The 144179-nt window shown below is 44.4% G+C and overlaps 2 long non-coding RNA genes across 4 annotated transcripts; both read left to right on the top strand.

The window, feature by feature from the left end:
• The first annotated feature begins 16914 nt into the window (after positions 1 to 16914).
• LOC128339692 (uncharacterized) lies at positions 16915 to 32266 on the top strand. Its single transcript, XR_008313171.1, has 4 exons — positions 16915 to 17052; positions 27613 to 27719; positions 30449 to 30510; positions 32231 to 32266. It is a non-coding gene; the product is annotated as an uncharacterized LOC128339692 (long non-coding RNA).
• Positions 32267 to 62381: 30115 nt separating this feature from the next.
• LOC128346327 (uncharacterized) lies at positions 62382 to 119120 on the top strand. 3 transcript variants are annotated; one of them, XR_008316903.1, is made up of 6 exons: positions 62382 to 62475; positions 70478 to 70541; positions 75529 to 75731; positions 107554 to 107733; positions 109713 to 109961; positions 117985 to 119120. It is a non-coding gene; the product is annotated as an uncharacterized LOC128346327 (long non-coding RNA). The 3 variants fall into 3 exon arrangements; XR_008316908.1 differs by lacking the exon at positions 117985 to 119120 and having other exon boundaries at positions 75529 to 75727; positions 109713 to 110012; XR_008316904.1 differs by lacking the exon at positions 117985 to 119120 and having other exon boundaries at positions 109713 to 110012.
• The last annotated feature ends 25059 nt before the right edge of the window (positions 119121 to 144179 follow it).

Raw genomic sequence — 144179 nt, 5'->3', positions numbered from 1 at the left:
CAAAGGGAACAATGGGGAACTCAACACACCCCATTGTTCCCCATGGGTTGTTCCTAGGGACACCAAAGTGGGTTGGGTGGTATGGCATGTTGAGTGCTACCTACCACCCAACCCACAAAAGAAATGAGCAGGCAGGCAATTTTAAACAAAAATTTAATCTTTCCCCATAGGATCCTATAGGGGTTTGGGGGGAAGGTTAAAATGTTTGGTTATTCCCTCATTGTTCCCTATTGCTGAAACATTTTGAGTCTGTTTTGTTGAAACAGTGGCTTGGCTGCTGTTCCAATGAAACATTTCAGCTGGGTTCAGACATAGCATGGAACTGCAGGTCCAATGGACCCGTGGTTCCACGTCTCCTCCTCCTGCTCTCCTGTCTGCATTCAGATGTTGGGGAGAGGAGCCTATCTATCACCAGTGAGATTGCAGAGAGGCGGGGGAGCTGGCTGTGCGAGCTTCCTTCTTGACAGAAGGGAAGCCTGCAAAGCCAATCGGGCCAGAGTGAGGGAGGAGCTTCCTCCCTCAACTGTGGTCCAGTCGAGCCCAACCTGCAGTGCCAGCGTTCGAACATAATGCTAAACCAGAGTTAAGAGAGGTAAAACTTCATTCTGACCAAACATGGAGTCTGGTGAGGGAAATTGCAGGTCCCTTTTCACCCTTAACTCCAGCTTGCCAAGACATGCAGCTTCGAAGGTGAAGGGACCTCCAGTTTCCCAGTATGTCCAAACTCTGTCTTCTAGTATTTTGTGTTTCTTTTTGAGCTTGAAATGAAACATACAGTCACAGCCTTACTTGTAGCAGTGTGTATGGGGAGTAAGATTGTGTTTGGAACTTGTGTGAAAGCTTTTGATATTCTGCGTTGTTGCTGTATGAAAAGATCTTTGGCTATTCCCCTCTATCTTCTTAGCTGTGTGTGTCAGATTGAGCACTAGAAAACCAGTGTGAACATTTCTGCATAATACATAGTTCATTCATATTTGAGTGCAGAAAGGGGACATGATTTGGACTGCAAATGTTCTGAAACAAATAGAATAGCTTCCTTTAACTATCTTGATTAGGTTATGTCTTCCTTTTCTTTAGCACAAGATTATGGTGAACAGATCAAGGCTGATGCACTAATTCCTTGTACTACATATTTTCCCCTTGTAGTGCCATAAACAAAAGTTTGTGCCCAGTCTTTTTTCTTCTTTCCTGAATCCATTTAATTTATTGTAATTTATTTTTTCTCTTCCTCTCCATATGGAGCAAAGTGAAATTAAGAGGGGGGAAATTTGAAAGAAGAAAGACTTGGAAAGAGCTCATGTTTTCCAAGAGTCTGCTACAGCTGTTAATTTGTGGAAAACCTCAGTGGAAAATAAGCAAGATGTCAGCCTCATTTTACATGAGAATTCGGAAATGGCCTAATTCCAGACCTTGGCTGACTCTGGGACTTGGGATTCTTCGCCAAAGCTTCAAGTAGTGTCGTGTCATTTGTATAGATAATGTTGATGCAGCTGTGGAGGACTCTGATGTTCTTCTTTAATGTGGAGTGTTTGTAATTCACTCAAATTGAAGCTTCGTTGAAAAGTGATGTTTGCCTTTGCTCCATAGATTATGGTGAATACGTTTGAGAAAGACTGAAAAAAACAGGTTCATTTTTGTTGTTTATAGAATTGGTTCCATCTAAAACCTCAAAAAGTCATGAACTTTGGCAAACTTTTAAGCTGAATTTGAACTTTGTGGCTCAGGAAGATTCTTGGCATTTCTCTAACATTCTTTCTTTCAGTGTTTTCTGCACCCAATATTTGTTCTGTATGAATTACTGATTAAATGCTGTATGATCTTTGGTTCCTCAGATGAGCCATGTACTTGGGTATCTGGAACAGTTTTGCAGAGCTACTTCTAATGAAATATTTGGAGAATAATTCAGCCTCTGGTAGGCTGAAGCTCAGCACCATATAGAGAGGCTTACATACTACACAGTGCCGCACTCGTGGAAGAGTGGGGTGCATGTGCTAGCTCTGTAAATGTGGAAAGCCCATCAACATTGCAAATGTGCAATGCCTCCATGGCTCTTAAGGACTGCATCATTGCTGTAGGATACTTTGCTCATCATTCCCAATGGCAGAAATGTCCTTCAGCACAGACACAATTCTTAGGAGCCATGGAGGTTCTGTGCATTTGCAAGCAGTGTTAACAGGCTTTTCACACTCACAAAGCCACCAGAATGTGACTTCAGGGGCTATATTTATTACATATTTTTCCTTCCTCTTGGGTGTGATGCCAAGAGGTGCCACCTTAGAATCAGACTGGCTGGGATAGTGTGAGTAGCAGCTGTTCCAACCAATTAACATAAAAGAGGAAGTTACAGGCACCGGAGGAGGGGCTGGAGGAAGCTCCCTGCCTCGAAGATTCTCTGCAGTTGCCTGTAAGTTAAATCTTCTGCTAGTTTGTTTGGTTTTGGTTGTTTGGTGGGAACAGGGTTGCAACCCCTGCTTTCTCTCCCTTGCTTTCTTTCCCTTGCTTTCTGCCTTTTGCCACTGCATTCTACTTTTCTGCCTCTTGCCCCTGCTTTTTTTGCATCCCCCCTGTTTTTATGCTTTCTGCTCCCCTCCTTTCTTTTCCTTGCCCCTGCTTTTCTGCTCTCTTCTTCCTCTCTCATTTTTATACTTCCTGCTTTTCCCGCTTTCTGCTTTTCCACCTATTGCCCCTGCATTTCTGGTTTCTGTCCCCCTCTACCCCATTTTTTTATTTTCTGTGTTTCTATTGTTTGTCCTTGCTTTTCTACTCCCCCCCCATTTTTAAGCTTCCATCTGCTTTTCTGCCTTTCCCCTCGCCTCTTGCCCCTGCTGTTCTGGTTTCTTTTCCCTCCAAGTTTTATACTTTCTGCTTTTCTACTGTTTGCCCCTGTCACTTTCCCCTGCTGTTCTGCCCCCTGCTTGCAGCTTTCTGCCTTTTGCCCCAGTTCTTCTGCTTTCTGCTTCTACTGCTTTTCTGCCTTCTTTCCCTGCTTTTCTGCTCCCCCTTTTCCTTTGTCCTGGGTGTTTGTTTGTGTATGGGTGTGTGGGTGTGTGCGCGCTTGGGAAAATACACAAGCCCCCTGGCATAGAGAAAAGTGGGGAAGAGGCTCTTGCTTCAGCACCTGGGTTCTTCTCTGCCCCTCCCCCCCAGCCCCAGTGCCCACCAGCTGCTACTGTGTACAAGTATGTGATGTTTTGCACATTCACAAGTGTTGCAATGTGTATGCATATGTACGTTTTCTCCTCCTCACCCTTAGGGGATAACTTTAGAGAGGTGCTGCACATAGTGCTCCTGAAGAACTGACAGTGCCTGAGAAGAATGTTCTACTCTTGCCATCACATTAGGTCTAGCTGAGGACATCCCCTGCCTACCACCAACTCTTCACTTCTTGTAGCTGATGCCTTAGAAGTGACTTTCTTCTTTGATTGAAGTGGAGATGTGCTTAAAGTAGAGATGTGCTTGTGTGTGTGTGTATTTACACACACACACACACACACACACACACACACACACACACAAACACGGAGCAGAGGAAGAAGGATGTGGATCACTTAGGTACAGAGGATGCTACTGCTGCTGCAGGAGTAGTATTTGGAAGTCCTACTCTCCTTTCCTAGTGCTTCAGCCATTGGCTATAATGCAAAATCACTACAATGCTGATAACAGAATTATTTCTTGATAGAACAGATTAAATATCAGTTTCATGGTAGACTCTTGTGGGGCCATTTGACATAAGAATAATCCTGCTAGATCAGGCCAAAGGCCCATCTAGTCCAATATTCTGTTTCACACAATAGCCCACCAGATGCCTCCGGGAAACCCACAGGCAAGAGATGAAGGTATGCCCTCTCTATACGATGAATATTTATATACCGTTTTTCAACAAAGGTTCAACAAACAGCTCTCTCTGTTGTTGCTCCCCTGCAATTGGTATTCAGAGTCATCCTGCCTCTGAGCCTGGAGGTAGTCTATACCCATCAAGACTTGCAAGCATTAATAGACCTATCTTCCATGAATTTGTCTAAGCCCATTTTAACATCTATAGTCATCAAGACTAGTAGCCATTGATAGACCTGTCTTCCATGAATTTGTCTGTTTATTCATTCATTTGCAGGGAGGGAGAGAGAGGATCAGGTGAGCTGCTATGATCAGACTAAGTAGGGGGAGCCTTTCCTGAAGCTAAAGAGGAGTGGTATAACACAAAAAGTCAATTACAAATAATAATAAAAAGGAACCAAAAGATTGTAATATTGATCAGCTGGCTTTGAAAAAGAAAAAGGTTGTGCAAAGTAGGTGAGAAGTGGAAGAAAAGTTAGCTCAGATGCATAACCCCTGCTAACTTGGCAAAGAGGCGCATTTTAACGTGGTGATTCTCTTTTATTTAGCAGGGGGAGAGTAACTGTCCCTATCCACCCCCAGCACCAGTGACTGTTGCTGGGGTCTATCTTATGTTTCTTTTTAGATTGTGAGCCCTTTGGGGACAGGGATCCATCTTACTTATTTATTATTTCTCTTTGTAAACCGCCCTGAGCTATTTTTGGAGGGGTGGTATAGAAATCGAATAAAATAAATAAATAAGGGGATGTGGGGAGGAGACCTACCCTTTCGAGACATCCTTCCCATACATCACCACCTATGCAGGTAACTGCTCCTCTATAAGTTGCTCTTTGGCCTATCCACACCCTTTCATATGTGCGCAATAACATTAACATTAACAAGTTAGAAAAAAAGATAGCTAGTAAAGACATGGTTATTTCAAAAATTTTCAAGTGAATTAAATTAAGTACACTGCCTAGGGATACACATATTAGGTGGCATATAAATATGATAGATAAAGAAAGAAAGAAAGAAAGAAAGAAAGAAAGAAAGAAAGAAAGAAAGAAAGAAAGAATAATACAACATATTTACCCCATGTGCTGAATGCAGTCTGGACAGCCTGAAATTTTTCCATAAGGATTAGCAGTGATGTTAGAATAAACCATTGTCTGGAAAGACCTCACAGTTGCATTATCTATAAACAAAGGATACCTTTTATTTTATTTACATACACTGATTTAATCATTTAAATCATTTTTTTCTGATCTAATTGATTGATGAATTAAAATTCACCCAATTATTTCTGTAATTGAGTGACAACCCCAAGTAATTACACTGCAGCTTCCTGGACCAATATTAATTGAATATTATGTTTTACTTTCAGCAATTGTGCAAAAATCACATGCTCAGTAATGTTCAGTAGCTCTCGTACAAACTTCTGCAACTTCAGTTAATATTTTTACAGCTGAACATAATTGTGTTTTTAGTGGCATAAATCACTAAAGCAAAGGAGAAAAAGAATGGCATGTTTCCCAAGAATGAGAGCTTAGATGTCCTGCAAACAGATTGCTATCTTGACAAAATGGCTGGAAGTTAAAGTAAACAGAAGGAGTTATGTGGAGAGAGAGAAAGCTATCCTGGTTAAAAGAGATGGAACAGGTAGCTTTTGGTTTGAAGTTCTCAAAGGTCTAATTCAGACATTGCCAGTGAGGCATGGGAGTTACTTTACTATCACTGGATCAGATGCTGCTGTAGTAACATTTGAGTAATAGAACCTGGTGGATGGGAGAATCGGGGTGGGGTGAGGGGATGTTATGGCAATTCAGCCAGGCCCCAGGGAGGGGAGGTGCTGATGTAAAAATGTTCAATGAAATCCACACACCTCAGATGTTTCTATTATTCAAATACTGCTGGAACAGTGTGGAACTAAGCCACACAGGAATGTAAAGATTAAATCATTTGAAGATGACACAAGATGAAATGGGGATGAAGCTGTAGCTCAGTGGCAGAGCATCTGCTTTGCATGCAGAAGGCCCCAAGTTCAATCCTTGGCATCTCCGAGTATGTTTGGGAAAGAATCCTGCCTGAAACCTGAGAGAGCTGCTGCCAATCAGGATAGACAACCAGTGACACTGTTTTTACCGGACTTTGGGGTGCAGGTCTGGGTGGCATCGCATCCTGCACACTCTATGGGGCCCCCTGCCATCCAGCACTCCTGACCCCCTGTCAGCAGATGATGAGTGGTGGCAGTGGTTGACAGGCAGCGGCAGCCGCCAGCCACAATTCACACTTGGCAGGGACAAGGCTCTGGGGCTGGTTGTTTTTCTTCCTGCACCAGCAGCAGGCCCACCGAAAAGAAGACGTTCACCTCCATTTACTGGGGATAGTTGCTACTGCCATGCTGCCTTGTTTTGCCAGCTGCCTCTGCCAAAGTGGGGTTTCTCCCCCGCTCACTGCTGCTCACTGCCACCACTGTTGTCAGAAATGGGGAGGAAAGGTTTAATCGCCTTTTCTTCTTGCTGCCTGCCCTGCCTTCTCTTGGCAGAAGCAGCCTAATTAACTCTTCTGGAGTTCCATCTCTTGTGTTCCCCCATTTGGCATTTGAATGCAAATGAAGAGCAAGGAAGCCATGTGAAGGAAGCTGACTGCTGGGCTTTTCAAGGGAAGCAAACATTAAAACAAAATTTTTTGGTGCGTGATTTGTTCCCCTTGCTTAAGTCACTGTGTTAAGTTACTTTACCCACTATATGTGTTGCAAAGTAATTACTTAACTTGTATAAGTTATTACACAGGAAGCTTATTTTAACTATGAAAGTGTTTGATATTTACTGCCAATTAAAACATAGGGTAAGAAAACAATAAACTAACTGTCTATTATGCAGAGAGAGGGAGAACCTCTCAGTTTGGAGTGTATCCAAATACTCTCTCTAAATAATCTCTCTATATATAATTCTCTTAAATGTACCCATCACTAATCCCATGCATGGCAGCTCTCGCGAGAGTTTGTGAGCAAGGAGAGGAGGAGGGGAAAGTGACAGCGGTGGGGAACATAAGGCCAACAGACAGGCCAGCGAACGAGCAGGCAGGTGGGCGGGTGGGCAGGAAGAGAAAGTGGTGGTGGCAGTGGCAGGGGGGGGGAAGAAAGCAACGGTGAGTGGGGAGAGAAAGCAGCAGTGGGGAAAAAAGAGAATGGTGTGTGTGTGAGGGGATAAAGTGGAGGGTGGCCGGAAAAAGCAACTGGCCAGGTGGCTGACCAGAGAGAAGAAACATTGGAGGGGAGAAGATGAGGGGGAGAGCTGAGAACAAGGAGCCGAGAATGAGGGATGGGGGCCAAGAATGAGCAATCTCCTACCTGCTTCCCCACAGACAACTAACTCCAAAATAAAGCGGAGTTATTCCGTTTCTGGGAATAACTCTGGGAATAACTCTGGGAATCCTTCATGGACCCAGAATGCAGTGTGCATGCAGTGGAGTGGCTGCATTTCACATTGCAGCCGTTCCGCACAGCAGCTCTTTCCTCCTAGCTCTCTGCTGAAAATGGCTGCGGCCGGTAGGGAGCCCAGGAACCCAGAGACGATCATCCACACAATCACCTACTGAGGTAAAACAAACCATAGGTTCATTTTACCTCTGTAAAACCCTGGGTAGAACTAGAGATGTGCACAAAACCGGTTCAACACTCCTTTTCTAGAGCACCGAACCAGTCCAATCAGCTGTTCGAGCCAGTTTGAAGGATGCTTAAAGGGACAGGGAAGGTTCTTCCTACCTGTCTCTCTCTGCCCCGCTGCTTTTCCTCCTCCAGCTCTTGCTTAAACTACATGGGCACGGGACTGCACCTGTGTGCACAGTGCACACGTGCGTCAGCCATGAGTGTGGCGATGCTGGGCGATGCTGAACGGTGCTGCAAGCAGGGAGCTGCAGTCCTGCACCCATGTGGTTTAAGCGCCGGAAGGGGGGAAGTGGGAGGGCAGGGTGGGACAGGTAGGAAGATCCTTCGTCCCTTAAAACAATCCCCCTCCTGTGAGTGCACGGAACCGGTTCCATGTACATCCCTAGGTAGAACAACTGGACTACCCAGGTCTGGAGCAATTGGGAGTGGAGGGCTCCCAGCACTCCAGATTACATGAGCTGCCTCGGGTAACCCAGGCAACTTGTGTCATGTGAATAGCCTTAATGTCTTTTTAATGAGCTTGTAGTGGACTACAATTCCCCAACTTCTTGAAAATAGTTTCATAAATTGCTAGAATGAACATTAAGCATTTCCCCCTCTTCGATCACCAAAAGAAGATCTTTAAAAAAAAGATTTTCTTAATACACTTTCTTCCCAATAAGGCTTTGCAGATCAGATCATAGGAAACTCATTTTAAAAGCTCCCTTGGCCTTGAAATGTTTGCTTATCTTTAAATCCTAGGAAATTGGGGTAACTCCATGTATGCCATTCTGTTGTCCTGTTTGAAATCAGATTGGTGGATATATAAACCTAAATTGATAGCAAATTTGTGGCTTTTCCTTCTGTTTGACATACACTATAGTCACATATGCTTTCTGCTTAGATGTAGTTCATAGAAGGGATCAGACTGGGCTGCTTCATGCTGTGATAGGTGTAAAAAAAACTAGTTGAATTTGTTTCTGAGTTTACATGTTTAGGATTGGATTGAATGTGGTTAAAAGTCAAAATAAATATGTATATGATAGATACATATATTTCATTATGATGAATATCCTGTTCTTCCTCCAAAGAATTTGAGATAGTGCAAATGTTCTTCCTTCCCACGTTTATCTTCACAACAATCCTGTGAGAGAGGTCTGGAGGAGAGAGAGAGAGTGTCTTACCTAAAATCCCACAGTGAGCTTCATGACTGAATGGGAAAGGATTTGAATGCAAGTCCTCAAATACTAGTCTTAACACTCTAACCACTACATCACAATGGTTCTCAATTGTGTGGGTATTGATTGCAGGATAAATCTTATGCAGGAGAAAAAGGAGATTCAAACCCTCATATTTAGTGGTGAAGAAAACTAGTGGGGAAGAGAGTGTTGGATACCTTTAGAGAACATGAAGTGGTTTAATTGTCAAAATGCAGGGAGGCTGTGAGTATCAGCCTGGCCCTGAGGGCCCACACCCTAGATCTTGTAAGTACCTAGCAACATCTCTGCAAGGGAGAGAGGAAGAGAGGCAGGATTGTCCATGCAAAATCTGGTATTTATAGGTATGTCCAGAATTTCTTCTAAAAATACAAACAATAGAAAATTAATTCAACCTTGCTCCCGGAGTGTATTCTGGTGTGAAAAGTAGTGCATTCAGCAAATTTAAGTGACAGGATTGTCCATGCAAAATGTGGTATCTGCAGGTCAGTAAGATGTACGTTGTTGTTCAGGATTTCTTCTAAAGATTATTCTAAATTCATCCTTTCCCTGAGCATTCTGTGGGGGTGGGGGATGGGGAGAGAGAGAGAGAGAGAGAGAGTACACACACACACACACACACACACACACACACACACACACACACACACTTTTATCTCACATCTATCTATCTGTCTCTGTCTATATTATCTTGCCCTGCATAACTCATTCGGTCCAGGGTCCAAAATTGCCTAGCTGCACCTCTGTAGACAATACTGAGCTTGATGGACCGATGTTCTGACTCAGTACAAGGCACCTTCCTATGTTTCTCTGACAATGAAAACTTGCACTAGGCATTTGGTTCTGAAGTCTTCCATAATTGCCACTCTTACGGGAACATAGATCAATTTCCATGGATAAATACTCTTGTAGCCCCCCAAAGAACAACTCTCAAAGAGCAAAACTTGCAGTAAGGTAAAGTCTCAACTGTATTTTTCTTAACATGTTTCAGAGTTGAGCTCTGGCATTCAAAAAAGAGTTCCAGCCCTGAGCCTAAGAACCTTCCCACATGAGAAGAAAAACCACTAGACTCTGTTGGTGCAATGAAGAGGCCAAAATGAAAACAGAAATAGCTCTTCACTTGCTAGCCACACGGTTTAGCATGTGGATGCCAGATACAAGTGACATGGATTAGAGTTGCCAGCTCATGAAATTAAAAAATAAAATAAAAAAATCTGAGAACTGGATGGAGCCTAGGATGGAGCCTTCTGGGTTCAGGGGCAGAGTTCAAATCAAGTCTGGGAGGGGGTCCACTTGGCACAGTGAGGCTTGAAGTTTTCCATCTTCCCTAAATGGAGTTAGTGAGCCATGCACCACTCCCTTGCATGCTGGCAACTCCTTCCAAGGCTTTTCTACAGGCTAATCACATTCAGGGTTTGCCTGGATGTGTACAAAAATTGTACTGTTCCATAAATGCAGATAATATTAGAGTTGCAAGGGATCTTGTTGGTCTCTTACTCTCTGCACAATGCAGGCAACTGCTAGAATCCTTGACAGATGACTTCTCCTTGAAAGCCTGTAATGAAGGAAAGCCCACCACTGCATAAGTCTGAATGTTCTCTTGTTAAACAGGTCTACAGTCAGGAAATTCCTCATGTCTAGTCTGAATCTGCTTCCTTGTAATTTCAACAAATTGGTACTAGTCCTTTCCTCAGGACCAACAGAGAAGAAGTCCACTCCTTTTGTGTGGCAGCCCTTCAGATATTTGAAAACAGCTAGCACATTCCCCCTTGGTCTTCTCTGCTCCAGGCTAAACATGCACAGCTCCTTCAAGCGTTCCTCATAGGACTCGGTCTCCACAACCCTCACCCTCCTTTTTGCCCTCCTCTGGAGCCTTTCCAGTTTATCTGTTTGGATATTATATTAAATGCTGTTGAATGCACTTACTAGCTCCTAAAGCAGGTTGGAAGTCCTGTCCCAGTGTGTCACTCGTCCCCTCCAACTTGCTGCTCACAGATATGGTGGTGATTGTCTGCAGACAGCAGCACCATAACCATGATGATGGGCACTGCTGTGATGGGCAGCCTGTTATTTAATATACCATCCAAATAAGGATAATGTATTTCTTAAAATGCAGGCCCAGAACTGGACACAGCATTTCAAGTGAGTCTGACTAGCGCAGAATAGCGTGGAGATTTTACTTTTCATGATCTGGACACTGTTCCCTTTACTTCCTGATTCACGTCATTATTACAAAGTAGAATTGAGCCCTGTGGTATTCCACTCCATACCTCCTTCCAGGTTGACGTGGATCCATTAATAAGCAGTACTGGAACACAGCTCCATACCAAACTCCCTTAGCCCTGGTGATAATACCTAAGGGATGGAGGGAGTGAGCATAATCACAAATGCTCCAATACGCGCAGTTCCCTCGTCTGTTCCTGTGGCTGTGTAGAGTGGCGGCTCAAGGCCTCTGTGTGCCTGAGGCAGGATGCCAATGTGCACCCTCCTTTCCTTCTCCCCCCACCTTTTAAAGCAGGGGGCAGAATGGCATCTTGCCACCTCACTTAACCCCAGTAATCTGCTGCCTGAAGAGACCGCCACACCTTGCATCATAAAATGGCCATCCCTGGCTACATGATTACTTTTAGTAAACCTTAGTGGTGTAGTTTGTAATGATGTCATCCACCCTAATCCAAGATGGTGGACACATTAACACTTGAGGTGCAAGAGATCTAACTTGTGGACCTCTATTTGAACCAAATTTACTCCAGTTGTAGAGACAGTGAAATGAAAGTAGGCTGATTAGTTCTTACTAGAACTTGTTATTATGGGAGGACATTGTAGAACTGGAAAAGGTGCAAAAAGGCAACCAAGATGATCCAGGGTCTGGAACACCTTCCTTACGAGGTAAGGCTACAACATTTGGGGATTTTTCATTTAGAAAGAAAGACTGAGTAGACATGATAGAGGTCTATAAAATCATGCATGTGGATAAAGTTGATAGAAAGAAACTTTTCTCCCTCTCTCATAACATTAGAACCAGGGGTCATTCCATGAAACTGACTTCCAAGCAATTTAGAACTGAGAAAAGGAACTACTTTTTCACATGAGACACAATCAACCTATGGAATTCTCAGCCGCAGGATGTGGTGAAAGCCAACAGCCTAGATGGCTTTAAGAAGGGTTTAGATAAATTCATGGAGGACATGTCTATCAGTGGTAGCAGTCTCAGGATTAAAGGCAACCTCTAGCTTCAGAGGCAAGATGATGATGATGATGATGATGATGATGATGATTACTTTTATATCCCACTCTTCCTTCAAGGAGCCCAGAGCGGTGTACTACATACTTTAGTTTCTCTTTCACAACAACCCTATGAAGTAGGTTAGGCTGAGAGAGAAGTGACTGGCCCAGAGTCACTCAGCTAGTTTCATGGCTGAATGGGGACTTGAACTCAGGTCTCCCCGGTCCTAGTCCTGCACTCTAACCACTACACCAAGCTGGCTCTCCCTAAGATGCCTCTAAATACCAGTTGCAGGGGAATAGTAGTAGGAGAGAGGGCATGCTCTCAGCTCTTGCCTGTGGGCTTCTCAGAGGCATCTGCTGGGCCATTGTGTAACAGGATGATGGACTAGATAGGCCTTGGGCTTGATCCAGCAGAACTTTTCATATGTTCTTTTGGTTCTCTCAGCAGATTTTGATACTATCAGCCATAGTATCCGTCTGGAGCATCTGAGGGATGGGAAGCACTGCTTTGCAGTGGTTCCACTTCTACCTCTCAAGCAGATTCAAATGGTGTCCCTTGGAGACTGTTGCTCTTCAAAATCTGAACTTTTATATGGCATCCCTCAAGGCTCCATACTGTCTCCAATGCTTTTTAACATTCGCTTGGACAGATCATCAGGAGATTTGGTGCTGGATGTTATCAGTATGCTGATGACACTCAAATCTATTTCTCCATGTTAACATCCTCAGGAGAAGGCATAACCTCCCTAAATGCCTGCCTGGAGGCAATGATGGGCTGGATGAGGGCTAACAAACTGAGACTGAATCCAGAAGATTCCAGAGGTACTTATTGTGTGGGGTCGGAACTCAGGAGACAACTTTGATCTGCCAGTTCTGGATGGGTTCACACTTCCTCAAAAGGAACAGGTATGCAGTCTGGGGCTGCTTCTAGATCCAAAGCTCTTCCTGGTGTCCCAGTTTGAGGCAGTGGCCAGAGGTGCTTCTATCAGCTTCGGCTGATATGCCAGCTGCATACATTTCTTGAGATAAATGACTTCAGAACAGTGGTACATACTCTGGTAACCTCCAGACTTGACTACTGCAATGCACTCTATGTGGGGCTGTCTTTGTACGTAGTCCAGAAACTGCAGTTGGTACAGAATGCGGCAGCCAGGTTGGTCTCTAGGTCATCTTGGAGAAACCATATATTACTCCTGTACTAAAAGAGCTACACTGGCTGCCAATAGGTTTCTGGGTAAAATACAAGGTGCTGGTTATAACCTATAAAGTCTTAAACAGCTTAGGCCCTAGGTATTTCAATCAATCAATTGATCACCTTTATTCGATCTTAGTCAAGCAAAAGTCTAACTCCCATGCAAGCAGGGAATGGGAGATAAAATATAAAGCTACTGTTATGAAACTATAGAATTATGGAGCAGTAATAAGGCTGAAGAAGATTAATATTTTAAATATAAAATAAGATAAGATTGTCTACAAGAGAAAAGTCTTCATCCTAGTAAACAGTGGACCAGAAGTGTACTTGAGTACTTAAATGTACTTAAAAATAGTTAAGGGTTTTTTAAAGTGAAACAGAAAAAAATTAAAAGTACCGAAGAGTGCCTGAACGGGTGAAGAGCCAGCTATCTAGAGAGCTAGCGGGGGGAGGGGGAACCTCTGCGGACCGCCCTCCCCCCCCCCCGCCTCCAGCAACTCCAGTCCGCGAACCCCAGGGGTGTTTGGTCTGGGGTCAGACCAAACAGGGGGTGGCTCAGTTCGACCCCAAGCCGTCAAATCGAACCGGCTTAATGCTCGACATGGAGCCGGTTTGCACACCACTATTTTTAACCTGTTTGATGTTGTAAACCACTCAGAGTCAGAAGTTGGGGCAGTCTACGAATTTGAAAAAATAAACAAATAAATAAAAGTATCACATTAATGTTTGCACCGTGTTAAAAGCAGCAGATCTTTGGGATATACACACAGCTCAGATTACAGGGTTATTTTGATGTATTCAGATTTCACACTGTTGCTATTTGTAAGTGTTGACTGTTACTGGCATTATGCTGCTTAACAGAGCAGTGGATCAAAGTGTCATTCCTATCTACATTTCAATGTATTGTGTCATCCTCTATGGAACAGATTGTACAATGTACTCATATCCTTTCCAATTGTTCTCCTAGGGAATAACCTAATCTATAATGTTACACATCTGTTTGTGTGACGACATGAAGCTTGCAAACCTAAACTTGGATCCTGCCTTTGGTTCCCATGTCTGAGTATGATTTGTCTCTGTGTTTGAAGAAATTATGGGTAATAAATACTGAAAGACAAAAATCTCCCCACCCTGCACACATTAGCTAGTGCTAAACTCAAAACACATGAGTAATGGTGCCACTGAAGTATGCATGATATGGCCTCAGCTACGGAAGCTGCAAGCAGGAATCCCAATACTTGAAAATAAACCAGTGACTTTCTGTTCTGATACCATGTGATTATAGAAGCTGCTGTTTTTGAGGCCTGCAATAACTTCCTTGGTGCCTACATCCTGATCAATGTTCATATGAGAGAAGGAAATGTATCACACTGCAATACATTCCAAGCAAGATATTAAGCCCTGCCATCTATCTGAATGCAAAGCTTTTCCTGATGTCAGCAAGAGGTCTGGGTGTACTAAATAACAGCCAGAGATTTTCCAGGCTTTGAATAAATGTAAACCAGCCCACCAGTGGAACTTAAAATTAAAATTAATTCCATAAAAACTATATAAGTGGCAAAATGCATTTCACAAACATGTATAGAAAGATGAGAGACAACTCGAGACACAATGAAAACTCCCATCATGGTTCTTAGTGTTATTTAGCATATGGTTGACACATTAATATAAAGCACTTTCCAGATTACACACTACAACAGTGTCACTATATGTCCGTTAAGTGTGCTTCCATATTGCCCATCGTAGTCCCTGCACTGTCAGCAAGGTGCCGTTCACATTTCCGATGCCACCTTTCAGATTTTATTCGTGTTTTAGTCCTACAATGTCGCATGTGCATTGCAAAAAAAAAAAAAAAGCAAAGCTGTATTTTCCAGTTGTAGGAGGGTTGTGCAAGCTATTTACATTTTCAAAACGATCCTGCCAAGCCGAAGCATTTTACTGCTGAACAGCATGTAATCTGAAAAGCACCCAAGGGCAGAATGATGACAGTTATATGTCTTTCACTGATCAGAGATGTAGACCCTCATCCTCACATAGTTATATGTGCTAAGTTTCCACATGTCTCCCCAACACTTCACTGGTGGCCATGGGCAAATCCTAACTCACAGCCTCCGTGGTTCATCTCTAGAATGGGAATAAGATAGTAGAATATGAGCAACATACAAGAATAGTAGAAGATGAGCAACATACAAATGTCAAAGCACTTGCATGTTTAAAGGTGGGTGCAGAAATAGGAGATGACTGCCCTGTGGTCCAAAGAAGTAGTGATATGTCTCACTTTTGCTTAAAACAAACCTCCACTGTGTGAAGAATGCATGCTGAAGAAATATGTCTGCCTCTTTTTTATGACTTCTGGCAATCCAGAATTATTGTTTTTGTGTGTGTGTGTTTTAAGAAAAAGAAATGCAAACGGTTATCCAGAGTTAGCTTGTCTCTGGCCTCCTGTCTGCAGAATCTCCTTTATGAAGTAAATATTTATGTGTTCAGATTCCCTGCAGACCTGAATAATTATTTAGCACATGATAAGTCAGGACTGCAGGATAAATCTGCTCTAGCTGTGGAGCAAATGCATTTTCCAAAACTTACTGCTAAACCACCAGAATTGGAGAGACACCAAACCAAAAACATTCTTTTCATTGAGAGCCTGTTAAAGCTGTTGGGAAACTGGATCTTTTGGAAAGAAATTGGCTTTTCTTCCTTCACTGGTTTTATTCTCCCTCAAAGGATGCTGCAACAGAATGAGTGAATTATTTCCTAAGGCAGCTGCTACAAAACATCAAATATTTTATTCTCCGAGCTTGTAAAATAAGCAAATCAAGGAGTGAAAATGGCAGAGTTTTCAGCATTCTCAAGAATCAGGTCACATTTGGGAAATCTTGTTCCCTTTGTTCACAGAATTGTAGAGTTGGGGGATTCTTGGAGGCCATCTAGTCCACCCCCTGCTTCGTGCAGGAAATCTAGAGCTAGAGCAACCCCAGCAGATGGCTGCTCAGCCTCTGCTTGAAACTTTTGGTAAGAGAGAGCTCACCAGCCCCCTAGGAAACTGGTTCCACTGCCAAACCACTCTTACCATTAAGAAGCTTCTTCTGATGTTCAACCAAAGTCTACCTTTCTGCAACTTAAACCCATTAGACCTTGTCCTGTCATTTGGGGAAGCAGACAGGGGAAGGAGATTGGTAAGAAGAAAAACATTTCACACTCCCAAGAGGGGACAGCATTCTTAGATAAAAACTCTGCACATCTGCAGCAAGGATATACAGCCAGGTAGAAGAGAACTGTACAGTAAACATCTACTGGTAGAATTCAAACCCCTCAGAGTTAAGAGAGTGGAGTTAGGGTGAGAGTAGGGTGGATTTAGGAATGTGGTTGAAGGAGTTTTCTCTCAGTTCTATTTGTGAGTAGTTATTTTAGTGAGAAGTGCAGTCCTACAAGAGTGTAGTCGTGTATTGAGACACAGTGAATTAATGGGTCACTTTCCCCATAAGTAAAGTACACCCAGATTCCTCCTTCTTTCCCCCCTTTAGATTAGGAGAAACCATGCTGCAGGCCTATTTCCCTACCAGGGAATTGTATGGAACCCTGTTAAAAATATCTATTTCATTGCCAAAACCTGTGTGGAGCATAAATCCAGTAATCAAGGTTCAACCGACAACAACAGCCCCTACTAATGAGGTGGAAGGATGGAAAATGAGCCCCAGCTGCTTGGGTATCAGTAGCTATAATTGAGTTGTGTAGGCTGGTCATTCATCTGGTAGGAGAGGGAAATGCCCAGCGCTTATCATTTGCCTGGTTGGGGATTTCCCTCCCCTACAGAATGAATGACCACCTCACACTCTCAGTTACAGCCAGGGTAGAGCCAGAAGGCAGTGAGAGAACGGCTGCCAGTGCCCAAGTACTGGAGCTCATTTGCCACCCCTCCAGCTTGTTAGTATGGACTGCTACTGACTGGCAATGTAAGTCTGAAATACCTATGTTGATCACACTCTGGGCTATTTCACTGGTTGCTTTTTTAAGGTAGTTAATTACTTCTCCAAGGACTGGAAGTCATTCTGTTTTGGCCAGTCCCAACAGCACACTCAGGTTATTTTCATACCATTATGTCCTTGCAGTGAATTTTTATCTTTGCATAACTGAGCTACTATTCATGCTATTGTTTAGATCTTCTCTTTTTGAGAGGATCTAAACTGTTTTTTTAAAATATTTTTGAAAGGTAAAAGGAATAGGAGTCAAGGCTACAAATTAAGCTGAGGATCTTACTCTCTTTCCTTCAGTTTACCTCATCCTCAGTGTAACTTCTTGATTCTGAGAACAAATACAAGATTTGAAGTGAGTGATATTGGGTTGTAGAAATGGGTCCTACTAGAGCTATAGAGCTTCTGCTGCAACAACTTCACCATCTTCCAAACATGATTAATTGTTGCCTGAAGTTCTCTAGCTAACAAGATCCTACTGGGTGCAATTATATAGAAAGATCCAGCAGAGTGCATTAATAAAAGGCCTGCAGTAGAACAATGAAAAAATGGTCAGAAATGGTATGAGAGGCTGCCTACAGGAAATTAAAAGGCGTATGCTTCTTTGAGAAGAGTGTATTCCTCTTTATATCATAGCCCTTAAGAGAGCTTGAATTCTCAGGGACACCATTACAGAGACCAAATGACTTGTAAAATGACTTGGGTAATGTTTTCAGCATTGTATTATAATCCCCTGCCCACTGAATTAATCAATGGCTTCATTCTTCTGTTTTACAATGTATTTATTACATCAATGGTCTGTCCTAAAACCTGAGGCAGAGGCACAAACAGAGAGCTTGCAGCATTGAATGAAAGCCCACGGAGTTTCTTGTGGTTCAGTGCTTTGCCCCCAGAAAAGTATTGATGACCCAAGTCAATGTCCGACCTCTGCAATCACACACTGACATGTTTACAATGGAGCTCTTTACCAAGGTAAACTGGCATTCTTGCCTTCCTGTCAGTGGAGTGACTTGATTTATGCCTGACCCACTATCTTAATCTTTCCAACTGAACTCTGAAGTTAAAGTTTGTCATGAGGACTTTGGACATCCATTAGTCATCAGCAGATGCGGTACAGACAGCTTGTTTCCATTCAAAACAACATTCAAAATCAAACGTATTTCTAGTGAGCTGAACAAGAAAGTCTCTGCTAGATGAGGAAAAGAAAACAATAACAACCAACTCTGCAATTTTGGTATTTTGGAATCACACGTTTGCTGGATAAACTATATTCCTTAAGTATATATATAGGAGCTGAATCCAAAGATGCAGGAATGTTATTTAGTGACAACATGGCTTAGTAGTGAAATCCCTAAAGTGAGACACTCAGCTAAGGGCATACAAACCTTCCTTTACCCAGAGTATAATTCTCATAATTGTACCCACATAATACCCAGTATAATCTCACAATTAAAGCCAGAAAGGGCTTTTATATAAATCAAAACTTCAGTTGTCTTGTTAAAATAATTTTATTATTTTGTGTTGTGTTTTTAATATCTTTGCATAGAATAAATGTATGGAAGAAGGTATCTTCATGAAGGTTTCAGTGTATCTGTCACTAGGTTTGAAACACATGAACTGCAAGGTCCACAGGATAGCCTTTGTAGGGAGCAACAAACTAAGGCTTTGATGTGCACACCAGAAATGAAGTGAAAGAAGGCAGAATTTGTCAAACGACTTGTCTCACCCATTTAAGGTGTTTGAATGGCTCCTACAGATCTACATTTCTCTTTTCAACTAGAGTTTAGTGGTAGAGAACACAGGCCAAATTCTTTCTTGACACTCAAATGTTCAAAGGTGATGACCTACTTTAGGTTCAAATACTGGAAGTATCAACAGCTCTTCCCTGTGGGGAAAGCAGTGTTGAAATATGGAGCATGAGCTCCATTCTCAGCCATGGAATGAGATTTAGCTATAGATTTCTAAAGTCCCTTTTAAATAAAATAAAAAGTTCAGATTTATTTTTTGAACTTCAACTCTTATTTAAAAGGGACTTCAGAAATCTATATGAATATCTCATATTACATATCTTAAAAAAAATAAAGGTGTTTCCTGTTCTGGAAAAATGTGGACCACAATTTATTCAAAAGAACTGGTTCTTATGTTCCCTGAGCACTGATGGCAATCAACCAAGCATTCTTTCATTACAGTCTTTGACCAGCATAAAATAGATTACATTAGAGCAGCATGAAAACAGCCTATGCCTGGAACTGTGAGTATAGAAGCTAAAAGCTTTACACTGTTATACAGCTACAGTTAGACTATTGTGAGCTTGAGCTATCTTAAACTGTGGCTAAAATGGGTAAAATCAGTGTAAAAAGGGTACAATGGGTGAGACTATAAAAAATTTTAAGTGGTTAAAGTCTTAAAATCTGGACATCTTCAATCTAAAAATCAGTCTGTAAAGCTGTAAAACTAAAAATATTATTATGTAACTATAAAATGTTGAACTAAACTGTGAGGCCATGCACTGTGTTGGGCCTGCTTAGATCTTGCTGCTTGTCAGGACCCGATGAATTTTACATGTTGTTGAGCAGAACCTGGCAACATAAGAGAGCCCTTTCTCATGGCCAGTGAGAAATGGCAATAGGGTTAGCAGGGAGGAAGCCCTCCCCACACATGAGCAGTTCCCTCTCCTTGGGCGGGCAGATCACCCACCCCAGACGAGTACGGGCTGCTGCCGATAGCTCCGAGGGTTGGGGTGTTGGGATGCGTTTCCCTGCTCCCTGGAGCTCCAATAATACACTGTGCAAGTGCATAGTGCATTATGGGGATCCCTCCTCCTGTCCCCAAGTTTGCTTGCCACAGCTGCTTGCAGCCGCGTCTGACAGACAAAAAAAAAAAAAAAAAAAAAACCGGTTAAGGGAGCACCTGCTCCCTTAACCTCATTTTAGAGAGAGGCTCCATAGGTGGGTTTGTCGCTGCGGTGGTATACATGCGTGTGCAAAAAAGGACTGGGTTTTCTTAGTCCAGTTTTGTACACGTGTGTGAATAGTTTCTATGTATGCGAAAGCCTTTGAACATACCTAAGTCAAACTGGGGGAGCATCAGGGGCAGAGCCACCATTGGGCAAATGGGTTCAAAGAACCTGGGCTGCTGCCAATCAGGGGCCGCGCCTCACAGCCCCGACACCCCCCCAGCATCTGATGTCAGACGTGGGGGTGCTGGTTTAGCCCCCAAGCGGGGACCATGCAGCCCCAGTTCGGGAGTTAAATGGCCGCTGTGTTCGTGGTGCAGCCAGGAGTGGCTCTTCCCTGCCTTTAAGACAGGGAAGAGCTGCTCCTGGCTGCATTGCGAATGCAGCGCCAGCCTCAACCTAGCTCCTGAATGGGGCCGTGCTCCGAACGGAGTGGGACAGCCAACACTGCATTCGCAGCATGACCAGAAGCGGCTCTCTCCTGCCTTTAAGGCAGGGAAAATCAGCTCCTGGCCATGCTGTGAACGCAGCACCGGCCCCAACCTAACTCCCAAACACAGCCGTGTGGCTCCGTTTAGGAGCCAGACCACGCCCCCTCATCTGACATCAGATGTGAGGGCGTGGCTAGCCCCCATGTCTGATGTCAGACATGGGGGGGGGCGGGGTGAACTGGGCCGCTGGTGGTCTGGCTCTGCACCTGGGGAGCATCTCAAGTCCTTTACAGGAGCCCCTTCATACGCTCCTGTTTCTTTCTCAAACATTTTGGAGACAGTCTGGTTGGGATCCCAAGCGGTGACTTTTATTGCATTAAATCATCTCTTGTTGCTTCTTTTATAGGCTTCCAGTTTGTTTGGCTATGTTGAAACCCATTTTTATAAATTGTAAATCCAGTTCCATTTTATGTATGCAGTCCTGAGCACACAATCTCTTCACCCCAACTTGGCTTCCAGTCTAAATGCTGAAAAAATAGGTAGCCGCTTTAAAATACCAGCTTCAATGGCACTTTGTTAATAAGTACTTAATTATGACTCGGGGGAAAAGATCCTGCCCTGGCAAGGAGTGGCATTAGAGAGATTATGCCTAGAGGAAAGGGGAGTAGGATGATGCCAAACTATCACTTTCTTTGATATGGCTGTTCTCGACAGATTAAGAAAATAACATGAGACTGTGAAATATGCATCCTTATTGGAGTTGCTGAGAACTTTTGTGATTGTTTTCTAATTGCTAAAGAAAGAATACCTTGCCCTTCTGACAGCCAGGTGGTTGTGTTGCTTCACCTACTTTCATTATTTACTTGGCAGCATTTCACAGGGACGTTTGAATGTTTCCTTTGAAAATTGTGCAACACTATAGCTCTCTACAGTTTACACCTTTTGGCATTTTGTGTTCAGCAGCGAAAAAATAAAAGGTGGAATGTTAGCAGCCAGTGAGGGATCCTACAAGTTGAAAGTTAACTCTTGAGGCTTGAAGGCTGAAGTACTGGTACAGATCCCAGTTCAAAAGTCATTAGGGGCAGCCTTGATCAACATCTTACTGAACCCGATTCTGTATAGCTGGCTCTGCAGGAGCAGAGTGAGGCTGGCGGCGGCCCCGCATCTGATGTCAGATACGGGGGTGTGGTTTGCCTTCCAAACGGGGCCGTTTGGCCCCATTTGGAAAGGAGATCAGCTTGCACTGAATTGGGCAGTGTGAGCCGGAGCGACTCTCCCTGCCTTCAAGGCAGGGAAAGCCATTCCAGCCACACTGCCAATGCAGTGCAGGCCGATTTCTCTCCTAAATGGGGCCGTGCGGCCCCATTTGGGAGGGAGATCAATTGGCCCCGCTGCATAGGCAGCGAGACCATTAGCGGCTCTCCCTGCCTTTAAGGCAAAGAGAGTCCCTCCGGCCACACTGCCAACGTAGCGTGGGCTGATTTCAGCTCCAAACAGGGCTGCGCAGCCCTGTTTGGGACCGAAATGATGCCCCCGCATCTCACATCAGACATGGGAGGCGTGTCTGGGGCTGTGCTCGCGGCCCCTCATTGGTGACGGCCCGGGTTCTTTGAGCCCATTCGCCCAATGGTGGCCCCGCCCCCTGTGGCTATCTATCTATCTATCTATCTATCTATCTATCTATCTATCTATCTATCTATCGGCACCTAGATCAGGGTTGATTTCCTCCTACAATGAACACACAGCAGCTAGGGAGGCAATTTAGAACTGGATAATGGCATAGAAGAAGAATAAAGCACCTCCACTCCTATACCTCTTTACTTATCAAATTAGCACAAACACACACACACACCCATGGCTATATTTAGTAAAGAAATGTGTGTGTTGGGTGTGTGGGGGGGAGGGGACTTGGGAGATCAGTCAGAAATTTTCCAGCATAATGTGGGCTTCGGCCCTCAGCAGTTTTTACAACATCCCTTGTAATAACTTTTTCATGCATTACACTGTGGCAATCCACATATGCCTTTGAATGTTGCAGACAGGGTGTTGTGTCCAATCTTGGCTTTCAGAAAAATGTACATAAGATACATGTGTTTGTATTTTGATGTAAACTGCCCTGAGCCATTTTTGGAAGGGCAGTATATAAATCAATCAATCAAACAAACAAACAAACATTTGTTTACAGCATCCATGCTATATGTTTTTAGTGTACACCTTAAAAATCTTACATAGGTATGTACAAAATGCAATACATGAACAGCCCCTAAGGGTAAAACAACAAAGCAAAAAGCATATGTATGTATGTATGTATGTATGTGTCAGATTTGTATACTTTTTTTCATTAAAACAATCCCACAGCAGATTACAGTATCTTTAAAACACAAATATATTAAACATGCAAAACAATACAAATATTAAATTTCAATATTTAAAGCAGTAGAAGAAATCATGCATGCTACCATTATAGTAAAGGAATAAACTTTATGGGTGAGAAGCAAAGGCATTACAGTTCAGAAGGGCATTGGGAGTCCAAATGTCATAGGAACATAGGAAACAGATTTATCCTGAGTCAGAGCATTGGTCTATCTAGCTCAGTATTGTCTATACTGACACTGACTGGCAGCGGCTGTCCAAGGCTTCAGGCAGGAGTCTTTCCCAGTCCTACCTGGAGATGTCAGGGATTGAACCTGGAACCGTCTCTTAAGTGAAACAGTAATTTAGAATATACATGTACCATTCATAATTTTTTTTAAAGCGAAATTTCTAGAAAAGCTGCCTAGGCATGCTCATAAAGAGCTTTTCCAGCTGAGTAAATATTCAGAAAACAACTTATAAATTAATTTTGCCAAGAACAATAGAACTTGTTTCATTATTTTTTATCAGGGTTGGGATTGGAGGTCAGCTGGGCCCAAGGGTCTACAATCATTAGAGGGCCCACTCAGCCTACACATGAAGCCCCAGCCCTCAGAGAACTGGGTTTTACAGATCCAGCCACAAATGTATATTAAAGTGAAATAAGGTACACATTTGTCTTTATCTCATTACACTTGGATGTACCTGTCTGTGGAACTGTGGACCTTTTTTTTACTTTCTCTGTGCTTGACATGCCAGGATCTGAACAGGTTTACACAGCCACCATAAATTCCACTGTAAAATTCGATTTTTATTGTACATTCTTTTGATGTCTCTTCACATTTCCTCATAATATTTTTTGTTCCAGAAAAGAGCAGAAAGTTCAGAAAAGATGAAGTTAGACCTTGGCACCCTTTTTTTCTTGCTTTTGTACACTAAATAATAAAGCACATCTTCCTAATATACCTTTCTAGCTATTAGAATACTAACCTTCCTGTTCTGTTACTATGTTGAACAACTTTGCTAATATATACTAAGGCCTGGAAATCATAATGTTTGGGGACAGAGTTTTATAACACTGACAATGTAGAGATTTGTTATTTTGCAATCCATTGTGGGGGGAAATTCATTCCAATCCAGCAAGGGAGATTAATGTATGAGTCAGGTTTCAACACACAGATAACCTTGCTGAAAGATGGTGTGTCTTTTGCACACAGATTCTGTGGCATGTAAAAGAAATACTGAAGCTATTCACATGATTGCTCAAAACTGGGCTATGGGAGCCTGGTGGTTCTCTGGCAGCTGGTTCTCTCTCTCTCACACACACACATAAACACACACTTATACCTGCTGCAGGGGCAGGTTAAAAAGCCGGGCTTGGAGTGGGGGCAGCACTGGGAGCTATGCTGGGCTCCCTAGCCGGGGTCAGGCTGTTTGGGTGAATACCCTTTATGTCTGAATAAGGCTCATGAGAAGCTGTGATGTACAAATGTACCAATTTTTATCTGATTAATGTCAATGAATATGCCATTCACACACCTTAAACTAAGGATGACAGGCTGCTGTCAAGTTATTTAGCACAGGGGTAGCTTACAAATGTATGCTGAAATGTCTAGTTTGTAGACCCTTGACCTCCCAATGTCACAGAGAGGCAGTTATGATGATGAAGGTAGTTTTGCCCAAATCATCAGCACAATACCCAGAATTCCTTCCAGCAGCATCTCTTATACTGAGGCAAAAGGTCTAATTGACCTGAACAGCATGGCTCTTAGATATCAATTTATAATTATTCCAAATATGGGGGAAATCTATCATATCCCTAGGTAGGTTATTACCCTGACTGCTAATTGTTAGACACCTTACATCTAGTATGTGTTTGTTTATTTTGGCTTCTGTCCATTGCACCTAGTTACATATTTGTCAGCTAAACTGAAGAGCCATCTGCTTCCAGAAATCTTTTCACAGGCGCGTGGGGAGGGGATTTATGGCCTCTCATTAAGACACCTCCTAAACTTTCTTTGGCAAAAACTAAATAGATACGTATCTTCTATCTCTCATTACTGGGTAAGAGTTCTCAGAACTCAGATATTTATTGTAGGTTTTTGAAAAATTCCTCATGTGTTTTTCACCAATTTGCAAATAAATACATAGGAATTGAATAAGGTATTCATAAAATAATAATAGGTTCCCATTTTTATGTATACAAAGGCTGACATCCAAACTAATGAAGCAGACGTACTCAAGGAAGATGTGCCTGGAGCGCAGAGGCTAGGGGCAATTTTCTCCCATTCTGCTTATCGTGGAAATGCCTTGCACAAATATGCACCACCACCCACAACCCTCAGGGACATATTTTCAGGAGATGCAAGCAGGGCTTGGAGAAAATTACCCCCTTATACTCTGTGCTGTGGTACTCTGGAAGCTCTTCACAGCACTGGTGTGTCTTCCTGCTTTGTTAGGATGTCAGCCTAATTATGTAATACAGGAGAACCTCGTTAATCGTGGACCTGTGGTTAATTGCGGGCCCCGTTAATTGCGGCATCTGTGGTTTTGTGTATCTGTGGTCAGGTAATTGCCACCCGACCTCACTATATGTGAAAAAAATTGACAATTAAAGGGTTAAGACTTGGATATCCATAGGTTGGGGATGGGCAGAAATGACCTCTTAGGTTATTTCCGCCCACCATTTTGAGGAAAAAACATGAATTTTTAAAACTGGGTGTGTGTGCTGCTGAGCAGCTGGGGACACACAGAGGACAGTAATGCACCCCCCCCCCCAATTTTCCACATTTTCGATCCATATTTTGTCTCATTTTCAGTTGCCCCTTTTGCCCCACTGCCTCGGGAGCCTAACTCCCCAATTCCCATTGCCTTAATGCCTCATTATCCATGGTTTCACTACCTGTGCCCCCCCCCCAGAATGGAACCCCCTCGGATAATGAAGTTCTCCTGTATTTCATTTTAGACCCCAAACCAAAGCACATTATTCATGTTTATGGTTGCTATTGCTATTGTTGTATAACCTTTTTGGCTTAACTTTTCCCTCAGGTTTGCCTAGAAGGGGGCTCTGCAACCTTGGAGAAGCAGCTGCTAGTCTGTGTACAATATACTGAGCTAGATGGGCCAGTGGTCTGACTCGGTATACGGCAGAGTATCAATGCTCTTCTGATGGGCCTCTGCACCCCAGTCTGCATCATAGTTTTTAGAAAGCAAATAAAATCTTGGTTTTTTGCCCAGTTTTTGCTGGGTAAAATGAGTGTTTGCGGCTCCTTTGTATCTTATGGTTATATTGTAGATGTTGTTTAAATTCTTAATTAGATTTGTATTTTTATATTCCATTTTAATTCTTTTTGTGTAGTTTTTATGGTTTTATCTTGTTTTAAATGTTTTGTAAACTGCCTTGAGATTATTTTAAAGAAAGGTGATATAAAAACATCTATAAATAAATAAATAAATAAATAAATAAGCTAGCTAGCTTTCTATTCCAGGATTTTTCATTGTATGGTTCTGATGACTTTAATGGGAAGCAATAATTCATCAGGAAAAGCTTTCCCAACACTATTTGCAAAAAATTCTGCTTACTGAATTTCTGTGAGCACACAAAAGCTCTGACTGAATAAAAATGGCAATCTTCCCCTCCCCACTGAATATTTAGGGCAGCAAACAAAATGAGGAGACAAAAAAGGCACAAGAATGCAAAGATAGATAGCTGACAGAGAGATGTGAGACATGAGGACAGGTGAAGAAAAGAGAGCAATGAGCAGAGAAAAACATATTACTCAATTCTGATTTTGCATTTCCCTCTCTAATGGATCCACTAACAAAGGGCTCATGCAGGGTTCTGCACCTGGATTAACAGATGTTGCACAAAGGTGTTTGATTTCTTGTTTGCCAGCTTATTGACGAGCCCAGGATTCGTATCTTGCATGCATAATAATACCTGCTGTACATGTAATGACAATATTATGCACCTTTTTCCTTCTTAATTCTGTATTGTCTTGATGCAGAGTTAATGAGCACAAAGACAATTGTCATGGTTGTGTTGAGACAGTTACATATATTGTTAAACTTACTAATAGGAAAAATCACAAAAATTCTCCATGTAGCACTCATGCTTTTTGAGCACATTTGGATTACGCCAGTCCTCAATAGAAAATAGCTGTTGCCAAATCGTTATTAATGTGGCTGTTCAGGGGAAAGATTCCTGTGAACTATTGTTCCTTTATTATAAGCAAAAAAGCTTTTGTTTATTGACTGTATTGTGTGCTGTCTTGTATTTATGGTTTTTAGAATGCTGTTTAATAGTGTTAATTGTGCATTTTATTTTATTTAAATTCACTTTGTAAATATATGTTTGCAGGTTTTTTGGGACCTTTTTATTTGAAAAGTGGTTGAAGCGTAAGAATGAATGAATGAATACATGAATGGGTGAAGAAATAAACAATTCCACTGAGGAATTCCCAGTATTATTGTCCAAACACATTTCATGTAAATGATCTATCAATCATTTATAAATATGGAACACTGGCACACAGAACAGTTAATATGTTTGCCTTAATGGAAAGAAAAAAGAAAGGCTATACTTTTTCTACCTATTTTTACATTGTTCAGAGATTAAGGTTACAAGTTATACCCATAAACTGTTACATGAAAAATATGTTTTGATTCCAGAGAAGGCACTGAAAGGGTCATCAATGACTTCAGTAGACTTTGGTTTATCAAATATATGTGTGAGATGTTTTATAAATATGGATTTTAATAAAGAGAGATTGGGTTTGTACTTTGCTGAATTTTTCTTTGTAGTAACACTTGTTCTCTTCTGGATGCACCTTCTGGGATCTATTACATTTTTTAAAAAACCCAGTTTACTGGTTGGCTTGCAGAAATACAACCTGTTGTCTACAGGTCTGGTGAGTAATGGATCTCTGTTTCTTCTCTCTGACTAGACTGTCCATATGGTGAAGGGCACTAGCTTAGATGGCTTTAAAAGAGGATTAGGAAGGGTCATAGCATGGATGGAGTGGACCCTGAGACAAAAGATGAAGATGGGCCCCTGCCCCTCCCTCTCATCTTCTTCAGAGAGGCATAAGGGGAAGCTGTCACTCAGGTGGGTCCCCCTCTCTCAAGGAACCCAAGGCATTTGTCCCTCCTTGTTCAGTTGTAATGCCTCTTGATTGATTGATTGATTAAGTCCTGTCAAGTTGGTGTCGACTTTTAGCAACCACATAGATAGATTCTCTCCAGGATGATCTGTCTTCAACTTGGCCTTTAAGGTCTCTCAGTGGTGCATTGCTGTCCATCCACCTTGCTGCTGGTCATCCTCTTCTTCTCTTTCCTTCAACTTTTCCCAGCATTATGGAGTTCTCAAGGGAGTTGGGAGTTTGAGCCTGGTCATTTGTGCCTCAAGTGAAAATTCTGGATTGATTTGTTCTATGATCCATTTATTTGTTTTCCCAGCTGTGCATGGTATCCTCAAAAGTCTTCTCCAGCACCAAAGTTCAAAAGCATCAATACTTTTTCTATCATGCTTTTTCAAAGTCCAGCTTTCGCATCCATAGAGTGTCACGGGAAAAACCATTGTCCGAACGATTCTAATCTTTGTAGATATAGACACGTCAGACACGTCACGGCAAGTTTACAAGATAATTAACAGGTTTATATAGGAAGGTCGTCCACTGAGATTTTCACTTGGCAAGCTCCAATTGCTGGTGGAAGAGGGTGGTTTTAATTTTCCCCACTTCCAAGCTCATCACTGGGCTTTTATTCTGTCTTCAACATTGAGATGGAAAGCTGAGCCCCAAATTTTGGATACTTTTAATCAGGGGTGTGCAATTCGGATTTTTGGTGTTTCGATTCGGATCTGAACCAAAACACCCCTGTTCTGTTCTGTATCTGAATATTTCCCATCCGAATCACCCTTATTCAATTCGGATACGAATTAATCCGAATCTGAATCAATTTGGATTAAAAAATGGGTCCTGGGGCCAAAAGAGTGGGGTGGGGTGGTAGTGCTTAATGGGTGGAGGCTGCCACCCAAATTTCAGAGGGATTGGCCAAAGGGCTGATTTTTGGTGAATTTTTGAAGTTTTAGTGTCTTTGGGGCAGATTGGGGGCATAACGTGGGATCTGGGCCAAAAGAGTAGGGTGGGATGATAGTGCCTAATCGGTGGAGGCTACCACCCCAATTGCAGAGTGATTGGGCAAAGGGCTGATTTTTGGTGAATTATTGAAGTTTATGCGTCTTTAAGGTTTTCCCCTATTAGGTATAATGTAGGGTGTATCGCTTCATGTCGGGGGAAAGGGGTGGCCTAGAGCAGTGTGGGGTTGGTGGTAGTGCCGGGTAGGGGCAAGGAAGCTGCCTGAATTTTTTCAAAGGATTTGTGCAGAGGGCTGATTTTTGGTGAATTGTTGAAGTTTACGCGTCTTTAAGGTTTTTCCTCATAATGTATAATGAAGCTTTCAGCAGCCCCATAAGTGCACTTGGGGGGTGCTGGGGTGGCCCAGAGCGAGTGGTGATGTAGTTCACATGGGGTGCCAACCACCCCCATGGGTTTCTAACCCATGGGGTACAGGGTTCGGTTGTTTCTGAGGTATTCTGAGTGTCGATTCTGTGATAGCAAATAAGAGTGGATTCATGGTGTCTCATGAATCCACTCTAATTTGCTATCATAGAATCGACACTCAGAATACCTCAGAAACAAGCGAACCCTGTACCCCATGGGTTAGAAACCCATGGGGGTGGTTGGCACCCTATGTGCACTACACCACTACTTGCTCTGGGCCACCCCAGCACCCCCCAAGTGCACTTATGGGGCTGCTGAAAGCTCCATTATTATAACTTATGAGGAAAAACCTTAAAGACGCGTAAACTTCAACAATTCACCAAAAATCAGCCCTTTGCACAAATCCTTTGAAAAAATTCAGGTAGCTTCCTTGCCCCTACCCGGCACTACCACCAACCCCACACCGCTCTAGGCCACCCCTTTCCCCCCGACGTGAAGTGATACACCCTCCAATATACCTAATGGGGGAAAACCTTAAAGTCGCATAAACTTCAACAATTCACCAAAAATCAGCCCTTTGCCCAATCACTCTGCAATTGGGGTGGTAGCCTCCACCCATTAGGCACTACCACCCCACCTCACTCTTTTGGCCCAGATCCCACGTTATGCCCCCAATCTGCCCCAAAGACACTAAAACTTCAAAAAATCAGCAATTTGCCCAATCCCTCTGCAATTGGGGTGACAGCCTCCACCCATTAGACACTACCACCCCACCCCACTATTTTGCCCCTGGGACCCGAAATTCAAGTAGAAGAATTTCAGACCTTTTTGCATTGAAGTCAATGGGAGGCAAAAAGGTGGGAAATTCAAATAGACGTCAAAATCCGAAAATCCGAATATTCGGAGCTGAAACGGAGGTGATTCGGTTCAGCTACGAAAAATTTCGGAGGGCCAGAAGGGTGATTCGGTTCGGATCCGAATCACCCGAAATTCGCTGTTTCGGGTACAGATCGTTCTGTACCCGAAACGTTTTGCACATCTCTACTTTTAATCTTGTTTTAATCTTTGTATGTTCTTTGTATGGCCTATGGCTGTAATAAATTGATTCAATAATCAATTATTATTAACCATTACAGAGCAGGATACCCCATGGGCATGACTGGAGAGTTACTACTTTGCTCCACTATCTGCTTATCAGGTATTGGGTTCATTATTTATTTGCTGTTCTGGTAAACTTATTTGCTCTTCTGGTAGTTCAGGCAGCTAGAAGTATATGGAGGAGTTTAGTCCTTAAGTATGGCTTTGATCCTTTTCAGCACGCAAAGTTTACATTATAGATGAACCCAGATTTGAAGATTGAGCAGAAACCTTTCTATTGGGCCAATTGGGCAACTTCTAATATTATTACTTTAGATCAATTAATTACCTCAGAAGAGGTTTTTAAATCTTTTGATGCTTTGAGAAATGAATTTAATATCTCTTCGAATGCCAGTTGGCAATATATACAATTAAGGCACCTATTAACACAGTTATTTGGACATGATGCACTAGCTGCTTCAGAAACTCCATCATTAATACTGGATTTGGAACATCTACCAGAACAAGCTAAACCTACAGTTTCATTTTATTTAAAACTTAAAGAGAAAGAGAAAGTTGATATTGATTATATTCGTGTATTATGGAATCAGGATCTTGAATATACCATTACGGTAGACCAATGGTTAATAGCATTAAGGATAATGAAACGAGCATATATAGATCTTAGAGACTTGTTCAGCAAAATTTTTGTTTCGCTCTTACCGGACTATCCAGAGGATGTTCAGAAAGGGCTGGGTTCAGAACGCAGTTTGCTGGAGATGTAATATTTATGAGGGGACATTGTCACATATGGTTGGGTCATGTCCAATTATAGCATCTTTTTGGGATGAAGTCCATAAAATTGTAAATAAGACACGGCAATTATCATTGTTTTTTAAAGATAGCTATGCTCTCCTGGGATATATTCCCAGGATATGGAACTTAACACTTTATCAACAACTATGGATTCTTCGTGCTTGGGGAATGGCCAAAAAGATTATAATTCAACATTGGGAAAGAAGAATTACTCCGGAACTTCAGCTTTGGACTACTGAAATGTGTTTATTATCCGCATTTGAATTGGTTTCCCCCCGCCATTTAGGCAAAGAAGAAGAGTTTCAAGCTATATGGTCAAAATTTAATGAATTGTATGTGCTTTAGAAGGTGACATATATATGCATTGTTTGTCGGGGATTTTTTTCTTTCCCTTTCTTTTCTTTTTTCTTTCTTTCTTCTCTCTTTTTCTTTTAAAACTTTATATGAAAGTGTTTTTCTTAGGAGTATCTTAAACTGTAATATTTGTTCTTTTTTAAAAAAGGTATAGACATATCACAAAATCTAAATATCCTTTCCAATGCCTTCATTGCAATCCAACCAAGTGCTAGTCTGCGGCGTTTTTCTTGATTGTTGGATCCTTTACTGTTGATGGTCTGTCCTAAAAAGCAGAAGCTATCCACCACTTCAATGTCTTTATTATCAATTCTGAGGCTGGTTCCTGTACCCGTTGTCATTAGTTTAGTCTTCTTTACATTTAGTCGTAGGTCCATTTTTTCACTGTGCTCCTTGACTTTCATTACTAGAGCTTGCAGATCATGCACATTTCCAGCTATCAGACAGGTGTCATCAGCATAGCACAGGTTATTGATGGTTCTTCCTCCAACTTTAAAATCACACCCATCTTCTTCCAATCCAGCTTCTCTCAGTATATGTTCAGCATATAAGTTGAATAAATAAGGAGAAAGTATACAGCCTTGTCTTACTGTCATTGTAGTACTGCTCCTTGTCTCTTTGACAGTCTCTTTTGATATGTCCTTAACAACTTCTTTGATTTCATTCCACAGTTCCTCTGGTTCCCTATAAATGAGGTTCAGAACTTCAAAGTGGTTCCTGATGTTGTCCTTGAAAATGGTGAGTACATTCTCAAGATCATATCGTGGAAGCTGGATAGCTTTGTTTTTCTGTTTTAGCTTGACTTGGAACTTGTACATGAGCAGCTTGTGTTCTGTTCCACAATCAGCCCCTGGCCACGTCTTTGCTGTTATAACTGAGCTCTTCCACCTCCTTGCACCAATAATGTAATCTATTTGCTTTCTGTGTACTCCGTCTGGTGATGTCCATATATATTGGTGACGCTTTGGTTGTTTGAAGAATGTGTTAGCAATGAAGAGATCATTGGCTTGGCAGAAACTTTTCTTGCTTCATTTCTGTTTCCTAGGCCATACAGTCCGGCTGTGTTTTCATCATCATCATCATCATCATTATTATTATTATTATTTTATTTTATTTAAAATATTTATACCCCGCCCCTCCAGTACATTACTGCTTGGGACAGCTCTCAACATTTATAAAACAGTTACAATATAAAACCAGACTAATAAAATCAACCAAATTAAACAAGTTAAAAATCCAAGCTAAAGCCACAATCATAATTAGCTTTTAAAATTCCAAATTAAATCCTTAAAGCTAAAAACTATGAATTACAAACACTAAAAACTTACCTTTTCCAACTTTGTCATTTCAGTCTTCAACCACCAGCAGCACATCTTGCTTGCATGTTCTGTCAGTTTCAGACTGGACTTGAGATAAAACTCATCAACTTCCTCTTCTTCTGCATCAGTTATTGGGGCATAGACTTGAAACATTGTCATATTAAAGGGTTAATCTAATTGATATTAGTCGGTGACTGACCGCATTGTACCTAAGTACTCTCATTGCTATATCCTTCCTGACTATGAAAGTAACACCATTCCTTTGTTTCGTGTGTCCTGAGTAGTAAATGGTATGATTTTTTGACTGAAAGTGTCCTATTCCAGTCCATTTCAATTCACTGATGCCCAAGATGTCAATCTTTAGTCAATTCATTTCATCTTTCCCATATTCATGCTTCTTATGTTGAACGATCTCATTGTAATTCTGTCTTTGCAGCTTCAGATTTTCTTTTCCCGCACGGCAACATCAGCCACTAGACATCCAAAAGGCTTTAATCTCAGCGCATCATAAACACCACTGGTACTCTGAGAGATCCTCAGCTCTTCCTCAGTAGCATGCTGAGTACTATCCGACCTGAGGGGCCCATCATCTGGCACTACATCAGCAATCATTCTATTTTTGACTATCCATGTCGTTTTCTTGGTAAAATACAGGAGTGGTTTACCATTGCCTTCTCCTGCACAGTATATAATGATGCCTTTGTCATTGTCTGAAGTGATCGTTCGCCTACAGCACCTTCCGATATTGCTGCTGCCCAATATAGGTCCCTGCTTGCTTTAGTTGGGCAGCTGGGATGACCTTTGCGCTTTGGGTGACCCTACTGGGAGTATACCCCCGGCGTACTTCACTCATCCCACCCAGGAACACCTCCCGCCTGCCACAATGTGTAATGCCTCTAGGGTTAGACAAATTCATGGAAGAAGTCTATGGGTTGATTCTCATGATTAGTTTAATGTCAGGTAAATGAAAACTTGAGCTCCTGGTGGTGCACACACTCCCACAAAGTGTGTAATAAGAACCCAAAAATTTCCTCCAATCTCAGATTAGAATGGTGCTAAACCAATATTTACCCAAGACTGACAAACCTAAATCTTGAGTAAATGTCAGGTTGTCTTGGTGACAGGGAGATTTCTGGAGATTGGAGGAAATTTCCAGGTTCTCATGACATGCTCTGTGGGAGTGTGCGCACCACCAGGGATTTAAGATTCATGGTAAACTGACATTGGCCTGATAATGAGAACCAGCCCTATCGATGACTACTCATCTTGATGGCTGTTTGCTACCTAAATAAACCAGTCAGAGGATCAATGGCAGGATAAGGGTATTGCCTTTATCCCCTGCTTTGCATATTTTCCAGAGGTATTAAACTGGTCACTGTGGGAAGTGGGTCCTTCAGAAATTGGAAGGCCTGCCCAAATGAAGAAATGCAATCTCTGGCAAAAGAAATGCAAGGGGACAATAAGGGAGGTGAAAAAAGAGTTTGAGGAACTTTTAGCTAAAAGTGTCAAGGGTAATAACAAAAACTTATTTAAATACATTAGAAGGAGGAAACCTGACAGGGAGGCTGTTGGACCATTATATGATGAGGGAGTAAAAGGGATTATTAAGGAGGATATGGAGATTGCAAAGAAGCTTAATGGGTTCTTTGCATCTGTCTTCACGGCAGAGGATACTGAGTGTACTTGTGCCTGAACCAAGCTTCTTGGGGACATAGGCTGAAGAACTGAGTCCAACAGAGATGACAAAAGATGATATTCTAAACTGAAATAATTAAAAATTAACAAATTGACCGTGCCAGATGGCATCCACCCGAGAGTCCTTAAAGAACTCAAATGTGAAGTTGCCTACCTCCTTGCAAAAATTGGTAACTTATCCCTACAATCAGGCTCTATTCCAGATGAGAGTAGCCAATGTAACACCTTAATATATGTGCCAGACAAATTATTATTATTATTTCTTGTTTACACAGCCAGACAGGTGTTATTGACCTGTTTGTTTTATCCAGACACCAAGTCCTTCCCAAGGACCTGGGATGCCAGAATTTTATTGTCGATATTGTTGTTATTATATATATCATCACAAAATATAGGCTGTTCTCAGTAAAGTTGCTTTTTGTAATTTGCTGATGGTAATTTCTGTGACCCCTATGGTGTTGAAATGCTCTTCAAGGTGTTTTGGAATTGCACCTAGGGCACCAATAACTACTGGGATTATTTTGGTCTTCTTCTGCCACAGTCTTTCAATTTCGATTTGTAGATTTTTGTATTTTGTTATTTTTTCTATTTCTTTTTCTTCTATTCTGCTATCATCTCATAATGAAAGACCCAGCACTTATTAATTAACAAACAATTTCCAGTTGAACAGAAAGGAAATTGTCCGAACACCAGAGGCACAAAAGACCAGCTGCTGATTGACAAAATGATTTTAGAAAATTGCAAGAAAAGAAAAACAAATCTAAGTGTTGCATGTATTAACTACAAGAAAACCTTTGACTCATTGCCTCACATATGGATACTAAAATGTTTAGAAACAACGGGTGTCAGCAAAAACATTCAGATATCTATATAGCTATATATTTCTCCTGGGTGTGCCCAGGCAAAATGCGTCCCGGCAGCCCAGCTGATTGGCTGAGCTGTGGGGGCGCCTGATTGGTCCTGGCGCACCCAGGAGAATTGCCTGGCTGGGCGGCTGCGGAGGCAAGGTGGCAGGCCCGGCCGCGGTAGGCCCGGTCGCGGTGGGCCCGGCCACGGTGGGCCAGGCGGCGGCGGGCCCGGCTGCGGAGGCAAGGCAGCGGGCTGGCCGTGGAGGCGGGCCCGGCCGCAGCGGGCCAGGCCGCAGAGGCAAGGCGGCGGGCCCGGCCACGGAGGCAAGGCGGCGGGCCAGGCCGCGGCGGAGGCAAGGCTGCGGCGGCGGGCCAGCTAGAGGCACAGATGCTCTGTGCCCGGGCCCACTAGTTTATTTTAAAAAGCAATGAGCATGTGGAGTACACAGTTAACAATCAATGGCAAGACACTTGGACAGGTTAGAATTAGAAGAGGCATTTTCCAAGGGGACTCACTATCCCCTCTATTGTTTGTAATTGCCATGACTCCACTTTCACAAATACTAAACAAAACAGGCCTCAGATACCAAACATCTAAAACATCAAGTCAAATCAACCATCTGCTGTACATGGACAATCTGAAGTTGTATGGGAAGTCCCAGTCAGAAATCGGATCACTGCTAAACACTGTCCGTATATTCTGTAGAGATATAGTAATGGCGTTTGGACTAGACAAGTGTGCTGCATTAATAATGAACAGAGGAAAAAATAAGAAAAACAGAAGGAATAGAACTGCCCAATGGAATCAAGATCAAGAACCTGGAAGAGAAAGAACATTACAAATACTTGGGCATTCTCCAGGCTGATAACATCGCACACACTGAAGTTAAAAGAAAAATTGGAAGGGAATACATCAGGAGAGTTTAAAAAATCCTCAAGTCCAAACTCAATGGCGGGAACACCATACAAGCCATAAACACCTGGGCTATACCTGTTATCAGATACACTGCAGGAATAATAGACTGGACCCAGGCAGAGCTAGAGACGCTAGATCGTAAGACCAGGAAAATCATGACTATCAATCATGGTCTGCACCCCCGCAGTGATGTCGATAGGCTATACCTCCCTCGCGGCTCAGGTGGAAGAGGAATGCTGCAAGTCCATTAAACAGTAGAGGAGGAGAAAAGAGGCCTTGAAGAATATATAAGGGACAGTGAAGAAGATGCACTTCAGATGGTCAATAATGAGAAACTATTCAACAGCAATGAAAGAAAGCAGGCATACAAGAAAGAACAAGTCAAGGACCGAGCAGAAAAATGGAGAATTAAGCTCCTGCATGGTCAATATTTGCACAATATAAGTGGAAAATCAGACATCACCAAGACCTGGCAATGGCTTAAGAATGGCAACTTGAAGAAAGAAACAGAGGGTTTAATACTGGCTGCACAAGAACAGGCACTAAGAACAAATGCAATAAGAGCAAAAGTCAAAAAAATCCACAACAAACAGCAAGTGCCGCCTTTGTAAAGAAGCAGATGAAAAAGTGGACTACCTAATCAGCTGTTGTAAAAAGATTGCACAGACTGACTACAAACAAGGGTATGACAAGGTAGCAGAGATGATACACTGGAACATCTGCAAAAAATACATGCTACCTGTAGCCAAGAATTGGTGGGACCATAAAATTGAAAAAGTTGAAGAAAATGAAGATGCAAAAATATTATGGGACTTCCGACTACAAACAGACAAATACCTGCCACACAATACACCAGATATAACTGTAGTTGAGAAGAAAGAAAAACAAGTTAAAATAATCGACATAGCAATATCAGGGGATAGCAGAATAGAAGAAAAAGAAATAGAAAAAATCACAAAATACAAAGATCTACAAATTGAAATTGAAACGCTGTGGCAGAAAAAGACAAAAATAATCCCAGTGGTAATTGGCGCCCTGGGTGCAGTTCCAAAAGACCTTGAAGAGCACCTCAACACCATAGGGGCCACAGAAATCACCATCAGCCAATTACAAAGAGCAGCTTTACTGGGAAAAGCCTATATTCTGCTACAATATCTATAACAACAACAACAACATTGACAATAAAATTCAGCCATCCTACGTCCATGGGAAGGACTCGATGTCTGGATAAAACAAACCAGCCAATAACACCTGTTTGACTGTGTAAATAAATAAATAAATAATAATATGATCTTAAAATGGTCAATAATGAGAAACTATGGTCAATAATGAGAAAATGGTTAATTCAATTTCTTTACCACCCTTCCAAAAATGGCTCAGAGCAGTTTACACAGAGAAATAACAAATAAATAAGATGGATCCCTGTCCCCAAAGGGCTCACAATCTTAAAAGAAACCTAAGGTAGACACCAGCAACAGTCACTGGAGGTACTATGCTGGGGGTGGATAGGGCCAGTTACTCTCCCCCTGCTAAATAAAGAGAATCACCACGTTAAATGGTGCCTCTTTGCCAAGTTAGCAGGGGTTTATTGATGGAAAGATACATTTTTTACTCATATAGAAGAATAGGCCCTGCTGAAGGAGAACCAGCATGGCTTCTGCAAAATTAAATCTTTACTCACCAACTTTTTGGAGTTTTTTGAGAGTTTCAATTGGCATGTGGATAAAGGTGATCCAGTTGACATAGTAAACTTGGACTTTAAAAAAGCTTTTGACATTTTCCTCATTAAAGACTCCTAAGGAAACTTAGCAATCATGGGATAAGGGGACAGGTTCATGTGTGGATTGGTAACTGGTTGAAGGACAGCAAACAGAGGGTAGGTATAATAGTAATAAATAATAATAATAATAACCCAGTGAGGCACTACCTTGGCGTGGTTGTGGGGCTTGTGTGCTCTGAGGAAGGTGAGAGCTATGCCAGAGGTCCAACCATACTGGACAAGTCTCATCAGAGGAGCCAGACAAAGAGTGCCTCTCCCATCAACAATATGGTGAGACGTAACTTTAATAAATCTATACCGGATCGGTTGTCGCCCGGGTCAACAAGGACCGCACCAGGTGCTATAGTCCCTGGACATCTGGTGGAAAGTGGGCAACAGGACTCAGGATCTTCAGTTGAGCAACCAGGGCTGAAGACTGCAAGGTTACTGGAAGAAACGTCGCTTAACCGAATAAAATATACAAAAAATGCCAACAAGGAAATAACGATCTGCTATTACAAGTCTAGTCCAACTAGAAGGGGTTATTTAAAAAGAATGTACCAAATTTGGAAAGAGAAGCATCCAGATAGAGAAATAACAGAACAAAGGCTAGCAGACCAGAGAAGATTCATAATAAGAAATAAAGTATTCACAGGAGTTGAGCTGAAAGAACTGCAAAGAGCAACACAGGCTCAAGATATGGAAGAAGAATTACCACCAATTGAAGAAGTTGCTCAGGCGCAGGTGGAGGAAGTGTCGGAAACCGAGGATGCCACTGTTGCTGAACTGTTTCAAAATCAAAACCAGGCAACCGCCCCTTTGCCTTCACCTCAAAAACCCAAATGCCATTTAACAGAAAAGCAACAAGAACTAAAGCAAAAAATAACTGAGCACATGAACCAAACAACCACCAGAGTTCAACTTCCAGCTCTAAAAACAGTTGCCAAAAAATAACTCGATCAGGCATTAAAAGATGTCAATGGTGCACTTGCAGAAATAACAAACCAACTAATGTACAGTGCAGCAACAATAACAACACAAGAGCACGGATATAAGATCAGTGGACCTGTAAAAAAAGAAAGCAGTACATCACCTAAATGGAAGATTAGATTAGAAAATAAAATCTCCGGGCTTAGATCAGATGCTAGTAAATTGAAAGATATGAAAGACAAGAAGCTGAAGAATGAAAACACCAAACAGTATCTGATCCAAAAATACCACCTAGATTCAAGGAAAATTAGAGAAGCCCTGGAAATAATAAAGCAGCAAATAACAACAATGTCAAAGAAGATTAGCAGATATGAAGCCAGAATTACACAACACAGGCAGAATCTCCAATTCCAGTTGAATCAGAGACGTTTCTACCAAAGTATAGAAGGAGAAACTGCAAGAAACGTAGAAACACCAAATAAAGAAGAAACAGTGCAATTCTGGGGGAAATTATGGGACAATCCAATAGATTATAATAAAAAAGCAGGCTGGATGAAAGAGGTCAAAAAATGTAACCAACAAATGCAAGATCTAATAATAACACCAGAATTAATAAGTGAAAGAGCAAAGAAAATTAAAAATTGGAACTGTGCCAGGCGACGATGAACTGCATGGCTTCTGGCTTAAACACCTAACAAGCCTTCATAAGCAACTATCAAAACAGTTCAATCACATTTTGCAAGGCGGTGATGTTTAACAATGGCTAACAACTGGGAAAACTCATCTCATCATGAAAGACCCAGCAAAAGGTGCAGTTCCAAGTAATTATAGACCGATCACCTGCCTGCCAACCATGTTCAAATTATTAACTGGAATAATAGCAGATGAAGTGATGCAACACTTATTAACTAACAAACAGCTTCCAGCTGAACAGAAAGGAATTTGCCCGAACACCAGAGGCACAAAAGACCAGCTGCTGATTGACAAAATGATTTTAGAAAACTGCAAGAGAAGAAAAATAAATCTAAGTGTTGCATGGATTGACTACAAGAAAGCCTTTGATTCATTGCCTCACACATGGATACTAAAATGTTTAGAAACAACTGGTGTCAGCAAAAACATTCAGATATTTATTTAAAAAGCAATGAGCATTTGGAGTACACAGTTAATCAATGGTGAGACACTTGGACAGGTTAGCAATAGAAGAGGCATTTTCCAAGGGGACTCACTATCCCCTTTGTTGTTTGTAATTGCCATGACCCCACTTTCACAAATACTGAACAAAACAGGCCTCGGATACCAAACATCTAAAACATCAAGTCAAATCAACCATCTGCTGTACATGGATGATCTGAAGTTGTATGGAAAGTCCCAGTCAGAAATCGAATCACTGCTAAACACTGTCCGTATATTCAGTAGCGATATAGCAATGGAGTTTGGACTAGACAAGTGTGCTGCATTAATAATGAACAGAGGGAAAATAAGAAAAACAGAAGGAATAGAACTGCCCAATGGAATCAAGATCAAGAACCTGGAAGAGAAAGAACATTACAAATACTTGGGCATTCTCCAGGCTGATAACATCGCACACACTGAAGGTAAAAGAAAAATTGGAAGGGAATACATCAGGAGAGTTAGAAAAATCCTCAAGTCCAAACTCAATGGTGGGAACACCATACAAGCCATAAACACCTGGGCTATACCTGTTATCAGATACACTGCAGGGATAATAGACTGTACCCAGGCAGAGCTAGAGACGCTAGATCGTAAGACCAGGAAAATAATGACCATCAATCATGCTCTGCACCTCCGCAGTGATGTCGATAGGCTATACCTCCCTCGTAGCTTAGGTGGAAGAGGAATGCTGCAAGTCCATCAAACAGTAGTGGAGGAGAAAAAAGGCCTTGAAGAATATATCAAGGATAGTGAAGAAGATGCAGTTCAAATGGTCAATAACGCAAAACTATTCAACACCAATGAAACAAAGCAGGCCTACAAGAAAGAACAAGTCAAGAACCGAGCAGAAAAATGGAAAAATAAGCCCCTGCATGGTCAATATTTGCACAATATAAGTGGAAAATCAGACATCACCAAGACCTGGCAATGGCTTAAGAATGGTTGCTTGAAGAAAGAAACAGAGGGTTTAATACTGGCTGCGCAAGAACAGGCACTAAGAACAAATGCAATAAGAGCAAAAGTCAAAAAAATCCACAACAAACAGCAAGTGCCGCCTTTGTAAAGAAGCAGATGAAACAGTGGACTACCTAATCAGCTGTTGTAAAAAGATCGCACAGATTGACTACAAATAAAGGCATGACAAGGTAGCATGGATGATACACTGGAAATCTGCAAAAAATACAAGCTACCTGTAGCCAAGAATTGGTGGGACCATAAAATTGAAAAAGTTGAAGAAAATGAAGATGTAAAAATATTATGGGACTTCCGACTACAAACAGACAAACATCTGCCACACAATACACCAGATATAACTGTAGTTGCGTAGAAAGAAAAACAAGTTAAAATAATCGACATAGCAATACCAGGGGATAGCAGAATAGAAGAAAAAGAAATAGAAAAAAATCACAAAATACAAAGATCTATAAATTGAAGTTGAAAGGCTGTGGCAGGAAAAGACCAAAATAATCCCAGTGGTAATTGATGCCCTGGTGCAGTTCCAAAAGACCTTGAAGAGCACCTCAACACCATAGGGGCCACAGAAATCACCATCAGCCAATTACAAAAAGCAGCTTTACTGGGAACAGCCTATATTTTGCGACGATATCTATAATAACCAACAGTATTGATGATAAAATTCAGCCATCCCAGGTCCTTGGGAAGGACTCGATGTCTGGATAAAACAAACCAGTCAATAACACCTGTCTGACTGTGTAAACAGGAAATAAATAATAACCTTATTTGCTAGCTGCCTCATAACAAATTGTTCTATGGGTAGATCACAACACAACATTAGAACATCCAATAAAAGCATACAACACATTAAATCATAACAGACCAAAAGGCAGAAAAGAAAATACAAAATACAATACAATTTTCCCCTGCTAACTTGGCAAAGAGGCACCTTTTAATGTGGTGATTCTCTTTATTTAGCAGGGGGAGAGTAACTGGCCCTATCCACCCCAGCACAGTACTTCCGGTGACTGTTGATGGTGTTTCTCATGTTTCTTTTTAGATTGTGAGCCCTTTGGGGACATGGTTCCATCTTATTTGTTTGTTATTTAATTTAATTTAAAAGGCCCAAATTTCTAAAAGAACAAAGTGATGAAACCAGGCATACCTCGCTAGGGACGCTATTCCATAAATGGGGTGCAACCATCAAAAAGGTATACATTGACAGTTCTCTAAATGGAGGGAAGTAAGACATAGGGTTCCCCCAGGGATTTGTACTGGGACCGTGCTTTTTAATTCATTCATAAATGATCTAGAAGTTGGGATAAGCAGCAAGATTGCGAGGATCTCTCCAAACTGGGGGAGTGGGTGACAAAATGGCAGATGTGGTTCAATGTTAGCAAGTGTAATGTGATGCATATTGGTGCAAAAAACTCCAGCTTCACATATATGCTGATGGGGTCTGAGCTGTTGATGACTGACCAGAAGGAAGATCTTAGGGTCGTGGTGGTGGACAGCTCATTGAAAGTGTTGACACAATATGCGGCAGCTGTGAAAAAGGCCAATTCCATGCTTGGAATCATTAGGAAGGGGATTGAAAATAAAATTGCTAATATTATAATGCCCTTACACAAATTTATTGTGTGGCCACATTTGGAGTACTGAGTACAGTTCTGGTCAAAAAGGACATCATAGAACTGGAGAAGATGCAGAAGGGAGCAACCAAAATGATCAGGGGCCTAGAGCACCTTCCTTACAAGGTAAGGCTAGAACACCTGAGGCTTTTTAGTTTTTTAAAAAAAAGACTACTGAGGAGTCATGATAGAGGTTAGATGAGGTTGGATAGAAGTGGTTGGAGCCCACCTCTATGAACTAGAGCAGGGATTCTCAATGTTGGGTTCCCAGATGTTACTGGACTTCAACTTCCATAATCTCCAGCTCCAGTGGCTTTTGGTTGGGGATTATCGGAGTTGAAGTCCAACAACATCTGGGGATCCAATGTTGAGAATCCCTGAACTAGAGGACAGCCATGTGGCAACTTATAGACCCACAACTTATAGACCCACAACTTCCTGGCTACTACTTTACTGGTTTATTCCTGATTGCCTGTATTGGATTTTAATCATATTTCTGTTTACCTTTTATGTCCTTATATTATATTATATCCTTTTAACACATATTAGCTCTTATTATTTTAAGCAATGACTGTCATGATTATATATATTTTAAATCTTTTAAAATCCTTTCTTACTCTATAAGCATGCAATGCGATCTAGGATACTGCTACATGGTTTATTCCTATTGCAGCTGTAGTTAAATCATTTTATGCCAGTAGTAAAATGTAGCCCAGAGTCTACTATGTCTCTTATTACAGCCTTAGCTAGATTTTTAGTGCAGTTTTATGCCTAAATTTTCTATTTTAAATCATTTTATGCTAGTAATGTATTTTAGTGTCTTTTATATTTCTTATTGTATGTTTTAAATCATCCTCTGATAGTAGTGTGTTTTAGAGTGTAAAATCTATTGCTACTAAGGTTTTAAAATGTACTTTATGCTGGTCTGTGCCCATAATAAAGATTGATTGGTTGATTGATTGATTGATTGATAGAGGTCTATAAAATTCTTTGACTTCCTATTCCACATTAAAACATTCAGGCATGTACATTTATGGCATGAAAGAATATCATATGTAAATATATTCATAGGGTTTTATCAACACTATAATGCATTGGGGCTCAGATTTGCCATGTTAGTTTTTGGGGCTTGTCCATCTGTGTGTGTGTGTGTGTGTGTGTGTGTGTGGTATTATATAATATATCCATCAATTCTCAACCTGTTACAAACTTGCAGCTAATTTGTATATGTCTGTGTTAATTCATTATTTGTACTGCAGGGCAAGGAGTAAAATGCCCCTCTGATTGGTTTATCTTGATTGGTTAGCTTACCAAAATTAAGAGGCTTAGTTTGTCACTTCTGAGCACAGGTTAAAGTAAACCAACAACGGCTTCAGTATTTGCTCAGCCATAGCATGGTTGAGGCAGCCCACACCTTGGCCCATGCAAAAGGGTCATGTGAACTGGTTATAAGTAAACACTATGTTTACGTAACAGTGGGTTACTGTGGGCCAAAAAAGCTGCCTCCAGCTTTTTCAATGTTGTTTAATCCTCTTTCCCTTGCCATTAAATATATATATTCTGACACTCTCACAGATACTTGATTTTGGTGTTTTCAAATCATTTTACACAGAAATGTGTAATTGCATAGAAGCACTCCAGTCAATGACAGTAGCAGCAAATAGTCCTACCATAAACAATGAGGAAAGATTACCTGGTATATGATCCATATACCTGCCAATTGGGCAAAGAGGCACCTTTAAAGTGGTGATTCTCTTATTTTTAGCAGGGAAGAACAATTGTCCCTATCCATCACCAGTGCAGCATCTTTTCCGTGTCTGTTGCTGGTTTCGAACTTGTTTTAGTTTTTAGACTGTTGGCCTTTTTGGAACAGGGAATAATTTTAATCCTTTTTCTTCTCCTATCATTTTACCCATTTCTTTTTCACCCACAGCAACTAAGAATGGGATGCACTTGGATGTCTGCACTGTGGTATTTAAAGTTGTACAGGACCAATTTGTGCTTCTTCAGAGGAGAGTAATCTAAACTCTGCTGTCATGGGATTTTCACTAGTGGCAAGATTTTAAATTTCTTACTCAGCATTGCAGTGTCATGAAGAATAATGGAGGTATGCCTTTAGCTGCCAAATATATCTATTATTTATTTTAATTATAAATAAATACTCCACTTTTAACCACAAGAACAATATACCCTAGAAAATTTTAAAAAATGAAAGTTCATATAAAGAATGTTAAAACAATTAATTTAAAAATGGGGTATAATAGCAGTAAATTATGTACAGAGCATAGAGCTATACCACAGAATTAAACACTTCTTGGAACAGAAATGTCTTTCCTTTCCATCTGAAGATGGCCAGTGGGGGAGTCAGGCTAATCTGCCTGGCAAGGTAATACCCTAAATGAAACGCCACTACTGATAAGGCTGTGCCTGGCTGTTTGTCCCTGCAAAGGTATATGGATAGGTAGGTAGGTAGATTTTAGGGAAGTGTCTAAATTACAAAGACATTTTGACACCAGCTTGTTCTTTTAAAAATTCCTGATGTGTTGAAATTTAAGGAAATATTGCATCTACTATAGGTAATTAGTTCCCAATTCTTTTATCTTTTATTTTATTTTTATTATTATTTTGGAAATATAATTTACTGCACTGGCATATTGTAAGCATTTCACTTTCTTATGCATAGTTTACAATGGCTTATATGTTTCTCACAATAAATCCTTCTACTGTAACAGAGCACTTTGAATAACTATTAACTTCATAGTTTAAACCTGTTAATCATCAACAAGTTCTGTTGCGTAAAAACTATTCTTTGTAGCCTTCTCCTAATTGTGGGAGAGGCCATTTTTCCATAACAGTGACTTTCAATAACACCTGGTACCTTCAATAACACCTGGTACCTGAAGCTTGCAAAACACAAGGGCTTGATGTCCTATCATGTTGGCTTATCAGCTATCCAAGGTCATAAACTATGTGAACAAGTGGAGTGTGTCTTACGTTTCAGAGGGCTGATGTTGTTCCAACATCTAGTTCCCTTTCTAACAAAGATGTGGTTCTCTGGATCTGTAAAAACATGACTAATAAGCATGTTTTTTGGGTTTTTTTTTAAACCACGGCAAGCGAGAGCTAATCTATGGTGTGTTCTGTGTTGCTGGGAAACCTGATGAGGCAGCACAGCCTGTTCTGTCTTCAGTACACCGGTTGAAATGTGTTCTCTGAACAAGGTTTATATGCAGTGTAGTCTAGCGGTAAGATTATATTTCCTTTGTGTAGGGAATGGAACTCTGAACTTTGACAAACTGAAGTATCAAAAAGACTGACCCTGTGACAGACACACAATGGATGACACACTTATTAAATGGGTTTCCAGGTGTATGGACAGTTCCAAATAAACTGGTTGTAAGTCCAGACCTCTTGCAAATAGGAGATTTTGTTTCAGGCTCCAATTCTAGGTGCAAGTACATCAGAGAAAAGCCCAAGTGTGGCTCTTACTCCTGAGTAAGTATATATAGGATTGGGTGCACTTTTATCTAGTACAGTCTTATTCACTTGAGCCCATTGTAAAAGCAATTTGTCTTTCCTTATTGTAAAATCAAAAATGTAAAAAAAATGTTTCTATGAATCTGATGCATATGACTTGTTCTTTACATCATTCTTAGCATATCATTGGAGAAATGCGACAGAGTGAAAGATATAAAAACAAAACAACAACAACAAAATCCACAGAAGTGTAGTTATGTCTGGGAGTAAAAATGCATTTAAGATTCCCATGTCATGCAGATAAAATTTTAGTTATGGCAGCAGACTCTTAAGTATGCTTACTTAAAACTAAGTCCCACTGAATTCAATAGGGCTTCCTCCCAAAGAATTATGCATAGGATTGCAGGCAGCCCAAACTGGACTTATTAGGAAAAGTATTGTTGAGCCTTGGCAAACACCCAGCAGATACTTCGTGGAGAATCTGGTCACTGTTAAGAGTTGAGTTAATAGCTTCAGGATTCTGTGTTACAATAAACAACCCCTGCAACTGCTAGAAGTCAAATGTAACTTTCTAAATACAAATATGCCTGCATTGGCATTCTGGAATCTGTACCAGATCAAGCAAAAAACCTGTGTCATTGACCTGAGGAGATTTCCAGTGTGCCTGCTTATGGAATTCCTGCTTCAGACTTGAGGTAATTTGTCACTTGCTTTAGGAACAGATCCTTTTTGTGGTTATGGACAAATTTTAGCTTTCAGGAAATAGCAGCACATATATAACTCAAGTATGCTAAGCACAGTGTACAACAACAAGAAGAAATATTTATATACCACTTTTCAACAAAAGTTTCCAAAGTGGTTTACATAGAGAAATAAATAAATAAGATGGATCCCTCTCCCCAAAGAGCTCACAATCTAAAGAGATACATAAGACAGACATCAGCAACAGTCACTGGAGGTACTATGCTGGGGGTGGATAGGGCCAGTGTAGATTAAAGGTAAAAATAAAGTGTGCAGTCGAGTCGGTGTGGACTCCTGGCGACCACAGAGCCCTGTGGTTGTCTTTGGTAGAATACAGGAGGGGTTTACCATTGCCTCCTCCCATGCAGTATGAGATGGCATCTTCCTATATCGCTGCTGCCGATATAGTAGCAGCAGGGATTCAAACTGGCAACCTTTTGCTTGTTAGTCAAGCATTTCCCTGCTGCGCCACTGAAGGTGATCAGTGTAGATTAGATTACTGCACCATTATTTGCTCTGCCTGACATCACATTATAAGTGGTAACTGCAATACTGTGCAATGTTCCATCTGCCTTGTATTGAAGTGTGTGCGCAGTTGCACAAGAGCACTCTTTTGCAATCGCGGGGCATTGTGCAAACACAGTTATGAGATAGAGGGGCATTGGAAATAATGAGGCTATTCTCACGACCAGTGAAAATCAGGCTAAGAGAGCCTAGCCTGATTTTTGCTGGTTGTGTAAACTGCGAGCCTAGTGGTTTACAAGCGGATAACCTGCTGAATTGCTCCTGCCCTTAAACCGAGCACTCTGCAAACCCAGTTTTTAAAATTGTGTGTTGCTGCAGCGCAGCTCCATGTCATGGCAACTCACAAGTAGACCCCCAACTAGGAGGCTAAAAAGTAGGGCATGCTGGAACTTCCAGGGGCCTCGTGGCCCCCGAACTCTTAAGCTCCCTGCCAGCTCTGTGACTGAGCCGGCAGTGGTGTGGGCGGCCGAATGGGCTAAAAAGGGGGGTTATAAAGGGCTGTGGTGGTGATTACTGAGGCCGGTGGGGGGAGGGGGTACCTTCACGGACACACACACACACACACAGCGTAGAGGAAGCTCCCCAAAGGGGCTAAAGGTAATTTCAAAAACAACAACCAACTTCGTGAACCCCCCCCCCCCAGACTGAACCAAACCGGGGGGGAGGTTCTAAGGGGTGCCCGACCGAACTGGTCCAATCAGGTTCGAGTCTGGTCTGGACTCGAACCAAACCAGGCCAGCCGGTTCTGTGCACATTCCTAGGGAGAGGGCCTTTTTGGTGACTGTAGCCAGGCTCTCTAGCTTTCTTTCAGAAGATTTTGCATTTGATTTTTTGATATAGATTTTGCACTATATCTCTCAGTTTTCCAGCAGTTAGTAAAAACATGTTTGTGCTGCCAGATAGTTGGGGCTGAGGGCTTATAAACTGAATGCTCTGGATTGTGCTTTTATTTTTATTCCTATGTTTTAATCTCTGTGCTTTTTTGTCATGTTATTGTTCATGCATTTTGATTGTATGTCATTTTTATCTTGGTTTTTTATACTGTATGCAAGTTTGAGGCCTAGAAGAAAAGCATCCTAGACATTTTTTTTAAAAAAGAAGATATAAATAACTCTAAAACTAAATAACTCTAAAATTTAGGTCTGTCATCAGTGCAGTGCCAGCTAGGCAGCCCAATCTAAAGTCAGCCATCACATTTTACACAACATAAAGCTAAAAAACAATTATTGGTCCAAAGTGATCTTACTGGCTACGAACTGACATCAGGTCTCACAGTTCCAAGGCAATTAAGGGTCTTTCTATACTGCAATAAACTGCAGGATATCCAAAGCTTTAATGCAAGTTCCAAGCACAATCTTACTCTTTTTGTGCATGCTTCCGCAGGCTTCCACATGACTTCCTAGCATGATCTAGGAATTACTGCTTTTGTGGTGATTGCAGGGAAAGGGTGGTTTCTTCATGGAATGCAAGAGTTGACTGGTAGGTGGTGTGGCATGCAAAAATCATGCAAGGTCCCTGCTTGGTCTGCATACAGAGGGTAAACTCATGGTAGGAAGTAGTGTGGAAGCTTGGAGCAGTGTATGAGGAGTAAGAGATAGCCCTTTGAACTTGCGTGAAAGCATGGACTAACCTGCACTTTATTGCCATATGGAAACACCAATACCACTTTGGCCTTCCAAGACTGCACTACAGATAATCCATTATAATAATTCCAGTCGACATCTATTTAAAGTTATTCACAATGCAATGATATGTATTTTCATTTATAAAGGTCTTTATTGATATGGTTGTGTGTGTCTGGGCTCTTGATGTATGCATTTGGTCTTGTGGAAGCTATGCTTTAAAGACCACCTTGAAAGAGGCTTTGTTCTTGAACAGATGTCTACTGTGCCCTCTAGGAAAAACTCTCTCCCCCCGCAACCTGGCATGGGCCCACAGCTCAATCAGTACATGTCTCCTAGGAATATATGGCATGTGGTCTTGGCAGTGGGGGTGCTTTGCTTTCTTAATGCAAGAGCCAACTATTCCAAAACAAACACAACATATTTTAAAGGGATCCTTCCAAGTCTGTTTTCTCCATCAACAGAGAAACTATGGCAAAAATCCACCTCTGATTCTAAAGTTCAGGACACAACAGCAGCAGAGAATATGGTGGCCAATAAAATGTATCCCATTGAATCAGGTGTTAGTCTGTATGTAGTTCTCTAGTCTATTGGTCTACCAAACTGCTTTTTGCTACTCTTCCAGCAGAAAAAAACCCAAAACCCAACACCCTGATTTTCCAGGTTGGCAGACTTCAGGTTGGACCAGCTGGTGAATTGTGCAGCCAATTTCCAAACCCACTTTGAAGCTGAGAAAATTTTGGGAAATAATAGAGTCCTTAGCCCTCTGAGTAAAAGCCATTTATCTTTCAGATGAAAAAGTGCTGGCAGTGGGGGAAAAATTCTGGGATAAGAAACTCCTTCCCTGAAAGTTTTGTATGCTTGCTGCTCATAAGCTCAGAACTCTGCATAGAATCAAAATATCACTTACTGTGTGGTGCCTCTTACTATAGGTGCACAGAGAGATGGACTTCTGCAGCTGGTCATGGAATGAACTGCGAATTACCATGCCTCTCCTTAAAATGCCTGAGCAGTTGCAGGAGCATGGCAGGGTTGTACAAGAAGTCTGTCATGCAAAAATTCTGCTGCTGACAAATGACCCAAAACTCTGATCCCCCCTCCCCATGCTACAGTGGATGAACAAACTATAACTGTTGGGCTTTCTCCAGAGTCACTCCAAGGCTTTGGAATGCACTCCTCGCCGAAATAAGAGCTGCCCCATCCCTAATGGGCTTTAGAAAAATATTCAGTCAACCAAGCTTTTAGCTAAATTTTAAATTGTTAGCTTGCTTTAATTTTGAAACTTACTTAAATTGTATGTAAATCACCTTCATTGGTTGTAGACATCATACAAATATACTACACAAAGAAATATATATATTTAAAACTGTTAGATTGCAGCCAAAGATCAAATAAGAAACTGCAGTGCAGAAAATTGGCTTGCGCTGTCTTCATGGATTGGCCTCTAAATAACAAAAATCTGATTTTTCATCTACCAATCTGAAACCATGTTCACGTGTGTGTGGAAAACATTACATCATTTTACTGTATTTTAATAACTACCAATATATGGCTTTTAGAACCCATGCTGCCCCCACCCCCTGGGTCAGGTTGGGCCTGACTGAGGCAGGTTGACCCTGTTCTGCCATCCTAGTTGAGCTGCAAGTGCGCAGAAACAATTATCAGCTCACTAAGTGTCTGGAGACTAGAGGTAACTGGTAGCTGTAGAATCCAAGAGAAAGAGCTGTGGTATGCAAGGACAAGGCAGTGGAGTGGAATCAGGAATATTATTAGTTAATGAAACAGACATTATGTACAGAGAGGCAAATGCACACTGCTTTTTCAGTGCTCTTGTTGCTGGCTCATTGTTAGTCCCCCCTCTACCCCTCTACTTGCTGCTGGTTGTTTGTTAGCCCCGCCTCTACTGGAATACAAGTAACTAAAGCCCCATTCAAAAGCTGGCCTGGATCCAGGGGCGTAACTATAATAGGGCAAGGGGAGACAGTTGTCTGGGGGCCCACTGCCTTGGGCCCCCCCCCAGAGGCAAGTCACATGACTGACTCCCCCAGCTGCGCACCCGCCCGGGCTTCCTTCAGTTGTATTCATCCTCCAAAATTGATGTATTAAGACCTGGAGCTACCAGAACAGTATGTCTTTCTCTAGTACCATTAAATGACTTGCATCATCCACAGTTTACAAAACTTTTGAGCTGAGCTTCAGTGGGATGAGAGGCCCATTTTAAAATCTTGTCTCTGGGCCCACTCCAACCTTGCTACGCCCCTGCCTGGATCAAGGAATGGATTAAACAACACCACAGTACCCCATAGGCAGCAAACTGTTGTATGATTCTACTCCCCGGTGGATCATTCTTTTATGAGGGCTGGAGCTAAAATTGGATGCCTATGGTGAGGCCTATGGAAATGAGACTGCCGCTAAAGATGACAGGCTGTATGTATTACAATTTCAAATCATGTTTTAAATATGGATATAAAGCGCTGTGTTCCACAGAGCTAATAACTGTCAATATTATGACCATTAATGTACCAGGGTGCGTGGGTGGGTTAGATATTTAGCAGAAAAACCATGTGATGGGAAAGTGTGAACTTCTCCCTTCCTGGGCACTGCTTGCAGTCCCAATCAGAAATGCCCCCCTTATGACTTCTTTCAATTGAAAAAGAGGCATTTCTGCTCTTCAGCATTTCTAGTGGGCACATGTCTAGTTTGATCCTCAGGCCACTGGCCCTTCTGATTCACAGCAGTTCTCCAAACTAGTCTCAGGCACAGCCTGTTCAAGCCCTGAACCTGTGATCTTCCATGCAAAACATGTGCTTTGTGACTAAGCCATAAGGTCTTTAAAAGTTTTCGATATTTTTGATTATTTCAAACAGATGTCCAATAGAAGCGAACATCTGTATCTATTCTATGTGCAGCGTTTGACCCTTGCTTTCCATACTGAGTTTAACTTGTTTTTTCAGTGCAAAACCAGACTTCTGCATCTGTTAAATGACTCAATACTGGCTTAGAATTGTTCCTTTATTCCAAGGTCATTACTGCCTACCTTTATTTTACTTAGGGAGGGAAGCAATTGCAATATGAATGAAAAGAGAGCTATATTAGGTGACACATTTACTGAAGTTCTGTGTTGACCCCCACCTTCCTTTTAATGCACAGTAGCCCCAGTCTTGTAACAGGCATTAATATTGGCCTTGGGTTTGTTATTGGAACTGCCACTGATGATTTGCCTTAAATAGAACCCAAGCAAACCCTTTCTGTTTGTTTTTCTTGACAGGGTATTGAGTGGTGCTTTCCAAGAAACAAGGAAAAAACTGGATTTACAGTGGTGACTTTGACTCTATTTGGCAAGAGCAAAAGGCGGTCCACTAAACAAGACAAGTACAGGCATGAAGAAAATGGGTCATTCCGAGAAGCTGTGTTTTCCTTGGTGGCCCACTGGTCTGCAAAAAATGAAACTTCACAGAAGCAGCTGGTAAGACAATCTGCTTAGTAGCATGGTTGTCTTTTTTTAATGGCACCCATCTTCTGTGCATTGCCAGAGCACTTTCCAAACAAATTACATTTGAGTGCCAACTCCGTTTAATCATCATATTTAATATTTATATAGCACTTTACACAGGAGCTCAAAGCACTTCACATACATTATCCCCACAATCCTGACAACACTGTTGTAAGGTGAGCCTTTGTTATTAACCCCATATTACAGAAAGGGGGCTAGGGCTGAGATAATGTGGCTCTGGTCACTACATGACAGCCTTGCCCCACCTCACCCCACCCCTGCAATATGGCAGTGAGTTTGTGGCTGCTGGACTTAAACTGGAAATGTCCAGTTCACAGCACATTCTTTCAAGCAGAACGTTACACCAGTCTGAATGATGTTGCCAGCCTTACTGCCCAGTGTGACTTCATAGGCAAGAGCTATTCCACACACAACATGGGTGTTTCTAGATGGAGAAATACTAGGCCACCTGACCATCTGAGGGCGGGCTGCAGCATTAAAAACTTCCTATCCCACTAGCAGCACACAAGCAGAAACTCTGTTTGGGTCACCAAATCCAGGAAACACATGAGTAAGCCAGGCCCAGTGTCCATTGTTGAAATCAGAAACTGATAGTCCTTCAAGGCTTCCCAGGCTTCCCAGCATGTTTAGTGCTGCCAGTAGACTGGAAAGCCTCATGACATCAGCAGCTGCTCTGCTCTGTGATTGGCTATGAAGGACCTGGCTCGGCTGAAGGATCATAGAATTTGCAAAGTGACATATCCATGTACAGAGCCCTTGTAACCAGAGCTATCTATTGATTCTAGGTGCTGAGTCTCAATAGCTAGATAGAAAAGGTAAGTGGCACCACACAATGAGAAAAGCAAGGTAGGAGAGCTCACCTTCTCCTCCTACCTTAGTTAAGAGCAGGGTACAAATGCTGGCCCTTCCTTCCTTCCTTCCTTCCTTCCTTCCTTCCTTCCTTCCTTCCTTCCTTCCGCAACCTGGGTTGGAGGGATTTTCATGAGTTCACACAATGCCTCCTACCCTGATTTTGATGACTGTATGAACAGGCCTACTCTGTTTGAACACAAAGGTTCTTACCACTTCTCCATGCAGTGTTCAGATGATGTAATTGGCTGTTTTGCAAATTTTCACAACCCTTAGCTGCCAATCCATGATGAATAACCTTAAGCTAGTCTCAAAAGACATGATGCTCATCATGGAGTGACCGCAAATGGCCAGCAAATGACATTGTGGAATGGGCCAAATATGTCATTTGAATGTTTGGTAGAAAAGTGAAAAGAATTTCCATTTTCAAATGGAGTATTTCTCCATCTGGAAACATCTAACAACAAACTCTGGCTTGCCACTAAGTGCACACTTGACAGGAAGCCAAGTATATGGATATTCAATGGGGGTTTTCCCCATCAAAATATACCAGTTTAGCCATTGCCCCCACACTACTCTAATGCAGAATGTAGAACTACAGAATTTAAAATGAGTGATTCCATCAGTGATGATTCACTGAAGCTAGTCCTTATCTAAGAACACAGAAGCAAAGAGCTGCAGAAGGCAGACAAAGGGAGCGGAAACAGGTATATTTTTGCCATGTGTGCATAATGTCTCAATCATGGAATGTGAACAGTGTCTATTTTCGTTTTTATATATTTACTTACTTATATTTCAGACTAGGTGGCCAGATTTTTTCCTCTGGCAGTGCTCCTGTGTTTTAGAACAGTCGCATAAGTGAGCCAGTGAGGTGCAGAGGCTAGAGTGGTGAGACAAGGGCCACACTTGCATGTAAAGCCAAACCAGAGTTGAATGGGCAGAGCTTGGAATCCGTGTATGTCTGAATGCTTAAAACCAGTTTTGTGGCAAAAGTGATCTGCGGTTTCCCTCACCAAACTCCAGTTTGAACCTTCGGTTTGTAGTGAGTTTTGCTGCTCCAGCCTGCGGTTTGAAGTGTTATGTGTTATGTCCAAACGCAGATGCCACCATAACCACAGTTTTGTGTTGTTTCTGGAACCAAAATCATAGAGAGGAATTACCTGCTCCCAGACCTGCCCAGGAACTCCCAGACTTGCCCAGGAATGTGCCCGCTCCCTGCCTGCTGTGCTTCTCGCTTGCTGCCTCTCCAAGCACTTGCCCTGCCCCCTGTCACCACGCTCCTCAAGCCATTGCCTGGCAACAGGGATGCTGCCTTGTCCCATCCCAAGCTACTAAGCCTGACACAGGGAAAGGTCAGACTGGGGGATTCCTGGTTTCCACTGTGACTCTTGTCCCCCACCCCCCACCGGCAACCAGAAGAGAAAGGGGAGGGGGGTGGAAGGGCGGGCACTATGTATTTTGGTCACCAAAAACAAATTGATAAAGAAGTATATTTACAAGCACATGCAGTTATGGTGGCACCATAAACTGGGGATTATATTGCTGCTAAGATAGCAAATGGTAGGGCAGCGATAACTGGGGTCAACTTTAAAAGGCAGCCCCACTCAGGAATTCTGGAATGGTTCTGCTCCTTTTTTTTGTACAATGAAGTTGGGGAAGTGGGGCCCAGCCCCTTCCCCTTGGATGCAAGCATGCACTCTATGGCATTACTCATGAGAAAAACCATCTTGAGGTACACAGGGATCGGGAAGAATTGTTAATGTGTTACGATGCCCCTTCTCCCAAGGACTGCTCTCTCATGTGAGTGAAAGGCCATGGAGACCGGCATGTGGGCTGGGTGGCAGATGCCGCCCAGCCTGGTTGCTCAACACAAGCAAGCTGCAGGGATGAGTACCGCAGCAACGCTTCTCCCTGTCTTGGCAACTGCCACAATGAAGCAGTCCAAGAACCCCCTCTGCCAGTTGGGTCATCCATTGGCACATATCCATGTTTACTTTTGCCTGGTACTGTGACCCTACTTTCCTGATTTTGCCCAGTACTGCAGTCCTTTCCCCCCACTGATAATTGGGGCTCCTTCTTCCACGTTTCTCTGGAGTATCTGCATACGGCGCAATTCAGGTCCAAACCCAGGAAATCTGAATGAGAGTTAAGATCTATCCCCAGTCCCAGAGTTTCCTTATTCTACAAATACAGTACTGCCCAGACACATGGAGTGGCCACTACTCCTTTGGAGTATGGAAAGGTTGCCTGGAAAGGAGGAGGGGGTCACTATGTTCAAGTTCTGTTATTTACCAGAGAGGATGGGGGGCCCTCACAAGTGGACCCCCCTTGATTTGGATGGCCTATCTCATGACAGCGGAGTCCGACAGAGGACTGAAGCTTGCTGAGCCTCTAGTCCTCCCCAGTGTACTGGCCATGAGAGTGCCAGTACATAACACATGAGAGTGCTAATCCCCAGCCGGCAAGCCAACATGGGGGCAGGAGTGTGTTTGGGTGTTGCTGGACTGCTTTGCCAGGGTTTGCCATTGCAAGAGCATCCTTGGTTACAGTGGACCAGACCCCAGGATCCTTTGCCCTCCCTCATATAAATATTTCCTCCTAGGAAGTCATCATGATCCATTCCCGGAGTAACAGAAAAATAGTGCCCCCTCAGCATTCTCCCACTTTCAGAAATTGTGCTTGTGTGAGACATTAGGTGCAGAGCTCTTACAAGGGTGGTGGTGCAATTGCTGTCAGAAGAAGGGCTTAAATGCATTTAAAGGGATTTAAATGCCCCTTCCCTGCAGAGAGTGGGCAGTCCATTCTGAAAAGGCATGATTGCGCTTGGCATACCCCCCTTGAAGACTGTGGCCAATGGCTGCAGCCCTGCAAACATTCTGATGCCTTGCCAACCGTCTGGTGACATGAGCGCTACAGAGCTTGCTGGGATGTGGCCTCAGCGGCCCAGGAAGAGGAAGTGGCTCCCCTACCTTGAAACTAGAGGTTGCCGGGCTATAGTTGGATGAATGTCTGTGATGAGAGTCACGGTTACAAAAATTAACCTCAGGTTCGTCTACCCATGGTTTGGCATTACGTGCGAATAGGGCCTAGGGGTGGTGAGATCTGGGTTTCAATCCCCAATCAGCCATGAAGCTCAATTGATGAATTGGGGTCAATCACCTACTCTCAGCATAACCTACCTCACAAGGCTGTTGTGAGGCTTAAAGGGAGAGAGGGAGAGAAGAACTATATGTCACAAACTCCTTGGATGAAAGGCAGAATAAAAATAAAACGTCATGAGCCGTTCGGGGGAAAGGGATAAACATGTTAAAATACACACGTAAAGCTGTGTAACTGGATGAAATCAGGAAGCAGAAGCTTTCCATTACAGCATTTGTATGCAAGGAAACTTGGATCTGCTTGTCATTCAGCTCTTGGAGACTGAGCAGCCATAATCAGAAATAAAGCTGAAGTCTTGCTTGTAGTTTACTCCATCTTGCATGTTCATTGCAGGTTACAGTATAAAAACTTATAATAAAGAACAAAGCCTCCAGAAAAAACTGACAAAGTTAGCTCCAATATAAAGGTATTTTATCATGTGCAGAATAGAATAAAAATAAGGGATTTGTGTTGATTACTAAATCTAGACTTTGAACAAGATTCTAGACCAAAGCATAACTTCATAGTTAGAACACAACTTATACTTCTGGGCTGAGCTATTAGCCAAAAGGTACAGAAGTATGGGAGGCCAATATATAGGAACATAGGAAGCTGCCATATACTGAGTAAGACCATTGGTCCATCTAGCTCAGTATTGTCTACACAGACTGGCAATGGCTTCTCCAAGGTTACAGGCAGGAATCTTTCTCAGCCCTATCTTGGAGATGCCAGGGAGGGAACTTGGAATCTTTTCTTCCCAGAACGGCCCCATCCCCTAAGGGGAATATCTTACTGTGCTCACGTATGTAGTCTCCCATAATTTGTAACCAGGGCAGACCCTGCTTAGCAAAGAGGACAAGTTATGCTTGCTACCACAAGCCCAGCTCTCCTCTCCTCTCTATATGTTATGGAGGTGGACTCTCTTTTGGGTCCATCTTTTGCAGGAGGTCCTGTTTTATCTGATCTGGACCTATTTTCTTTGTATTCCTTTTGTTGACATCTAATAGTTTGCAGATAGTAAAATGAAAGCTTTTCATCCATAGCATCCTTTTTGTTACCGCCAATGCCTTGCTTGCATTTGTTTTATGTATCTATGCTGTGAATATCTCGGCATTATCTGAGAGTCTGCTAGTGCTGTCTGGGTCACTTGGCTGGACTGAAAAGACAATCATTCTCTGCAGGAACAGTGAAATCTTGTAACATTTATGCCAATGGCAGTAACTCCTGGAAAAACCCATAAAGGGTCTGTTTCAGCACTCAGCAAGCTGTCACTCCTTTTCATTACTGCTATCCTGAAAATTGTTCCAATGTTTTGGAGCGGAGGCAAAATGTCTATCAGAATTGAGTCTTGGTTATATGACCAAGGCAGAGGAAGATAACATTTAAAGTAACTGCCTATTACATTCTTCCAAGCATGCATTCAAATGGATAAAATTCAGAGATTTGCTTGCAGAAGTCTAATAGGAAATGGGCTCAAGCCACAAAATTTTGCAGCAATTCTGGAACAGAATCCCATCACAGCAGCTTGCCTCTTAGAATTGGTTTATATCCTTCTCAGTTGACCATGTATAGCAAAGCCAAACTAAAGTAAATGAAAGTCTCAAAGTCTCATTATCAGATATTTTGGGGATATATATATATATATATATATATATATATGATTTCTATACTGCCCTTCCAAAAATGGCTCAGGGTGGTTTACACAGAGAAATAACAAATAAATAAGATGGCTCCCTGTCCCCAAAGGGCTCACAATCTAAAAAGAAACATCAGATAGACACCAGCATCAGTTACTCTCCCCCTGGCCCATAATGGGTCGAAAACAGCCCAAAAATGACCGGGGAGAGGCCAGGAGAGGGGAACTTCAGGAGATACCCCCTGTGACCACAGCAGCACCCCTGAAGCCCCACAATGGTGGTACAGCTGCCTTAAAAAAACACCCAAACCCTGACATGGCCCCAGCCCAACCCGGCGGGTTTAGCTCAACCTTGAGCCGAACTGGGCCCAGTCTAGCTCAAGGGCAAGCCCTCGAGCTGAGTCAGTTGAGCACAAGCCGGCTCTACCTAGAGCCAGCTCACACATCCCTACCTGCGCCCCATCCTACACTGTTCTGAAGGATCTATCACACTTCAGGAGTGAATTTTCAAGGGGCACAGAGAACTGCAGTGGGGAAGAAAGGTGGGAAATGATTGTCAAGAGCCTCCATTTTCAGACATTCACAGTCACATATCCACGGTGCCATGGTCTGATTGTGCAGCTAATTGATCCTTTTGAAATCTGCTGAGAAACAGATTGTTTCATTACCACAGGATGTAAAAATTATCACACTACCACAGGAAGGAATACTTTTTGCATTTGACTCTGAGTTGGATAAGGGCTCAGGGAACATGCTGCCTCCCAGAATCATATCTGTACTGAATGTTAATATATGCTACTGTCAGTGGCAGTCAATAAGGTGGTTTGTTAAGTGAAACTGCTGGCAGCCACTGAGTGGCAAGCAGAGGGATGGGGAATTCTGTTAGCAGCCTGCACAAGGGCAGCTATCCCGTCAGAGGCTGTGCACTAGCACAATGCTGGCTGCAATACCAGCCACCTCTACCAGCATCTACCAGCAGCAAAAAGTAAGGGTAGGAATTCTCCATCTGCTTGAGCATCACATAGTGGCCACCAACATTCACTTTCCCTAATGAATCTCTTAACTGGCCACAGCTAGCTACTGTCATCCTCATGATTAGAGGACACCAAGAAGCTATTGCATAATGGCTGTATATAGCAGGGGCTCCAAACCTGTGGTCCTCCAGATGCGGAACTTCAACTCCCATCACAATTTATTGTGGCTGGGGATGATGGGAGTTGTAGTTCCAGAACATCTGGAATATCACAGGTTGGGAACCCCTGGTATACAGTATTGGGATTGTATTCTGTTAAAATATATACTTGTACATGGATATATAGCAATTGCATTGAATTATAAGTAAATCTTCATATTGTTTGATTAGGCATTTTGGGTCACTGGGTCTACTTTAGGACATGGCATTAAATGCATCACCATCTGGTTTGGGGCTTACTTTCACTTTCATATAACAACCATGTAGGCTGGTACCATGGCACAGAAGTAATTGGTTTTAAACCTTTAATATGGTGCCATTTCCCCACTGAAAATTGCCCTTGCCATTTGCTATGGGTTCCCAAAGGTGCCATTAATTGCAATGGCATCTTCATGGGCCATAGCAGTCTTGGTGAAATATTTGATGGGGAAATGGTGAGGAGGAAAAGGGTTAAACACCCTCTATTACTGGTGCCGTGATCCTGGAGGTTTCCCAGGTTGGGGGCTTTATTGCAGGAGGAAGCAGTGTAAATTAAGATGAGTTAAGATGGAAGTACATAAAGCACATTCAAGCATGTATAAGTATAATAAGCATGAATTGGGGAAAAATCTGTGCCATTCACATTGCTGCTTTTTATTGTGGTTGATTATGGTTTGTTATGGTTTTTCAGACCTTGGCTTGTTCACATGGCGGGCGTCTCCCAATCCATCCCACCCATTTCTGACCAATAGGGTTGCAGTGGAGGTGCCCCGCCTCCTACTTCCCATTACTGCATTCAGCTGGGCCCAGATAGGCAAGGTGTGAGTCTGTGTGCATGTGTGGTTTCCAGTAATTTTTCAGAAATTTTATTTAAGCATTTTTCCTCCTGGTGCTCTTGTGCAAGTACATCTGCACAGAAGCACAATCCAATGTTCTACTGTCATAAAGTGCTGCTTCAATTTTGGGCTCTTATTGGAAGGTGGCAGAAAGCCCAGATACCAGGTTCTGTGCATGTATACTTCTCAGGGATTTCCCCACTCTTGTTTATTTTTTAAAATTATTTTTTCAGTGGTCTTGCACAAAAGCACCATTCTGCTAGGTCATCTGGATGCTTGACATATAGTGTTGAATCAAGGCTCTGTTTTGGAGTGTCACAGATGGCTGTGACCCATACCCAAACTGCTTTTGCAGTCTCACTGGGAGGGAGTGGGAAGCCCAGGCACCAGGTTATGCACATACATACTTCTCAGGAATTTCCCCACTTTTTAGGTGCTCTTGCACACCCCCGCAATTGCAAAATGAAGAAAGCAATACAAATCCTTTTGAAGTAGTATAATTATGCAGGAGCATCTTCTAAAAAACAAAACACCCCACAGTCTATGGGGGAAAGAGAAAAAATCAGAGTGTGATAATGGCTGGGCAGAAAACTTGACTCACAGATAGTGGATGATGGCAAGAATATGTGTATTTAATTTCAAGTAATTAGGTCAATCCATTGATTTTTAGTGGGTTTTTTTATTTAAAAAAATCAGTGATTCTCAGATATAATGTTTTGCCTCAATTCTCTATTGATGTGATTTCAGCTTAATTTTAAAAAAATCATTAAAAATCCAAAGATTGACTGATTTCCTTGAAATTAAATACAGAAGGTCCTTCCATCATCTACTACCTGTGTCCTAAATTTCAGAGCTCTCTATTACCATGCTCTTAATTTTTCTCTTTTCCCCATAGACCTTTTGCTTTAAAAAGGTGGCCTTGCACACAAGCACTGGTTCAATAGGATCTCCTTCTTGTGTTCATCATTTTGCAATAGATGGGTGCACCTTGTTGTGGGGGCGGGGAGCTCAGAGAACAATAACCAAGGCTGTGGGGGATGGGAAATTGCTTGAACTGCAGAAATCAACTGTGGCCAACATCTTTTATTTCTGTCACCATTTTATCTTCCAGTCTTCCAATAATTTTAATGATATTTCTGGGTTATATCCAGTCTAATATAGGCTTCTGAGTAGAGTACAGAGTGTGAAATCTGCTTTTGGATTTTGGATTTGCCTGTGTGATGCGTTTGTCCATTGCTCTAGTGCACTGCTGGCAGTGTGCCAGAGCACCAGCGGAAAATATTTATACAGTCAGCCCTCACCAACTGCAGGTTTCCCAATCGCGGGTTTAAGTATCTGCGACTGGGAAATTGTGGCAGGTCTCTCCAACAGTGACCCAAGTAGCTGCAGTTTGGTGAGCTTTTTCGGCAATATGGGGTGTGTGGTGTTCAATGATTTCTGGGGGTTTGGGGGTGATTTCCAGGGATTCAGGGGTGATTTTGGCAGATTCAAGGGTGATTTTGGGGATTGGGGTGATTTTTTTTGGGGGGTGGGGTGATGTCTGGGGGTCCTTCCCAGGCTCGGACTGGCCCACAGGGCAACAGGGCATATTCCCTGTGCGCCCCACCCTAGGGGCGCCCCTGCACCCCAACTCCCACCCTTAATTACCCATTCTGCTCAAAACCCGGCACCCTCCCCACATACATTCTACCGCCCTCTCAGTGACCCCAGTCCGGCCCTGGTCCTTCCTCACTCGTCTTACTAACTGTGGCTGATTCTGGGTGTTTTCTCGTGGTTTTAAAGTCTTTTTTTCAGGCGCGTAACAATGATAGGGCAAGGGGAGACAGTTGTCTGGGGGCCCCACTGCCTGGAGGGGCACCCCAGGGGCACCTCATGTGATTCCCCATTGCCCCCTGCCCAGCCCCATAGCCTCTCAGCCACTTGCCCTCTTCGCCGTCTCTCCTGCTTGTTCTGCTGGCCCGCAATCGAAGCAGCAGGCAAGCGGCAAAGAGCTCCTTTTCTCCCGCCTCTCAGCTGATCGGCGGGTGGGCGGGGCTTCCACGGAGGCCTCCGTGTAGGCCGCAGTGAAGCCTGAACTCGAGTAGGGCCCAAGCAAGCCAGGAAGGAGGAGGCAGCCAGAGTGTTCTCTGCAGCAGAAGACCCCTTGCTGCCTTGCTTAACCCAGACCAGCATTTGCCAGGTAGAGTGTGAACTCCTTTTTGTGGTTACCTTTCCCGCCCCCCCCCCATATATAGGGATCTGCTTGCCATAGGGCTTGGATATGGGGCGGGGGGAGGGACCGAGAAGTCTCTGAATATTTATTTTGAAACAGCATGGAAAATTTGCTGACTTAAAAAAAACTATCTAAAAAGTCCTATAAGTGGCTTGTTTCATGGCAGAAAATTGCAAAAACTTCTGGAACAGTATTTTATTAATTTTATTTATTCATTCATTCATTTATAAATGCACTTATGTTCAAGTTGTTTTGCAACCCAGAAGGTCTGAGTGAGAACTGTGAAGCATGTGTGGTGCTTTTATTTTATTTTTCTTGTGTGTGAACTGCTCCCCAATAACTTGCAGGGACTTCAGGGTAAATCTGGCCAACATGTGAATGCAGCACCTCCATTCCAGAGGAGATGTGTCTTAAAGGGTTTTAAAAGCCTCCTGTGAAAAACCTCCTGCAATCAAACTTGACTGAATTTGTTCAGAATTCTGGGAAAACAAACATAGGTTCACCCTGCATGGTTGAAAGTCTCCTTGGCTAATCTGCAGCGAGGGGCCCATTTTAATCATTCATCTTTCTAGTGTGTTCTAGGCATTAAAAGTAATACAAATGTATAGTACTCAATGTATATCACTATATATTGTGATGTGTGTGTGTGTATTCAGTGAAATGTATTTGCAGGCAGCATACTTATTTTGGAATATCAGACTTAAATCCTTGGGGGCCTGGGGTGTGCGGAGGCCCTGGACTTTGGGGGGGGGGCATTTTAAAATCTTGTCTCTGGGCCCACTCCAACCTTGCTACGCCCCTGCTTTTTTTCTTTATTTTTTATTCTTTTCCCAGCCGCAATTCCCCTAACCCCCTGTTTCCAATGCATTTCTATTGCTTGCCAACTGTGAATTCGCCAACCGTGCAGTTTTCTTGGAACGGAACCCTTGCAGTTGGTGAGAGATGATTGTATATTGACCAGAATTTGACTGCATGGCATAGGAAACAAGTCTGCCTGCTAAGGAATTGAGAGAGGTGGCAGGTGGAGCTGACACTCCCCAAAGTCACTCTCAGGCAGGTAGCCACACCTCCACCTCTCACTTTATCTGCAGGGTCTCTCCATATAGTGCAGCAAAAATGCTTGAGTATTTGCCATTTTCAACACTCCCCCAAAGTACAACTTTTAAAACATGCTTATATTGCTTATTCAATAATCCAAAAACCTTCAGCACAAAATTCTTATTTATTTATTTATTTATTTATTTATTTATTTATTTATTTATTTATTTTTGCACTTCTATCTTGCTCTTCCTCCAAGGAGCCCAGAGCGATGTACATGGTTATGCTTATCCTCACAACAACTTTGTGAGGTAGGTTAGGTTGAGAGAGGTGGCTGGCACAGAGTCACCCAGTGAGTTTCATGGCTGAATGGGGATTTGAACTCAGGTCTCTCTGTAAATTGTACAAGTTAAGTGTGAATGTAAATTGCAAGTTAAGGTGCCCATCTTAACTTCTGCACCATATAAGCTGTAACGACTTTGTACAGTTTGATATATGATGATGGCTTTAGAAATGAGGCTCCATGCACCCACACTTTGCCTTGATCAGAAATGCATCAGGCAGAAATTCATCAGGGGCATCTCTTGGAAGTGATTAGAGAAAATGCACCTACTAAATGTCTGCCTGGATGCATCCCTCCACAACTGAAAGATCAAGGCAAAGTGCATGGATGCACGGAACCTCATTTCTAAAGCCATCATCTTATACGAGACTGTACAAAATCTTTACAGTTTCTATGGCGTGGAAGTTACGATGGGCACCTTAACTTGCAATTTACATTCTTTTTAGAGCACAAGGGAAAATGTAAAGGAGCTTAACTCTCATTTTAAACTGAGGGTTTTTGGATTACCGAACCTTCAGGCATTTTAAAAAGGGAAATCTGATTAGACACTAGAGCTCACCCAAACCACAAGGTAGAACTTCCTGATGTTGAACACCAAAACTTTGTATAACCTTCAGCTAAGATCGTCACACTCCCCCCGGCCCCTGAAAAAACGCAATTAAATGAAATTAGTGGATTCAGTAATTGTGACAGTGTGATCCCACCTCATGATTATTCAGCAGTGAATAAGGCCACAACAGGAAGCAGGTAATTTGTGTTCTCTTTAAATCTGTACTTCATTTTTTCCTTTTTCTTAAACACACACACACACACACACACACACACACACACACACACTTAACAATGATAATTAAAAATAACAAATGCTTTAACAACTGTGTCCAAAATTACAGATTATCTTTCCAGAAATTTCCCATAAACCTCACAGCTCTCTTGCTTGATTTTATTTCCTTCAGGATGGTGTTAGCAAAATAGTGTAAAAGTTGTACACAAGACATGTAGCCATTTACACACACACACACACACACACACACACACACACACTGCAGAAACAGATACAAACACACCAACACACACAGACATTGCAGACAGACAGACAGACAGACACACACACACACTGCAGCCATCCACACGCAGACACTGCAGCCATCCACACACACACAGAGCTACACCCCCCCTACACACACACACCCCTTATCCATTCTAACGTGAGCCTAGCCCTGGGCGCCACCAAGCCAGTGTTCCTTGCCAGCTGCCCCACTCCCAGGGCTTAAATGGCCTCTGCATATGTGTGGAATTTGCACATGTACAGAGGCCATCTGAGTCCTGGGGGCGGACGCTTGGGCAGACGGCCAAGAATGCCAGCTTGCCGGGGCCAGGGGCCTGGGTGAAGTGTGCACCAGAACTGGTGAGGGTTGCATGCATGAATGGAGTGGTGGGCGGGAGCGGTGGAGAGGAGTGGTGGCATCAGCCAGTGGGAAAGCTGGCCACTGTCTGCACATGCATGGGTGCAATCAGTGCTAGGAGCAGGACAACTGGGGGGGCAGAGTGGTGAGGACAAGGCCGCCACAACTGCACTGGGCCAGTGCTGGAACAAGGCCCTGAGGGCCACTGGGCCATTGGAGAAGGATTAGGGAGGCTGGTGGGGCAGAGCAGTGAGTCAGCCACCATGTTTTTGTACAGCTGTGCTATGGGCATTGTAAACTCAAACCTGCTACTGCACAGACTCTCTTAGCACTAAAGATGCATCTTTCTGCCTCTTAAAATGCAACTTTGAGGATCAGTTCTGAAATTGCCATTGTTTGGGTCCCAGGGGGATATACAAAAGGCACTTTTCTGGCATGCAGTCTAAAGGCTAAAACTATGGAAATGGACTACAAAATCATTTAAGTACCATTTCCTCAGTCTGAGAAAATGTCGCCAACCCTTTTAAACCCTGTTCAAAAGAGAAACTCTTTAAACTGCTCTATCTAACCCATTTCCCAACAGATCTTCACCAAATTTGCAGAGGAGGTGTCTCTCATCACCTAGTGAATGTGTGCTGATGGCCAAGCAGATCAGACAAATGGCTTTGATTTTATAAACAATAGAATGTTCAGGGCTTACAATGGTGGAACACTGAAAACACTCTCCAGCTTAACTATACTGGCACTATACTGGTATAAGTCAGGACCATTTGTCATGAATCATCATGAAAAAAGCTGTTGGCTGTATAAACAACATTTTTGCTGTTACCATATTGAAGTCGCTGTACATTAGGGATGTGCCCAAACCGCGGTTCAAACCACGGTTCGAGCAAAGGGCGGTGGAGAGCAGGTAAGCACCTGCTTTCCTTTTCCTTAAAGATCCCTTTTTGTTTTTCTTAAAGGTGCTCAAACTGCACTTTGAACCACACTTCGGGCACATCCCAACTGTAAATCTCTCCCTTGTATGAACTCCGCCCACTACTCTATACATAGTGAAGCAGGAGTAAATCGCTGTTTGGAAAACTTCTTGATCTGGATCAACCTGCACAGTTGCTATTTGAAAATGGAAGGAAGCTCCAAACTAGATAATGATGCATTTAACATCATATGTTTGGCCAAACCCACCCACCCACCCCCACCACCATGATGTTTTGCAGCATGCATTATATCAGGAACAGTGTTGTGGATGGGACTGTAGTTCAGTGGTAGAGCATGTCTTTTGCATACAGAAGGCTCCATGTTCAATCCTTGGCATCTCCAGGCAGTGTTGGGAAAGACTCCTGCCTGAAACCTTGTAGCCAGGGGCGTGACTACCATTAGGCAAGGTGAGGCGGCTGCCTGGGGGCCCCCACGCCTCGAGGGCCCCCCCAGAGGCAAGTCACATGTGAAGTGAGTGTGTGTGAGGGGCCCATTTTAAAATTTTGTCTCTGGGCCCACTCCAGCCTTGTTACGCCCCTGCTTGTAGCGCCACTGCAGGTCAGTGTAGACAATACTGAGCTTGATGGACCAAGGGTCTGAGGCAGCTTCCTATGTCCCGGGCTGTCCTGTACCACTTTGTCCCCTCTTTAAACTGTTCAGCCTTGTAATGAAATGCTGCATCACAGCAAAGATACTAAGACGACCTAAGTCACTTATTCCCCCAGTGACATAATGAGGCGCTTCACACGATTGGTGTGAAGCGCCTGAGGGGGTTCTGTGGGGAGAGTGGGCTCAGCCTGCGCTCTCCGCAGATAAGCAGCCTCTCGTAGCTGACAGGGGCGGCAAGGATGGGGGGCTGTGTGCCCCCTGGAAGTTCCAGGATGCCCTGTGCGAGTGCTTGCAGCCTCCTGGTGTGGGGTCTCCTCGTGTGATGCCATAGCGCAGAGCCACGCCATGGTGGCACACAATCAGAAAACCCAGGTTAGTGGAGTGCTCACTCTGCTAACCTGGGCTAAGGGGAGGACTACTTTGGCAGGCTAACCTCCGGAGAACCACCGAGCTTACCCACAAGCCCGCTGGTTCTCACGATGGGGAAAAACGGTGCTGGGCTTCTTTAACCCAGTTTCCCCCCATCGTGAGAATAGCCTCAATGATGTGAGAAGGGAATGGAAAGTGAAACAAATGAGGAATGAGAATGAGTGGGTTGTTGGGTGAGGGGAGGCATAATACTCTTGTATTGTTCTTGTGGCAGTGTCAGGTAAAGTTAAACAAGCTCTTGTGATCTATGTACACATACTTAACGGTGACTGATCTTGGTGTAAAATAAAAGACAGGTGAACTGGGCCCTTTCTTCTTTGTCTGGCTGCCTCTAGTTTTGTAGTCTTACTGTTTTAGTTTACTAGGACAGATTCCCACCCCCATTTTGTTCCTTGGCATAAACTTCACATGCAATGACTACAATAGAGCATTCCTTCCTCAGATCATAACCAAACAAGGTTAGGAGGATTTATAAACTCCTTTACTGATGGTATCTGGTTTGTTTCACAAAATTTTCTGTTTTTGCTTTTAGTTATAAACTTTTGAGTTCCAGAGTTCCCCACCCCCAATATCAACAAAAGGCATTGAAATTCTATGCGTTTTGTTGATATTGGGGATGGGGAACTCTGGAATGCAAAAGTTTATAATTAAGAGTTAAAAGTGTCTTTCTCCCTCTAAATACCTGTCAGTTAATAACTACCTCTAAAACATAACATCTCCAGTAGCCATCTTGCTCATAGAGAGCTGTACACTGCTCTGTACTAGATTAACTGACTCCGCCTGAGTCCTTTGATGGCATCAGATTTGCTCACTCCATGCTTTTAAAAGATGTGCTTCTTTGTATTCAAGGAAATCCCAAGTAACTAGGAAAAACAAAGATTTTTTGCTGTGAGCCAGCCAAAGGGTTCTTAGGCACATAATTCAGGATTTGCAGATGCACCACAAACCATAATTAGAATGGGATGTGGTGTTATATGCTGGGGAGTTGGGGGGAGGGAGAGGGGAGTGCCATTTGAACATACTTGAAAATTTGTTGCCTGAGGGTTTTGTATATACAACACATGCCCACACTTCCTGCTTTTGTGAGGGGGGCGGGGTATGTGCAGAATTTGAGTGACTCACCCAGAGCTCTTTTCTTTTTTTAAATCCTGTCTATCACACAGAGGTAGCATCAAAGCTTATCCTGTTTCAGATGTTCTTTTTTCTCCACTGCTAACTACGCGCTGCTTATAATAGTAAAATTCTTAATCCGGCTGTTTGCTTTCACAACGGAAAGTGAAGGACAAATTAATTCTCCTTCTAGAAGTAAAAACAGAATGATTCCCCCCTCCCCAAGTACAAACAGTGTGATTGGGTTTCCAAATCTTTGTTTTTGAGAACTTTAATTATACTTCAGCTGAAGCCAAATTGTCAAAACATGGTAGCCAAGTATTTCTTTTGAAAATGCATTACCTTTCTTTTATTTTTTTAAAAAAACACCCTGTAATTGAGATTGGAAATGAAACTATAGCTTTGAACAGCAAGAACAAGGCTGTGTTTTATTGCCAAAAATGATACAAACCAAATCTTTCTGTTCAAACTTCTCAACTGGGGCAACAGAAGCTGGTAAAAAGAAAGTAAAACAGGGACACCAAATGAGTTTTGAACAGTAGTAAAAACAGCCTTATTGCTCAGCTTAGCAGTATGTGGGACAAACATTTATTTGTTTGTTTAACGTATTTATATATCACCCCAAACCTATGTCCCTGGGTGGTTTACAATAAAACAGCACAAATTAAAACAAAATCAAAATGTTAAAACATTAAAGTAATTTAAAATTATGTTAAGATCTGTAAGTCTAATTAAAAGATTTACTTCTGAAGGTAACAATTCTGACCTGACAGTTGCTTGTTTAAAGTGACCTATGTGCAGATACTTGAGACAGTCAAATCTTGTGGAGGGTCTCAATAAAAGATCCCTGCTTAAATACCTTACATTAAAAGGTATCTCAGATAGTAGAGATACTTTTCTTGGGACCTTGGAGAGCTGCTGGCACTCAGGGCGAGCAGGAATTCCTCCCTACTTTAAGTAGTGTTAGTGTTACTCCCTTAAACTGCTCACCATTAAGCAGTGTTACAGGATTGTGGTTGTTGTTGTTTTTTGGTCCTACATGAAATAGTTTGTTTTAAAAACCTGTTTAATGATTCACATTTCCCTGGCAGAGCAAATATAGTTTCTCATTGGTTGAGGTGATTATGACATCAGCACAGCTCAACTACCTGATCTTGCCTATAGTGTGTAGTTCAATAGGACTGACTGAGTTCCAGGATTGTGCATGACTTGTTTTACAACTTATTTGTAGAGTCCTTTGTGATGGCATGTTTCTTCACTGCAGGGGCATAGCTAGCCTGCCGGTGGCCTGTGTGCGGCCGCGGAGGGCGCCCCAATAGCCCCGCCCCCTGCATCTGATGTCAGACACAGGGGATAGCCACGCCCCCCGCATCTGATGTCAGATGCGGGGGCGTGGTCTGGCTCCCGACAGGAGCCTTGAGGCAGCTTAAATGCCACGCGGCCCCTTCGGCAGTTAGACGAAGGCTGGTGCTGCGTTCACAGCGCAGCCCAGGGGCGGCTCTTCCCTGCAGGGAAGAGCCGCTTCTGGGCTGCGTTGCAAACGCAGCACCAGTCTTAGCTCCTGAAGGGGCTGCACGACCCCTTCAGGAGCTAGTTAGGCTGGCACTGCGTTCGGAGTGCCAGCCAGGAGCAACTCTTCCCTGCCTTTGCAGGGAAGAGCCACTCCTGGCTGGCGCTGCGAACACAGCGCCAGCCTTTGTTTAGCTCCCGAAGGGGCCGTGCGGCCCCACTTGGAAGCTAAACTACCGCCCCCGCGTCTGACATCAGACGCAGGGGGCATGTCAGGGCCGCGAATGGCAGCTCCTGATTGGGCATGGCTCGGGTTCTTTGAACCCGTTCGCCCAATTATAGCTACGCCCCTGCTTCACTGCCAATGAAGATTACATAGGAGTGGAGATGAGGGCAGTAAAGGCCACAAAATTAGAATTAGAGTTGGTTTTAGAACTAAAAAAAACCCCTCCCCCGGCCAAATCACCCACTTTTATGACATGCCAATATGGGGGAAATATTTTTACTTGCTGCTTCTCCCCCTCCTCTCTCTCTCTTTTTTTAAAAGGGAGCAACTGTGTGGAAAAGGCGGCAGCTGGTCAGCGTCAATTTGCCTGCATCAGAAATGTTGGGTAAACAAGTCAATATTTGTATTTATCACCAGAAACTGTATATTGTTTGCCAGTTAATGTTTGCAAGGTCTTTTTAAAAGTTTTTATCTCTCGCCTTACCCTGGTACCTAAAGATCTCTCGGAAACTCAGTTAGTTGGGTGTGGGTAGTTATTCCAGTTTTATCACTTTATTCACCCTAAACAGCATTATATTGAGTGAGCAACAAAGACTTTTGGTACCTATGAGGAGTGCTTGCTCTGGTTTAGAGATCTGGGGTACAAAGTTATAACTCTGCTAGGTTTCAGTCTGTAACCAGCCAACTTCCCAAAGAGTTCTTCTTTTTCTTAGTAATTTGGCTGAAAGGGTAAAAGCATCAACATGGTGTGAGACAAGTGTTGCAGAATTTCCACCAACCCTAGTTTGAGTTTATTATTATACGCAAAGAACATGAAATTGCAATCAAAGAAATAAAAAGAAAAACATTGTAGGCCTGTTCAGGCAATCATCAAAATGAGGGTAGGAGGCATTCTACCCTGGTTTGCATGATTGTGTGAATTCATGAAAATCCCTCCATCTTAGGTTGCTCAAAGCAGGGTAATGCAGCTTTCGTATGCTGCTCCTAACCAAAGCAGGAGGAGAGGAAACCTCCCCTACCTTGTTTTTCTAGCCATGTAGATCCACTCACCATTTCTACCTGGCTACTGGAATCCAGCAAGCCTGGAAACAATAGAGAGCTGCGGCTATAGGGGCTGCCATCATGGATGTGCCACTCTGCAAAGCACTCTATTATCCTGTAGCTGGAGCAACTTCAGCAGAGCTGTATCTGCCTCCTGCTACTTTGTGGCCAATCAGAGGGCGGCTTCTTATGTCATGAGGCTGTTCAGTCCACTGGCAATGCTGGGCAGCATGCAGCTCCCAGTTTCAGCAATGGATGCTTCCCCTGGGTTGTGTGTTTCCTGGGTTTCCTGACCTAAACAGACTTTCTGCTTGTGTGCTGCTAATGGGCTAGGAGCTCTCTAACTCTCCAGCCACCCTCAAAAGGTCATATGAACAGGCCTTGTTTTTGTCATAATATTTGCCATTAGATGATAAAGTAGGCAAGTGTTTATCGCTTTCTTGGTTTGTGGACATCCCTAGCAAGTAGGAGTGATTCCTGGCAGAGAGGCACAGTGTAGAAACCAGTAGGTCAAACTTTTGCCACCTCCATGATCGAAGACACCTTGGCAGCAACCTAGGCTCTATCCTTTTTGGAAAACTTTAATGGGAAATTAGCCTCAGGGCACAATGTGATCAAGAAGTCAGAACAATGGACCAAGTAAGCTCAGGCTTGTCCTAGCAAGCTGTACACATCTGGATGATTTGCCAGCATCTGAAGAGACCAATCACCCTACAGTTCAACAGTTAGGAGAACAAAGTACAACCTGACCCTTCAGTCATGAAGACAAGCTGGCCAAAGGAATCACAGATTTAACATAGAATTATATTTAACTCACATGACTTAATACAGTATATTTCTTACTTGACAGAGTTTCTCTCTGTGACTAGTGTACAAAAAGCCAGCAAGTAGCTTAGGGGATGGGGCTGCTCTGGGAAGAGCAGAAGGTTCCATGTTCCTTCCCTGGCATCTCCAAGACAGGGCTGAGAGAGATCCCTGCCTGCAACCTTGGAGAAGCTGCTGCCAGTCTGTGTAGACAATACTGAGCTAGATAGACCAATGGTCTGACTCAGTATATGGCAGCTTCCTATGTTCCTAAGTACAGCAACAATTCAAAATATTTCACTATAGAATTTTTATGTGAGAAAATGAACTATACCTTTTATCTTTGTGTTTGTGTGTGCATGTGCTAACCTTTCATGCACTGTCCCAGTGGGTGAGAATTTCCGTCCTTAAAAAGAAAAAAGAAAAAAAGACTGTTATCATACCAGCCAACATTTCTCTATTTTCCCATTCAGGTCAATGGGAAAACAGGGACATGAAGGCCGGTATGTATTATATATTGCAGCAGAACATACTTTCTCAAGGGAGGACAAGTAGGACAGCAGTGTCATGAAGTAGGACATTTGGCCACTGTGACTTGAGAGTAAAGACTGTCCTCATTTTCGGGAAGTCATTGTCACTGAAAGTTGAATAGTCATTGCACTCACTTATGTCTTATATTACAAATCAATGCCACCTTTTAAAAAACCATTCAAGAGTTTCTCTTACAGCATCAAAAGAACTCCATGAGCACAGGATCCAAGCATTCACTTTGTTGCCTGAAATCAGACATGAATGAACAAGGAGCAGAAAGATCATTTTGGGATTTCATATGCAAATGAAAGCTCATAAAAGCAATTCACTTCCAAAATAGCCAGTGATTCCATTGTGACCAAATTTCTTTTATTAGCTGAGAGGACTGTACCTGTGAGAAGATAAACATACACGTTTGTCTGTGAAGTAGTTGAGGTCAGTTAATAGCTAGAGAGGTCAAAATAACAGTGAGGTCTCTCTCAGTACAAACTGATTTATGCAAGTAGTTGTTTTTTTAAAAATGTGGCAATAAAGTTTAGTTCATTAAAAATACTCTACATCATATTAATTCTTTGCTTTTGCTTATGACGGAGGAGTGTATATATATTTGCTATATAACAATGTCTTTATATACACATTTGTTTGGGTCCCCTCCCCCCCCAAATAAAAAAAAAATCCTGGGGATCCTTGTAGTTTGGTAAGGTGTTGAGAGGTCTGCAGAGATCTCTCTCAGAGTCCTGGGAAGAGATAACTATTAAACCAGTTTAAGCTTGTGGTTTAGATATGCCCTAAAGATGCTTGCACACACAATTTCCACAGTGGTAATATCAAAAAGGAAGTGGTACAGGAAGTTATTATTTCTGTTATAATAGAACCTGTGAGATCTTCTAAGGTTGCCCTTCTTTTGGTCCCCGGTCTTAGAGAGGTCCATAGTACCAAGGCCCGTGGAAAGGCTTTCTCTGTTGCTGCCCCTTCACTTTGGAATTCTCCCTCCCGCCCCCCCCCCCCCCAGTTCAGTCTGCCTCCTCCTTTCAGCCTTTAAAACCTTATTGAAGAAATTTCTTTTCCGCTAGGCATCTGCCCTTTAATTTTTGTTTTTTGTTTTTTATTTAGTTTTTTTTTTAAATCTCGGATGCTGTTCTTGTTTGTATACTGCCCTGAGCCTGTGGATTGGGCGGTGTTATTATTATTATTATTCTCCTCACAACAACCCTGTGAAGTAGGTTAGGCTGAGAGAGAAGTGACTGGCCCAGAGTCACCCAGCTAGTATCATGGCTGAATGGGGATTTGAACTCAGGTCTCCCCGGTCCTAGCCCAGCACTCTAGCCACTACACCACGCTGGCTCATGCTTCGCTCGCTGGTATATTAAATCAAATAAATAAACAAACAAACAAATAAATAATAGAGCGGACGGGTTCAAAGGACACAGGCTGCCTAGCTCCTGGGAGCCCCCTGCCTCGACACCCTCTCGCCCACACAGCCAGTACTCATTTCCCAGCCAGCATTTGCTGGCTGGGTGCATCTATTTTCCTTTCACGCCCTCACTGGAGGGAGAGGGGTGTGTGTGCAGATCATGCACCAGTCAGCACATGCCAGCTGGGGATGAGCTTCAGAGGGCTTGCACAGCCCTTCCGGGGCTCTGGTCATGCCCCCCCACCTTGTGCATGATGTCACATGCAAGGGACATCACTGGCACATGCTGTGTGCAGCCAGCAGGGCCACAGGGATGGGAGTGAACATGGGCCCCCATTCTCCTGGCTATGCCAGTGTCTGTGAGAAACTAGCTGTTAGCAAAGGAGTTTGATGCTTGCTCCCACCATTGGTTTTGCACCACACTTGCTTTGCGTGGTGTAGTGGTTAGAGTGCTGGACTAGGACCGGGGAGACCCGAGTTCAAATCCCCATTCAGCCATAAAACTAGCTGGGTGACTCTGGGCCAGTCACTTCTCTCTCAGCCTAACCTACTTCACAGGGTTGTTGTGAAAGAGAAACTCAAGTATGTAGTACACCGCTCTGGGCTCCTTGCAGGAAGAGAGGGATATAAATGTAATAATAATAATAATAATAATAATAATAATAGAGGTGAGCCACTTAACACTGTATATGTGGACTTCCAAAAAGGACAGGCCCTTTTATGGATTGGTGATTGGCCAGAGAACAGAAAGCAGAAAGAAGGAATAAATGGACAATTTCCACAATGGAGGGAAGTAGGACCTGGGGTTCCCAAGAATCTGTCTCTGAACCAGTGTTTTTTAACTTGTTAATAAGTGATCTGGAGTAGGGGTAAGCAGCAAAGTGGTCAAGTTTGAGATGATACCAAACTAGGGATGTGCACAGAACTGGCAGGGGCTGGTTCAAAGGCAGGAGGATAACTTTAAGGGTGGGGGAAGGTGCAGTTACCCCGCTGCCACATTTCCCCCACTGGTGCTCACTGGAAAACCAGTCCGGCGGGGCGGCAGCATACATCCTTGATACCTCATCCCCTCCTCAAAATGGCAGTGACAGGGAGTAGTGCGTGTGCATGTGCGGCAAATGCAGCGGGGGTAGTGGTAAGTGCACCCTCCCCCACCCATAAAGTTATTCCCCCTTGCCTTTGAACTCCCTGAACCGCCCAGTGTTTGAACCTGTTCGGAGGCCCATAAAAGGGCCTCTGAACAGGTTTGTGCACATCCCGATACCAAACTATTCATGGTGGTAAAAACCAAAATGGATTGCAAAGTGTTTCAAAATAACTCCTCTTCAAACTGCATGAATGGGCAACAAATTGGCAAATGCCTTTCAATGTAAATAAGTGTAAAGTGATGCACAATGGGTAAAAAAAATCCCAGTTTCACATAAGAAAAAGAAAAGAGAGCTTGGAGTTGTGTAGCATAATAAAAACGTCTACTCAGTATTCAGTAGCTGTCAAAAAGGCAAATTCTATGCTAGGGATCATTAGGAAAGGGTTTAAAAGTAAAACTGCTAATATTATAATCTTCTCTATATAATTCTCTAAGGTGTGCCCATGGCTAATCCTGTGTGTGGCAGCTCTCATGAGAGTTCGCGAGCAGCTGACGAGAGTTGTGAGAGCTGGCAAGGAGGGAAGGAGGGAGACCAAGGAGGAGGAGGCGACACCGTTGTGAGCTGCCAAGGATGGTCGAGCAGGCAGCGAAAATGGGGCCATTGGCCTCGCTAGGAGGATGAAATCTGGTGGTGGTAGGTAGGTGGAGGGAGGTCGAGGAGAAGGCAGCAGCGTCACTGCAAGTGGCTGAGCAGCAGACAAAAACGGGCCACCAAGCTTCTCGCAAGGACAACAAGAACAGGCAGTGGGAGGGAAGTCGAGGAGGAGGCTAAGCAGGCAGTGAAAACGGGGCCACCGGCTTCCTTGTGAGGAGGATGAGAGCTGCTAGCAGAAAGGGAGGCGGGCTGAAGGGATGGGAGGAGAACTGGCTGAATCCTGAAATGGAGGGGGAGGAAGGGAGGACTATGAGCGCAGATGTTCTGCACCTGGGTCAGCTAATAATGGCTCTAATAATGGCTCTAATAATGCCTCTACACTAATCTATGCTGTGGCCACATTTGGAATGCTATATACTGTTCTGGTGCTGAAAAAAAGGCAATTGGGGGCAATTGGCTGTTGGTGAGTGTGCCCATAACTCCGGTTCTGCAGTCTCAGAGATGGCTCCTAGAGCACCCGTCTCCTGGGGGAATCCCCCAATGCACCACACATATCACGTGGTGCATTGTGGGGTTCCTGGAGGCCAGGACACATTGTTCTCGCCTCTGGAAAGCCACATGGCTCCCAGCACAGCTGCTCACGTGCGCGGCCAAGCCGCACAGCCAGGAGGTGGCGGGAAAGCCATGGAGATCATCTGGGGGGGCAAGGAAGTTTTGTACAGCCTTCCCCCTGCCTGCCCGCCTCCCCTCTGATCGTGTGAATACCCTTCGTATCTCCTGTAACACAGGTGTAGGTCCTCCTGACCCACATTATAGGTATCACTGTGCTGAAAAAACTAGGATGGTGGTTTTGTAATACTTTATGACTCATTTTGCAGAAGAAGAACTGCCTTCACCAAAGGCTTTAGTCATACCTGAGGCCAGCCCAAACAAGTAGCATGAAGATGCTGCTAACTTGGAAGTGCTTCATTCTAGCTACCCAATATAACTTTCACTATACAGTAGTGTTACTACTTCTCAGTTCTCACTTATGGATGTAAAGGATCACTTGTATGCTGTTGTTTCTCTCCACCCCATGTATTTAGTTGCTAATTATGCCCGCTTTAAGAGTAGTAGCTCAGTCTTCTGTGGTGCCTGAGATGGGGAGCAATATGCCACCTCTTCCCATGATGTGTGACATGTGAAGCGTGGCCAAAAGGTTCCCCACCCCCTTCACCAATCTCTCTCTCTCACTCCCTCACCTTCCACCCTCTCATGGGTATCTTACATTTATACCTACACCCTGCCGAGCTGGTTGCATTCCCCCTTCCCTGCTTACTTCACCAGACGTGTGCAAGTAGGAACTAGGGCTGTCTTCAGTCTGCTCCATCCACCTCCTCCACTCCTGCCCTGCATTTTGAAAAACCAGGGAAGGGAGTAGAAGGAGGAAGTGTTTTGAGCCAGCAAGTAAATTGCTGGCCTAGAGTGTACCTACCGGCCCAGGACACTTCCTTCTGCTGCTTTTGCCAACCTCTGCCTTTTAGCAGAGTAGGCGCAGAGGCAGAAGAGGAGGGCCATCTTGGAGTGTATTTGAGCAGTGGGGCACCACTCAGTGAAGAGCTGTTTCCATGACAGTAGGAGGAGGCAGATAAGGCAGCAGGAGGGTGGCAGGGGTCATTTTGCCACCCTGTTTGTGCTTCCAAAATCTTCCGCTTTAGGCAGAGGCCTCATCTTGCTTCATGGAAGGCTCACCCCTGCTCTTTAAAATGTGCAACTATTTTATTTTTAAAATGATTACAACAGCATGTTTTCTTCTATTCCCTAAGGATCAATGGGATATTTTTACAACAAAAGAATTAGACCCATTTGTTGGTGATTTGATTGTTTCACTATTTATACTGTATTTCAAATACTTTTCTTTATTAGTATCTGATCTTAATATTTACTGGCATTCATTTTATGAGAGCAAAAGTAATATGCGATCGGATCTCTGTGTATAATAGAATTCCTGGATAGTATAAATACTATGAGAGTATTCCAGTCTGCTCTTCATTTTTCCCTTTGAATGATTTCATAGGGGAAAAAATTCAAACTGGAAACAAATAAAAATTGGGAGGTAGTTCAGATTAACTGTTCCCCCACACAAGGGAAAGGAAATGCATGCTCACAGTGCACACATGTCTTTCTTGCATATGCTGGTGCTGGCAGATAAAGTATTGTCTGAATCAGCCCAAGGAGGCATTTGGGGGGGGGGGATATACCCCCGCCAACTGATTCACGGTGACCAGGCATAAAGACAAAACCACTGCACAGCAAACTCATTTTACTTTTACCTTGCTTCTTCATTCCTATTGTTTCTTCATCCATCACTAGTTGAAACTGGCAAGTCAGACAAAGCAAGCATAATAATGTTCAGCAAACCTCATGATGTGAAGGTGACAGGAAAACAGGTCTGCTGCTCATAATTTATGGTGGTTGACTTTTCCGTGCAATCCAGGAGCACAGTGTTGGGATAATCCTTCATCTGCCAACTGTGTGTGACTCTAGATAACTAGAAATGCTTTGGGGTTTGTCATTCTCCATTTTTGAGCATCACATTTGACTTCTATTATCTAAACTAGTCTGCAAGCCCATTGGAAAGGTCCTATCTTGTAATGTATAGAGAGCCCCCAATTTATTTTTAGAAGTATTAGTGTGGTCAGAGCCATTTTGGACTTGGCGAACTGGCCTAAAACAAAGGACTGTTTGTATCCTGTAGGTTTGTAAGGCCCGCTTGGTGATCCCTACTTAGCCAAGCAGTGAAGGAAGACTTCTACTTTAAGCAGTCTTATCTTTTGTCCGTATTTTGCAATTTCTTAAGCTGTTTGTATCTGTTTTTTTATATTAAAATGAAAGGGATTTATTAAGAGTTATGACAAAATAACACACCTGAAGCCCAGCAGAGGAGGGTGGAGGTGTGTGCAGGACTGAAGCCAGACATGGATGACTCGGCAGTTCCTGGGGTCATCTGCCCAGCTCTGGGCCTTTATAGGAATGCTGCTCGTCTCTCAGCCTCCTAGAAGCCCAGCAGAGGAGTGGAAGAGCCCCTCTGCTTCCCCTTCAGTGCTGCTTGGGGTTGGAGACCAAGTGTGTGCTTTGGCTCCTTCTGCTACTACCTGCCTGCTTCTGCTTCCCCTGTGAGACTGCTGCCTGCTGCCTCTGGGTAACATCTGTAGGAAGTGTGTGCAGGACTGGGGCCAGAGGTGGGTGACTCAGCAGTTCCTGGGGCCATCTGCCCAGCTCTGGGCCTTTATAGGAACACTGCCTGTGGTGGCGGGCCCACCACTAGCAGGAGCGACACCAAAGGGCTGACACCAAAGGGGGTGTCGCCCCTTGAATGGGTACTTGGAGCCAACAATTACTCGCTGTGACGTTTTTAATGAGTTTTTGTGTGTGGACAAAATCTCTCCTATTCGGGCCAACTTACATTCAAAGTCAACAATTGCTACAGAGTCTGATGCCGAGATGTCCAGCAGCTCCTCTTATGTGATGATTCTGGATCAGTTCCAATTTGTGACTCCTGAGGATGTGGACAAATTGCTTGGAATGGTGATCATCCTGTTCTCTTGATCCTTGCCTGACATGTCTTATACTATCTGGCAGGGAGGGTGTTGTAGAGGGCCTGGTAGAAATTATAAATGCTTCTCTGAGGGAAGGCAGGATGCCTCCTTGTCTTAAGGAGGCAATTATTAGACCACTTCTGAAGAAGCCTGCCTTGGATCCCTCAGAGTTAAGCAACTACAGGTCTGTCTCCAACCTTCCATGGCTGGGCAAGATGATTGAGAAGGTGGTAGACTCCCAGCTCCAGTAGGTCTTGGAGGAAACTGATTATCTAGACCAGTGATTCTCAGACTTGGGTCATCAGGTGTTATTGGACTTCAACTCCCATAATCCCCAACCAAAGGCCACTGAGGCTGGGGATTATGGGAGTTGAAGTCCAATAACATCTGAGGACCAAAGTTTGAGAATCCCTGATCTAGACCTTTCAAAAATGGCTTTCGGGCAAGCTATGGGGTGGAGACTGCCTTGGTTGGCCTGATGGATGATTTCCAATTGGGAATTGACAGAAGGAGTGTGACTCTGTTGGTCCTTTTGGATCTCTCGGCAGCTTTCGATACTATTGACCATAGTATCCTTTTGGAATGTCTGCGGGGATTGTGGGTGGGAGGCACTGCTTTGCAGTGGTTCTGCTCCTACCGCATGGGCAGATTCTAGATGGTGTCCCTTGGAGACTGTTGTTCTTCCAAATCTGAACTTTCGTATGATGTCCCTCAGGGCTCCATATTGTCTCCAATGTTGTTTAACATCTACATGAAACGGCTAGGAGAAATTATCAGGAGATTTGGTGCAGGGTGTTATCAGTATGCTGATGACACCCAAATCTATTTTTCCCTGTCAGCTTCATCAGGAGAAGGCATAACCTCCCTAAATGCCTGCATGGAGGCAGTAATGGGCTGGATGAGGGATAACAAATTGAGGCTGAATCCAGATAAGACGGAGATACTTATTGTGTGGGGTCAGAACTCAGGAGACGATAATGATCTGCCGGTCTGGGAGTGATTTTGGATTCGAACCTCTCCCTGGTGTTCCAGGTTGAGGTGGTGGCCAGAGGTGCTTTTTATCAGCTTCAGCTGATACGCCAGCTGTGTCTGTTTCTTGAGATGAACGACCTCAAAATAGTGGTACATCTGCTGGTAACCTCTAGGCTGGATTACTGCAATGCATTCTATGTGGGGCTGACTTTCTATGTAGTCCGGAAACTACAGTTGGCCCACAATGCGATGGCCAGGTTGGTCTCTGGGTCATCTAGGAGAGACCATGTTACTCCTGTGTTGAAATAACTACACTGGCTGCCGATACGTTCTGGGGCAAAATACAAGGTGCTGGTTATTACCTATAAAGCCCTTGGCTATTTAACAGAACTTCTTCTTCGCCATGAGCCCCACCACCTGTTAAGATCATCTGGAGAGGTTTGTCTGTAGTTGCCGCCAATTTGTTTGGTGGCTACTCGGGAACAGGTCTTCTCCATTGCTGCCCCTGGACTCCCTGTTGAAATAAGAACCTCACCATCTCTGGCAACCATTAAAAAGGCAGTCAAGACACTTTTATTCACCCAGGCTTTTAATAAGATTTATGGTTTTAATTTTTTAATGTTGGTTTTAAATGATTTTAATTGTTTGATTTAGTTTTGATTTTAATTGTTTTTATTTTGATGTAAACCACCCTGAGCCATATTTGGAAGGGCAGTATATAAATCAAATAAATGGGTACCTAATTTTGTGACCGCATTTTACAGACGTGCCTGCCCACATTGCTTGATTATAATATTCATTCATTCATTCATTCATCCATTCATTTCTATACCACCCACTACCAGTCCCTAGGTGGTTTACAGCAATAAGAACAAGCCAAGCAATTTTAACAATTAAAACATATAAAAATATCTAATTAAAATACCCATAAAAACTACCAGATAGCTAAATAGCTTGGCTGAAGAGATGCTTATATGTGCTTTCCTGGAAAGAGCTTTTTGCTCGCATTAGCAAGGAAAACCCAGAAACTTGTCCCACCCTTTTTCTCACTGTTCAGTGTGCCTTAGTGACTAGTAAGTGTATTTAGAATTGCACATTAAGTTAGAAATACCAAGAAGTGGGGGCTGTGGGGTTTGCATTCATTTAGACTTGGCTTGAGCTCTCAATATCTTAGCACCTACATCTATCCTAATTTAAAAATAATGGGCCCTTTCTCACGATCAGTAAAAAAGGGCTACAGGGTGAGTGGGGAGAAAGCCTTGAAATGCTTACCTCCCTGCAGACAATCTGGGCTGCTGGTCTGGGTGCGGAGATCATATGCACAGACGTGCAGCTGCCTGCTCGGGCACGGGGTAGGGAGCCGGAGCATGTCAGCCTGCTCCCCAGAACTCCCATTATGTACCATGTGAGTACACAGTGCAATATGGGGAGTCCCACAGTCTCCCAGCCCCGGCTGCAAGCAGATGACCCAAAAAAGTAGGCTAAGGGAGTGCTTGCTCCCTTAACTTCATTTTGGTGAGCTCCAGGGGTGGGCTTGTTGCTGTGGTGCTGCCGGCAGCCAAGCAGTTCCCAGCAGTTCTCACAGGCAATGGAAATCGGGCAGGGTTTCCGTAGCCCGGTTTCCCCTGCATGTGTGAATGGCTTCTGTGTCTGCTACCATGTTTAAAGAAAGAAAGAATGAATGAAAGACATTTTCAAGATTCTGACATGAGTCCATGGTTGAGGACAATGATGATGCAGTCACCTTGCTGAAACTAAGCAGATTTCGGTCTGGTCAGTGCTTGGATGGATGACCATGTGGGAACCCCATATAAGTGCCTTAGGGTTTAGGATAGGAGGGCAGGATATAAATCCATTAAATAAAATACATGTTTAGATATATATTTTTAAAGTTTGGATATTGAAAAAGGACTGTCAGCCTCCGAAACACTGTCAGGCTCTAAAAATCACTAGCCATGCATATAAAAGTAGTTTTCAGTGTTTTAATTTATAGATAGGTTTAAAAGCACCACTAACAAGGTTAAAATTGAATCTTGTGGGGGTCGTGGGGTAGATATCCTTTCCTCAAGAGAAGTAAGGTATAATATAAAATAGAGTGCCAATGTGCTCATCTGGACCCTAAAGGTAAAATGCCAGAATAGAATTTAAACATTAAATTTTAATTAAAATAAGTTTAGGTTCGTAAGAAATATTCATGATTTTCAGAAGCTGTTCTTTATAATTCACAAGTCAGATGATATTCCGGCATTTGTCATAGGGAGCCAGAGCTGCAAAAATGTTAATAGCTCCTCTCCTTTTCTCTCTGCGGCAGGCACAGAGAGCCTCCTGAGTATTCCTGCTCTGCAGTGTAACAGTGTATGTGTGGCATACAAGATAGGGATCACTCTGGGAACATTGCACATCAAGAGAGAAAAAGCTCAGCCTCCACGCATCTCATTTACACTTTAGAAGGGCCCACTTTTTGCCTTTGAAATGCTAACATTCCCAGCCCAGAAATGGCTCAAACCACAGGAAAGCAAACATGCTTTGGCAGAGCAAGGGACAAAGGTCATCTTATTTTCATACAAGAGTAAGGATGATTACTCAATACTCCGTCACCTGCTCCTGGGATTAGCCAGTTCTGTTACATCCTTGTGTACTCTTTGCTTCAAAATAATCAAAAGGAGACAAAGAACAGGAGTGTTTATAGCTGCTTTGATTGCACGGCTATGGAAATGGCAACATGCCAAGCCAAAAGCTGCCTTTGTTCTGCCCACTGCAGGCTTTCTTGGCCAAGGAACTGTCAGACCTGTATGTGCTCTCTGACCACGCTCCCGGGATCCATGGGCAGATCTGAGTTTGGCAGACTGTCGTTCATGAAATCACGGTGGGTGCAAATGAATCCTCACATGATACCTATCTTGAGCATCCAGTCATCATGGAAAATGCTTGTAAAGGTCATTTCTTTCCTTAAAATCATACCATGTAAACCGTCCCTTCACAATTGTCCCCCATCTGCAAACAACAAATGATTTGATTTTAGGAGAATAAGACCTGCCTTCCCATACTATTTTCTTTATGACAAAAGAGCACTCTTGAAAGTCACTTCTATGACATATTCAAATATTATGTCAACCCAATGAAAGCCACCAAAATCAGTGGGAGAGGGAGGCTGGCGGCGGCCCATGTTCGGCCACCACTGCGCCCCCCCTGCCCCCCCCCAGTCTGACGTCCGATTCAGGGGCCTGGCTAGCCACATCAGATGCAGGGGTGTGGTATCCCTCCCAAACATTGGCAGTGAGGCCAGGAGTGGCTTTTCCTGCCTTTAAAAGGCAGGGAGAGTCACTGTGGCCACACTGCCAATGCAGCGCGGCCAATTTCTATCCCAAACGGGGTCGCGTGGCCCTTTTGGGGAGTGAAATTATGCTTTCCGTGTCTGACGTCAGATGCTGGGTGTGTGTCTGGGGCTGTGAGGCATGGCCCCTGGGGGTGGTGGTGGCCTGGGTTCTTTGAACCTGTTTGTCCAATGGTGGCTCTGCCCCTGACCAAAATCCACTTAGGCATGGTGGATCTACACATTGCCACACTGCTGCATGCCTCTTACCAGGCCATTCAGCCAATGTGTGCAGGGTCTCCTTGTAGCAGCTTCCACTAGTGTGAAAATTCTCATACGATTCAGCTGGACCACATAATGAGCACCATACACACATTAAAACTGCTGGTGTGGAGGACCACAATGCAGAAGTGTTTTTTGATGTTCTCCACATGTATGGCATAATGTCTGAATGAACTCTAAGAAGACACAAGGGAAGAATTGCAAAGCTCTCAAGCCAAGCAAAAAATGGCCTTACTCGTGGGTTCTGGTCCCTTGCCGTGAGGTATTATGCCTTCCCCCGAGACCTTGAGAGGAGGTCTAAAACTCTGAAATTTCTGATTTGACAGACCTACTCCCATAAACAGGGCTTTATTGTGTACTAACTGGCATCTTTAGCCTCTTGCGGCCACTTCCAGGGCAGGGAGTATTTCTGTACAAGAGTACACATGGGAATATATATATTGAGATCATACACACAACCGCTGTTCTGGGAGTCAGAGAGGATTGGGTTGGGGGGAAGGCAGGATCACTCCTGCCTTCCCTCACATGATTGAGGCTGCAGCCTGTTCACCATGTGGCAGCAGGGAGGCCAGGGAAAGGATGCCCAGCCTCCAGGAATCCTGAAATACACAGCGTGAGCAGCACAGTGCATTGAGAGAGTCCCCCTCAAGCCGAATGCTCTAGGCACCTGGCTCTGTGTATGCTTGGGCTGAGTGCAGCCCAAGCATACACACGGCCCTGGCACCAGGTTAAAAGGTCCCCTTGTGCCCTTAACCCTGGCTAAATAGTTGGGTTGGGCGAGAGGGCACTGCTTGAATCGGGCTCCATCCCAGCACTGCACACGATCAACCCAACCCAGGCTGGGCTGCCATAGCCTGAGTTAGGCTGCTCATGTGAATAGGCTTGTTGTGTGAACACTTAACAAAACTTGCCAAAATGGGCTCAACATACAGTAGGTCTCTGTCAGCAAGTGTGGCCCATTTCTCCCACGTCCATACAATACAGTTTAATGGTTCTTCTGTTTATACTTTTCATTTTATTTCCCCACCCTGAATTTTGCTTTGCACAGTGTCATAATTTCAATACAAAATGTCTGTTCTGAAAAATAAGACAAAAGGAACTTAGTTACAAGGAGGGAACTTCTTTGTCTGAATTAGCCTTCAAATAAATCCAGCATATCCAGCAAATCATTTTCAGGTTTGATATGAGCCTCCACTGTATGAACCTCCACTTAATTCTCAAGGGATCTACTGAAAATTTTATTCCTGAGTTTTTATATCCCTTTAGGCTTTCTTTGTTTATTTCCCCCATTGTTTTGGCTCACTAGTCCCTGCTTCTATCCTTTGCTATTCACATATGCTTGTGCCTCCCTAGCAAATACTTGAGCTTGCACAGGGAGTCTCACCTCACACTCAGAGAATAGTTTTTTTCTGGCAAATATGGCTGAGAATTGTTTTATAAACCATTTGAGTTAAATGGATAGTTTCCTACTATGCCAGCCACACTTTCAGATTTCACATACTGGAGCCTTTCTAAACCATGAGTCACATTTTTCAAATACAGTTTTTACCTTGTGCTCTGGGAAGCTGGAATTACTGATGCTTAATGACTTGTTTTATGGTTTCTGCCTGTGCAGCTATGTAACCCTCCCAGCCCCGCACCTTGGTTCACATCAGGCTTTCTAGACATGCAAGCTAATCAGGTGGTAAAATGGTTCCTGGATTGTACTGCTGCTTCAGACTGCAGGTGGGGGGAGGTACAACTGAATGAGCACTCATGAAAATACACTCCTTCGCACAGAAAATGAGCAGTTCAGAGAGAAGGTTAGGCCGCAACCCTTTCCCTTTATATCTATTTTTTAATGTGCAAGCACTTTTTAAACATACTAGCTTAACCTGCACAGAACATCTGTGCACTAGTACTTGATTGCTCCCCTCACCCCCTGCCACAACACATCACCCTCACCTCAGAGATCTCTCCACCCTCACCTGAACCACACTCCTGATCTTCCTCCTCCATCCCGTTGATTCCATCCCCCTCACCCCTCTTGGTCACAGCTGCAGCGTTGCTGGCGCCTATTGTCCAAGCTGCAGCCTCCCCAGAGACCTCCCCACCCTCACCCGAGCCCCACTCCTGCTCCTTCCCACAGGAGCAGCAGCAGCAGCAGCAGCAGCTATTGACCAGGCCCTTCCTCGCTGCTACCACTGCCATGGCTGCTCTCTGACAGGCCCGGACCCATCCCTTGCCTGCTTGCCTCCCTCTGCCAATGGCCTTGGTAGCCCCAAACAGCAGCAGTGGTTAACTGGGCCCCTCCTTGCTGTCAATATGCACCGCCATGGCCGCTTGTTCCCCTGAGGCTGCTGACAGGCTTGGGGCCCGTTCCTCACCCTTCCTTCTTTCTCTCTTCCCCTCCCTTCTTTCTCCTCCACTCACTCTTCCCCTCTGACTTTCTTCCCTTTCTCTCTCTCGCTCTCTCTCCCCCCTCCCCCTTCCTGAGTTAACAGATCTTGTTCATCTTGTTTCCTCATCTAATTCACACAATGGCAGCCTCCTTCTCCTGAAGGGGCTCTTTCCTCCCTCACGACCCCTCTCTTTGCAGACCCCTGCCCTCTCTCTATCTGCCTATCTATCTATCTTCCTCTCCTCTACAGTCAAGAACATCTTCTGACCAGTAACAGTTGCATTCCAACTGACCTTAACCATCACAGGCTCCTCCTCGCTATCTGCATATGGAATCTCCACTGCCTAATCACCACGGTGCTTCTGCTCACGAACTCTTGTGAGAGCTGCCACTCATGGGATTAACCAAGGTATGCCTTAGAGAATTATATATATAAATGGTCATGCTTTTCCCTTACCTGCAGCCTGAAGTGGTACATTTCAGGAATATCCAAAACTCAGAGCAATACCTTTATTAGAAGGAACGAAAATGAACAAAGTCTTGAGCAAGCTTTTGAATTCTGCATAACTCTTTGTCAGGCAGCATGTTAAGCAAAGCAAAAAATGGGGAGTGTAGGTGAAGAACATGCAGAAGGACCCACAAAAGTCTGCTTCCCCCCCCACCCCCATCCCTTTTTTGCTTTGTTTAACTTCCAGCTTGATGAAAAGTTATGGAGATCGTGAAAGCTTCTCAAGACTTTTTGTGTAATAATCTTAAATAAGTTGAGCTTATATAAAGGTATTTTGACATTGTGGCTTTTGGATTTTTTGGAATGGATGAACAATGCCATATATATGATTCCGGGAAGAGTTACCTACCACATGATTTGCAATTTGCCTAAAGACCTTTTCGTGTCTGAACAGAAGTAGTGGAGAACTAGGCAGTTAACATTGCTTCAGAAACAAATCTGGTCTTCAGCACAGGGTAGAAGGAGTTAAGACACTTCAAACAGCTTAGAAGGAGAGTGTTTTTAAAAATAGAAAATTGACCTTTGAGGGATGGGAACCACTGGAGATGAAACAGCTGGCTGCCTTAGCCCTCCTCCTCCTCCTCCTCATGTGGCTTGCAAGAAACTTACGTAAACAGCCTCTTGATGCTGGCTGGCTCAGACATGTCCTTGGTCTCGACGTATAATGCATGGCACCATATCGTAAATTAACTTCTTCACTGCAGAGAGAATAAAATGGTTCTTCTTCCTGAAGAAGGTGGATGACACAATGTTTTATGCACTGTAGCACATGGAATCTCAAATAAAAATTAGCAAGTGCTGTCGTCAGTCAAGAGTGAAATAAAGAGAAGAAGACTTGAATCAAATTAAAAACCTGACATGGCACATTTATACTTCCCCCCCCACACACACACAACCCAATGATTTAATGCAGATTTCCAGCCTAATGGGGGTAAGATGGGGTCCCAAAATGTTTTTGGACTACAACTCCTATCATCCCCAGATGCAATGGCTTTCAGTCATGGTAGCTCTCGTACCTTATATCCTATCCCATTTCAACACAGCAACTAGAGACTTCTTTCCACACATATACCTAGCAATCAAGCAACAATATTTTATACCTATCTGGTTCCCACCCCTAAGCTGGCACATCCTTTATGTTTGTAAATGACATGTGAAATGTGGCTGTGTTTATGTCATTGGGTAGTGTATAGTGCTTGTGCATCAATGGTGTGGGGTGGCAATCCACCGTGTCTGGGGTTAGAAAATCCTGCTGGCACCCCTGCTCACAGCAGTTTGAAGGGAGAGGTCCTCTACATTGCAGGCATGACTGTGACATCACCTCATGCTGTCTTGGCCGGTCCTCACTACAGACAACAACTGTGAGATCAGCCTGAACTTTGCAGTTTGTATGGAAAGATTCCATTTCTGAACTCCTTGTTGGGGGGTGGGGAATGCAGGAAGCTGTCATCCAAAAGTGTCCAACACCCTCTCTCTGAATGGGGACAAGAAACATAGAGACTGTGTGTGGACAAACTGAGTGGGTCCATTTCTCTCACACTGAAAATTGAGATATGTCTCTCTTATGCCCAGACAAATATGGACTTGTTTTATGATTTGTCCTTTAATCTGGGTGGAAAATATAGCATGTTTTTGGTTTGTACAGGCAGAGAAAGTGAAGCAAGAATATTTTTTCAATAAAAAAGTAAAGTTTGGAACTGCCCTGCACTAGGGATGTGCAAATCGATTCTATTCAAATCTATTTGAGCTCAAAATGGGTCATTTCGAGTGATTCAAAACACTCTTGAAATAAAGGGCCTATTTTGAGCTTGAATTGAAATGGTCCTGATTCAAGCTTGAATCAATTTGAGTGATTCAAGTGCTATTTTGAGTCCCATTTCCCCCTTGCTGATTGGTTTTCTGGCACTTGTTTCCAATTGGCTGGAGATCTCCTAGCATGTTGATTGGCTTGTTATCATTCAAATCAAGTGTTGGCATGGGCAATGCACCCCCCCTCCCGCATTGGTTGGGGGGCAGGAGTACTGAGGGAGAAGCAAAAGGAAGGAGTTTAAAATATATATTTAAGGTCCTGGGAGGCAGAGAACCCTTACTGTCTGCCAGGGCCTCTTGAAGAGGAGGGATACAACAGGAGAGAGGAAGGACAGAGACTGCAGCAGCAGAGGAAAGCATAGTGATGGCCTGGTTCCAGTGGAGATAGAGACAGAAAGTGGCTGCATTCTCACATAACTTGAAAGTAGAGGTTGTAGAACCTATGGTTAATTTTTCAAACCATGAATTGCATCACAGATGTTTGTCCAACTGTTTTCTGGCAACTTCCATTTTCAGGGCAGGGGAGCCCATACCTCTCCCTGATCTGTCGAGGCTGCAGCCTAGCAAGCTCTGTAGCACTCGTGTCGCCAGACTGTGGGCAAGGCAACAGCATGTCTCCAAGGTGACAGCTATTGGCCACGATCTTCAAGGGGGTGTGCCAAGCGCAACCATGCCTTTTTGGAATGGTCCACCCATCCTCCGCAGGAAAAGGCCTTTTAAATCCCCCTAAATACCATGCCATTTAAACCAAACTTTTGACAGCAATTGCACTGCTGCCCTGAAACAAAACTGTCTTGCACAATTACATGTTCTAGTGGTGGTTGCATTGTGTGTGGGGGGGCACTATTTCCTTGTTACTCAGGAAAGGGAATGGAACAAGATGACTTCCTAGGAGGGGATATGTATATTAGGGAGGACAAAAGATCTTGGCATCTGGCTTACTGTGACCAAGGATGCTCTTGCGATGGCTCACCCTGACAAAGCAGTCCATGCAGACCAAATCACACTCCGGCCCCTGTGGCAGCTTGCCGCTAGAGGACTAGCACTCTCATGAGAGGGCCAGTCTATGGGAGACGACCTTCAGTTCAAAAACCTTCAGTCTTCCATCGGATTACTCGCTCATGAGTTGAGCTAACTCAAAAAAGGCCCCCCCAGCTTGTTTTAGGCCCCCATTCTCTCGGTTAATGATAGAATTTTTGCACAGTGACCACCCCTCTCTAGAGAAGCCTTTCACACACCCAAGAGATTTTGACACTCTGTGTGTATGGGCGTAGCTTGGTGGGTGCACTGGAGAAACACTGGGACTAGGGACAGATCTTTACCTTCACTAAAATTTCCTGGGTAATCTTTCCTGATTACTAACAGGGAAGCTAGGGATAGAGTGGGAAGAGAGCATGCCCCATGTGACTTTGCCATTTGATGGGGTGGGGCATTGCAGTGTCCCTCTTACTGGGCAACTGCCTTGTTGGATCAGAGACAGTGGAGTGTGGCAAGTGCTCAGAGAGGCGGCCAGCAAGAAGCACTGCAGGCATGGAGTGGGTGCAATCCTGGTGGGTCTGTACCACCATCTGTGTGATTACAGTTCCAGAAAGTGAACGAAACTGCGGTTATGGCGCCGTCCACATTCGGACATAACACTGCTGCCGAAAAACCTCAGTTTATGGTGGTGAAACTCACTACAAACTGAAGGTTCAATCTGGAGTTTGGTGAGGCACACCCTAGGTTGCTTTTGCTGCGAAACTATGGTTTTATGCATTTGAGCTCCATCCTCTGCCCCATTTAACTGCAATTTCGCATTACGTGTAAATACAGCCAGTGAATGCCTGCTTATCTGTCTCTCTAATTTTTTTTCCTCCTGCAGTGCCAACAACTACTTCCTTTCTTCCTTTCTTCCCTAATTTATTTTTAATTGTACCAGCAGCCCCAGTGACTTTAACTGGGTGCTGGTTTGAATTTTTTTCCTTGTGTGGATTCCCCACGCCTTAATGCTTGTAGCCAGCCCTTTAATAACTGGGTTCTGTGCTGCCTGGCTGCTGCCTGGATTGGACTGGTTTTCCCCGCTCTGGTTTTTTGTTTTTTGTTTTTTTGGCAGGCTGGTGTTCTTTGACTTCTGTCTGGTACCTAGCCTGTGCAGGCTCTCTATGTTTCCTTGGTGTTTCTAGTCCCCACGGTTGGATGGTAGGTAAAACCCATCATGCCCTACCACCCAGCCCACTTTGGTGTTCCTTGGACCTACCCATGGGGAACAATGGGCTGTCTCGAGTTCCCCATTGTTCCCTATGGCCAAATCACTCGAATAGATTCAAGTGATTAGAAGCTGATTTGTTGAAATAGCTGGCTTTGGCCACTGTCTTGACAAATAGATTTGAGGCTTTCCCCATCCATTTCAAGCTTGAAACGAATGACAAAATCTGATTTGTGCACACCCCTACCCTGCACATGTTTCTAGTTTTCCATTTACTCATGAGTGCAAAAAGCAAACAGCCTTGGTAAACAGGAACTTGGGCTTCAGTGATGAAAAACTCCAAACCCCTCCCACATGCAGACAGAGTAGCTTGCAGCAAAGGGCCCTGAAACAGTTCGCAGAAGATTATGATTCATCGCATGCTCACCTCCTTCTCAAAAACTGTGTGAAGTTTAGTTACATCCATCACTGAGTTCCTCAGTTATGCAATTGCTTCCACATCACAAATTTGACGGGGGGAAAGAAACCACCCTACCACCTGATTGGCACTTCTCCTGGCAGTTTCAGCAGAGCTGCCAACACAGTCTGAATGAGTGTAGATTATGAACTCACTCTGAGATGGTCCCTCTGGGTTAAACTGGAGGTTCATTGGCAGGAAGCTACATAGAAACTTGCAGAGATTGTTGCCTGGGCTAGACCTCCTCTCTGAACAGCTGAAGAACTTCTTTCTTAATAAGGCTTTTTACTCCAGCCATTCACAAGCACTTGATTCACCAGTCTATTTTTAGTCTATCCATGTGGGATATTATTACAGGCAGAATAAAGAGAGAACCATTCGTGCCCGAGAGTTCTAAAGTGGCACAGAAGAATACCATAGTGTTTTAGAAGAAGAAGAAGAAAGTTAAAGAAAATAAATCTGAACAGTTTGTTCATAAGGATTTAATTACTTCAAACAAAGGCTGGGTTAGTGGAGTGAAGAGGCCCCTGGTGCCATGAATACTTTGACTCTAGTTCTGACTGTGCTACTTGCCACATCTTTCAATAAGCTGCTGTCAGACAAATCCTTCTAAAGTGACCCTTTGTGATGTCATCCAAGGTGGTGTCACACAAGTATCATATCATCATTTTCCCATGGAAAAGTCACTGTGGTATAGTAGATAGAGGGCTCTCCCCGACAACATTAAGAAGCACTGTTCCTGTGCTGTTCCAGGAGCAATTGTGTCAGCTTTAACGCACCGCAGAAGGCTTTTGTTGCACTTTCCAGCATGAATTCCCACTCCATCCATATGCACTGTAGGGTCCTTGCATGTTTTTAGCAGCGCCACCCGTAGGCCAGCTCCCGCTTTCCATGAAAAGCTGATTGCTACTTTTAAGGCAGATGGTGGCTCTTCATGGAAAGCAAGAACTGAGTAGCAGGTGGCACTGCTAAAATTTCACAGGGGCCCTGCTGTACATATGGACAGAGTGCACATTTGCACTGGGAGGGACAATGCAAGCCTCCTGGAGTTGTGGAAGCTGAACAAAATTGTGCTTGGAGCAGCCCAGGAACAGCACTTCTTAATGTTGTCTGGATAAGCCCATAGTTTGGGACCTGGATTGGAAAGACCTGGGTTCAAATTTTGCTTAGCTCATTGAGTGGCCTTGGCAAGACGTGCAAACCAGCTTGAGTTTGAGCCGGTCTGACATCAAACTTGGTTGGCTTGAGGGCTCACCCCCAGCTTGTTCTCAAGCCGAATCAGACCTGAGAAAGAGTATGTCAAATGCATCTATCAAATCTGGTCAGCAACTGGATGACTCCTTGCTTAAGTTTCAGGGATTGACATTTTGTAATGTTAATCAAGTGACAAGCCATTGAGAAAATAAAATCTTATTCATGATAGTATTTTAGACTGATGCAATATGGTGTCATTCAACCAGTTTGTTTTGGTGGAAGCAACTCCTCAAAGCACCCTAAGTCACCACCTCCAAATAATCAGGATCAAAGGAACATTTCAGAAGATGCGGAAAACTTGCTTCCACAAATTCTGCAAAAGAGAATCCTCTGCTACGTGCATCCTGACATAGAACAGTTAAAAAATAAACAGCACTCTACACGTCCCCTTCCCAAGGAAGAGTGGAAGCTGCCAGCATACTCAATATCCTTAGGCTACATTCCAACAATTAGTGCCAACGCATTGGCTAGCAAGAGCTGTTCTCATCTGCCGCAACTACTTTTCATGCACAAACAACTCTGATGTTTGCCTAAGATGGGGTTTGGATGATGAATTAACTTCAGATCAACAGCAGTTCTGTTTCCAGAGGTGACTAAGGGCAGCTTCCAGAGATGACTAAGGACATCGCTATATAGAGCACCAGTGTAACAGTCATCCCCTTTCCTCCGAGAATGGCAGGTCCTGTTTCAGGGCTTGCAGCAGACCATTCTTGGCACTGTCATCAGACTGCAATTCCCATGATTATCTGGGGAAGGTGTAATTGTCAGAATGGTATTAAACTAAGATAGGTTTTCAGTGCAGCTATATTGAACATATGGGTAGAATATAGTACATATGAGTGTAGACTATAGTATATTTTACTGCCACACTGTACTGTTAGAAGATACAGGTGCACTCTTACAAGTCATTTGGGTCCAAACACATATGGAAACTGATGTAGACCTATGCAAATTATTCTTGGCTTGTGTCTTTTTGCTCCCGTTTTTGCTGTGGATTTGTAGAAGCATTGTCTTAACAGCCTTTATCTAAACGTGTACCCCTTCTGTCACAAACCTCCAGTTCAGGTATCCCAAATGTTCCAGTTATGAGACAGGCTATTCCAGTCACAAGCTTACATCAGATTAAGTTACTCATAAGGAGTCTTACTGAAATTAATGGGACATGTTTACTTGTCCTATTACTTTCAGTGAGAGTACCCATGAGTAATGAGTAATCGGTAATAGGGGTGTGCAATCTGGATTTTTGGTGTTTCGATTCGGATCTGAATTGAAACACCCCCGATTCATTTTGGATCCAAATCTGGCCCTTCTGAATTACCCCCTATTCGATTCGGATCCGAATTAATCAGAATACAAATCTGAATCAATTTGGATTTAAAAAACGGGTCCTGTGGCCAAAAGAGTGGGGTGGGGTGGTAGTGCCTAATGGGTGGAAGCTACCACCCAAATTGCAGAGGGATTGGCCAAAGGGCTGATTTTTGATGAATTTTTGAAGTTTTAGTGTCTTTAGGGCAAATTGGGGACATAACGTGGGATCTGGGCCAAAAGAGTGGGGTGGGGTGGTAGTGCCTAATGGGTGGAGGCTACCACCACAATTTCAGAGTGATTGGGCAAAGGGCTGATTTTTGGTGAATTGTTGAAGTTTAAGGTTTGTTAAGGTTTTCCCCCATTAGGTATAATGGAGGGTGTGTCGCTTCACGTCAGGGGGAAACGGGTGGCCTAGAGCAGTGTGGGGTTGGTAGTAGTGCAAGGTAGGGGCAAGGAAGCTACCTGAATTTTTTCAAAGGATTTGGGCAGAGGGCTGATTTTTGGTGAATTGTTGAAGTTTACGCGTCATATACCTTATGAGTTTTTTCCTCATAAGGTATAATGGAGCTTTCAGCAGCCCCATAAGTGCACTTGGGGGGTGCTGGGGTGGCCCAGAGCGAGTGGTGGTGTAGTGCACATAGGGTGCCAACCACCCCCATGGGTTTCTAACCCATGGGGTACAGGGTTCTGTTGTTTCTGAGGTGTTCTGAGTGTAGATTCTACGATAGCAAATGAGAGTGGATTCATGGTGTCTCATTGAAAATCTCATTTGCTATCAAAGAATCCACACTCAGAACACCTCAGAAACAACAGAACCCTGTACGCCATGTGTTAGCAACCCATGGGGGTGGTTGGCACCCTATGTGCAATACATCACCACTTGCTCTGGGCCACCCCAGCACCCCCCAAGTACAGTTATGGGGCTGCTGAAACCTCCATTACACCTTATGAGGAAAAACCTTAAAGACACGTAAATTTAAACAATTCACCAAAAATCAGCCCTTTGCCCAATCCTTCTGCAATTGGGATGGTAAACTCCAACCATTAGGCGCTACCACCCCACCCCACTCTTCTGCCCCCGATCCCACATTATGCCCCAAATATGCCACAAAGACACTAAAACTTCAAATATTCACAAAAAATCAGCCCTCTGCCCAACCCCTCTGCAATTGGGGTGGTAGTCTCCACCCATTAGGCACTACCCCCCCACACACACTATTTTGCCCCTGGGACCCGAAATTCAAGTAGACATCACATCAGACCTTTTTGCATTGAAGTCAATGGGAGGCAAAAAGGCGGGAAATTCAAATAGACGTCATTGCTCAAAATGGAGGGGGAAGAAAAAGGCATTTATTGGCCACAAAAGGAGGGCCGAAACAACAGATATTTCGGAGCAGAAACGGGGGTGATTCATTTCAGCTCTGAAAAATTTCGGAGGGCTAGAAGGGTGATTTGGTTCGGATCCGAATCACCCGAAATTGTCTGTTTCGGGTACAGATCGTTCTGTACCTGAAACGTTTCGCACATCCCTAATCGGTAACATTTAAAAATGTCCATGTGTGTATATGCATATACATATATATTCAAGAAATATACATTTAAGTGTTACCATTAGGGAAACAGGCTACTACATTCACTGGCTCACATGCACACTAAGTGAATCCATAAGCAGTCTTATAATGCTCAATTTTTAGCTTTTTAAATAACTTTAAATTTGAACCAGCAATGGTAATTCTGATTGCGGTTTTAGCCTGGACTTTTAACTTGTTTACTTAATTTAGTTAATTTTATTAGTTTCGTTTTATATTGTTTCTGTTGTATTGTTGTGAGCCACCTCGAGCCTTAGCGTACAGGAGGGCAGGCGCGTAACAATGATAGGGCAAGGGGAGACAGTTGTCTGGTAGTCATGTGCACGGACCGGTTCGGAGGCCATTCTAAAGGCCTCCAGACCGGTCCGGACACGGGGTGGTTTTGGTTCGGGAGGATGGGGTGGGGGGTTCCAACAAGAAATGGGGGGGGGGGCGTTACTCACCCCGGAGACAACCACACCGTAATTCACTGAGCAATCGGGCGGCAGGATATCTCCCTGCCGCCCGCTTCATTCCCCGCTCGGCGGCTCCGTCCTCATGTACTCTAAAGAATCCTCCTCCTTAAGCATTTAGACCCTTCAAAGCCCCGCTGGCGCTCGGCTGGCGGGCGCTCGGCTGGCGGCCGCCCCAAGAGGACCCCTGCTGCCCCCAAGAGGACCCCTGCCACCCCCATCCTTAAGAAATAACCTCCCATTGCAAGGGGACGGCAGGAGAGCTGCCTGCCATCCCCTTCCGCTTTGCCGGTCTGGCTGCAAAGGGCTTCTAAGAAGCCTTTCGCGCACGCGCGCAAAGAGCTTCTTAGAAGCCCTTTGCAGCCAGACCGGCAAAGCAGACGGCAAGGAGTTCTTCTCCCGCCGCCCGATTTTTAAGTCGGGCGGCGGGAGAAGAACTCCCTACCGTCCGCTTTGCCGGTCTGGCTGCAAATGGCTTCTAAGAAGCAATTTGCGCGCGTGCGCGAAAGGCTTCTTAGAAGCCCTTTGCAGCCAGACCGGCAAAGCGGAAGGGGATGGCAGGCAGCTCTCCTGCCGTCCCCTTGCAATGGGAGGTTATTTCTTAAGGATGGGGGTGGCAGGGGTCCTCTTGGGGGCAGCAGGGGTCCTCTTGGGGCGGCCGCCAGCCGAGCGCCCGCCAGCCGAGCGCCAGCGGGGCTTTGAAGGGTCTAAATGCTTAAGGAGGAGGATTCTTTAGAGTACATGAGGACGGAGCCGCCGAGCGGGGAATGAAGCGGGCGGCAGGGAGATATCCTGCCGCCCGATTGCTCAGTGAATTACGGTGTGGTCGTCTCCGGGGTGAGTAACGCCCCCCCCATTTCTTATTGGAACCCCCCACCCCAGTGCCGGACCGCAGCTCCACGGTTCCGTGCACACCCCTATTGTCTGGGGGCCCCACTGCCTGGAGGGGCACCCCAGAGGCACCTCATGTGACTCCCCATTGCCCCCTGCCCAGCCCCATAGCCTCTCAGCCACTTGCCCTCTTCGCCGTCTCTCCTGCTTGTTCTGCTGGCCCGCAATCAAAGCAGCAGGCAAGCGGCAAAGAGCGCCTTTTCTCCCGCCTCTCAGCTGATCGGCGGGTGGGCGGGGCTTCCACGGAGGCCTCCGTGTAGGCCGCAGTGAAGCCTGAACTCGAGTAGGGCCCAAGCAAGCCAGGAAGGAGGAGGCAGCCAGAGTGTTCTCTACAGCAGAAGACCCCTTGCTGCCCTGCTTAACCCAGACCAGCATTTGCCAGGTAGAGTGTGAACTCCTTTTTGTGGTTACCTTTCCCGCCCCCCCCCCCCCCCCCATATATAGGGATCTGCTTGCCATAGGGCTTGGATATGGGGGGGGGAGGGACCGAGAAGTCTCTGAATATTTATTTTGAAACAGCTTGGAAAATTTGCTGACTTAAAAAAAACTATCTAAAAAGTCCTATAAGTGGCTTGTTTCATGGCAGAAAATTGCAAAAACTTCTGGAACAGTATTTTATTAATTTTATTTATTCATTCATTCATTTATAAATGCACTTATGTTCAAGTTGTTTTGCAACCCAGAAGGTCTGAGTGAGAACTGTGAAGCATGTGTGGTGCTTTTATTTTATTTTTCTTGTGTGTGAACTGCTCCCCAATAACTTGCAGGGACTTCAGGGTAAATCTGGCCAACATGTGAATGCAGCACCTCCATTCCAGAGGAGATGTGTCTTAAAGGGCTTTAAAAGCCTCCTGTGAAAAACCTCCTGCAATCAAACTTGACTGAATTTGTTCAGAATTCTGAGAAAACAAACATAGGTTCACCCTGCATGGTTGAAAGTCTCCTTTGCTAATCTGCAGCGTGGGGCCCATTTTAATAATTCATCTTTCTAGTGTGTTCTAGGCATTAAAAGTAATACAAAAGTATAGTACTCAATGTATATCACTATATATTGTGACGTGTGTGTGTGTATTCAGTGAAATGTATTTGCAGGCAGCATACTTATTTTGGAATATCAGACTTAAATCTTTGGGGGCCTGGGGTGTGCGGAGGCCCTGGACTTTGGGGGGGGGCATTTTAAAATCTTGTCTCTGGGCCCACTCCAACCTTGCTACGCCCCTGCGGGAGGGGCAGGGTATAAATATTTAAAATAAATAAATAAAATTATTAAAATTAGTGGGACAGGCTTTGCTAATTTTCTGTCAGTCAGGCTGAGGGAAGGGGCACTCTGAGCCAATAGCCATAGCCAAATAGCACACAGCCAGCCATACAGGAGCAGAGGAGGAGGGTCTTCACCCTTCTCCTTCCTCTTCTGCAGTGGATACATCACTGAGGACTCATCAGCTTCAAGACAGTGATCCTCAAATGGGGGACAAAGTGTGTGCCTGAAGCATGGGCAGGCAGGAGGCCTATGAGTACCCCCTGGGAGCAGGGGCATAGCTAGGGGAGGGCAGGCCTGCATTTGCACCCCTCCCTGGCAGCCCCAGTGGCAGATTGCATGCACAGCCTGCGGTCCTGTCTGTGGCAGCATCCACTGTGCACACGCACCTCCTTGTCATTGGCATGGTGGCCCTGCTGCCACCGCCTCTGCCACCACCAAGGCAGCCTCCTGGGTGATGGGAAGCCTGCCATCCACTCGCTGGTGGCAAATGGGTGAGCGGCAGCAGCAGGAATGGCTAGCTGGTTGGTGGGGTGTGGGAGGAGGAGGAGGAGGCAAGAGGTGGCTCCGACTCTGGGTGACCTTAGAGCATCCAATCATAGCTCTGCCCCTGCCTGGCAGCCCCTAGGGGTGCTAGTACCCCCTGCTGGAAAAGCATGCATTAGGGTATCAGCATAGTTTCTATCTTTATCAGGACCAACTAACAAGTTACAAAGTACTTGGATCAACAGTCCATCCTTTGGACTGCCTCAGAGCCCAAATCTCTCCTTTAACAGCCATTCCTTCCCTATCCCAGTAGCCTTTGGTGCAGCTTGAAATGTGTTTTGCAGTTGAGATCGCCAAATCTAATTATTCCTTTCACCTCTTGTCCAATCCCAACTTCTCCAAGCTGCCATAAAACTCTCCAAATGTATAAAAACGTCAATTAGATGCCACTGTTTAACTATCCATGCTGTGAGAATAAGTAATGGAAATCTTTCTTATTACAGAACCAAAAACAACCCTCCAAATTATCTTATAATGTTAGCCAGAACAATAGTATGGGTAGGCTGAATGTAAATAACCCCAAAGACACAGTATTATATGCATTTTTAAAAAGGAAAGTTGAATTTATTTAAGGAAATAAGAGTTTACATGCTATTTGCTGTTGTTATGTTGATGGTGTTTGTTTGTTTTAACCAAAAGGGTACTTAACTTACTTAGTTGTGGGGGAAAGTGCTTCGTTTACCTCATTTCGGAAGACAGAGAAAAGCAAAGGCTCTCTCAGAAGCAGAAAGTCAGCTCACAGTGGAATCTCTTACACCAGGGTACTCTTTTAGACACAGAAAAATTCTCTTTGAATCTTCCAGCTTTGCCTTTAATAGACAGAGCTAGTCTCATGGGATTACCTTAAGTGGCACAGCAGGGAAATGCTTAACTAACAAGCAGAAGGTTGCCGGTTCAAATCCCCACTGGTACTATATTGGGCAGCAGCAATATAGGAAGATGCTGAAAGGCATCCTCTCATGCTGTGTGGGAGATGGCAATGGTAAACCCCTCCTGTATTCTACCAAAGACAACCACAGGGCTCTGTGGGCACCAGGAGTCGAAATTGACTTGAGGCACACTTTAGTCTCACAGGAAAGGCAGATACAATCCATTTTTGGAAGCCTCAATAAGAAAATAAATCAGCCAATCAGAATATATTCTGCTTTGCAGTAAACGGAATTTGATTGATTGATTTAGTGCCGTCAAGTCGGTGTCGACTCTTAGAGACCACATAGATAGATTCTCTCCAGGATGATCTGTCTTCAACTTGGCCTTTAAGGTCTCTCAGTGGTGCATTCATTGCTGTCATAATCGAGTCCATCCACCTTGCTGCTGGTCATCCTCTTCTTCTCTTTCCTTCAACTTTCCCCAGCATTATAGACTTCTCAAGGGAGCTGGGTCTTCGCATAATGTGTCCAAAGTATGATCGTTTGAGCCTGGTCATCTGTGCCTTGAGGAAAAAATCTGGATTGATCTGTTCTATGATCCATTTATTTGTTTTCCTGGCTGTCCATGGTATCCTCAAAAATCTTCTCCAGCACCAAAGTTCAAAAGCATCAATGCTTTTTCTATCTTGCTTCTTCAAAGTCCAGCTTTCGCATCTGTAGAGTGTCATGGGGAAAACCATTGTCCAAATGATTCTAATCTTTGTAGGTGTAGACATGTCACGGCATCTAAATATCCTTTCCAAGGCCTTCATTGCAACCCTACCAAGTGCTAGTCTGCGGTGTATTTCTTGACTGCTGGATCCTTGACTGTTGATGGTCGATCCTAAAAGGCAGAAGCTATCCACCACTTCAATGTCTTCATTGTCAATTCTGAGGCTGGTTGCTGTACCCATTGTCATTAGTTTAGTCTTCTTTACATTTAATTGTAGTCCCATTTTTTCTACTGTGCTCCTTGACTTTTATTACTAGAGCTTGCAGATCATCTGCATTCTCAGCTATCAGAGTGGTGTCATCAGCGTAGCACAGGTTATTGATGTTTCTTCCAATCCAGCTTCTATCAGTATATGTTCAGCATATAAATTGAATAAATAAGGAGAAAGTATACAGCCTTGTCTTACTCCTTTGCCGATCTGGAACCAGTCTGTTTTCTGGACTGTGGCTTAGTGTCCTGTGTATAGGTTTCTCATGAGAACAATGAGATGTTCTGGGATGTCCATTTTCCTAAGGATATTCCACAACTTGATATGGTCGATGCAATTGAAGGCTTTTCTGTTGTCAATAAAGCACATATTGACTTCTTTCTGGTATTCTTTGGCTTTCTCAATTATCCAGCGTGCATCAGCAATGATGTCTCTTGTTCCTCAGCCTGTTCTGAGACCAGCTTGAACATCTGGCATTTCTCTTTCCATGTAGGGCTCTAATCTGTGTTGGATGATCCTGAGCATTATTTTGCTAGCATGTGAAATTAAGGATATTGTGCGATGGTTTGCGCAATCTGTAAAGTCTACTTTCTTAACAGTATGTAGACTGACCTCTTCCAGTCTGTAGGCCATTGTGTCATTCTCCAAATTTGCTGACATAGTTTGGTTAGAGCCTTGACAGATTCTTCTTCTTTCGCTTGCCATTTTTCTGTAGCTGTTCCATCAAATCCTGTAGCCTTCCGACTTGGTAATGACCAGAGTGTTGATCTAATTTCACCTTCCTGTACTAGAGGTTCTTGCAAGTAGGGAATATCTTCTAGAGTATCTTGGATGTTGATGTCCCTGCTGTACAGATTTTCAGTATACTCCTTCCATCTCTGTTTGATCTTCTCTGAATCAAATACGATCTGTCCTTTGGCATTCCTTAACATACCACTTCGAGGTTGGAACCTCCTTCTGAGTTCAGAGATGATTTGGAAAAACTTTCCTTGTTTTTCCGTCTATTTACATCCTCAGGGTCTTTACAGATGTTGTAGTAGTACTGCTCCTTGTCTCTTCTAACAGCTTTATGAAATTCCCTATGAAGTTCCTTCATGAGTTCTTTATCTTTCTTGATTTTGGCTTCTCTCCTCTTCTTGGCAATTTCCACCATCTGTTCTGACATCCATTTTGCTTTCTTCTGTTTCTTGGTAAGTAATGAAAGACTGTCTTTGGCAGTCTCTTTTCACATTTGTCCTTAAGAACATCTTTGATTTAATTCCACAGTTCCTCTGGTTCCCTATAAATGAGGTTCAGAACTTCAAAGCAATTCCTGATGTTCTCCTTGAAAATGGTGGGTACATTCTCAAGATCATATTGTGGAAACTGGATTGCTTTGTTTTTGTGCTTTAGCTTGAATTGGAACTTGCGAATGAGCAGTTCGTGATCTGTTCCACAGTTGCCCCATGACCATGTTTTTGCTGTTATAACTGAGCTCTTCTATCTCCTTGCACCAATAATGTAATCAATTTGATTTCTGTGTACTTCATCTGGTGATGTCCATGTATATAGGCACCGCTTTGGTTGTTTGAAGAATGTGTTAGCAATGAAGAGATCATTGGATTGGCAGAAACTAATAAGTTATTCTCCTGCTTCATTTCTGTTTCCTAGGCCATACAGTCCAACTGTGTTTTCCTCCTTACCATTTACCAGTTTGGCATTCCAGTCTCCAACCACCACCAGTAGATCTTGCTTGTCAATTTCAGACTGGACTTGAGCATAAAACTCATCAACTTCCTCTTCTTCTGCATCAGTCATTGGGGCATAGATGTGAAAAACTGTCATGTAGAAGGGTTGTCCATGAAATAGAATTGATATTAGTCGGTCACTGACCACATTGTACCCAAGTACTGTCATTGCTATATTCTTCCTGACTATGAAAGCAACACTCTTCCTTCTTTGTTTTTTGTGTCCTGAGTAGTAAACAGTATGATTTTTGACTGAAAGTGTCCTATTCCAGTCCATTTTAATTTATTGATACCCAAGATGTCAATCTGTAGTCAATTCATTTCATCTTTCACTGTGTCAAGCTAACCCATATTCATGCTTCTTCCATGCCACTTTCCCATTGTAATTCTGTCTTTTCAGCTTCAGATTTTCTTTCCCCGCATGGCAACATCAGTTGCTAGACATCCAAAAGGCTTGAGCCTAACTGTGCCATAAACATTATCGGTACTCTGAGAGATCCTCAGCTCTTCCTCAGTAGCATGTTGAGTACCATCCAACCTGAGGGGCCCATCATCCAGCACTACATTGACAATCATTCTATCTTGTCTGTCCATGTGGTTTCTATGGTAAAACACAGGAATGATTTACCAGTATGAAATGATGCCTTTGTTGTTGTCACTAAAGTGACCATCCTTCCTATATAGCTGCTGCCCAATATATGTGCCTGCTTGCTTTGGTTGGGCAGCTGGGATGACCTTTGCACCTTGGGTGACCCTACTGGGAGTATATTTCCTGGCATACTTTGCTTATCCCGCCCAGGAACACCCCCCACTGCCATGATGAGGCAGCATAGCAGGACTTGTGGGGGGCACGTATTGTACACTGAGTGCTATGTGTGAATAGGACTAATGAGAGCATGCTGTGAAGAACAGAGAGAGAAGAGACAGAAAGAGCACTAGGGAATGGTGGGAGAAAAAGAGAAACTACAGAGCAAGAGTTCAAAGAAAGGTGGGCAGAGAGGGGGAAAGGTTGTTCAGCAGAGTATGGGTTAAAAAAAGAAAAGAAAACCCTGCCTTAAAACTGTAGCAAGAATGCTTTTCCGTCATTTACAGAGCTATGCAGTCCTCTTGAATTAGTAAAATATAAAAGTGGTCCTCAAAATGATTTGAATTCTGCACCTTGGCCCTAAGGGAACATTGTGTTCGTGACACTGAAACAGATGAAAAAGAAGGCACTGTTGTTATAACCATTATTTTCTCTGGCCAAACAGAATGAAGGCAAACCACAAAGAAACAAAGAAAATGTCAAGCCATACTGTGGCCTCCCCGCCGCCACTCTCTCTTTCTATATATTTAACAGTCTGTTGTAGATCTGTTTCTTGGCCATGTGCCATAAGTGGAGTATGGCTACCTTGTCCACTGGACAGAAGGTTAAGCCATTGCTGTTTTGCATGTACTGTCGAGTATCCTGTATGCAAACTTAATACTAGCCACTCTCTAGAACTAGAGTAGAGATGCCAACATTTTACTTCAAAAGTAATGGAAAGGACCATGGGGCAAAGCCACAGCAAGAAGAGCTAGTCAGAAATCTGGCAGCTGGATCAAAATCTGATGGATCAGGGCCAAAGACAGAAAAGGGCCAAGAAAAAATTCGTTATTGGGAGGCAAGCCCTGGAGAAAATGTAAGGCTAGTTTCAAATGCCAGGTCAAGCTAGGGCTATTCAGACATTACATTGTGTGGACATGCAGGTGTCTATAGATGTATACACATTTTCATGTGGATAACTGCACATAGGTTCATTTTTAAAAGTCAACATGGGGACTGGATCCCTTGAAAATGTAAAGGGCATATTGTGTGTATTGACTGAACATTCGCAGTGCATAAGGGTATGCATGCAGATTTCTACAGTCATGCATACAATGTATCCAGATTATATGTGCTTAAGATCATGTGTGAATACATGCTGGCTGAGGCAGAGTGCTATGTGTGGCAGATGCCTTCCTGCCTGCCTGGCAATCACAAGCTAGTCTTGTGGTAGCAAGCATGACTTGTCCCCTTAGCTAAGCAGGATCTGCCCTTGTTGCATATAAATGGGAGACTAGAAGTGTGAGCACTGCAAGATATTCCCCTCAGGGGATGAAGCCGCTCTGGGAAGAGCAGAAGGTTTCAAGTTCCCTCCCTGGCTTCTCCAAGATAGGGCTGAGAGAGACTCCTGCCTGCAACCTTGGAGAAGCCACTGCCAGTCTGTGAAGACAATACTGGGATAGATAGACGAATGGTCTGACTCAGTGTATGGCAGCTTCCTATGTTCCTATGTCCCTACCTGTGGGCAGCCAGGCTGCTCTTCCGCCTTACCCTTCTGGCTCGGTTCAAAAAAGCGCTCTGCAGGGTGTGCTTGCCTGCTTACTGCCACCATTGCTGCTGGGTGCTGCTGCACTTTCTGCTGCCGTGCCCTGTCCTCTTTGCCCTTTTCAAGGGACAGATCTGCTGCTTCTGCTGCTCTCCTCTCTAGCCTCCAAGGCATTTTCCAGGTTACACGCTGAAAGGTATCCACTAAGTGCCCCTCCGTATTGCTCATGTTTCCACATTGGTGTCGCTGCATTGTTAACAGGGTGCTGTTCATATTTCCCATGCCTTGATTTGAATTTCAGTGATGCGTTTTTGCCCTACAACGTTGTAAATGCACTGCAGGAAAGTAGCTGTATTTTTCCGTTGTAGGGAGCCTTGCCCCACATTTCATCCATTGCAATGCATGGCAGTATGGACAGTTCTTTGCCCCCCACCCTGTGCTTGCTTCCTCTGCCCCCTCCCAATGGGGAAGAAACAGGCAGCCCCCTCCCCCCTTTTATAGATACCCAATGTTCAAGTTCATTTGTGATCCAGAAGCAGTGTTTGGATTAGGACTTGTCCCCACCCCCCACATACAAATGTACTATGTTTAACACATATAAGCATTGCTACTCAGGCTCCCAATCACCCCTGCATCTCAGGCTCCCAATCACCCCTGCCCCACCCTCGACACCCCCTGACTTGTGCCCCTTATGAGAGCAATGGAATGTTGGCAACCCTAATTGTGGTTAAACTTGAGGGGGGAGGAGAGCTTCAGAATTCTGCACCTCTGGGAATCACACTCTCTTCACCTGGAGCTTAGCAAGGTTGGAAGTTGCATGCTACGTCCTATGCCAAGTGAGAACCAAGATGGCAGTGCTGGGTCTCAACATGCAGGCCCCATCCTAGGTCAGCTCCTTAGCAAGTGCTTTGCTCCACTTGACCCCTGTCACTGGCCAAGCAGTCACCTTACGCTTCTGTTCTGTGTCTCATCTTCAGGAAGTTTCTAGATCATAGAGACGTTAATCATAGACAGTTCCTCATTCTTTAGCTTTACCCTTCTGCTCTGGTATTTTCTTTGTCTCTTGGTGCTGTATATTTTGTAAATAAAAGTGTTATTTTTAGTGCCAAGAATCCTTGGGGCTCGGGCCATTTTATTAATTAAAATGTATTGTGGATAATAATCATGAATCCTGCAAACTGCAGCCAGTCGTTTTTCTCTCTGCATAGCCCTCCAGTCACATAAGACAATAACGTGGGCAGCGTGATTTCAAGTCTAGCCTATTAAGACAGTGGAGATGCGCTCAAAGGGTACATGAGGATAAATGCCACCCTGGCACCATCATTGGTTTCTCACCATCTGTGAGTGCCCAGAACTCAACCCCTTTTCATGACTTCTGTTCTGTGTCCAAATTCAGAAGCAACCAAGCTGAAAGGTTTAACCAGTCGCTGTGTTCTCTCAGTCTGAACTGAAATGTGTCCAAAACATCTCATGTGAAACTGGCAAAGGAAATATTGGACTAAGAATGTTTTAGAAAAACCCCTTGAAGGTTAAAGAATGAATTAAGTGCTAATATTTTGTTTTCCAAAGTTTCCAAACAGGCTGTCTATTCAAAAAGGTCCAGTAGTTGTTTTTTTAGAAGTCAAGATTTTGAAATTTACATAACAGATTTTGATACATTTGGGAGGCTTAATAGGTTGAATCTTTTATTCAACAGAAGAGCTATAAGATGAGGGGATGGCATAAGGTACTCTTGTATGGACTTCTGAAGCCCTATTCAGACAATGTGTTGTACGTGCATAAGAACATATCTGCACATGTTTAAGTTTTTGTGTGAATGACTGTATATGTGTGCCTTCTTAAAATGAACCTGAATGCAGGCCTTCAAATGCAGGGTACAGTCAGGAAGTGTACAACTGTGTATGCACTGAGCATAATATGTGAACATGTGCATTAAGATCTGTACATACGCACACTGTAAACAGTGTATACTTGCCTGGGGCATAACATAAATGGGACTATAGAGTCTTGTTGGAATCCTGACAATATGAGCTTTCATTAATAGCCCCCATATGCACATATGTGTGTAGAAATGAAACTACCATATCAAGTCAGATCATTGGCCCCTAAGCAAATACTGTCTACTATGGCAGGTATATGGCATACTATGGCAATCTACTGAAGTTCTCAGCCAGGCACAAACCTTTCCCTGTCTTCTACCTGGGACTTTTAAAAACTGAAATGTCTGAGGCTGAAGTTGGGATCTTGTGTTCTATTGCTAAGTGATAGACTTCTAGTTTCTCCTAAACTTCTTATAGTTATAGAGATAAGTTTAAAATGTGACAGTAAAATTGACTGGCATTTGAAACTGGACAGTAAATTTGCCTGACCAAAAAACTTATTGGCAGCCCTCTCCATCAGCCTTTACAGACAGTGTCTCACATACCATGCAGCACACCACCCATGGAAGAGAGGGACTCATCACTGATTGTGTGAATCAAAGCTATGCACTCACCTCTCTAAGCTCAGAGAGCTCCCATCGCTATTAAGGACAATGTTATTGTTGCAGCAATGATGACCCTCCCATTGGACGACAAGCTCAGGAGAAGCAAGAATGAGTTTTTGACTCTCACGGAGCCAGTGCATGCACCACGCTTTGCCATGGAGCCACTAAGGTGATAGCATGGTGTAGTAGCACATTAACTCTATCCTTGATGTTCTGCCATTCTTCAGCATGCTTTGCCCTTCTCCAGCATCTCACAGCATTCAGATTTGTAAGAAACCTTTCCAAGTTGAACAGGCAGGCACTGCCTCAGATCACCACCATAAGGTGTTCTGGAGTCTGTACCGTTCTGTGTTTTCACTTTAAAAGTAGCAAAAGCTGCAGTCCTAAACATGTGTTTAGAAGAAATCATTAGAACTTACTTCCAAATAAATGTGTTTAGGCATCTGATGGGGAAAAAAGATTGTTATCCTGATTAACACAGTGTGCGTGGAGCAAAGAAAACTCATGTATGGCATCTGTTTCAGACCTTCTCTCTGAAGTATTCTGTGCCACCTGAAAATATGCCCTTAAGGGTTGCACAGTCCTCAGGGACATATTTTCGGGTAACACAGAGCACTGTCCCTGTGTTGCGTTAGTCAGGATGTCAGCCATTGTTTTCCATGTAACTATGTATTCATTTATTAATTTCCTAGCTCACCTTTTCATCTGAATTAGGCAATCTTGTGGAACAATGCACATTGAAATATATACAGATGGTTTATAGAATTCAGTCTGTTGAAAGAAAGAAAAGAAAAGGAAAAGAAAAAGAAAGAACCCAGTTTTTTGCTAAAGAGTTAGGCTTTGATGGGCTTGTACTATGTTCCAGATTAATGGTAAGATGTGATGAACAAAGTGAAAATTTTAACATCATGCACTATCGACATTTTAAGCTTTCCAATCTGACTTGTATAGTATCTTGTGTCTCTTCATGCCCTAATATATTAGAAACCTGACTCATGTCTGGGGTCTTGAAAGGCATCAAATGTGCTTGTCCTGCCCCAGTGTGCATAGGGACTTGTCTAAATGTTTGAAATGTTTTTGTTAGGGGCAAGTCTCAGATAAATCCAAGCTCTGGTGTCAGCAGAACACAGAAAACCCCTCCAAGGGCCTTACAGTTATCATTCTGGACAGCCAAAGCCTTGGGAATAAGGATTGTCAATGTTACCTTGAAATGTATTTTTGTATCTTGCCAGAGTGTTATCATTCTGAGACAATACAAAATGCCTCAGGGTCTGGGCACTGGGCCAGGCTCTGTCCTTGAATAATTATATGAAGCTCCTCCTGACTCCCACATATCTGAAGGGCAAGATGGACCCACAGCCTTTTGCAAATCCACACAGATAACAACACCTGCACGCCTCAGAAATGCAGAGGCAAGATCAGCAATAACAGCCTCTGCGAGGGTAAAAAATGCAGTTGAACAGGCACGAAATGAACATCATGAACTAGTAGAAAGTGATACCATCCAATGACCTTTGAAAGAGAGCTCTTTGAAACGTTCCCTTTATCTCTCCTCAGGTACTTTTAATCCCTGCATAAACCCCTATTCTACAATCATGCGGGAACCTGTTCCACATCACAAGCTCTTCTCTTCTGAAAGAGTTCTGACCCAGGGACCTGTGTGCTTTCTAAGGGACACCTGACGTTCTTGTGCTCCCCCGGCTGTCCCATTTGCCTCAGTGAAAGGGAATGATCTGCAAACATAAAAACCATATATATATATATATATATATATATATATATATATATATATATATGGATGGATCTTCAACTTTCATTGGAATGAAAGGACTCACCCTTGTTGGTGGGGAGTGCTGTGTGTGAATAGTGGCTCCATGTCCTCAGGGAATCAGGGCATGTGGCTATGAATACAAAAAGCCCACAAATATTACCGACATCCTAATGTTGTGCACATCATGCAGCACAAGAAGCATGTGTACAGTGGCTGTGTTCCCACTTCAGCAGAGCAGGCACTCATGCAGAGAGGAGTGGGTTTTGCCACTGCCAGCCTTCTCTTCTCATTCAGCCCTCGGGGACATATTTGCGGGTTGCACAGATTGCTTCCGGGGGAAGGCAAATAGGCAGAAATTGCCCCCTGTGTGGAAGTGCCTCTTGCGCTGCTGAAGTGCAAATGGAGCCACACTGCTGGATACGTACTTCCTTTGGCTGCACACACACAGGCTGTCAGTCACTAATCCCAAGGTTGCTTCCATGAGTAAGATAAAAAAATACTCCTGTGAAGAATTTTCTTAAAAGCAGAATGACATAGCATAAATAGGGTTGGTTTTTTAAAACATGCAAGCAAGCAGGTGCACCATACGTGTAACAGCTTCATGAGACACAGGAATGAATCAGGTCCCCCAATCACTGTATCCCTATACTAAGAAAAAAACTCTACCTGTTGAAGTTCTAAGACAGTGCTGCTGTCAGAAAAAAGTGGTGGTCCTAGACATGGCACAATTTGTCCCTAGCTCTACTTGCTGGATTGCGGCCCACATGAGCAGTGACATGTACCGGGGAGCAGGGAGAAACCAACACAAGATGAGGATACATCATGTGTGGTGTGGTTTATGGGGTATGAATTTGTGGGAATAGTATACTTTAAGACGAGTGCATGTTATTGCACTCAAATGGCCTATATAGCAACATATGGTATGCTAGTGGACTAACCTCTTCTTTAAGCCCTGTTAGCAGATGAAGTGAGACAAACCACATAAGGTTTCTTCCTCTTCGCAGTTCACTCTCACAGAAAGAAAACTTATTTTCACTTTTTAAAATTTCCTAATGTGCTTGGTTCTATTTCCCCCCTAAGCGACTGCTATGCTGCCACCCACCACCGAAAAAAGAAAAAGGAAAAAAGAACAAAGTCACATTGTTCAGAGCAAGCATACCAATATCTGGTGGAACAAATACACAATCGCATGCCCAGACCTCAATCTCTAAACCCAGCTGGACAAAGACCGAGCGAAAATGCACACAACAGCAAGCAAGAGAAAAACACCTTTATCTCATTTCAAAAGGGCTCCATCAAGAACAATTCTGTGCTATGATTTCTTTTTTTGTAAGCAGTACCCTTTCAAAAGACTGAAAATAGCATTTATTTTCCTACTGATTTGTGTCTTCCCATTGACTTTTCCTCCCACCCCAATTTCTTTTTAAAAAACAGAATTTAAAGATCTCTTTTCCTTAACTTGTTTAAACATCTGCACCAGCCATAAAATATGCCTAGCTGTAGAAACTGTCACTCAAGACTTCGTGCTGAACAGTAGGGGGCACTCAAGGGTCTTGCTGCTTTGAGGCGGGCACGCCCCAAATTAGAATGAAATAGGACCAGAAGTGTTGCCCTGACCAAAGGTCATCTAATCCAAATGAGATTGGTCCCTAGTAGCATTTTGCAGATCTAGGCCCTACAACATGGGCAAATATTGGGAAAGCTGGTAGAAATTCTGTAGTTTGAGTTATTTCTTAGGCAACATCCACATAGAAAACCAAGGATTAAGGGAGATATTGAAAATGAAACATATTCCTATAATGAACTAAGAATCAGGGTCAATGCATACATTGTACTTGCAATGACAAGTACAGACAAAAACATCTGTCCTCTGGTGAGTTATCTCAGCCACAGTAATCTCTTGCCCTACATCCAACATGTCTGGTGGCTGCTGGGAAGGACACAGAAAGCTGATCCACATGACCATAACAAGGGTGAGGAGGGCAGGGGAGGGGAAGGCAGCGATGAACCTACCTGCCCCCCAGATGATGGAGATTCTCCTCTTTGGAACGCCATCATGTGCCCACACGATACATGCTACTCCAAGCAGCACAGATCACTGGAGGCCGGAAAAATGAGTCCTGGCCTCCAGGAACCCCAAAATTCACCATGCAAGCAGCACGGTGCATTTTGGGATTCCTCTATGTGTCAGGCATGCTAGACGTCCAAATGTGAGGCTATTCACATGAGCAGCCCTACCCAGCCTTGGGTAGGGCTGCTCATGTGAAACTCTGAGATTGAGGCTGATCCCAGAGCTTCCTTCCCTGGAAGCCTGAGTTTTTTTACCTGGGCTTTTAAACTGGGTTAAAGGGCACAAGTTTGCACTTTACCCCAGTTCCGGGGTCATGTGAATGTCATGTGACATACAAAGTCGGGCGCTTAGAGTACCCAACTCATGAGGAATCCCCCAATGCAGCATGCTGCTTTGGGATTCCTGGAGGCTGGGACACATTTTCCTAGCTTCCAGTGATCCACACTACTCGGAGCAGTGTGGATCAGGTGGGCGCACCATGGCGCACCAAAGAAGAGATTGGTGAACCTCTGGGGGAGGTAGGTTCACCCCTGCCTGCCCCCCGCCTGCCCCTGTTATGGCCGTGTGCATGACCTTTGTGTGGGTCATTCACATGACCCTAGACCTGGGGTAAAGCAGGCACTAGCACCCTTTAACCCAGGTTAAAAATTTGGGCTACCGTGGGAGGCAGTGCCATGATTGTCCTTGATCCTAGTGCTTCATACAAGCAGCCCTACCCAGATAGTGCTGCCCAAGCCTGGATAGGGCTGCTTGTGTGAATCGCCTCAGAGATTCACAACATGGTGGCAGGGACCTGAATGGCAAGTAGTTCCATGTGTTATATCTGGGGTAGGATCACTTGCCACCGGGAGACTGGTTTCAGAAGCATCTCCATGTTGTGTGTAGAGTGTGCACCAGTTCCCAGGCCACTCCACATCGATGGGCAGGTACCATGACCCAGCACCCCTGCCCACCTGTGGCAGCCATTTGCCAAAGATAACTTGGAAATGACTTACATACATGACAGTCTGGGGGGAAGGGCTAGGAAGGAGGCCGTGGGATAGTCATAGAACAAGTTATTACAGCCCAATCAATGTATGATAATAGTAAGGAACAATTTTTCAAAATAATGAGGGGATTCCCACGATCGGGCAGATGTGGGATAAGGGAGCCCAGCCCGCTTTTGCCTGATCATCTGCTGTCATGGGAGCCGTGTGGCTCCAGCAGCAAACCCTCCTAATTCCTCCTCCCCTTAGATGAGGTTAGCAGAGCAGGTGCTCTGCTAACCCGTATATTTTCTCGTGTGTCGCAGCGGCACGGCTCCGCACCACAGCAACACATGAGGAGACCCCAAGCAGGAGGCTGAAACAATCCTCCCGGCCCTGGAGGTCTCTCCAGGATGCTCTGTGCGCTCGCGTGGGGCATCCTGGAACTTCCGGGGCCAAGCGGATCCCTAGCCCCTCATCCCCCTCTGGCTCCGTGACGGAGCCGGCAGTCGTGTGGGCGGCTGACCCGGCCGCCCAGGACTGCTTTCCTGCTCATCTGCGGCGAGAGCAGGCTAAGCAGGCTTCAATGAGTGGGATCCTGCACCCTGAATACTGAAAAGTATTTATTGTCACATAGTGGAAGGCAGACTGGGGACAGAGAAGCCATTCATGTGTCGCAGTTATGTCTAACATGAAAAAACATTTGGGCATAGGTACAAGAAAATTGATGTAATCATTAGTGGAAAGCTGCACGTGTGTGCAGTCATCATACATGATGATCTACATGCTGTTTTGAAACAATTTCCTCCCCTGAACGATTTCTTTATAGGACAACTTATAATGTTTGAAATGGTTGAATAAATACAAGGGAATACCCTGTTCCAAGGGTTCCCAATCTTGGGTCCCCAGATGTAGTAGCAAGCATGACTTGTTCCTTTCGCTAAGCAGGCCCTGGCTGCATATGAATGGGAGAGTAGAAGTGTGTGCACTGTGAAATATTCCCTTCAGGGGATGGAGCTGCTCTGGGAAGAGCAGGCAGTGGTGGATTAAGGAGAGGCAGAAGAGGCATTTGTCTATGGCGGCAAAATTTGAGGAGCAGCAAATTTTGCCCCTCCTCAAATTTTGCCACCCCTCTCTGTGGGCAGTGGTGGCTGCAGCAAGGGTGGAGTGGGTGAGGAGAAAGTATCCCCCTTTTACCTTATTTTTAAAAAGGCAAACCTTTTTTGTTTAACATAAAAGGGCAGCAAAAACCTTTTTGCCTATGGGCAGCAAAAAGCTTAATCTGCCCCTGAGAGCAGGAGGTTCCAAGTTCCCTCCCTGGCTTCTCCAAGATAGGGCTGAGAGAGATTCCTGCCTTCAACCTTGGAGAAGTCGCTGCCAGTCTGTGAAGACAATACTGAGCTACAAAGACCAATGGTCTGACTCAGTATGTAGTAGCTTCCTATGTTCCTATGACTACAACTCCCATTATCTCTAGCTACTATGGCCAAAGGTCATTGTGTCTAGAGGATTATAGGAATTGTAACCTAATAACATCTGAGGACCCCAAGGCTGAGAATCCCTACCCTATTCCATAAATGCATTGTGCTACTAAATGTACTTAAAACAACTGAGTCTGTTCATAAATGAAGATGGAATGCTGAGCCAGGCAGATTACTGTACTGGCCAAGGATGGTTTTTCTTACATTATTTTATTCTAGATTTGTTAATGAAAATGTTCCTATGTATTCACCAATCTGCAGGAGGCTTTTAGAAAAAATAGCCCTGTGGAGACAGATTCAGATCTAACATTTAATTCTGGATCAGCTTCACAAAGCCAGCTAGATTTATTCCAGATTTACAGAGACATAAATGAGACCCTAATTGGGCCCAGTAATTCCTACAGTTCACTAGAAGAAGATGGTTCCAAGAGGAAATAGTTCAGCAGTAGGGAGTCCTGGAAAGTATTAAAGAGAGTGACTCTTTGTAATGAGATTAAGGGGAAATGTTTTAGTACATCCAAACTAATTCTGTCCTCAGTAAATGGAAGGTGCCAAGGAAAACATAAACACTGTTTTGGCAAGCAAAAGGTTAACAAGCAATGAACATAACATTTTGTTTTTTAAAAATTGTCCTACAAGTTTTAAATGGCAAAGAAAGCTTTTAAAAGCACGATTTCGAAATACTTTAATAAGAGGGGACCTATGAAAAGAATGTTGACTTTGTTCATGACCCATCAGTGAGTTCAAATCTCTTATCCTGAAGCAGAGATTTTCTTTAACTCTTTCGACTGCAAATATGCCAATGCCTGTTGCTGGTTGCTAAGTATTAGCATTTCCCTATATGGTTCCTATATCCAGTGATGCTTTAACCATTATTATACATACCCAGAATGCTAATGCACAGGACCTCATATATGCTGGTAGTTGTACTATCAAGATCTCTAGTATGATTATCTTCTTTCCTAAAGGGATGGTTTCTTTTGAAGTTCTCCACACCTCAGAGAGCAATTGCTATTCCCTTGTTACAATGTGGTCTATGCTTTCCAGTTTCAGGAAACTGTTTTCATTCTCCAAATGACTTTGCCTGCCAGGGAGCATGAGTACACCTGCCACAGTATCTCAATAGGCAGCTGAGGAGTCTGGTGGTTAGTGTTCTAAAGCAAACACCCAGTTTAACCTGTCAATGTTGCTCAGTGTGACTTGAGAGCATTCTCTAAGGTCCTTAGAGGTGGCAATAAATTCTGTGAAGTTGAAAGCTTCTGCGCAGCCTAAAAATGGGTTTCTACTGATGGTATATATGCATGCTCCCAAAAGCTGTCTGCACTCCTTCCTAGCAGGATCTTATTCATTGGCTACACACTGATCAGACACCTTGTGCTATTTTTGCCAACCAGCACTTGCATTCTGAGAAGAACGAGCAGGCAGCACAAAAGTAGCACTAAGAAGGGAATGGAATACAATCAGTGCCCAGCAGATGGCGCTGTGAGAATAGTGCAAGGTCTCTGATCAGCATACAAAACCCCTTAAATCTGTGCAATTTATTGCCATCTGGTAGGTCTCTTAGATTAGCACAGCTAACATTCTCCTGCAGCTGCACACAGTGTAGGGGACAACCTTTAGTGGTGGTCAAGCTGCCTCACAGGGAAACTTGTCAGTGACTGATCTCAGTAAGAATCCCTTCATAAGGAGGTTCCTCCAAGGAACCTCACCTCAGGGTTCCAGTTCATCAGCACATTATTTGATAACTATTGCTTTCTTGCATAGCCATAGTCTAAGCTGGATTCCTTTTACTTTTTCAGATGAGAGATTTGTGAGAAAGGGTACTCTGTGTGAAGTTAAATCCAACAGGGTTAGATGGGGCCAATGGGGTTGGGATGCCTGGGCCCCAGCATGCATAAGCATTTCCCCCTGCTCACTGGGCAAAGAGGCACCTTTTACCGTGGTGTTTCTCTTTATTTAGCAGGTGGAGAGTAACTGGCCCTATCCACCCCCAGCACAGTACTTCCAGTGACTGTTGCTGGTGTCTATCTTGTGTTTCTTTTTAGAATGTGAGCGCTTTGGGGACAGGGATCCATCTTATTTATTTATTATTTCTCTGTGTAAACTGCCCTGAGCCGTTTTTGGAAGGGCGGTATAGAAATTGAATTAATAATAATTAATAATAAGGTCCCAAGCACCTTTAACCCTGCACTGCCCCAGATACAAAGTTGGGTTGGAAACCCCACTTTAGGGAGCCCTGGCATTATGCACAAAAGTCCAAAATACCAGTATACTAGTTGCTCGCTTCCAATGCAAAAAACTTCTGCATGGGATTTTGGGCATATTATCCACAATTATGAGGCAAAGTGATTTGAGACAGGCATGAAAACAGAACGTGTCAAAACGATGAGTGGACCAACTGAGTTGGCTAATAGAAGACTTTCTCCAAACTATTTATAATTTTCAACCCTTAAGGGTTACTTATTTGCTTGCCTGTTTCACCCTCAGGGTTGTGGATCAGGCTGAAACTGGACATGCTGGGTGGGAGGAACCATACAAAAAGCACATAGTCCTTGTAGTTTTGCCTGCTTGGCAGGAATTACTGCCGAGTTGTGTCAGGCTGCTTGTTCTTGTGAAGACTAGAAAAATGCTTAGAGAACCGGTGAGAACCAACTATTCTGTGTGACTCAAATTTTTCTGCCTTTTAGCATTGAAGATCACCCTCAGCCTATGTGAACATGCTGGACTCATTGTTAGCACTGGGTGGTCAAACTGGAATGCACACCAAAACTGGCTTCAATTCTTTGAGCTTCACTTACATAATCAGATGATTTCACTTACTGTAGTGAAATACCACTGGCAGTTCTCAGCTTTTTCCACTGCAGGAATGACACTGAATTCGCGCTATGGCAAATCACCATTTAGGAGCACGTCGGCCCCTTTGTTTTTATAGCTTCTGGCTCACATGCCACACAAGGCAATGCAGGTGCTTGTGCTGTTGACAGTGTAGTATTAACAGAGTTCTGCTCTGGCATAAAGTTGTGCAAACGCCGTTGTGCAACAGGGCACCCTTTGCAAAGAACAAGTGTCCTGTTGCACTACGGGGTTTGTGCAACCTTTAGGCCAGAACAGAGCTGCCCTGATGCGCAACACTATCAACTGTGTTGATGTGTGTAGCACCACAGGCAGGACTTCAACTGCCTATGTTGCCTTGTGGAGTATATGTGCATGTGCAAAGGCTCGAAAAGGGCTGCAGCTGGGCTGGACTATCAGTTGGGAGGGAGGAGCCCTCACCACTGCCTACCCAGTATCTGCCTCCACAGTGGCCACCCCTGCCACCGGTGAGGCTTCATTTCAAAGGTAAATACAAGCTTTTCACACACAACCCCTCCACCGCTTTAACATTTTAAAAGGAAAGCCTTTTTAGGCTAGGAGGTCCCCCTGTACTTGTAAAGGGGAATCCTAGCTGGATTCCCCTTTGCAGGTATCCCCCATCTCCTACCAGCTGGCCCACGAGCTGGTTTGGCCAGTTTGCGGGCCGGACCAGAACCAGCTCGGTTCGATCGAGTCCAGGTCCGAGCTGCCCAAGGTGGCTCAAATCCTGTCTGGATTCAAGCTGAACCAGGCTAGCATCCGACTTGCATCTCCCTAGTTGGTTCGTTGTCTTGGTCATGCACCGCCATATTCAAATGAAAACACTTAATTAAAATGTGTAATTAATGACTCCCCCCAATAGATAAGGGGGAATACATGAAATTGAATAAGAATACAATTTTAAATCATTGAATACAATTGTCCCCTGATTTTAGTGTAAGCAGTTTTTCCAGCAAAAATTCATAATGGGTTTGGGTTACGTGGATCGCAAAGTCAGCTACCCTTTGGACTTCCTAGACCAAACTTCATTTCCCAGAAACCCTTGCTGACAAAATAGAGGCCCTGTTTGGATGTTACGCAAACTGGAGATGCTGTACTAGCATACAACATCCCTGAGGACACACTTGAAAGCTCTGCCCCTATTTCAGCGCACACAGCAACCCTGCCTCTCCCCACCACTGTTAATGCTTTCTCTGCAGAGACACGGAGTCGCAGGGTATTTTTAAAAATGCTCTTTCAGCCTCAGTTTTCCTGCTGTAAAATGGGGATACTAATGGTCTTCTTGTGCACAAAATAGCTAGAAATGACCAAAGTCCTGGTTCAGGAAGGGAAGCTGCCGCCACCACTGCTACTGCTCAGGGGCATTGTGGGTGATGATGGCAACTCTAGCTACACTGTCTGGTGCTGAGAGGAGCATCATTACTGCTGTTCAGGACGATGCTCGCACTGCCTGGGAAGCTCACGAAGGCCCCCTGATGTAGGAGGGGCCTGCTAAAGCACCTTCTTAAGCCTACTCACACCCCCTCAACTAACAAGCTTCATGGATTATTTCGGAGCTTATTTGAAGCCAAGCTCTTCCGATTCAGTGTGCTTAGAAGCAATCTGGAATGTAAACACTTGCTCGGGGATTGCACCACACAACTAGTTTGGAAATGTTTGCAGTGTTTCCAATATCATCTATACCTTCTTTCTTGTTGGATTCTACAATGCACTACAATTGCAAATATAAACTGAACGTCTTGAAGATCATTGAAAGTTAAAAAACAAAACAAAACACAGAGGTAAAAATATCAACTCTCTGCCCCAAACTAGCTGAATTTTAAGCCAAATTAAATAAAGGAGTGTACAATTGAACTCTGGGAGGAGGCCTTCCTCTCAGCTGTAAGCTGAAGCTGAGTTTAGATTATGGTTGTATCTTCAAATGGCATAGTCGGTACTTCCCTGCTTTTATGAATTAATAACAAATGCATGTATTATTACAGGATCCAGATGTTACATGAAAAATGTTTTTCTTTGATGAATCAACACTGAGTGGCTCGGAGGAGGAAATATGCATTTGCCAGGCACTCTGAAGTTCACATTCTGCAACTCCTTCGTGCGATGCTTCATTCTGTCACAATTTAAGGAGCAAAGATGTTTTTCATTGGCTTCAATGTGAAAATGTATGAAGCAATCTGTACAGCCGTTCCCATACCCTTTTGCTGGATTAATGGATTTGGTTTTACAATGGTTAGCATATGACAGGGTCAGTGTGGTGGTTGTTTCCTCAGATGCCCTGTAACTATGCTTTGGACATGAATCATGAAGAAAAGCTGGCCGCTGCCATGGCTGGTTTGGAGGCTGTGCACAGTTGGGCTGAAGTCCACTTTCCAGTGCCTGGAAAGATTATTATATTCTCCCCCTGTTTTTGTTTATGTATAATGGCTGTGATCTAGAGTTTCCTAGGGGCCCCAAATGCACACATGAACCTAGTTGCAAAAAGGGTCAGCCCCATGGCCCTAAGTGTGAGGACCAAATATGTGTGATGGCAGCCAATCTCCCCCCCCCCCACCCACAGCATGATGATGCTTAATTTGCAGGGGAGGGGGGCCTCCAAAGGCCTTTAAGTCCAGGCTCCAAAATTACCTAGGTGTACCTCTGGCTGGAGGGGCAGTTTAGTGTAAGGAAATGGAAAGATGGAAAAGGGTCAGCAGCACAGTGAGCTCTATCCCTCCTACTTTTCTGTCTCCAATGGGTTCCTCCTGAAGTGGCTTTTCAGGGCCTAATATTACATGTGTTTGGCCCTTGGAGAAGATTCCTTTGATGTGGAGCATTCCCCAGAACAGTTGGGAGAGAATCAGCAAGGCTGTCCACATGGAGTTCTGTGCATACAAGTGTCTCCTATGCCTAGTGAGGCCCTGTCCAACTCCAGCACAGCATCCCTCCAGTGGTTGTTGCTGGTGTCCACGTTGTGTTTCTTTTTTAGATGGTGAGCTCTTTGGGGACAGGAAACAATCTTCTCCATTATTCTTATTCTTTTTCTATGTAAACAACTTTGAGAACCTTTTTGTTTACATGTAAATATAAATAAATAAATAAATGATAAACAAACAAACCAATAAATATTTGTTGCAGTGAATGTCCAAAGTTTGATGAATGTTGGCAAATAAGATCCCAGATGAATATTGCAAGCAGTGTTCCCTCTAAGGTGTGTGCATGTGCGTGTGCTCACAAGTTTCTTTTGATGTCCATTCAGTTAATTTTAGATCCTGCTCAGGTTGAATCAGGAAGGCCCCACTCTGAATGCACGTGTGCACACACTGCCTTGATACTGCTGACCAGAACAAAACTCATTCTGCACAAGGGGGGGGGGGAATTGGAACACTGATTGCAAGTGTCCAAGAAAAGACTTATTCCAGAATTTGGCTGTGTCAATCTGTTAGAGCCAAAGCAAAAAGAAGTCTTCTGGCTCCTTAGAACTTTAAGGCCAAGCAAGACATGACTTGAAACATGTTGTGGGCATTTATCCTCTCTAATAAAACGCTTGGTGTCCGTCCGTGGACGGACACCAAGCGTGCGTTCGTGCCTCAACTGTTCTGAGCATGCTCAGAACAGTCCAAGAGAGACACGACCGCCAGCACCCGGCGGCCATGTTGGGCGGCCACAAACGGGACTGAAGCCGGGACTGCGGAGGCGGCAAAGGACCGAGCGCCAGGAGCCGCCAAACATCTTGGGTGGCCAGAAAGAGCCGCCCCAGGAAGACAGGAATGGGCCCGGGCAGCGGAGGGCCCGGCCAGAGCCGTGGGCCGCAGCGGGTGGCGGGCCCGCCGGAGCCCTGGGTGGCTGGCCCGGCCGGAGACGCGGGCTGTGGTGGGTGGCGGGAGGGGGAATGGCGGCGGGGGTCCAGACCGGCCCAGGGAGACGAAAATGCTGCTGCCGCCGAAGTCCCACCCTCCCTCCCTCCCTCCCAACTTCCGAAACCACCTTACCCCGGCCCGTGACAGTTGAGGAAAGGAAGAGCTCAATTGAAGAGGGAAAGAGGAGCTCGCAAGCAGTGCTCCTCCCTCTACAAAGGCTCTGCCCGAACTGGCGCTTTAGGCGGAAAGGATGCAAGAGGCGTCCTTTCCGCCCCAAGCGCCAGTTCGGAAAGAGGCTTTGTAGAGGGAGGAGAACTGCTTGCGAGCTCCTCTTTCCCTCTTCAATTGAGCTCTTCCTTTCCTCAACTGTCACGGGCCGGGGTAAGGTGGTTTCGGAAGTTGGGAGGGAGGGAGGGAGGGTGGGACAACGGCGGCGGCAATACTTTTTAAAAAAAAAAGGGAGAGGAAAAGGCTAGCGCCCGTTATTATAACGGGCTTCAAAATACTAGTTATTTTTATAAACAGCAACTGTGCTCCTCCTAATCCAGATCAGGACCATGGTCTGTGCGTGGGGGTGGTGGCGGTGGCAGCGGCAGCAGGGGGGATCAACCCTATTGCGGTCCCAATATTAAACAGGGCTCTGTGACCGCTATTTATTCTGGGAGAAAAACTGCCACTGGCACCAATAGCAGCTTCTCTCCCAGGGTAAATAGATGCCACAGGAGCTCCAATCCAGATCTGAACCATGGCAGAGGCCAAAGGTTAAATCCCCTGCCCCTGTACTGTGATCTGTGTATGGATCAGGGCCCGTGCAGCCTTTATTTATCAAGGAAATCTACACATGTGAAAATCTACATACAACCTCTAGGCACATCCACTTTGGCCCTAAGATTTATTATGGAAGAAGTGTTTGGAGGCTAGAGAACTCACCTCATTAGATGCATGAAATTTATCTGACAAAGTGAACTCTAGTCTATCAAAGCTTGCATCACAATAACAGTGTTAGTCTTTAATGTGTCACAACACTTCTTTTTGTTTTTGCAAATATATATATATATATATATATATATATATATATATATATATATTCCCACTTTTCTGACATAAATCAGTGGATGCTAGCAATTGCATGGAAGTGTTAGCCTTTATCAGTGCATCTCTGATTTTTTTGGACAGCTGCAAAATTTCCCTGAGATTGTCAAGCATCATTTTACTACTGACATTCACCACATTTCAGTACTTCATTGTAATGTGTGCATAAGAAACTGCCTTATACTGAGGCAGGCCAATGTGAAGGAGAGCTAGTCTTGTGGCAGCAAACATGAATTCTGCTAAGCAGGGTCCTCCCTGGTATGTATTGAATGTGAACACTGTAAGATATTCCTCTTAGAGCAAGGGTTCTCAGCATTGGGTCTCCAAGTGCTGTTGGACTTCAACTCCCATAATCCCCAATCAAAGGGGCTGGGGATTATGGGAGTTGAAGTCCAATTACATCTGGGGACCCAAGGTTGAGAATCCCTGGGTTAGGAGATGGGGCCACTCTGGGAAGAGCATCTGCATGCTTGCATGCAGAAGGTTCCAGGTTCCCTCCCTGGCATCCTCAGATAGGGCTGAAAGAGCCTCCTGCCTGAAACCTTGAAGAATCAGCTGCCAGTCTATGTAGACAATACTGAGCTAGATGGACCAATGGTCTGACTTGGTAGAAGGTGGCTTCCTGTGGTCCTCGACCCCAGTGCTGGTTATCCAGCCTCACAGAGGCTCTTAGGTGTCAACAGGGGATCTTTCCCAGCCCTGCACCTGTGGCCATTTTAAAAGGAAATGCCCGATATTCAACTTGGAACTTTATACATACAAAGCTGTACTTCATCATTGAGCTATTGCCTCATGCAATATCTGTATCCATTTCTGTCTGATTTCAGGCCTGGCTTTGGCACAAAGACTGTCTAGGTCATCACCCTGATAAATGACCAGTGCTGGGAAAGGACAGGGGAAATGTGACCCTGCTAATTCTGATGGATCTCTTTAGCAGCTTCCTATAGCTTTAGACCACGGTACATTTCTAGATAAACTGCCTGGGTAAAGGCTTATGGAACCTGCACTTCATTGGTTCTGCTCCCTCCTGGATGGCAAATTGCACAAGGTGTTGGGACAGCTCCACTCTGCAATATGACATTAACATTACAAGGTCTTGTAGGGTCCCATCTTGTCTCCCATGGTCTTTAACATCTACATGAAACTGCTAAGTGAGGTCATCCAGGGATTTGGAGTAGGTGTCATCAGTACACTAAGACACTCAACTCTATTACTTCATTTTATTTGATTCAGCAGATAAGGTGTTAATTCCGCATCTGGGATCAGTAAAAGCCTGGATGAGGGTCAATAAACTGATGCTCAATCTAGACAAGAAAGAGGTTCTTTTGGTGTGAATTCCATCTGACCAAGAAGGTGGCATCCGTCCTCTTCTGGATAGGGTTACACTCCTCCCAAAACTGTGTTAATTGCAAGGCTTGGAAGCCAGTAACAGTTCCCACTGACCCTAAGTGCGATTCCATCACTAATTGTATTTTAGGCCTGCGCAAAGCATCAGCTCCCCTGGTACTGTGCAGAGGTGACTGTACCTACTGCACAGTGCACACTGAGCTTGCTGCAAAGCTGGTGTGGCTCCTTTAAGGGAAACAGCCCTCTTGAGGCCCAGCACCATCTTGGAAGGTACACATGGAGCACTGGCAAATGTTGTAATTTATGGGAAAGTCTAGAGCTCTATGGGGAAAGTGTTGAGAAAGATGATACTTAGCACCTTCTAAATTGGCACTTGGGCTTGTCAGGGCTAAGTTTCTTTGAAAGTCTCCCCCACTCCACCCCATTCCTCTGGCGCTGGGGAAAGCATAGCCAAGGCTGTCCTTAGAGAGCCCTGGTGGGGTGTGGGGCCCGGGGCAAATCAGCCAGTGCAGGGCCCCCTTCCAGTTAATTCTAATGGGGGTTAAAACAGCAGGGCCCAAGGCAATCGCCCTACTTGCCATGCCCTAAGGACAGCCCTGAGTGCAGCATTCGCAGAGATCAGCACTGTACGAAATGGCAACTTTACAGTCCTCTGGTAGGGATAAGTAACATATTTTGCAAGCCTGATTGTAGGGATAAGTTACATATTTTTGCAAGGAGGTCAGCAATTTCACATTTGAGTTCTTTAAGGACTCTCAGGTAGATGCCATCTGGCCCTGATGATTTGTTAATTTTTTTATTTTTCCATAGAGTTTAGAACATCATCTCTTATCACCTCTGTCTGACTCAATTAGTTAGCTTCTGTCCTTGAGAAGCTCAGTTCAGACACAGGTACACGCTCAGTATCCTTTGCCATGAAGACAGATGCAAAGGACTCATTTAGCATATCCAATTCTGCAATCTCCATATCCTCCTTAACAATCCCTTTCCCTCGCTCAGTACCTTATGGAGCAACTGCCTCCCTGGCAGGTTTCCTGCTTCTGACATATTTAAAGCAGTTTTTGTTATTCCCTTTAATGATTTTAACTGAATGTTCCCCAAACTCTCTTTTTGCATCCCTTATTATCCCCTTGCAGGAAGTTTTTCTGTTCTCCTCATTTGGTCAGGGCTTCCAATTTCTGAAGGAAGTCTTCTTCCCTTTTATAGCTTCCTTGACTTTACTGTTAGACATGTTGACAGCTTCCTGTATTTGGTGGTATCTTTCCTCCTTTTTGGTATACATTCTAACTAGGCTTTTGTTATTGTGGTTTTAAAATAACTTTATGCATCCTGGAGCAAAGTGACTCCTGATTTTCCCTTTCATTTTTCTTTTCACCAAACTCATCATTTTAGAGAGGTTTCCTCTTCTGAAGTTCAAAGTGTCTATGTTAGACTTCCTTGGTGATTCTCTCCATGAATGTATGCTGAATTTGATTGCACTATGGTCACTGTTCCCTAAAGGGTCGATGACACTGACATCACACACCAGGTCCTCAGTACCACAAAAGAAAGATAATTCACACAACCCAATAAGACGGGCAGGAAGGGCTGAGGAAAGGCAGGAGCACACTTACCGTCCCCCCAGATTATCCTGTTCTTTCTTTTGACCATGTGGCTTGCGTGCCAACATGAGCAGTGCTGCCAGGAGCCATGTGGTGTCTGGAAGCCAGAGAAATGCAGCCCAGCCTCCAGAAATCCCACAATGCACTGTGTGAGGAACCACATGACCAGTATTGGGGGGGGGGCATAAAAGGACGCACTCATGCCCTTCTACTCTGGTAATATCCCAGGTAAAATACTCAAGCTATCTAGTGGGGCAGTGCCAGGATCAGGCTGATTCCCAGTGTTACAAGCAACCCTACCTGGGTAGAGCTGTACAAGCCTGGTTAGGGCTGCTCAGGTGAATAGCCTCTAAATGCTTTTTGCCAAAGTGGTCCCCACTTGAAAAATTATGAAGATCACTGTCCTAAAGGATCCAGTTCATAGTCTACAGGTGCTGATAGATCCAGCATTGCTACTGGAAACCCATGTGGCTTACGTGGCACTCCCTGCTTTCACTTAATTAAGACTGATGCACCAACCATGATCCCTCCTGGACAGATACAATCTGGCCACAATTATCCATGCCCTTGTAAACTCTAGGTTGAGTTATTGCAATGCATTGTGCACAGGACTCCAAGCTGCTATGTTACTAACTTGGACCAATGTAACACCTTTAGTAACTTGGGATTTGACTGCTTGACCACTTCCCGCTGCCACATTTTGTGGTAAAGTAGGGGGTGGAGTTGTGCACCTGACCCCATCTATGGGCACGGGGCTGCCATTTTGTTTTCCCCAGCATATGATGGGGGCCGGCCAATTGAAACGGGGGAGTATCTGCATAAGCTGCTGGCTCCCTTTGCTTGGGCTCAGTTGCTCTGGGGCAAGGCACCTGCTCACCCACCCCATTTCAGTGAGATCACCTTCTGGGGGCCAAGTAGGACTTTTGGGGGGTCAAACCTGATTGGCTTTGGGGTGGCCTTTTTCACTTACTTCTCACTGATTCTCCTGGTAGGGTTTCATTGTTTAGAATGTTTGGTCACTTTGTGTGAGTTGAGGTGAGTGCGAGTTGAGGTAGGTTGTGTTGTATTGGTTTTCACTGGAGGACTGATTACAGCTAGTAGGATGCCCTGGAGGGTTTTGTGGACCTTTGGCTGGGATTTGCCCCTACTTGGAGGCTCACAAAAGAAAAATAGGGCCACACGTGTACTAAGGACAAAAAACAACAAGCCATGTGAGTACAGAAAAATATCCAATCGTGAATACAAAACTTCCAAAATTAATAACTATGTTTATAAATAATCATGAAATTAGTAATGATACATATATCCAAGATCTAAATCCAAGGATTGTGCCAAACACCACCCAAAAGCTCTTGTATGGGTATAAGAATAGGTACTATACAAAAAGAACACCCATGAGGCATCAATAACATAATCAAGCTTCATGAACCTCCTGTAGAATGTGAACCTAAATTAAGTCTTTTTACTCATAAGGAGACCACAACTGAGACATCATGCAGCTCATTCAAGGGGTCGGAACAAAGGTCAGCTGTACATATGAGCTCACAAAAAGAAAACATCACCCAACTACTATATAAATTCTATCATAGGGATGATCTCAGTAGAGAAATAAATAAACTCCCTGGACACCCTGGAAAAAAATCAGAAAAAATCAGACCTTATTAAAGAAAACATGCCAAATCCAAATGCAAATTTAAACCTCCCTTCCCTACTGATCTAAATCTATGAATCAACTCAGCTTCTTTATGCATAAGAATTTTCCGTACATCATCTCTCCTACCAATATTGGGTCTGTATTTAAATAAAATACAGACCCTAAAATCATTTTCAGAGTGTTGCTTATCAATGAAATGGGGGGTTAAAGGGGCCTCCATATGACAATTTCTTGGTCTCGAGATGTGCTCAGAAATTCTTGTGCATAGAGGATGTGTGCTCATTCCAATATATATCATTGAACAGGCACAAACAATCATATGTTCCTAGTACTGCAATTGCCAAAGCAATCTAGGGGTATGGTTTTGTTAATGGTTGGAATAAAAATTAGTTTGTCACTCAAAATAACGTTGCAGGTTCTACAGTGGCCACATGGATACATTCCCCTTACATAATCTTTATGACATATGATTCTCTCAATGTCAGCTCTCACCAGAACATTACCTAGATTTCTAGCATTAGAAGGGCATAATGGGTAATTCTTCACAGCCAGGAATATCACTAACTAAATGCCAGTGTCGTCTGACTAAATTTCTAACTTGATAGCCTAAAGTTGAGAATTCTAAGGACCAGATCAGTTGCTGCATAATAGGTTTATTAGATGTTGTAAGTAAGGCAGATATATCCATAGAACTAGCTCTAGTAATAGCTCTGTCCAGGACAATTTGAGGATAACCTCTGTTCCTAAACTGAGCTAACATAATTTTCGCATCCTTCTCAAATTCCATAGAATCTGTGGCAATGCGTTTGATTGTTAATAGCTGACGATAGGGAATGCTGTCTTTCATTTGTTTAGGATGCAAAGAGGAATAATGTAAATAAGACCTTCTATCAGTAGTTTTGGTGTATACTCCAAAAGTAAGATATCCATCATTATTTACCTGTACCCTTGTATCAAAAAATGGAATTTCACAATTATTAAATTGACCTGTAAACTGAATCTGAGGATGAACATTGTCCATCCTTTGCATAAATTCCTGTATGTTATCGGGAATGGTATAAATAAAAAAGATGTCATCTATATATCTCCAGAACATATAGATCTGAGAAAGAAAGGGATTAACACGAGGGTTTCAAGTAAAATTCAGTCTCGAGAGAGAAACAAGAAATATGATAGGGATGAAAGGGACTATGGTAGTGGACATATATACAATTGGTCTTCCAGACCCATGACTAATAAACCTAAAAAGGGGGTATCTTGGAGAGAGCCACTTTCAGATTTAGATTGGTCTGGAACTGACACTGGTAATTCATCAGAAGAAGATGATTTTTTGAGAAGGAAAAGACCCTTTTCGGAATGTGGAACTGAAGCTGTTAAGGACATCCCAGTTTTTCGGGGGAGAGGGAGACCTCGCTCCTGATTCAGGAACCCCCCATTGTAAATTTGAGTTCTAGACGATTTACAGCTCATGAACTCCGTATATTGGCTTTGGGTTTAAATTTTATTCCTAAACTGGTGGCCGGTGGAGGGGCGGCGAGAGGCACCTTTAAGAGTAAATGAATTGGTGCTTACCTCCACTCTCGCTGCACCTGAAAACTGCTCAGAGAATCAGTGTGCCGCCCAGCAGCCCCTGTGGTGGGGGATCGCCTCTGCCACTCACCTGGCTTCCACAGAGCCAATCCCCACCTGTGGCCAGGTGAGTGGCAGAGGCGATCCCCTGCCCCAGGGGCTGCTGGGCAGCACGCTGCTTCTCTGAGCAGCGTTCAGGTGCAGCAAGAGCAGAGATAAGCACCAATTCATTTGCTCTGAAAGGTGCCTCTCGCTGCCCCTCCACTGGTGCCCTCACTGGCTGCTACTGGCCGCAGCCCGTGTTCTGTCCCCACCGTGGCCCTCCTAGCCCCTCCCCCTGCATGTGATGTCAGGAGCAGTGAGCATTTAGCCATGCCCCCCACGCCTGATGTCAGACACGGAGTCGTAGTTTAGCACCCAAATGGGGCCCCATGGCCCCGTTTAGGAGTGAAACTGGCCAGCACTGCCTTCTCAGCACAGCCGGAGAGTGGCAGGGAGAGTCACTCCAGCCACGTTGCGAACACTGATCTAGCGCAAAAATGGGGCCACGCAGCAAGCATGACTTGCCCCCTTAGCTAAGCAGGGTCCACCCTGGTTGAAAATGAATTGGAGACTGGATGTGTGTGCACTGTAAGATAGTCCCCTTAGGGGATGAAGCTGCTCTGGGAAGAGTAGAAGGTTCTAAGTTTCCTCCTTGGCATGTCCAAGATAGGGCTGAGAGAGACTCCTGCATGTAACCTTGGAAAAGCCACTGCCAGTCTGTGTAGACAATACTGAGCTTGATGGACCTATGGTCTCATTCAGTATATGGCTGCTGCCTATGTTCCTATGAGCTAAACCATGCCCCCTGTCTCTGACGTTGGACGCAGGGGGCATGTCTGGGGTGCCAGGTGCGGCCCCTTAGAGGAAGCAGCCCAGGTTCTTTGAACCCATCCACTCAGTGGTGGCTCTGCCCCTGGTGTTCTGTGGTTATTGGGGCCTGGGTGTGCAATAAGGACAACCTTCTCCAGCATGCACCTGTCCAAATCCTACAGTCTTCTTCAGAGGTCCTTCCCCAGGTCTGAGGCACTCACCTTCTGTTGGTAGGCAGATAGTGAACAGAGAGGGTTTTCTCAGGAGTTGCAACCCATAGATGAAACATCCTCCCAAGGAGGCTCAACTGGCCCCCAAGCTAGAGTCCTTGCAGCACCAGGCAAAGATCCTTTTAGTTGCTTCAGCTTTCTAGCATGTGCAGTAGCTGTGGTTAATTTATTATTTTATTGGCTTCACCAGATTTTGTTCTCTTGTTTCTGTGTGGTTTTAACAATTTAATATTGTATTTTATTGCTTTTATTAGCTGCTCTGGGGGTTTTTAACTGAAGGGCAACATTATAAAATAAATAGATACACAGCTGATTCAGGGTAGATATAGACCAGCTCTAATTTTTTACATTTTTCTTGCACACTTTTGAACCACAAAGAGATTTCTCATTGAGGACATATGATCAAAGCATACATTAATATAAACAGGATTCTTACATATATAAACTTGTATAAAAATAGATTGAGTGATATGCTTTTACATAGTCACTTTTAAATAAGAACACAGATTGCAGCTTATTTTAATATTAGCTTTGATTGTACATGCCTGAGAAAGAGCTTTTATATAGCCCATCTCTCTCTCTCTCTCTCACCAATAAATGGTGCAAAAGTCCTGCTAACTGAGGAAAGAGGTTGCCTTTTAAAGTGGTGATTCTCTTATTAAGTCGGCGGGGGCGGGGCGGGGGGACACTGGCCCTATCCATCCTCAGCACAGCATCCTTCCAGTGGCTGTTGCTGGTGTCCATCTTATGTTTCTTTTTTAGATTGTGAGCCCTTTGAGAGCCATTTTATTTATTCATTCATGCATGCATGCATTCATTTATATCTATGTAAACAGCTTTGGGAACTTTTGTTGTAAAGTGGTATATAAATATTCATGGTAGTGTATCAGTTTATACCCATTCTGTCTCTCTCATTCATTGGGACCTAAGTGACACCCTTAATCAGTGGAAAACCCAGCAGAGTCAGAGGCAACAAGAAGGCCAAAGTAAAAATGAAAAGGGCCAGAGGCAGATGATATGAAGCATGTTATGTCCAACACTCTTATAATCTGTGTACAGTATACACAGGTGCAGAACTGTATGGAGGGCAGTTATTCACATTATACTGAACACAGGTACAGAAGTACTCTTCCTATCTGCACTGTGCATTTGAGGGGCATACCCAGGTTCACTTATAAAATGATTGCAGACACAGTCATTCATGCAAAAACACATGTGTGTATGCAGACATCTGAATGCAGGGGCAACATAACATCTGAACAGGACTCTTGCCTAAGAAGGGTAGTTAGGTAGACAAGGCGAGGCAGACAAGGCTGCGCAGTCTATTTTTCACATTTCTATTCCACCAGAATTCATGCCTCAAAGCAGCTTACGGGGTCAAACGGAGCAACAAGTTGCTCAGACTGATGAACCAATCCTAGAGCAACTATTATAGCCTGCTAGTAGCTTTAAGCCCGTTTCATTAATGGGCGCTAGTAGAGAAGACTCACTTGCCCACTCTCTTGCCCTCCCTCCCCCTCCCACCCCTCTCTCACCCTCCCCTCCCTGTCAGCCTCCTGCCCCACTCTCTATTGCCCTTTCCCCTCCCCCCTGCCCACTCTTGCCCTCCCCCTCCCCCTCCTCACATCACATCCACTCACTTGGGCCCTGAGTCCACTGCTCAGATGCAGCTTCCTTTCTTTCTCCTCCCGCTCCCTTAGTCTCTGGCGGGGCCGAGTGCGGCCACCGCCGCCATCGGGCCCGGCCTGCCGTGGCCGCCGCTGCCAGTGGGCCGGGCCCAGTCCTCTCGCCGCCGCCATCAGCCCCAGTTGCCCCGCAGCGGCCACCGCCGCCAGTGGGGCCAGTCTCCCCGCCGGTGGCCGCCAGCGGGCTCAGTTCCCCCGCCGCAGCCACCGCCGCCAGTGGGCCCAGTCTCCCTGCCACGGCTGCTCGGCCGTACCGTGTTCTCTGGCCGAGGCCGAGGTTGTGGCTCCGCCGCCGCCGAGGCCGGCTTCCCCCCCGCCTCCTCCCCCCCGCCCGGCTTCGGCGGCGGCCGGGCTGGACCCGCCGCCACCACCTCTGCCCTCTCTGTGGCTGTCTCCGGCCTCCCTCGGCCGGGCCGACCAACCGGCCAACATGGCCGCCTGGTGCCTGTGGCCGTATCTCCCTCGGACGTTCTGGGCATGCTCTCCGCGCATGCCCAGAACAGCCGAGGGAGACACGGGCGCAGAGACACAGGCTCACACCCAAGGCTTTTATTATAGAGGATAGAGGCAGTCAGGATTCTATTGGTTCCTCGGATCACATGGATTGAAAAGCAGCAGTACATTCTATAGGCAGGGTTGCAGCCCAGCAGAGGATCATTCCCTGTGCTTGGGAGCCACTTCAGTGACGTAGAGTAAGGTGCCCAAGCTACTGCTGCCAGAGTCCTGGTTTGAGACCCCTGGCACCTTTCTGTAAGTTCATGCTGACTGCTTACGGTGAGGCAAGCATCAGATGTCAGCATCCTCAAGCAACTGCTGAGGGCCTCAGGTCTTTAGAAGGGCCCTATCACTGGCCACTTCCACTTGTAACCTTGTGCAGCCACAGCAAGAGAATAATTCTATTGGCTGAGAGAGTCAGTCATCAGTAAATGGGGTTTTCCCCCCCACCTCAATGTCCCTTGTGTCATCTCAGAGGCCTCTGGGGGAAAGCTCCCATCTGCAGGCAGGGAATAGCTGGAGAAAGCCCCTGAGATTAGCAATGTTAGCCTCAGCAGAAACCTTGCGAAGGCACACAATTAAAAGGGTGCCCATTAATGTTTCCTGTAACAAGGACTCCTAGATGTTGACGACTACAACTCCTACCATCCCCAGCTGCAATGGCCTTTGGCTGGGGATTATGGGAGTGGTAGCCACCTTAAGTGGTGCAGCGGGGAAATGCTTGACTAACAAGTAGAAGGTTGCTGGTTCGAATCCCCACTACTACTATATCGGGCAGCCGCGCTATAGGAAGATGCTGAAAGGCATCATCTCCTACTGCATGGGAGAAGACAATGGTAAACCCCTCCTGTATTCTACCAGAGAAAACCACAGGGCTCTGTGGTTGCCAGGAGTCGAAATCGACTTGACGGCACACTTTACCTTTACTAGTCAACAACATCTGGGAATCCCTGTTACAGGGAACACTAGTGCCAATGGAGGGTGCTTCAGCGAGGGCCCCCTCAAGCCTAGAGCTATCCCTGTCTAAATGTGCATAGTTACAAATGGAAGAGGACTCCACACATCCATGAGATCAGAGGCTTCAAGCTGCTTTGCTCAGGGCTTGTGGCAGGGCAACATTCATGCAGACGTGCCCCTGGGTGAACCAGTGTTTCCAAATAAGAACTATTTGTGTGGCTGCTACAGTTTGCAGATTGCCCTGACTGGAAACATGCTGACATGCTAGTGCATGGTGGCAGGGGCAGTCCTTTCAAGAGGTGAGGTGAGGCAGTTGCCGCAGGTGGCGGGTTATTGGGGTGGCAGCAGGGTGGCAAGTTGCCCTCCGCTGCCACCATCAGAGCAGCTCTTTGGGGAGGATTGCCAACTAGGAACCTTTATAGAGGGCATGCAACTATTTTGGGGACCAAATGACTTTTTTTTACATTAGTAAAAATAGAGATTATTTGGGAGACCAAACAACTCCCCCACCGCGCATGTGTTGTGGTGTCTGAATTTCTGGGGAGCAGCTGGAACATTTTTGTCAGCTAAGAACACTTTGCTCTCCTTAGCAGCTTCTCTTCCTCTGACTCCTTCTCCTTCCTTTTGACCATCCATCCAATGGGGAAGCCAGCGGGAAGGGTTTGCTTCCATGGCAGGTTGCAGAGCCACATGATGCAAGAGCATGGCTAGGTGGGCACGGCAGGTGCAGCTTGCTTCCTTCATGTGGTGGCAGTGGTGGTGGCAGCAGTGAGAAGTTAACTGTTAGCTAACCAAGTTTATTCAGTTAGCAGCTAACCTTGCTAACTGAGCAAAAAAGACATCTTTTAAAGTGGTGAATCTCTTCTGTTTAGCATGGGTAAACTTTATTTTTATTTTTATTTTATTTATTTTTACATTTTTAAAAATCCAAAATGTTTTGGATTCGGATTTTGCAATTTCGCACAAAGATCAAAATTGGGATTTTTCGGATTGGCTGATTTCGAACAAAGAACAAAATGGGGGTGTTTTAGATTCGGGCCAAAAACAAAACAGGGGGAAAAAACAAAACACACAACCCTAACCAAAACTAGCAATAAACCATGTACAAACAGCAAATATATATAACCACGCAAATTCAGAAATTAAACAATTATATTTTTATATATGTGTGTCCTAAATTCTTTAAATATATCTCTTAATAAATGTACATGTTTCAAAAGAACACCAGGAAATGTCCAAAACTGCAGTTCTGTTGTAACATCACAGTCCTTCATACTGATTTAGCAAGATTGGTATATTTTTACCATCTTCATTATTCTGTGCTCTGGGCAACTTTGGACATTTCTTGGTGTTCTTTTGAAACATGTACGTTTATTAAGAGATATTTAAAGAATTTAGGACACACATATATACAAAAATAATTGTTTAATTTCTGAATTTTCATGGTTATATATTTTTGCTGTGCACACGATTTATTGCTAGTTTTAAAAGGAGCTTAGGCAAATTCATGAAGGACAGGTCTATCAATGGCTACTAGTCTGGTGGCTATAGGCCACTTCCAGCCCAAGGAGCAAGATGCCTCTAAATACCAGTTGCTCGTGAGCAACGACAGGAGAGAAGGAATGCCCTCACCTCTTGTCTGTGGGCTTCTCAGACACATCTGGTGGGCCACTGTGTGAAACAGGATGCTCGACTGGATGGACCTTGGACCTGATCCAGCAGGGCTGTTCTTATGTTCTTATCTAACCCCAGCACAGCATTCTTTCAGTGACTAATTCTGCTTTTACCTTGTTTTTCTTTTTTAGATTGTGAGCCCTTTGGGGACAGGGAAGTATCTTATTATTTTTCTTTGAAAACACTGTGAGATCTTCTGTTGAATACTAAAAAGCTGTATGTAAATGTTTGTAGTCTTAGAGAACATCAAGTGAGTGGGAGGCCATGCACGTACCGCTGCACCGGCATGCAAAGAGGCTGGCTCAGTAGCTACCATAGCTGGCTAACCTTCCTTGGGCCAAGAGGTGAAGTTGCTGGCCTGGAAGGGGAGAGCAGGCGGGGGAGAGCAGAACACGCAAAAAGTTGGTTTGTTTACCCCAGACATAAGTCGGTATGCTCTCTAATGGGCAATGAAAACCCGAATGCACACCCTCCATTCCAGAGGAGATGCAAGCTAAAAGCCCAGCCTGGAAATGTTCCAAGGGAGGAATTTAAAGTTAAGCAACAGGGGCCTTGAGAACTCAACACCCAGACAGCAGACATACAACTCACCTGGTCATCAGCTTCACAATGGTGAGCTGTATTTATTCTCAAATTATCCAGTTTGTATCAAAATATACATAATACCAATAAACATATGCCAATTTTATGCAAAGTGGCGACTTGGGAAAGCTTTTTTCGTAAAAAGCTTTCCACTTTTTTGGTGATGGATATTGACATTCCCCACCATCTGGACCTGGCAAGCCCATCCTCAGTACCACGGGCGTAACTATAATAGGGCAAGGGGAGACAGTTGTCTGGGGTCCACTGACTTGGGGGCCCCCCCAGAGGCAAGTCACATGACTGACTCCCCCAGCCACGCACCCGCCCGGGCTTCCTTCAGTTGTATTCATCCTCCGAAATTGATGTGAGTGTTAAGACCTGGAGCTACCAGAACAGCAGGTCTTTCTCTAGTACCATTAAATGACTATTTCTTTACTTCATGAGCCAAACTTCAGTGAGGGAGGGGGGCATTTTAAAATCTTGTCTCTGGGTCCACTCCAACCTTTGCTACGCCCCTGTTCAGTACTGATCTGACCCTTGCAAGCTTTGCAAGCAACGCCTCTCCTCACACACCTTGCAAGGCTTGTAAGAAACGTGAGGAGAAAAGAGGCGGCTGCTGGTAACCTTCCCTCCTCTCCACCCCCATGCCACTTTCAAAGCTTGCAAGGGTCGGTTCTGAAAGGGAGCTGGCCCAGATCAGGGTCATGATCAGTGATGTAGTTGCAAATTCAGAAGTGCAGGCACTCTCCATGACAGCCCCCATGAACATGCTCACAGCCAGAGAAGCTGAGAAGTATCAGCGCTCCATCCCTGCGTGCCTCCCCTCCACTGGTCATGAGGCAAGTCAACACTTGGGTCCTCACCTCAGGTGCCACAATACCTTGGGCTGCCCCTGCATGGCGGCCACTTAGCGTCCCCATAGAAATACACGCACGTGGCTTCCATTTGAGCACTGCCGGCTGGCACTCTTAAGACATGTGCAGGTGCACCAACTAGTGTGAACCAGCCCTTAGTCAAGCAAAGCCCACCCAAGTATTTACTTTAAAAAAAATAAAAAGCAAAAAGTCTCCTGTTGCAATTTTTAACTTCTTTGACCAGCTGTGGTGAGTGTCACTGAATATTAGCAGGTTGTTTTGATGAATTTTCGGACCATGATAAAGAAAACAAAAGTAAGGGCACTGCCAGTAAGACATGCCGAATGACCTTCATTTTCTAAATCAACTCTCCCCCCACCCCCGCACAAATGGGATGCTGCAGGAGAGAGCTTTCAGTTCATCTGCGAGTTTAATCTTCTGGCACTTGCAAAGGCTTAATATCTAACTGCTAGTACAAAGTCTGAATAAGGAATTCCAGCCTCTTCTTCAATTTGTCAACAATTTGATTGCGTTTAGGATGTAATAGTCGAGAGGCATAACTTAGATAGGAGAAATGCAGGTCCAAAACACTCACAGGCAGAACCAACACAATGCACTCAGCTGTTCTGGCTCTCCCCCCACTCTCTATTGGATATTGCTTGTGACTGAAACTGACAATACATCACAGCAGAGTATTTTCCTGAATGGCTTTCCTGAACCTCTGTGCTCCCCAAGCCCTAGCAGTGTGTATATTCCCATGGCAACAGAATCATGAAAGCTCAGTAGGAGCCCTCTTTGAACTTATCTAGTGCATCTGTGCATCTCATTGCAATGAAACAGGTACCGTCTGTAAATGATACAAGGCAGCCGTCCTTAGGCTGCTAAACAGTGGGGTGCAATTTCATCATGATTTCACTTTGCTCTGATTTCTTCTAGTGCTGTATGATGACTTGGTAAATGAAAAGTGCTTACACAGGTAGGCTGGATAAAAAGCTAATAGTAGACCAGGTTGGCCTATTCTGCTTTGGAAATGGGGTATCTGGCAGCCATTGCAAGTGTCCTGCTGAAAACCATGAGGAATGGTGTTGCTTGGAGATAATGAGGGGGAGTGTTATCTGCATCATAACAGGAGCTGACTTCTAGCCAGAGCTCTGGGTCCTCTAGTCACTGGCATCAGTAAGGATGATAGCAACTGGCAATATTAATACCAATAGTTAACACTTGTAGACAGTGTTCAAAATGCTTCATGCTGATCCTTACAGTAGCCTTTTAAAGTACTACCATGCTGAAGATGTGCATGAGGTAACAGGTGCTTACCTAAAGCCACTGGTGAGCAGGGGCATAGTGAGGTTCCCAGCGGACAGGGGACCAAGTTCAGCCAGGGGGCCTCCATCATGCCCCAGAGCCCCAAGCCACGCCCCCTGCATCCGGGGTCAGATGCAAAGTGGTGGGGCAACCTAACCCCCCAAGCCTTCCCCTCCCCATTTAGTGAACTCACCATTTGGTGAGCCTTTCTGTGCAGGAGGGTGGCTGCCAATGTAGCCAGCAGCAGCGCTCGCTTGACCGCGTGGAGCTGGACAGGGCACGGGGTTGTCAGGGGTCACCATCCTCCGGCGCCAGCAGATTGGGGCCTGGCAACCGCTCCTCCGGCAGCTCCTGCATGGTGGCTGGGCAAGAGCAGCGGTGAGGGGCAGTCTGCTGGGAAGAGGAAGGGCGGGGGGGGGGGGGGAGAAACGAAGCCCCAGTGTGCTTCTTCCCATCATGCAGGTGCAAAGTGCTGTGCACCTCAGATGCAAGGCTCAGGCGCACCCCTTGTGGGCCCCTTGTCTGGGCCTGGTGACATTTGTCCCCCCTCGTCCAATAGACGCTACGCCCATGCCAGTGAGTTCATAGCCAAGGTGAGATGTGAACCAGGTACTTCTCAACTCATACAAGTCATGCTCTGAGCTACTAAGCAACATATGTAGAGTGTTCTCCTGGCCCATCCACTTACCATTACTGGAGAAGACTGGGATAAAACCTAGAATCCCATTACAAATGAAAAGCAACCATCTGGTTCTAAGCTACAGCCCCATCATATTCTGATCAGAGTAGACTCAAGTAAAAGGAAGGAGAGATTCTCATGGAGTGGATAGGTCCTCCTTATACATTATTGACCCAGTGCTAGAAAATGGTGGGAAAGGGTATGGAAATGTGGCCATAATAGGTTCTAGCAGCAGCTCTTTCAGCTCCTGCTTCCACGTTTCATTCTTCCAGATTAGCATTAATGCTTTATAGTACCCTGGGTATGTAGTTCCATATGTGCTGTTAGAAATGCTCCAAAGTTAAGCAGGGAAGCGAAGTGTCACCAGGAAACTCAGTTGCACATTCAGGGAAGAAGGGGTAATACACTGACTTTCTTTCCCATGTGACCTTCTCAGACAGCTTCCCCCAAATTTCTCTTCTCTCGGCACATTCCAGTAGTTCCTATTGGTAACTGCACAGGAATGCCTGTCACTGCTTGGAGATAGAATGATGCAAATGGTTGTGAGAAGTGTGTGGGGTTTGGTGGTGGCTGGTGACAGCAGAAAGGCCCCAGGACCTGCTAGTCTTTTGACAGCTTTCCTAGAAGACGCAACCATTTGGAAGGATTCACCAGAAGTTGTAGTTCACAGACACAGAGGGACCAACTCCAGCCTCTTCCCTTTACTTCCCTTTGAGCTTTCTGATGTCACACCTCCTACCTGCATGTAAGTAGACAAATATGCTCACTTGTTCATAAGAACAAAAGAACAGCCCTGCTGGATCAGGCCCAAGGCCCATCTAGTCCAGCATCCTGTTTCGCACAGTGGCCCATCAGATGCCGCTGGAAGCCACAGGCAGGAGTTGAGGGCATGCCCTCTCTCCTGCTGTTACTCCCCTGAAACTGGTACTCAGAGGCATCCTGCCTTTGAGGCTGGAGGTGGCCCACAGCCCTCTGACTGGTAGCCATTGATAGACCTCTCCTCCATGAAGTTATCCAAACCCCTCTTAAAGCCATCCAGGCTGTTGGCTGTCACCACATCCTGTGGCAGAGAGTTCCACAAGTGGATCACGCATTGTGTGAAAAAGTACTACTGTTTGTTGGTCCTAGACCTCCTGGCAATCAATTTCATGGAGTGACCCCTGATTCTAGTGTTATGGGAGAGGGAAAAGAATTTATCTCTATCCACTTTCTCCACACCATGCATGATTTTATAGACCTCTACCGTGTCTCCCCGCAGTCGTCTTTTTTCTAAACTAAAAAGCCCCAGGTGTTGTAGCCTTGCCTCCTAAGAAAGGTGTTCTAGGCCCCTGATCATCTTGGTTGCCCTCTTCTGTACATCTGTTCACAGATGTGTGGAACATTATATAGGTAGCTATTTCTCAACTGAAGGATGGAAGATGAAGACAGAATGACCTACACACACAAACCTGAGAAAGCATGTTTAGATATTGATCTAAACTGATTTCTTTTCATAGACACATTGTTGTGTGTGATTAGACTGCAGGGGTTAGTCATGTTGTGTATAAGCTAATATTTTGTGGGTATTTGGGACAAAGGCTCCTTGCTCAGTGCCTGGGGCCAAACGCAGTGGCTTTCCAATGCATTCCAAGTCCTACGACTAATGCGACAATTATATGGGTTATGTTTTGCAGGCACCCAGCTGGGAAACATTCACCTTCTAAAGCCATTCCCTGGTAGGCAACTCAGGTTCTGCGACTTTCATTTTTGTCCTTTACGACTGTGTTTGCTCACGAGAAGGTTCTGTACATTAAACCTCCCAAAATTTATAACCTGCCTCCTCTGACTGTCAAGATGAGCTGTAGGCATTTGGCAGCTACAGAAGATTGCCCCAGCAGCCGCCTCACTTCTCCGCTAAGTCTGAGTATTTCACAGCTTGCAGGGCCCTAATTTGTTTAAGGATTTTACTAGGCTGAGAGGATGATGCCAAGCATGGGACTGTAGGAGTTTTATTCCATTTACTTGAGGCCACTTGGCTCGCAGTTTTACATCATCTTTCACTGCTTCAAAGCACTGTAGGTAATAAAAGCCTTTAGCTTTCATTGATTATTCATGGCAGTTCATTATGCTAAGCATTCTTAGAGGCCACACAGAGATAGCCTACCAGAACATTTAAAGGGACATTCACTGCAATGATGATGATGATGATGATGGCTGCAGAATTTCCTTGCTTAGTTAACATTATACTACTCTGTAGATTATTAGCAATGATATCTTTAAGTTATTATTCCTTCATGCTGTTTGCTTTGGTGGGTGGATACTGAGGGCTGGGGATGGGGTTGCCAGCTATACAGGTTGGCCCATGAAAGCAGCTTGCTCTGTTTCTCTCTTCTTATTTTAGTTCTGCTGTCTCCAACAGTGTACATTTTAGGAAAAAGATAGAAACAGAAATGTTTTGTAGCAAAATGAACATGAATCCCAAGGACTGCAGCAGAACCTTGCCTATAGTGGAGAAATGTACTTGTTTAAAGAAGGAAGTCACCCCAGAACCTAAAAGAGTAGTTCATGGCAGAAATTCCAGATCCTTCTCAGAACAGTATGACAAGATGGGGATACACAGCAGCTCCAGCTGCTTGGAGGTGCTACATAATGTAATCATTACACTTCTAGCCTTTCTATTCTTCCTGCTGAGATACACTTTGTATAGCAGAAACCTTGCATTAAATAAAATAAACCAGATTTATTTTAGCTCTTAAAAGGTTACTTGGACCTTTTTTTGAAATGAAAAGAAAATTATCCGCAATAAACAAAACAAAAGAAAATGGGACCCAATTTCTAAATTTGCAAATTATTTTTTTTAATGGAGTAGTGTGTTTGGATGTGGGAGACATGGACTCGAATTCCTGTAAATCCATGAAACTCTCCATTTATATAATTCCAAATAATGAATTGTTAGTTGCAAAACTTTAAGGCCACATTCATCCATAATGGCTAACCACAGTTAAACCTGGCCGAGGTTGTAACCCTGTTATGATTGAATGCATGAAACCACAGTTATAGCTCGAAATCTAACTTGGGTTTGCTTTGCCAAACTCCAGTTGGAACCTTCAGTTATCTCTAAGGTTTGCCACCAATAACTGTGGTTTTGCTGCCAAGGAGTTACATCTGACTCCTAGTGCAGCTGTAACCGTGGTTTCACACCAAATTCAAAACCCCAATCATAGAGGAAGAGGCGCAGATCTGCCCAGCGTCTTGGCTGCTTCAGGCTTTTGGCATTCCTCGATGGAAGCCTCTCAGAAAATCAGCCACACCCCAGTGATGCACCTAGGTGAAACTGGTACCCAGACTCCCACACACACCATGAGCCCCCCCCTGCATTTTGGGGGGGCCTCCTGCCACCACCCTGTGCCCACCCCACTGTGAGCCACCAAAGGTTACCTTTCTTTAGTGGCAAAAGTGTGTGCCCTGTTCGGGGGGAGGTGAGCCAAGCAGGCCTCCCCCTCACCCAGTGGCAGCGGTGGGCGGAGCAACTGCTGGGCCTGCCTCTCTGGCCCAGTGGTCTTTGCAAACTGTGAGGCATTTCTTTCCATGCAGGTGTGCTGGAGCGCCTCGCCGTTTACAAGGACCGCTGGGCCAGACAGGCAGGCCCAGCAGCCTGTTTGTCTCATCCATTGGAAGGTCCATGGCTCAAGAGAATGCAGGCTACGGGGACACCCCCAGACAACTCATGAGAAGGACCGTCAGAGGGGAAGGGAGAGAACTGCTGAGCAAAAACTCTACTGATGCATGACGACAAAACTTCCCCTCCTCTCATGGATAGCCCTCTCACGAGAGTGTCAGGCCACTGGGGCTCTAAAAAGAGCAAGGTTGCTTTTTGGATGGTATCTGTGGGGAGTGGTGCCCCAGAGACAGCTTTCCACATCTTGGGTACTGTGGCCAAGCTGCTGCAAAAACGTGCCCCCTGCCAGCCCACCCACCCACCCATGTGGAGATGTGCACCCCTGCCAGCACCCCCCATGGGCAACACCAGAGGCATATCTAGGGAAAATAGCACCTAGGGCAAGCACTGAAATTGTGCCCCCTGTCCAAACATCTCACACCCATCTTTCACATAACTTTACCATAATATCAGCTGGAAAATACAAGTCAAGCTCATTAATCTTTTCATATTTCAAAAACTATTTAGCAGTGGATGTAGCCAGACCAAAAAATGCTGGGAAACTACAAATTTCAGTACGCTGGGGCTCATGAAATACCCAAATACTATGTGGAGGTGTACTTGGAAAACTAAACAGAAGTGCCTGCCTAATTCTCTACTATGCGTTATAGCATCACTATTAAATAAGTTTTAAAAATAAATGGAGAACTTGACTTTTCCAAGATACTCTGGAAATAATTAAAGGATATGCAGAGTAAACTGTATCACTGCTTGGAATATATTCTAGTATTTCAGAGAGACAGTTACAATGAGAGAAAGAGAGCAAGAAACTCCCAGTGGGCCTTAATACTAAGGATTTCACACTGATTCAAAGACAAACCACCATTAATATTATTAAGACATCACATTTAACTCACTTATCACAAGAAGCAAAGTAAGAGCAAATGAATACAATCCTAGCTCATAAGCTTCAGCTCAGTATTCACAAGCCCTGATTCTCTGTACATAGCGCCAATCCAAATATGTGTACAGTGACTTATATTATATTAAATTTTAATTTTTTTTAACCTGTAGCCCATTCGGGGGGCTTCCTAAAGGCCATGTGGGAGTCTGCAAAGGTTCCACCTCCCCCTGCTGGCCTCTAGGGCCTCACAGAGGCCATTTGGGTATGTGTGGTGGCCATTTTGTTTTCGGTGGCCTTTAAAAAAAAAATTTAAATGGCACCCCTCTTCAAGTGGCGCCCGGGACACATGCCCTGCCTGCCCTACCCTAGATACGCCCCTGGGCAACACAGACATCCCAGCAAAGCTGGAAACCCAGGCTCTCTACACCCAGGAATCCCCATGCCTGGAGATCTGGATAAGATGTCATACCGGGCAAGGCCGGGCCTGGGGATTTGGATTAGTTTTAAGGGTCCATGCCACAGTCCCTTGTGGCACAGTCTATGCAAATGCTTTGGGTGTTTGTGCTATTGGCAGGCTTTGGAAGGCAGCCCCCCAGCAGGAATTCCCTAGAAGCCAAGTTCTATCTTTTTCGGAGAGATTGAGGAAGGGGTGGCTAGCCCCTTCCCTTTTGGGGAGGTTTGTGCCCCTCAGGCTTACTCATGATCAAGGCCAGTCACCAGAGTCAGTCTTGGGTCAACTGAAATCCTTCTTCAAGGATCCAGCCACCTGACCTGGGACTCACTGGTCAGGCATGAGAGAGAGATGCACAAAGCATAACTGATTCAAGATTGCAATGCATCCCTTTTCCCCAACACCTCCCTTACAAGAGTGTCAGGTCATGGGGGCTCTGAATAAAGCCAGGTTGCTGTGTGCAGATGAACCACAGGGAGGGCTACCAACCCCACTGCTTTCCTTGTCTTGGGGACTGCAGGCAAGCTGCTGCAAAGCCATGCCCCCCGCCAGCCCATGTATACATGTGCACTCCTGCCAGCACCCCAGAATGGCCACCCAGCTGCCCTGTAGTGGCAGGAATCCTCGCAGCGAGATATCTGCATATGGCACGAGGACAGACCAGGACCTGGGGATTTTGAATGGGTTTAAAGGTCCATCCCGGTGTCAACCTCTCCCTCCCTTCCATGCACACACCCGGGCAAGGACAAAGGGAGTATCTAGATGGCCTTTCGGTGCATAAAAGGGTGTGGAAGTTTAAGGGGGATCTGTTCTACTTTTTACCAGGAAAGGGTGGGGAAGTGGGACCCAACCACTTCCCCAGGGGAAGGTGTGTTTACAACCCTAGCTTACTCATGAGCAGGGTCAGCAGGGTAAGAAACTTTCTGGTTTTTGGAGTGATTCTTCCTCTGTGATGAGGATGGCTACCAAAGCCCAAGCGGACTACACCGCTCATGAGAGTGTCAAGCCATGGATGCTTTAAGCTGTACTGCCATGAATAGGCAAGTGATGGGCAGGGGTATCCCAGAGACTGATTTCTGGATCCTGGAGACAGCAGCCAATGTGCTGTGGAAACAAGTCCCCTGCCCGACCATCCTCACCTGTGCACAGGTGCACCCTCGCCTGAGGCCCCTGCAGTTGACCCTGATGCCTTGGGGTTGTGTTCAAAGAGGAAAGTGCCCTCTGCCACGATTTCCCATGTCCACTTATCTGCATATGGTGCACAGAGTGGATCTGGGATTTTTATATTTGTGTAAATGTATGGTCTCATTGGTGCACTCCATGGCCGTGCACGTAGCCAGGCTGTGGCACATGGCATGTCAGGATCTCCTCTGGAGTGCATGCAAGGCTTCAGAGGGATTTGGAGAGAGGGAAGTAGTGGAGAATCATTTCTATTTTTTAACAAAGAGAGTTGGGGGCCCACTAAAGTGGGGGCCCCTTGGATTCTCTGGTGATTAAGTGGGCTAGCTATACTCATGAGCTCGCAGTCTGCGGGTGGGGATTTGCCCTTTTATGGGCAAGACTAGTCTACATCCCCAGTAGACTGGCCCTCTCACGGTGCTGGACAGAAGGAATTTGCTTGGGTCTAGATGGGCTCCATTTCCGGGGTCACCCCTCATGACATCTCCCCAGGTTATGGTGGGACAGACCTCCAAGCATCCTTTGCTCTCCCCCATCTGCATATCTGAGTCTAGCAAATGTGGATTTCCCTCCCACAATTAAAGTAGAATTCTATCCCCTGCCTCCAAAACCTCTGGGGAATTCGTGCTTGTGTGGTGCTTTCGGGATGCAGGGTGTGGTCCTATTTGAGGGGGGGGTGCGCGGTGGTGCTGTCATGACTGGCAGAAGGAGTGCCAGGGCATTTAAAGGACTTTCAATGCCCTTTCCCTGCCAAGGGTGGGCGGAGTGTTCCGAAAATGCACACTTGGCATGCCCCTTGTAGATTGTGACCAATCACAGCTGAGCTGCTGATGCAGTGATGTTTACCCACAGTTGGGCCATGGAGCTGGCTGGGATTGGCCTCGGAGGCTGAGCAGCAGGGAGGGGCTATCCTCTCCCGCACCTGGAGTTTAGCTGGCTGTGGTTTGGTGAACATCTGAGGCACGAACTGGAGTTAAGAACCAGAAACCCGGTTATCATTAACTGCGCTTAGCCATTATGTCTGAATGTGGTCTAATTTTGAGGACAGCAGTTAGATAAATACCACAGGTGTAGGACATCTTCCCATGTGAGGCTTAAACTGATGTGTTTAAATCGGTCCGTATTATGGACTGACGGTTATCTCATTTACTCACTCTGAGCCTTTGGGAGCCCTTCCAGATGGTGATTTATTACACCATGAATACTGATTGTTGTGGGAGGTGGATTTGACAGGGCATCTGTATGACATCATTGGCAACCCATGCATGATTTGTGCTACTCTCCTGCTAACTGGGCAAAAAGGCAGCTTTTTAATGTGATGGTTCTCTTTATTTAGCAGGCGGGGGAGTAACTGGCCCTATCTACCACCAGCACTGTACCTCCAGTGACTGTTGCTGGTGTATGTCTTATGTTTCTTTTCCTTTGGGGACAGGAGCCATCTTATTTATTTACGATTTCTCCATTTGTTTCTGGGCAAAATACAAGGTGTTAGTTATAATCTATAAAGCCCTAAACAGCTTGGGCCCTGGGTATTTAAGAGAACGTCTTCTTCGTTATGAACCCCACCACCCATTGAGATCATCAGGAGAGATCA

This window comes from Hemicordylus capensis, chromosome 1 (genome assembly GCF_027244095.1).
Source record: "Hemicordylus capensis ecotype Gifberg chromosome 1, rHemCap1.1.pri, whole genome shotgun sequence".
Lineage (NCBI taxonomy): Eukaryota > Metazoa > Chordata > Lepidosauria > Squamata > Cordylidae > Hemicordylus > Hemicordylus capensis.
Note: the sequence above shows the minus strand (reverse complement) of the source record. Positions and strands in the feature narration are given on the sequence as shown.